The sequence below is a fragment of the Rutilus rutilus genome, assembly GCF_951802725.1.
Source record: "Rutilus rutilus genome assembly, chromosome: 8".
NCBI classification, from domain to species: domain Eukaryota; kingdom Metazoa; phylum Chordata; class Actinopteri; order Cypriniformes; family Leuciscidae; genus Rutilus; species Rutilus rutilus.
In genome coordinates this window covers 42928128-43072306 of record NC_140222.1, presented here as the reverse complement: position 1 = coordinate 43072306, position 144179 = coordinate 42928128, and the positions used below count along the sequence as shown (strand labels likewise).

Below are 144179 nucleotides of genomic sequence, written 5' to 3'. Positions count from 1 at the left end.
ATTGTGTAGTTACCATGATGGTGATCAGTGTTGGCTTTATCTGGGCTCTTGCCCTTGACATTTAAACATTAGTTTTTCTCTGGCTGCTTTACCTGTGTGTTTATAAGATACTGCAGTTATAGCAGAAAAGCTGAGAGAAAAGATGGCTCTGTGTTGATGATGTCATCAATAGAGCTTACAAGGCTGTACCTCATTTCATTCACATGTTAATCTCTTCTCATGCAATCATGTGTGTCATTTCATATAATTGATTATTAATTATACAAAAATTATATCTGACAGCATTATTATAATTTGAACAGTTTAAAAAATATATAATGCATAGAAAGTTTTAAAATGCCGTTATTTTCTCACACACAGACATCAACAATCGGCGCATGAATCTCAACAATGGTGACATTCAAATGAAAAGCTTCATGTTGCAATGTATGCTGGGTACCACCATAGTACATAATTCCCAGAATGCATTGCTGCATGCATAAATTATGTAGCTGAATTGTATTATTTTATTTTATTTTTACCATGTGCTTTTATTTTTGTTGTTGTTTTTGATGTGACTTTTTAGTAGCTTGATTTGTGATGGTCCGAGTTTATCTGTTTATCTGAATATTTTGTTTGTCACCATTGCTGAGGTTCATATGCTGATTCTTGATATATGTGTGTGTTCCTGTGAATTGAAAAGTTTTGTGATTCGTAAATATGTAAAACAAAAAACATGATCTGATCTCATGACATCACGTTGTAGTATCATATGGCTATTACAACCAAGTCTTCATAATCAGAGAACAGACTCTTGACAACATCATCCACTAGATGTTGACACCCCATCATCAATACACAACCATCAACACAACAGTATATTTTTTCTTGGCTTTTATTGCCGTAACAAGTTTGTCTTATAAAGACATGGTTGTAGCAGCTAGAAAAAAACAAACGTTACAGAAATAAAGAGTCAAGAGCCCAACTAAAGAAAGCACTAATCACGATCATAAATGAAATATTGTCAATACATCATCAACATGTAAACCTAAAGTTCTTTCTCATTAAGTCTGATTATGACAGAAATAAAGTCAGTCTTCTTTTCTCTTCAGTTGATTTCATCTAAAGCTGTGGCTTGAGTCGGTTGTTTACAGTAAAATCTCACTGTCAAATTTACTAAACAAAAAAGTACAATTCTGTGATTTGCTTTGTGTGTGTTTTTGCACATAATGCTATAGTGGAGATATGTTAGTAATGATCTGTTGGGATTTAAAGGGTTTCTGTTGAGTTTTGTGTGTCACCATTGTGCTGAAGAGTAGAGCCTGAGCTTCAGTCCAGGATGAGCAGCGAAACACTGATGTTATGCTGCATGTTGCTTTATTTAAAGGCAGTGACTGTGTAGTTGCTGATGCATTGATGCTGTTTTTAAGTTCTTCAACTCTTTCATGTGTGATGATGATCACTAGTAGCATTTAGTTAAACTGATGTTTCTCATAACTCATAAAGTCTTTTTCTTAGTGGATTCAAATGAAATAATCTCACAGTATAAATATTTAATGGCATTTGACCAATCAATTTCCTCAAATGAAATGAGTTATCTCAGGTTTTAATTCGGTACATTATTAATAACAGTAACGTACTGTAAAGATTACATTAAAGAACTGTAAATTCACAGCTGCTCTTGTTTTGACGCTTTTACAGGTGTGCTGTATAATTTTACAGTATAATTTGTAGTTTATGATTTACAGTACTCTTGTAAAATTTACAGGCTTACTGGCAACCAAAATTGCCAGTAAGTTGCTGTAAATTTTACAGTAAATTTTCTACAGTGTGCAGTTATGAGCTTGAGACACGGACAACTTTACGTGTGACATGAACAAGACTTTATTAACTAGTCTAAACACTTAAACTACTCTAACATACACACACATACATGCATACAGTTTACCAAGAGAAAGAGAGCTGAAGCAGAATACAGGAAAGCAAGAAGTTATAGCATTGTCTGAAATTCAGCAGATCAACAGCCTCGAGCAAACCATCAGTTTAGTTCTAACACACCCTTCTTTAAAAGGGGTCAGGATACAACCAAAATTGCCAGTAAGTTGCGGTAAATTTTACAGTAAATTTTTACAGTGTACCTATTAATTGTCATTTAAGTGAAATTACTGAACTTAAATATACAAGCTTGATAAAAATTATCATTCTAGAAGAAAATTTCAGATGGCACTTAGCATCTGAACTCTTAATATGTATATTATATAGGCTAAATAATCATGAACACAATGACGGGGTGAAATAGGCTGATGCACGGGGCACCAGGTCAAATCTTGCCTAGGGCAGATAATTGTATTTATTATTTGGGCATTCAAACATTTGGTTTATCATTTTAATTTTGTTAAGAAGATTTTGAGTGAAATCAATAGTTTCCTGGAGGGAGAAACCTGCAAACAAATAAATGATTGATAGGAGACACAAGCAAATAAACACAAGCAAATTTCAGAATAAATATGATTTAATGTTATTTAAACTTTCAATAAACGTTTTAAAAACCATTTGCAGCTGAACACTAAATCCTAAAAATGTAATATTATTTTCATTTTTGAAATACATTTTCATTTAACATGGTTTACGCTTCTGCACATGCAGTAACTCTTTCAGACAATGCTCCACTTTCCAAAAACTATAGTAAACGACGCAAAAGTAAACAAAAAAACCTTGAAAACACTTTAAATATATAGTGGTTGCTCTGTAAAACCTCACTCATTGTAGTAAGATGCCATGGTCATATATATTTTTTACATAAATCAAGTGTGAAATTAGAGTATTTAGTGTATATGTGTATGAGCCATTCGAATAGGCAAGGCAAGTTCATTTATACAGCACATTTCATACAGTATGGCAATGCAAAGTGCTTTACACAGAGAGGAATAAAAATAATCACAACATAAAAGGAAAATTCAAACAGTTATTCAAAAGCTTTACATAGAAAGGAATAGTTATATCGAAATGGATTTCGATTGATTGCATCATGGCCAGATAAACATCAGGGCTCATACGCAGGCCACGCACACATGGGCAAAGTAACAGCAGATTCTGTTCTCCAGAGTTTAGCAAATAATTGCCTTCCAAATTATGCAAGTGCTCCACGTTTCATTGGCTGTTTTGAGGTGAACTTTACCTTTACTCCATTCAGTGTGGAAAACACATTGATTTTTTCCCTCTGTTAGTGCTGACCACTCACTTTTAACACCCCCACCATTAAACAAATATCCATGATGTTTTTGTTGGTTTTGCCCTAAATAATTATGCACTAACAGAATAAGTCTTTTAAACCATTATGTCGATTGCATGTATTTTCTGTGGTAATAATATTTATGCAGCACATGTTGTCCATAAAGCTTGTATTGAACATTTGTTTAATTAATCTTCTTTATAATTTCATAGGTAATAGGTAAATCATTTTTCCTATAAGGTATTGGGAGCCAGAAACACCACTGACACATTTCATAATGAAGTTGATTTCAAGACGGTATTACAAAAACAAAAATGCTAGAATGGAATTCTGTGCTTTTCCAAAAAGCAAAACATAATGTTTGCAAAAATGCATGTCCAAAAATAGTAAACTACCAAGATATGCTTAATTTTTTACAATTGTAGAACGTTCTGGAAAAAAAAGTGTTCTACAACTTTTAATGGTTGCCTATGGCATCTGCAGTAAATATCTTACCTTACAGTTCAAACAGCCATAGGCTGATTGTTTACTGCACATTACACCGAAGAGCATTGAGTAACGCTTTACTTGAAGCCTTTTTCATAATAAAAGCATTTTAATGCATTAATTATGCCTTTTAATGCACCTTATAATATTATAATACATTATAGTACTTATCTATTCATTAAAAACACCTTTTTTCATTAAAACACGACAAACACATAGACATACAAACTTGATTATATACAGAAACTTGTATATTTAACAAATATTCTGTATTAAGTCATTTTTCTACAATTAAAACAAGCTTCAAGTGCCGCCCCCATGAGTCCAAAGTCAATGCTTGACTGCAAAATGGACGACAGGCCACGGATAGGCGTATGTTGAATGAAATGGAAATTAAAAAACTTTATATTGACTTCTAAAGCCACTTTTTGTTACGCCTTTTCAATGCACTAATTGAACAATATGCACCTGTGCACTTCAATTCAATGCACACAATAATATTAGGTTTTTGAATTGTCTGTCATTTGGGGACTTTTGTCTGCAATTTATTGCAGTTAATTTGATAAACCACATTATGTAATTCAATAGGCACAATGTATGATACGTATGATAAAGTTTTTAATCACTTGACAGCCCTAGCATAACACAAATGACATCAAATTAATTATTTTATGTAAATTATAAAATATTTGTATGCATGATTGGCACTGAAGATGCAAAAACTATAAAAAATGAATGTTAACGCATTTATTGGCATGACCCATTAATCATAATTTAGAAACACAAAAGCTACACCGCAAAAAAAAAGATTTTACAATGGATTTCAGCCTTATATACTTTAAAATTTCACGTATTTCACGTATAATTCAATGTGCTACTTGCCGTTTCTTTGTAATTTGTGAAATATACAAGCAATTTCTGATTTAAAATTGGGTAACACTTTATTTTACAGTGTCATTGTTACACATTACATGTAGTTACTATAGTAAAAACTGTAAATTATACATAATGTCACTAACCCTAAACCAAACCAAAGCCTATTCCTAACCCTATGGTAAATACATGTAGTTACTTAATATTACTCAGTACTGTATAATTACAGTAACAAAGACACCTTAAAATAAAGTGTAACCCAAAATTGTTGTTCCTACACCAAATGTTTTCCAGTGTACTTTAATTCCAACAAAACCTCAAAGTGATGGTGATTTCTGCTTAATAGTTAGCCTGAGTTTATACTTGTGTTGACATCATTTACATTGGCAAGCAACTCTGGCTCTAAATTGTTTGCTTATGTCCCCCGACGGTGTATATTATAAAGGTCTGGGCGAGAGAGGAGAACTTTTACTTGGTTGAAGATTGCAGTATGAGAGAGCTGGTGATAATAGCAGCTTTGGTCTCGGCTCTGCACGCGGCCAGCCTCCATAAAGACAGTGATGTTGGGTACAAGTGCCAAGCGGATCAGGACAAAAACGCTACGTTAGCCGCCGAGCGGTTCATTAATGAACGTCACCGCCATGGATACAAGTTCAAATTCGTCTCGCAGGACAGTCGCAGTGCAGAGAAGAAGGTGAGCTTTCATGACAGTCTCTTCCTGAGTTTCAAAAGAGTGCTTTTAGTGTATTTCAACAACATAATGAAAGAAAAAAACATTTTTATGATGTGCAAACTGTCTTGTTTCCGTGCAGATGGATCCTTGTGAGGTCGTCTTGGGAATTACCTTAGAGGAAACTGAATGCCACGTTGCCAGTCCCAAACCTTTAGATCAGTGTACGACTAGAAGCGAAGCGCAGACGGTGAGCTGAACATCACAGACTCAGATACACTGCCTGCTATTGCTCTGAATATGACTTTTGTGAGTGGTTAACAGCCTTTTAATGTTCTCTTAATAGAAAGTGACAGCGAAATGTAATGTGACGGTCTCCAGCTTTAAGGGAAAAGCAGCCGTGAAGCGCTACATCTGTGACACTGAAGCAGGTGCTGTAAACAAACCAATACTACTGTATTTAGTAGATCAACACTCTAGCCTTTCAAAGAACCCATAGTGATGTTTAGAAATTAGGAGTACAGAAATTAGAAAATGCAACTCATGTAAAATTATAATGCAAAGTCAAATTAAGTTACATTTCACACAGTGATTGTATATTGCTCATAGTTTTGTATTTTGTTCCAGCTCCACATCAAATACTTGTGACAAAATGCCCTGACTGCCCCAGTCTACTGCCCTTGCACGATCCGAAGGGTCTGGAGAGTGTGCAAGCCGCCCTGCAGAAGTTCAACAAAGACTCCAGTCATGCATCTTACTTTAAACTGCTGGAAGTGGGAAGGATCAGCACACAGGTGACGTCTTTCAAACTCGGGTGAAGCTTGAATATTATATGCAAGTACATGAATGGAAATGGAAAACGGAAATTACACGATTTTACGCGTCATTCCGTTCCAAAGTTGTCAAAATGCAACTTGTAACGCAGCGTAAATACCCGGCAAGTAATAGAGCGACAGTCTGAAGCAAGTTTGTTCAAATTTAACAGTTTTCCGCAATGTGAATATTGAATTTAATGACACAGACAATTGAAGGGAAAAACACAGACACGCCAAACCAACGTAAAAAAATAAATAGCGGCGTCAAAAGCTGACTGTGTTGTCACCTGGCGATGTCAGCGTCTGGGCTAAAGTGCACACAGTGCAAAGACAACCATAGATATCATATATAAAGGCTAGATGTCTCGTGCGCACTGCTGGCCAATGGAGGTCGACGTCCGCACGTGGCGGCCATCTTGCCACAGTGTACTCGCTCACTACTTCAATGGTGCATGTACTTTTAAATAACCATAACTTGCTAATTTTTCTACCGATTTTCAAACGGTTTGGTTTGTTATAAACGTCAGAGATACAGTTATGACACTGCATACATACACTGCATACATATGAAAAATTATAACATACAAGTTCAAGCATTCGGAATTATAGCCAGGTTAATAACGTTTGTAAGAAACCAAACCGTTTGTAAATCCGTCAAGATTTCAGCGAGATAAGAGGATTTGTGTGCGTGCTGATCATTCACCTTAATGCACAGAGCACTGTCACAAGATGGCCGAACGATGATGCCGGAAGTGACTGCGCCATAAGACATCTAGCCTTTATATATGATATCTATGAAGACAACAGCCAACCGCCAGCTGAGAGAATAACTCTCCAAACCAGCAGGTGGCAGTCTGTGTTCGTCATTTTTACACCAATTCCACTCAACACTGATGGATTCAATAAAAATATTGACATTTCTGCAAAACTTCTTTGCGCATTTTGTGACAGTTTTTGAATTGAAATGTCCAGCGAATAGTGCTAAAAGCCTGTTCAGTTTGATCAGACACAGATGAATGTGTAAATCTGGCAACGTTTTATTGAGTTGGTTGTTTTACGTATCACCGCAGTTCTGCATTGTAACGTCCGGTGAATGGTGCTTCAGTTAATGATCTATCTATGGGGAAAATGCAGGATAATCCCAAAATTTATAGCAAGACATAAGCAGTGTCCAGTATTTCAGTTATATCTGTACTATTTTCTGTATTATTACCACTAAGAAATATAATAATAAAAAGCGCATTTGAAATATTTCAAAATATGCGTTTCGATATGGGTGTGTATAATGTGCAATGCAGAGCAAAACGTCCAAGTTTAATTTTCAAACGGACAACAGTTTGAATACGGTCATTACAACATTTTTTTTTTTAAACATTCTTTGCTTGCATGTGGTTTGCAACTGCATGTTAACAGAATATTTGCCTGTTTTCTTAGTGGATGAGTTTCGGTCAAAGCTTTTTTGCTGAATTCGCCATTATGGAGACAAACTGTTCAAAGGAGGAAGCATCCCAGAAGCCAGAAGCATGCAAGGCTTTATGTGGGGATCAGGCTGTAAGTGCACAACACGTTCATTACTTTAGAACTTATTTCATTAATTACTATAATTAAAGGAAGACACTACAGCCAAAAACAAGTCACTGGCCAATTTTGAGATTTTGGGCTATTATACTCCCATAACTCCCATAGTCTTACTGTATGTCAGACTAGTTCAAAGAAAACATCCAAAATACACAATTAAATGTTTATTTAATTACACTTTATCTATTTGTGTCTGTAGATTGTTAAGGTTATGTTTGGTTCCATGGACTATTATTTTGACATTCTGTTCCTGTTTCTCCTCTCTGTTTAGTTTTGTTTTCCTTAGTTACTGATTTTGTCCTCGTTTGTTTCTGTAGTTACATTTATTATTTACACATGTGTCTTGTTTGCTGTCCTGGTTTTTCCTGTTCTGCTACCCATTCTGTTTTAGTTGACTTACTGTTGAAGACTTCTCATCCCCATTGACAAGCCATTACAGAAGAACCACCATCTACAGAGTAAAGAAATTAGTGATGGACATCAGCCAATCATCTCCTTCTCAAATATCAAAGGGATTGTTCCCTCACACACTATCCTGACCACTCCCTCTGTGTGTTCTACAATACCAGCCTTAACAAGTGGTCCAAGGCACCCCCCTTCCGTGGACCCCATGCTAGAGCCCATTGCAGCCAGGTCTGGCTACCCAGTCCATTGTAGGGCCAGGAGATGAGCACTGGCTCGTTAATTTGTGGTCCGAGGATCCAAGTCCCCACCCTTGAACTTTTCCCTCCTCTGCCTGTCCCGTAGGGCTGCCTCCTTCCTCCTCGGTTGATCCTGCCCAGCCTCCTAGCTCCTTCGTGCCAGTCAGTCCCGTTCCCTCTGCTGACTCTGTCCAGTTCCCAGGTTCGGCAGTCTCTGCTGGTTCTGTTCAGCTCTCTAGCCCCACCTCGGGCTTTCCGATCCCCAGCTCTGCCCTGTGTGCTCTAAACCTCGGGCCTCAGAGCCCCTGACTCCACCTCAGTCTGTCAGCCCTTCGGCTTCGCCTTGGCTCCACGCTCCCTCGTCTCCACCGTGGTCTGTCATGTCTTTGCCTCGGTCACCCTGGCTTCGCTGCAGACTTTTGGGCCTCAGGCTGTGCCTCAGCCCTCAATTCCTCTGGCTCCACCAGGCTCCTCCTTCCCTATGGTTCCTCCTTTGTCCTTGCTCCCTTTGGTGTCACCCTGGTCTTCCGAGTCCCTGGCTCCACCTCGGTCCCGCAAGCAAGCAGACCTAAGGCCAGCAGTGTTTATGCCTGTTGACAGTGTTTTCTGATTTATAGAAAGAGATATCCAAAATCTGCTCTAAACCTTTAACTATAATTTCAACAAAATTAAACAACAATTTTGAACCGGGCTTTATCAAGCTTTCAGAGTTCTGTCTTGGAACTTCCTTAACTTACTGTGATTAATCAACTGGGGAACATATGGTGATAGTTAATTTTTTCACCATATTCACCTGTAGTGTCTTACCTTACAACTTCATACAGTCCTTCAGTTCCTTCAAGATCTGTAGTTATGAACACCTCTCTTTCTCTTTTTCTTTCTCTAGCGGTATGGGTTCTGTGAGTCCTCTAAATTCGGAACTCCGATACCAGGGGGTGATGGTCTAAGTGTGGAATGTACAGTTTATGAAGCTCAGGTATACATCTCGATAACACACTTAAACTGGAACAGTAAGTCCCGGTTATTTTCTTCTCTCTAGCTATGTAATTATTGTGCTCTAATTGTTTCCAGAACTTAACTCATCCACTGCAACACCCCGCTCAGTCAAAGAGAGACTGTAAATTCCATGGACCCCACCGCCATCCAGGACATCAACCAGGGCATGATCACACCCATGGCCCGGGACATGGAGGCCATGATCACACCCATGGCCCGGGACATGGAGGCCATGATCACACCCATGGCCCGGGACATGGAGGCCATAATCACACCCATGGCCCGGGACATGGAGGCCATGATCACACCCATGGCCCGGGACATGGAGACCATGATCACAAAGAGAAAACACCTGACCAAAGGGGCCGTCCAGATCATGCTGGCCATGACCACGAAGAGAAAACACCTGGCCAAAGGGGCCGTCCAGATCATGCTGGCCATGACCACAAAGAGAAAACACCTGGCCAAAGGGGCCGTCCAGAACATGCTGGCCATGACCACAAAGAGAAAACACCTGGCCAAAGGGGCCGTCCAGAAGATCCACACTACTGTTCAGGAGGCCCTTCAGGGTCTCCAGAATCAGCATCTGAGGGACAACATGAATTCCCATGCCATGGCTTTGTAAAAATACCACCCTCTGTTTATCCAATCTGCCCCTTCCCTCCACCACGTATCTGCACGTTCCCAGGACTTGTGCGCCCTCCTCCTCCTCCTCCTCCTCCTGGGCACACAATAGGACTTGTGCGCCCTCCTCCTCCTCCTCCTCCTCGTTTTCAGTAACTAACACTAAAATCTGCTGAGGAACATCCAGGTGTTATCCCATGTTGCAAGCTTTGAAAGGGAAAATGTTAAAAACTGAACAACATAAGTGTGTAAATGTCTCCAGTACATTCAGTCCAATAAATACTCTTTACTGGACCAGTGTGATTGACTGATAAAGGTCCTGAAACACAGTATTACAGTATTACAAAACACCTGTGACAAGAAAATCAAATCATGTATAAATACAAAGTTCTGTCATCAGACTCTAGATGGCGCAGGCTAATAGGTCCTATCTCAACCTGCTCGTAATCACATCATTATATATAGGGCGCAGCTGATTGGTTCCTGCTGTAAAAATAGCCAATGAGCTTGCATGCTCAACCTTCAAATACATCGGTAGCATTTGCCTTTCAGAAACCCTCCTCCTTCCCCAGCGCCACCTGTATAGATCTGTTAAGGTTTTAATTCATGTACTCACAGCAGCGTGTCATGTACGTATTGGCAGTGGGAAGTCCTGTACTTGCTCAGCAGCAGCAGCAATAACATACAGCAGCAGTGTAGCAGATCTATTCCACCTAGACCAAACATACAACACGGTCATAACCATTACCATGCCAAACACTCTGAGAGTTGTCATGACAGAACTGTAAATTATCAGTTAGGATGCCTGAAAAAGGAGAAGTTGCCAAGAACAATTAAGAAACAAAACATTTGAAAACATCAACCAAACATCAACCAACATCTTTACACTGTACGTTCAAGCGTTCATAACATCAGCAATCCTATTTACATTGATCTTTTGAATATAAGACTAAGAAAACATACTGTAACTTTTCTACTTAAAAATACCATTTGCTGAGGTGATAAACACACAATCATCCAAGTTTACTGTCCTAATGAGAAATCAATATATATGCTATTATTGCTTAACACCAGAAGAACTAACAGTTAACCTGGCTGTGCGATCCCTTACTCTTAGCATATATGCTTCTGAAGAACCATAACGTTTGACACAAATGGCTAAAGTTTATTATTACTGATAATTTCAGTCAGATCTTAACAATTTGTGCAGTACATTTCAGTGTGGATTGAGACACACAATGTAATACAGACTTTTAAAAGAGGCTGTCGTTGAAAGATAGTTTGGTTTAAAACTATATTATATTATACATATTATATATTAGTATATTATATTAACAATATACTGTATAATAAGTACGGCTTGTGATCAGCGAAGCTCATGTGAAGGGGAGGATTCTTAAAGACAGCAGCAAAAGTCAGTTTTTTTACTTTCTTAACATTACAAGTGGACTTTATCATATCATTTGAGCATTGACCCCTTTAAGCATACATAATGTTGTGTTCACAACATCTCTACAACAACATGGTATTGACCTTGCAGCTGCAAGTATCATAGTCCACACATAGTGACATAATCTTATCTTTACACGGAAGAGTTTAGAGAAACATGCAAAGCTTAGGAATCAATTTACATGAGTAAAATGTAGTTTTTCTTCCAAAAAAGTTACAAATTAAGGCACAGTCTAAAGAACAATGAAATCAATCCACACCTAACTTATTTGGATAGTTTAATGGCATGTTGTGTTATTAGATTATAGTTTATCAGGGGAAAAAAATGTATCAAAAGACAAGGTCTCAGAAAATGGAATAAAATAACAATACAGACAGTCATTTTTAGCAGTGGTATAATCTGACTAAATAAAGACATAAAAAAAAGTAAAAAAAAAAAAAGTTGGTCCCACTTTAATATTGTGAGGTGTCTTTAGCTATTATGTACAAACATTTAAATTAATAATTTGATATAGTGCACTTATTGTGTACATATGTCACGGGTGATTGCTGGCAGACAGATGAGGAAGACATATACGAATCAATTCAAAAGGTTTATTCTTTAAAGATCCAACAGAAAGGCGAACAGATAGCAACACACACTTGAACGTAATTAGTGTCCATGATAACAAATGAGTGACGAAGGCAGGTGATGACAAAACATGGCGAGTCCAAACTAACGTGAATGTGACAGAACGCCCCCTCCCAGTAGGCGCAACCTCGCCCCGTGAAGAGGATGAGGGGATGGCGAAGGGATGGCACAGACAGGCAGATGAAGGTTCTGGGGGGGGGGGAGGATGACCGGGAGGAGGACAAACAACAAAGTCCAGGGTAGTGATGAAGGTGGAGTGAGCCAAGGGGTGGCCTTGAGCAGGGGCTGACGGATTTCCATCCAGGCCACAGCCAGCGGAGTGCTCTACGGCGGCGTTGATGGAGGGAGGAGCCATGGAGGAATACTGGTGAGGGGAATGACTGGAGACGACGACAGCGAGGATGGAGCCCACCGCGCAGCCGATGAGCCGGGGTGGTGGAGAGATGGTGAAGATCCTCTAGTGGCCGCGACGGAGCCGCAGCGACGACCTCCCGAGAGGGCAGAGGTGGAGCCTGAGGTAGGGCGGAGCAAGCCGCAGCAGAAGAGGTGGAGGACCAGAGAGCAGCGGACGGTTCGCAAGTCCGCAGTGGATGTGAAGCGATGTCTGAGGGAGTCAGGCGAGACAGAATGGCCGATGGTTCATGCAGAGGTCGAGGGTGGAAGGAGCACAGGCGCGGGAGCCAGGGCGACGGGTCGAGGCAGAGCCTAGCGCACCGAGGCTGGGGGCGGAGCCTCTGGCTCCTCATGCCCAGGAGGACATGACTCCCGACAGGTCCGAGGTGGTGCCGAGGGACTGAAGGGTGACAGAGATGACAGAGATGACTGGGTGGTACAGATGGCTGGAGACTGGGGGATTGACTGGAGTTCCATGCTAAAACCAAAAAAGGATTGAGTGTTCTGAATAGACTGGAGAGGTGGTGGGAGAGGGAGGCTGGGCGGGGCCAGCGGGACTGACAGGTTCGGGCAGCAGTACAGGGGCAAACAAATATCCTCTCCAAAATAAACCCCAAACTTCCAAACCCTCAAAGTCCACCAGCACCGTTGCGATGTGGTCCTCGGTCGCTCTTGTGGGCGCCGGCTCATTCATCTCTGCGGTCTCCGTCGCGCTACCTGCAGTGGGCTCAGGTCATCGATCCTCATCGTCTGGGTGGTTCTGGCTGGGCACTGGATGGGCACTGGATGGGGAGTGGGGCTGGCGGCGTCCTCGAAGGTGAACGCAGATCCGCAGGACGCCAGCACCCACTCCACATATGTTGCGAAGCTCCCTCGAGGAACCTCCCCGGACAACTGTGCAAGTGTGGTGGCGTTGAGTCCGACATCCAGGAATGTGCACAGGCAGTTATCCGGGAAGGTGGTCTGATGGGCGAGATCCAAAAATACTTCTAAATGTTTCTCGATGGAGCGTTCTGGAAAGTCCATGGTACAAACGCGTTCACTTGTTTGATCCGGTATTCTGTCACGGGTGGTTGCTGGCAGGCAGATGAGGAAGATGTATACGAATCAATTCAAAAGGTTTATTCTCTAAAGATCCAACAGAAAGGCGAACAGATAGCAGCACACACTTAACATAGACAACATGTCCATGACAACAAATGAGTGATGAAGGCAGGTGATGACATACATGTTGACAACATACATGTTTTTACATTGAACTTACGTATATTTAAAAAAATATATACTTGTATGTAATTACAGCAGTTATTTATATCTATAATTATATCTATAAGTATCTATAATTACACTGTTGACCTAAACCCACCCTTAAACCTACCCATACCACCAAACCTGTCCCTAAACTGACCCGTATTTACCTCGATAGCAGAGCAAGTGCTGTGTAATACAGCATCAACACAATCAGTACATTGTGATCAGTACAAACTTATTTATTGATGTAAGCGCATAGTAAATTTAGGAAACCTAAAGTGTGACCAAAATGTTTTATTTAATAAAAACAAATCTTTACATACTAAATAGAGTTAAATAAAGTCCAGTATCCTGTTAATTAAATCAGTAGTAAATAATGGGGACGCACTGTTTCCTGGGATCGACCCTACTTTCAGTGCGGCGAGATACAATCATTGGCCTCAGGTTGCAACATAAGAAGAACGTGTTACAAAATCCACAGTTGATTTGATTAGGGTTCATAGGGTTTGACTTGACAACCTCAGTTTGCAAACACTGGAGGTATTTGAACTCATCATCCAACAGTAAGCCACACAGATCTACAGCATGTTGCAACCTGCCCTCTCCCTTAAATCAATCATCCATTTGATCACACTAAGAGTGAGTGCAAGGGGCCTGTGATGTTGATTGAAACTCAATCAGGCGCCAGTAGCCAATCAGGAGAAGAGAGAGGGGTTTGTGGCTTTTAAATGACATATAAACAAGCTTCCATGGAGCATCTAGCTTTGTTGCTGTGTCTGGGAGAACGAGCGCAGCTCCACCATGAAGCAGTGTGTGGCATTGATGATGGCTTTGCTGTGTGTCCACGGGGCCCCTGTGGACGTTTTGGCCCCTGGATCCTGCCAAGATGCTGTAGCGAGCGGTGCGGCCGCTGAAGCTGTGAACAAAATCAATCTGGACCGCACCGAGGGCTACGTCTTCAGCCTGGATCGTCTCAGCAATGTCCATCACATGAAGCATGTGAGTCATTTTCAGGTTCTTGAGTTCATGTGGATACTTTTACATTCCAAGTCAACAGACAGTATTAAAAGAGTAATAATTGATTTAAAAGTCATTTAATCTCAACTACTTTTTAGGGATCCTATTGTCAAGTCAAGTCATCTTCATTTATATAGCGCTTTTAACAATGTAGATTGTTCCAAAGCTGCTTTACATTGATAATAGGAAATTACAGTAACAGATATTGTTAGAATAAAGTTATTGTCCAGCTAAAGTTAGTTTGATTTATTCACTTCCGTCGCAACGATCATTAGTTATTAACTTGTCCTATATGTTATTGTCTTATTGTCCTATTGACTATGTCTACATAAAAGGAGGCAATGGCTTCACATTTTACATATAACATATTTTTTTCTTTTAGGGTGAAACAGGGATTGTCTTCTATCTCACACTTGATGTTTTGGAGACCAATTGTCATGTCCTCAGCAAGAAGAACTGGAGGAACTGTGAAATCCGAAACCCTGAAGAGTACCCAGTATGGTTTTGATAATCCATAAAAAACTAAAATAACTTGTTAATGATGTTTTGTTCTGCGTTTTAACAGCCTTTTCAACCGACAGGTCTATGGACAGTGCAAAGCAGTGATGTACATGAACAGAGTTCACAGAGTCGCACGCCTGTACAGATATAGCTGTACCGTGAGGCCAGGTAATGACCAAACACCAGGGTTTTATCATCAGTGTTGGTACAAGCAAGCTTGAGTTATGTAATCAGATTACTTTTAAGTAACGTATTACTTTTAAATTTACAACAAACTACTTTTTCAAATAAGCATTATTTAGTTTTCCCGTTTATTGACTGACAGCTCTCCTGTCCTCATGTTGAGAGTAATCGTGAGTGCAGAGGCGTTGTGTGTGAACATGACAGTGATTGTAGATCTAGACTTAATGTGAACATGTATTTACTCATCTCATTTGCACAAAAAATAAAAATAAAATCAAAATGGAAAAAAAAATCGGTGAAATGCAAAATCAGAATACTACTCAAACCTCCAATAATTCAATATGTTAAATAAAACAAATACTTGTATGCATTTAATCTTACTTTATTGACCAATGTACTTGTTGCTGACTGTCAATGATTCAGTGAAAGCATAAGAAAAATTACTTTAGAATTTTTGTTTTTATTGGTGAAGTAAGTTAAACTTTCTTCTCCTGCATCCTATTCTTCAGCAATCCAGAATAGCAGAAAGGTTTGCTTGAGCTGCACTCTAACTGTACATGTGCAAATTACCTTTTCCTTCAGCCTTATTATTTCAAATTTGGTGTGAAAGGGCCTTTATATTTGGCCGAATTTTTTTATAAAAAAAACAAAAAAAAAACAAGCTCAGCCCAGGTGAGAAAAAGTAACGCAAGAGTAACGTAACGCATTACTTTTCTTAAAGCTGCAGTCTGTAGTTTTTCCTCTTTGTCGCCATCTCTGTTCAAAATCTGCAATTGCAGTTATTCGCGGAATTATCAACTTTACGTGCGTTGTGCCGGGATGAATCCAATGCTTTGAGGAGAATGTGCGGCTGTCAATGGTGTGATACTGTCATTCGCAATCACAGATTCTACTTTTTGGAAGTATGACCAACATAAGAATTTTCACCGTAAAATGTCGTCTGAACAAGTAACTTTTGTTCTGACCAACTAAGGGGAAAAAAGCATTGCAGTAAATCGCACCGATTATGTCTAATGATCGCTTATCATATCACGTCAAACCGTGCAAATTATACTTTGTTCTCAAATTGTTAATGTTAAAGGAACACTCCACCGTTTTTTGAAATAGGGCTTATTCACCTTCTTTCCTACATTTAGATAGGTGGGCAAATGCATTTTTGTCTCAGTGCATGCGTTGTTTTAGTTTGACAGGGTCGGCGCTAGCTTAGCTTAGCATAATGAATGGAATCCTTTGTTGCCAGCTAGCATGGCCTGAGTAAAAGTGATAAAAAAAATAAAAACCCCACCTAATTACTTTGTGGCCTGCGTATTCACAACGAGTACAAATAGCGATGCAGATTAACACTAGGCGATTTCCTAGGCAGATATTGACTTGGGACTATATTAGGGGGAAGCACAGGCGAAGCACTGCAGCTTAGGCGAAGCACTGCTACTTGGGCGCAGAGATATCACGCAACACATGAAATGTGAATATGTGGTATAATATGTGAATGTGAATACAGGTATAATATGGGTCGATCTATACATGCATGAAGTGGGAGAGAGGCCACACTATGCTTAAATATATTTTTATTTTTATTTGCACACTGAAGAAGGTATGCGCCGAAACGTGTCTGTGCAAATAAAAATAAAAATAAAAATATATTTAAGCATAGTGCGGCCTCTCTCCCACTTCATGTATTATAATTATCTAGGCCAGCACTCTTAAAATTGACAAGTGTACACATTGAGTGAAGCCTGCTCCTATCCACATTTACTTTTTGATCTATACATGCGTCATGTTTAAAATAATTACTTACTCTGTGGACAGTTGTCCATTTGGTCCATTCGGCGTGGGGCTTTTTTTCCAGTTCACTTTATCACACCGGGAAAAAAAATGTTGACATTTCATGTGTTGCGTGATATCTCTGCGCCCAAGTAGCAGTGCTTCGCCTGTGCTTCCCCCTAATATAGTCCCAATTCAATATCTGCCTAGGAAATCGCCTAGTGTTAATCTGCATCACTATTTGTACTTGTTGTGAATACGTAACGCAGGCCACAAGAAGTAATTAGGTTTTTTTTTTTTTTTTTTATCACTTTTACTCAGGACATGCTAGCTGGCAACAAAGGATTCCATTCATTATGCTAAGCTAAGCTAGCGCCGACCCTGTCAAACTAAAACAACGCATGCACTGAGACAAAAATGCATTTGCCCACCTATCTAAATGTAGGAAAGAAGGTGAATAAGCCCTATTTCAAAAAACGGTGGAGTGTTCCTTTAACAACATCAGCATTGCGTGACTACATTTAATACCCTTCCGATATGTATCCTTGTTTTCGCATGGGCCGGTTGCAGTCTCTTTTTTTTTTCGCGTTTGTTCGGGTGAATCTCCATTTGGTGATCGTCGTTTGAACTTTTCTGGATCCGCCATCAAATTGATAAGTTTAATTATATCAAGTGCTGTGAGAAAAGGCTATAAATCTCCACCTCCAGCATCCTCACACTCATAGCCGACTAGCGGAGACTCTTCTTTATGTGGACAGATGTGACGTAATGACGCAAACAAACACATGCTCGAATTTCCCGCGGAAATCCACCAGTACCACTGGAATTAAAAACATTATTACAAGCTTAGAATCGAGCTACGGCTAGCAGAGAGTTTTGAACACTGGCTGGTTTATGTACTTGCTCAAAAATTTATTTTGGATAATTTTTAACCCAAAAAAGCTATGGACTGCAGCTTTAAAAAGTAACTAACGCAATTAGTTACTTTTTAAGGGAGTAACGCAATATTGTAATGCATTACTTTTCAAAGTAACTTTCCCCAACACGGTTTATCCTCATATGCTGACAGAAGGCAAATGCAGTAACATGACTCTCGCTCGGCAGTGCCCGCCTCCAAAATCAGGGAACGGTGCCCAGATTGCCCTGTCCAGCTCCCTCAGGACCACGAGGAAGCCTTGAAGACCGTGAAGATGGGCATGGAGAAGTACAATAATGAGAGTGCGCTGGCCAACTACTTCGTTCCTCTGAACATTACAAAAGTCTCTGCATCGGTAAGTAAGTGAGCCAGTGTTTGGGGTGAAGCATGAGGAAAAAAATGAGGAAGAACACTTTTTTTGTACAGAAAGCTTAATGTGGATATTTGTATATGATACGATATGATTCGTCTTTATAGCTTCACTTCGGAAGATTCTACACTGTGGAGTTCACCATCCAGGAGACGGCCTGCTCCTCCAAAACCGGTGTAGCTGATTTCTCCAAATGTGAGGTCATGGCATGTGAGTTTGCGGTAAGTTACCAGACTCATCTGTAGGAGATGCACAGAAATACACTCATCGTATGCTGTGTTCGTCTTTGCTATTTAAAGGGAATATTTATCACATGTGTTCCTGATCTTTCACTGTGTAGCACAAAGGATTCTGCAAAGCGTCTCACTCTGTCCCAGCCATGGGCGAGGAGAGCCTCAGTGTTCAGTGCGAGATCTTCGAACCGGAGGTAAGATGAGCCGTTTCCAACAGCACTTGAGTGTGTGTTTGAGATCAAAACAAAACACTTCTCTTAAAGGGGAAATACATCACTTGCCAGATGGGCTTTCAATAAAACTTGTCTGTCTACCCTTACTGAACAAAAATAAATGGGAATATACTGGACAATATAATGTGATATATTACATAATACATTTCCATATTTGGGAAACTAGTGCTTATGTTTTTCAATATACTGCAATATATGCATGTATGGCTATATATTAATACATATAAAATATTTATAAATGAAGACAAATATGATATATTCACAAAGTTTTATCCTTTATTGTGTACATATATTGCACATACATGTTCCCATATAAATGTGAATGTATGTTCACACACATATATACACTAGATTTCTAGTTCCCAGCATGCTTTGCTTCTGACTGTTAAAGGAGAGTAAATGTTAAAATGAAGTGTTATTTGATGTGTGTTGCTCAATATTAATATAGTGTTTAATGTTCTACACTGTAAAAATGAATACGCTATATCTAATCAATAAAATTGTGGCAACAGATTACAAGCAATATTATTAATTAAATGTAACAAATTAGAATTGAGTAATAATTAATCTAATTAATGCCTTAAAAGTTAACCATTTAAAATTAGTAAAATTTACCAATTTTTTTTTTTTTTGTCGCCAACATTGAAGACACCTGATGTTAACAAGCAGAATCACTGAAGGAGAAAAACTTAATTTTAAGTCACCGTTATGGTGATCAGTGTGTGCTTTAGTTGGGCTCTTGACCCTTAAATCATTGACTTTAGAGTTTGTTTGGCTGCTGTACCTGAGTTATAACAGCCAGATGAACAACGAGAAAAAGTGATCTGATGGTGTTGGTCATTATTTCCCAATCATTTGACCTGAATCTCTGAACTCATATAGATCCCAATTTACTCGGGAACCTAATTTAGGATTACTTTATTAATTATAGCAGCACTGTTCTTGCACAGTATAATATTGTGAACTTTTACAATGTAATCCAAAGATTTCTTAAACGTGTCTCATATGCAAAACATTTTTTTGGTTTTGATTTAGTTTTTAGACACACAGACATCAATAATCAGCCTGTGAATCTCAACAATGGTGACAATTATAAAGCATGTTGCAGTGCCTTCTGGGTGCCACCAATCAAAACTAATTCATGGCTCCCATCATACATTGCTGCATGAATAAATAATGAGCTTATGATCAGAGGTGATCTGTTTGTCACCATTGCTGAGATTCATACGCAAATTCTTGATGTCTGTGTGTGCCTACATAAAACCTTTTTTTAACTTTTTTTTTTAAATTGCTTTGATCATATGGATTTCATTGAAAAGGCTAAAAATGTTATGCTGTACGACGACAGAGATGCTATAATTAATAAAGGAAACCTAACTCAGAATTTGGGATCTATATGAGTTCAGTGATTCAGGTTAAATGATTGTGAAATAATGATTATGTTAAAACACAACCAACACCATCAGATCACCTTTTCTCATTGTTCATCTGGCTGTTATAACTCAGGTACAGCAGACAAACAAAATCTAAAGTAAATGATTTAACGGTCAAGAGCCCAACTAAAGCGAACACTGATCACCATAATGGTGACTTGAAATTACGGTTTTCTCCTTCAGTGATTCTGCTTGTTAACACCAGGTGTCTTCAGTGTTGGCAATAAAAAATATTTGTTTAAAAAAATTTTTTTTGTCAATTTTACTCGGTTAAATGGTTACCTTTTAAGGCATTAATTAGATTAATTATTACTCAATTCTAATTTGTTAAATTTAATTAATAATATTGCTTGTAATCTGTTGCCACAATTTTATTGATTAGATATAGCGTATTCATTTTTACAGTGTATTATTTTGGAATTTTAAAAGATTTTCTGTGTGAGTTTTTGGGGTCATTGTGCTGAAGAGTCGAGCCTTTGACGATTGGCAGAACATCATTAAGACTATAATTACTTCTTTTTTTTTTTAAGTACTGGCTGTGCATTCCTGGCTAAAAACTTTAGTTCATGCAGGTGTGCTTTTGTTAACTATCTTGAAAATATGAAACATTTATAATGTAAATAATAAAAAATATAAGAAATATATATGTGTTTATGCTGCATTAGTAAATACATCTGCAATATATTACACATGCAGTACCATATCTGATCACATCATATACATCTATATATTATGAAGTGTATTACTGAATATAAAATTACATACATTATGATATATTAGTAAATATATTGTCATTGTTTTTCAATATATTGTAATATATTAACCAATATTATTATTCTATATATTTTCAAATATTCTGTTAAACCATTTAATATATTGATCATTCATATATATTCTGAATTATTTATTATAAATATATATATATATTATATTTTCTTTTCATGCAAGAATGCAGTGGAAAGGCGATTTATATACCGTAAAACCGACAACTCGTTGAAAATAAAACTGAGAAAGAGTCCACATTGTTCATTTACATATACTACTACCAACACTGCAACCATACAAAACTGGTTGAAAATAGCCAGGTTACTCTTTAACAATTCAGATTTTTTAATAATTGTGGATTCACTGTTGTTTTTAGGCGGCTGAAGAGCAGAAGAAAAAGCACTTGATTGGAGGTGAACTGGATCACAGTCACAGCAGCACAACAGGCTCGTCTTCAGGACACGACCATGAGCATGACCACACCAAACCCCACACACACAAACACGACCATGAACACACTCACGAACACGGCGAGGGCCACGCGCACACCCACTCTCACGATCACGAGCATGTTCACGCCCATCACGCCAAGGCCCATGAGCACGCTCAGGGCGAGTGGGAGCACCACCACCACCAGTACGCTCACAAGAAGGAGGAGACCCATGAGCACGACCACGAGCTGGTCCTGGACCACGAGCACAAACACAGACACCTCCACGAGCACGAGCACCACCACCACCACCACCAACATGAGCAGCAAACCCCAGTGAGGCGCCCTGAAGGGATGGTCAGCGTCCTTCCTCCTGTGGATAAGCCCATGACCCTTCCGTCGTTCCCCGAGAGTCCTGCTGCGGGACCTCCACAGGCCTCCACCCTCCCGTTCCTCCCGGACCCCCAGATCCCAGGGCAGAGGGAGCCCATCATCCAGGCCTTCCCCAGCACCACGTCCCCCGAGTGCCCTGCTCCCTCCACCATCGAGAACGGGCTCCTCAAGCAGATCGTCAGTGAGGATCCGCTCTTTAAAACCACTGTCTAGAGACCTTTGAATATGTACAGTGTCAGAAATACTGCAAGAGGAACTATTGTACTATTGCTTTGTGCAATAAAGCATGTTTTGGCAGTCATTGATGCTTGTGTGATTAGCTTTCTTTTTAGATGTACAGCAGTCATCTTCATAAAGGTATGGCAACATTGAGCAAATCCAGTGGTGTTATGAAACTAAGTAATAATACTTCGTTACAGTGCTTAAGTATTTTTTTTTTTTTGTGAGAATTTTTACTTTACTTGAGTTTTTATTTCTTTCAATTTTTACTTTTACCCCACTACATTTCCTAAATAAAATGTAAACTTTTACTCCGATACATTTTCCCCGGAGAATATTCGTACTTACTACAGTTACTTCTTAAATTAACTTGTTAACTTAAATACTTTTATTCTAGTGTGGCTTTCAGGTACTTTATCCACCACTGAGCAAATCTAACCTAAATCAAGTCCTCAGCCTTTTGTCACAAGTTAAGTTTTATTTATTTATGTGCTGCAGGTTAATTTCATAAACCCTTTTGCATTTACCTTTATTTTCCTCATATTATTCATCCTCTCTTCCCGCAACTGTAACAAATCCTTCCCGCGCGGGTCAAAATGACCCGAAGCCCTAAAATTATTTTTAAAAAATTGTCCAGAAAGCTTTTATCATTTCATTTTTGATAATATTTTTCTATTTTTAATGCATTTTTTAAAAAGATTTTTTGTTATTATTTACCTTTAAATTAAGTCAAGTCAAGTCATTTTAATTTATATAGCGCTTTTAACAATATGAATTGTTTCAAAGCAGCTTTACAGTGATAATAGGAAATTACAGTAACAGAGATTGTTTAGGCTTTACAGCAGCTCTAGGATAAAGTTATTGTCCAGCTAAAGTTAGTTTTGATTGATTGACTTCCGTCACAAAGATCATTAGTTATTAACTTAGGGGCCGCTAACACGACACCGTTCTAACAGAAAACCCTTAATGCGCTTAAATTACTAGATTTGATCAATAATTAATATATTTTAAGCACATTCTTCACATTCTTTCGACTTAAATTCAAAATAACTCACCATTTTATGCATTACCCTTTTAATTCAGCTCAAAATATCTCACATTAGGTGTCTCTGCCGACCTCTTGTGGAAAAAAAATTGTATAACATGATATTTCATGACTCTTGCCACTAGATGGCCTATAAGGCCTGACTTGACTCGCAAACGAGCTGTTTCGCTGGGTCCTAAAGACAGTTTTTCCTTCAGGTTATTTCTTAAGTAAGTATTGAGGTATCTATTTAGACATTACATTAAAAAAATTGGTAAAGTTTTAGCATTTTTAGTTTTAATTTTGACAATTTTTGGGGGTTTTCTACATATACTGAAGTGTCAGATATTGTAACAATTCAAGTTAGTAAGGTGGAGAGCAGAGGGGAAAAAACTAACAAACAAAAAACAAGTAAAACCTTGAGAATATTTATTTGAAAATACTGAATTTAATCATTGCTTTAACAATCCATTGTTTCTGCTTGAATGAATGCAACTCATGCTTTGTGTTTTCTCAGAACTGTACATTTCTGCTATAAGGACATTACTTTGACTCAGTCACCTCTGATAACAGATTGCTCTTAATTTTAGAAACATGCATTTTGCGTAAAGCTGCTTTAAAACTATATGTATTGTGAAAAGTGCTATATAAATAAATGTGAGAAAATGTAAGAATGTAATGTACCATGGCAGATCAGAAAGCTGTGTAAAAACATCTTTAAAGGAGGATCTGGAATGGTTTCTGATGGATATTGGGCAACTGATGGACTGATACAGAAGCAGCTCAAGTCCATCACCTGCCCAATTCTGCCCATTCTACTAGATGACATTCATAGGTAGGTCTATCAAAGCTTTGGATGCATTCTTTCAAGCAGAGGAGCTGTACTTTTATACAAACACCTTACACACTTAATCATTTCTTGGCAGAAAAATGGGAACATGGCAAACAGAAAAGTTATGGGCTGTCAGCAACAGTGAGAGTTCAGATGATTGGAATGAAGACCCTGAATCATTTAAAGCTTTGATCTGAAGATGAGAGCAGGAATTATATCCTGACAAATGGCACACAGATCAAGCTCCAGTACAGAACACATGGCCATGTAGTCGCTCAGACGGCACTGCTTCAGTTTCTTGTTCACTTTCTTTCATCTGAGATGCAATAGCAGTCAGACAAGTCAACTAATATTGCTACACAGCTAAATGCCCAGAGGTCAATCAACTCTGCTCCGAGAACCTGTGGTCCCATGCACTCTACAGAGAGTTAAAGTAACTCTAAATCTGTGTTAATGTTAATGAGATAATTAAATGATTAATTATGTGATTATTGAGCATTAGTGATGATCACCTGCTGGTAACAGAATCAATGAAGGAAAGAGAAACACAAGAACTACAACTGACTTCAGACACAGCCTTAGATGAAATCAACTGAAGAGAAAAGAAGACATTCAATCTGTGAAGATCTCAGCAGAGGAGGATTAAACAACTCCACAAACAGCATTACCAGCTTCACTTATTACTAACCAGACTGACATTATTTCTGTCAGACGTCTACACAAGTTTTTATTGAGAATTAACAGAGGTTTAACTCTAATGTGTTTCATTTGAAGTCACCATAACAGTGATCAGTGTTTCCATTAGTTGGGCTCTTAACTCTTATGATTTTTTTTTCCTTTTTTTGCTGCTGTGACAGTGTGTTTGTTAAACATTTGCAGCAGCAAAGAAAGCTAAAGTGAAATGAGATCAAAAGATGATGGCTACATGATGATGGTTTTATAATCATCATGAACTCAACTGATTTACTGATGTTCTTTGAATCTAACAATTGTGTTGTTCTATTAAGACATCCATATTACACACCCTGAGTTACTGCAGCATGAGATCCAGCAGAATTATAACAATCAGTTAGAGTTCAAATCTTTCTAAACATTAGCACAAACACTTAACTTATGGTGACACACACAGATATCAACAATCAGCACATGAATCTCAACAATGGTGACAAACAACTAAATATTCAGATAGTCAGATAAATTCAGAACATCACTGAAAAGCTACTAAATGTCACAACAAAAACAACAGCGAAAAATAAAAGCAAATATTTAGAATTAAACAAAATAATGGGACAATTCAGCTGCATAATTTATTCATGTTGCAATGCATGCTGGGAGTTTTGTGCTATGCTGGTACCCAGCATGCATTGCAGCAAGGAACTTTTGACTGTCACCATTGTTGAGATTCATGTGCTGATTGCTGATGTCTGTGTGTGTCATCATGGATTAGATATTCGTGCTCATATTTGTTAGAATCTTCTGACTGAGAAATCATTCGCTTCATCAGTGAATCAGTCTACTTCATAATGATTATAAAACCATCAACATGTAGCTATCATCACCTGATCTCATTTCACTTTAGCTTTCTTTACTGCTGTAACTGTGTTTGACAAACACACACTGTCACAGCGGCCAAAAGAGATGTGATAAGAGTTAAGAGCCCATCGAATGGAGACACTTTAGTCGTTATGATACGGAATATCTGCGAAAGTGTTACTAGTATCTCATTTCACACATATTTTGTTTCTGTGTTGATTCTATATTAAAATGTCGATACAATGTAATGTATTTTCTCTGGCCCTTGTTTTAAATGATTTTGTTCCGTTATTGTGCTTGTTGTTATCATCTGTTGACGTTGTACAAGCAGAATGTGGCAGTTGGTCGGTGTGGTTTTAGTCCCGCCCCTCCTCCACTGTGATTGGTCGGTTGGGTAAAAAGTGACAGTGATGAGCGCAGCGTTTTACCCAAAGTTGAACATTCTTCAACTCTCGACGACCTGTAAAAAACGCTGAACGCTCAGCGCTTCAGCGTGAAAAAGACGCTCAGCGCCTCGTTACGCTCATGGCGTTTTAAAAACGCGGCGCTCCCATTGAAAACAATTGAAAAAACACGCCAGCCGCGAGTAAAAACGCTTTGGTGGACACACGGCCTAATGTTTGTTTAATCTGAAGTCACCATAATCGTGATGTAGTTCCATTAGTTTAACTCTTAATAGCAAAGAAAATAGTACCAGCCAGCAGAGATCAACCTGAAGCTTTCGCATGCACTCCCACGAAAGCTAAGCAGGGTTGAGCCTGGTCTTCATCTGGATGGGAGACCTCCTGGAGACCGGGTATCTGCTGGAAGAGGTGTTAGAGAGGACACAGGTCTGATCAACCTGAGGCCTGAGTGGGTCCTAACGCCCCAGTGCAGTCGCAATAAGCTGTACTGTATAAAGGGAACCTCTGGTGTAAAATAGTCCCTACATATCATCCAACACCCCAGTACAGTCGCAATAAGCTGTACTGCATAAAGGGAACCTCTGGTGTAAAATAGTCCCTACAGCCCATCACATATCATCCCACACCCCAGTGCAGTCGCAATAAACTGTAACCCATGGGGCAAAAATAATCCCTAACATCCCATACCATGCAGTTAGTTAGTTAATTTCACATCACAAATTACATAATACTTTATTTAGTTCTTACAAACTGACATGGAAGCACTCAAATACCAATTTATTTTATTTTTGCTGTTTTTGATGTGACTTTTTAGTAGATTGCTTTGTAATGTTCAAAGCTCTGTTTACCTGTTTCACTGTCACCATTGATGACATTCATGTGCTGATTCTTGACGTGTGTGTGTGTCTGTAAAATAACAGTTTGAAACTTTTTGTGCAAAGTCACATGCTGGAAAATCATAAGGCTGCTGTGAATGAGATCATTGGTTCACGCCATTATATAGGGATTGTCATCATCAAAAATAATCAACACCTGGTCACATTTTTGCTGGGCTTTCTTTTCCATATCAAACATGCCATACAAACACACCAGCCAGAAAAATAATGAATAAAATGTACTCAAAGTCATAAGTTTCTAATATAAAAAACATATAAAAGAGTGTTGGGACAATGACGGTGTGCATTTATTTGTATTTATTGAACTGAAACAATAAAAAAAAAAAAAAAACACATCAACTTAACAAAAAAGTATATTAACAATATAATAATATTATTTTTATTTACAAAAAACAAAGAACTCCCACATACTATCAGTACTTGCAAATGAGTATCAAAATTGTATTAGCAATCTTTCGGTCTCACAACCTTCGAGTTCCTTGTTTTTTTTTCTCTATTTTTTTACCTACTTATTTGGTCTTTTTTCCCACGCACCGATCACCTGTAGGTGTGCGATGGTGTTTGCTAATTAATATTATTTTTATTAAAATGACGGCAATAGATTTCACCTTTTAAATAAAGCAACATGCAGCAAATCATCATTGGTCTGTGGTCTTCTCCTGGACAACAGAAACCCTTTAAACGGTGACATGCTTCATGCTGCAATGCATTCTGGGAACTACCATAGTGTACATTTTATATATAAATAGATTTCAATGATGTTCGGCTTTGTTTCGTTAAGAATTTTCAATGATTTTTAGTTTACGAGATTTGAATGTCGGTCGGTTTTGTTCAGTTACGAGATCTCAATGACAGTTGGTTTTATTACATTACGAGATTTCAATGACGGTCAGTATTGTTACAATACGAGATTTCAATGTTGGTCGGTTATGTTCCATTATAAGATTTCAAATAATAAGATTTCAAATGATTTAGCTCCAAAACGCCTGGAAGTTTTTACACTGCAAAGACCCAAGTGTTAAATTAACTGCTCTGAATCCACACTCAAGAGTGTTAAAGGTAATGAGACAATTAAGTGATTAATTGATTGATGATTGAACATTAGTGATGAACATTTGCTGTTAACAAGCAGAATCACTGAAAGAAAAACTCATCATTTTAGTCACCATTATTCCGATCAGTGTTTTCTGTAGTTGGGCACTTGATCCTTGACTTATTAACATTATTATTATTTTTCTGGCTTGTGTGTCTGTGTGTTTGTATGGCATGTTTGTTATGGAAAAGAAAGCTCAGTGATAATGTGATCAGGGCCTGTATTTATCAAGCTTCTCAAAGAGCCATTTTAGTATTAAGTGCTGAGAATTCATTAAATTTACTTCTACTTTCAATAGAGCAGGCATAATCTTTATCAGCGCTGGTTAATGTTGAGCTGAACTAGCCTTTTATAACATGTTTCTGCTGTTCGACTAATTCAGAAAGCAGTAGCGCTTCTTCTTCCTCTCGCCAGTTTGGCTTTCTAATGGAATCCATGGCAGATTATATCATAAACTCAGGGCTTTAAATAGGCAGGGCAGTTAACAGCACAACGGTTTAAAATTGGTAATTAAGATTGGTAATTTTTTTATTTCTAATGTGTATATCATAATATATTCTCTTGAAAATGAATTATTATCAGATGTGTGTTGAATGTAAACTCCCCTCAGGAATTTCACCATTCAATGTGAATTTATCTGAAAAATATCCTTAAATAAGAAATCTGTTCAGTGATTGGTCCATGCCTATGTCATCATCCAAAATCCTGTTTGTGGCACAGTAAAGTGTCGTGAATCATCTTTAGGACTGACACTTAAGATTTAGTCCTACACTTGATTTAAATAACAACTGAGATACTTGATAACTAACCTTTAAGTGCAGCTTTGAGCCAAGAATGATTTTACTCTTAAGTCCATTCTTAACAGTGTTCTTGTGAGTGATTCTCAGAGGCTTGATAAATACGGGCCCAGGTGTTGATTATTTTTTTATGGTAACGATCCCTATGTAGTGCCTGAACCAATGATCTGATGCACAGTCTCTGATTATGTGTTGTTTTTACATTACTGATTAAAGCAGCCTTGCGACTTTCCAGCATGATATCTCTCATAGTGCTTTCATGTAAGTTGTAAGAACTAAATAAAGTATTATGTAATTTGTGATGTGAAATTAACTAACTAACTGCATGGTATGGGATGTTAGTGATTATTTTTGCCCCATGGGTTACAGTTTATTGCGACTGTACTGGGGTGTTGGATGATATGTGATGGGCTGTAGGGACTATTTTACACCAGAGGTTCCCTTTATACAGTACAGCTTATTGCGACTGTACTGGGGTGTTGGATGATATGTGATGGGCTGTAGGGACTATTTTACACCAGAGGTTCCCTTTATGCAGTACAGCTTATTGCGACTGTACTGGGGTGTTGGATGATATGTAGGGACTATTTTACACCAGAGGTTCCCTTTATACAGTACAGCTTATTGCGACTGCACTGGGGCGTTAGGACCCACTCAGGCCTCAGGTTGATCAGACCTGTGTCCTCTCTAACACCTCTTCCAGCAGATACCCGGTCTCCAGGAGGTCTCCCATCCAGATGAAGACCAGGCTCAACCCTGCTTAGCTTCAGTGGGAGTGCATGCGAAAGCTTCAGGTTGATCTCTGCTGGCTGGTACTATTCTCTTTGCTATTAAGAGTTAAAAGCACAACTAATGGAACTACATCACGATTATGGTGACTTCAGATTAAACAAACATTAGAGTTAAACTGGTGAATTTTTATCAGCCATTACTGCAGTCTTCCATGTCACATGATCCTTCAGAGATCATTCTGTGCTGATTCTGATCAATTACAGTTCAGTCCTTCTGAGGCTTGTAGGCTAGTGTTCTCCTCAGAGATTAAACACTAGAATGAGACGGTCTAGTAAGAGAGCATGGCTATACCACATGTTCCCACAGTCACGGTACGAAAATACTATTAAAACTTAATTTCTATTACAAATCTTTATATTAACTGGCTTCCCACATAGCAACATTGTGTCGGCCCAGATCCGGCCCACATCTGGCACACGTGGGAAGATGATCTGGCCCACATGCGGCGTGGAATGACGGCCCTGAAGGAAAAGGAATCACTGAAGGAAAGAAGAGAACAGAAAAAGAGACGAGCAGAAACACAAGAACTACACCTGACTTTCAGACACAGCCTAAGATGAAATCAACTGAAGAGAAAAGAAGACATTAAATCTGTGAAGATCTCAGCAGAGGAGGATTAAACAACTCCACAAACAGCATTACCAGCTTCACTTACTATACTATTACTAACCAGACTGACTTTATTTCTGTCAGACGTCTACAGCTCTTAGTTGAGCTCTTAACTCTTATTATATCATTGTGTTTTTTGGCTGCTGTGATAGTGTGTTTGTTAAATAGCCTGATTCACTGATGTTTTATTAATTCACGTTGCAAGCACTGAGTTACTGCATTATTAGAAGCAGCAGTATTGTAATAATCAGTAAAACACTTTTAACAAATAAGAGCACAAACACATAAGTCCAGCTGACACACACAGATATCAACAATCAGCACATGAATCTCAACAATGGTGACAATCAACTAAATATTCAGATAATCAGATAAATTCAGAACATCACTGAAAAGCTACTAAATGTCACAACAAAAACAACAGCAACAAACAAAAGCAAATATTTAGACTTAAACGAAATAATAGGACAATTCAGCTGCATAATTTATTCATGTTGCAATGCATGCTGGGAGTTTTGTACTATGCTGGTACCCAGCATGCATTGCAGCAAGGTACTTTCGATTGTCACCATTGTTGAGATTCATACGCTGATTGTTGATGTCTGTGTTTGTCATCATAGATTAAATTAATAAAAATTCTGGTTTTTATGCTGTAGAATCACTGTGATGCTATCAATGATATAAATTTAAGGCAGAGATCAGGCTCTAAATGAGTTAAATGATTCAAGTCAAATGATAGTAATGTCAAAATCTAACCAAGAACCGACCATCATCGAAATCTCATAACCAAACAAAACCGACTGACATTGCAAACTTTTAATTGAACAAAACCAACTGACATTGAAAACCGACTGTCATTTAAATATTTTCCATTTTGTATTTAAAATTCAAAAGTCAGAATATCTGATCTGTGGAAAAAAAAGTGTTGTTGGTGAATATAGTTCATGACAATCACATGATAGTTCTTGTGTCTAGCTTCCTTTAAACAAATGTGTTTTATCAAACACTGTTACAAAGAATAAAAAAAAAACATAAAATCCCAAGAGTCAAACTGTCCAACTTAAGGAAACACCGATGACCATAATGACGACCAAAAAATTTTCAGTTAAACATGAACATCTAAACCTGTTAATTCTACAAAAGAACTGTAGACAAATGACAGATATAAAGTCATTCTGGTTTGTAATAAGATCAATGTAATATCTTTAGTTGATTTCATCTAAGGCTGTGGTGGGGAGTCAGTTATAGGTCTTGTTAGGGCTGGGCGATTTAAATCGCGATATTGTTATGCGCATCTCGTCAGTAAAGCCGGTTCCTTGATTAGTAGTAAATCGCCTTCACCTGCTTTCAGATGAAGCGGCATTTAGGGCTGAGGAGATAATTAAGTGATTAATTTAGTGATGATTGAGCATTATTGAAGACACCTGATGTTAACAAGCAGAATCACTGAAGAAGAAAATCACAAATTGTAAGTTACCATTAAGGTGATGGGTGTTTGCTTTAGTTGGGCTCTAGACCATTATATGTTTACTTTAATATTTACTGTTGTTTGTCTGCTGTTATTGATTTATAACAGTTAAATGAACAAAGTAAAATGTTATCTTATAGTGTTGGTTATGTTTTGACATAATCATGCTGTGATCTGAAAAACTTATTGAGATAGTTTTGGTTTAACGTGTTAGCTGCAGTTTAGTGATTCTTCAGCCTATGATTATCAGTACTTTACTTATAATTCAAAATATTTAATAAACATTGTACTGATCAAAAGACATTCAGATAAATTCATTTAAAACACAGACATCAATAATCAGCCTGTGAATCTCAACAATGGTGACAATAATAAAGCATGTTGCAGTGGCTGCCACCAATCACAACTCATTAATGGCTCCCATCATGCATTGCGGTATGAATAAATTATGATCTGAATTGTCTATGTAATTTACTTTTCCTAATTGAATATTCTGCTCCTCACCATTGTTGAGATGCATAGACTGAATCTTGACATCTGTGTGTGCCTAAAATAATGATTATTATTATAATTTTTTTTTACAAATTTTAAGAAATCCTTTATTATATAAAAAATTCTGGGCATTTATGCAGATTCACTAACCAACAACATAAATCAAGGTCAGAAAGAAGGATTTTAATGAGTTCAGTGATCAAGTTCAAATGATGATTGTCATAACATAACCAACACCATCGGATCACTTTTTTCTTTGTTCAACTGGTGATTATAATTCAGAAACAACAGACAAACAAAATCTAAAGTTAATAATATATGGGTCAAGAGCCCAACTAAAGCAACCATTGATCGTCATAACGGTGACTTTCAATTTGTGATTTTCTCCTTCAGTAATTCTGCTTGTTAACATTAGGTGTCTTCAATAATGTTCAATCATCACTAAATTAATCACTTAATTATCTCATTAACTTCAACACTCTTGAGTGTGGACTCATATACACTCCCAGGAGTGTTAATTTAACACTGGAGTTTTTGCTGTGTACAAAGAGCCGTAGTTAACTGACAAGCTGAGCCATGTCGAATTAATTATCGCTGGCGATACGTCCGCGATATTAATGCGATATGGCTCAGCTTGTCAGTTAACTACGGTTCTTTGTAGTAAATGCCGCTCCATCTGAAAGCAGGTGAAGGCGATTTACTACTAATCAAGGAACCGGCTTTACTGACGAGATGCGCATAACAATATCGCGATTTAAATCGCCCAGCCCTAGTTCTTGTGTTTCTCAGTGATTCTGCTCGTTATCATCAGGTGTCTTTAATAATCAAACAATCATCACTCAATTAATCACTTAATTATACATTTTTGAAGGCAGCATAGATGGATCCTTCGCTGCATTTGAAACCATAAAAACTCCATCCGTCCGTCCGTCCGTCCATCCATCCATCCATCCAGGGTGTTTAATGTCTGAGATGCTGGGATAGGCTCCAGCATTATTGGACAAGCGGTTTGAAGAATTTATGGAGTTTTTAGAGCATTAATCCTAATATATTAAAACCTAATCACTTGAACCAAGACTGTATTACAGACATTATGCTGGTTTGAATAAGAAATAAATGGAATTAATGAATTGTATGGTGTCCATTTAAGTGTATGTATGGTCATCCTGATGAATTGCTATTAAGTTAAAGTAGCATAACAAACATCGAACAGTGCATTAAACCAAAATGAAATTAACAGCACATACCAAACATTACAAGTATCTCGAGATTTGTGTTTGTATTATGTGTGGTGTTGTTTAATGGCTGGCACACACTCGCACAGTAATGCTGTGTTTGCTCTAGATGGCAGTATACTCTAGAAATTCTTTCTTTTTGAGCAAAACGCCCCTTTTTCTATAGATTGCAGCATTGACTAAAAAAATTAATAATGAAATTCAAAGTCTATCAAACTTCAAATTTCTTTGTCCAAGGAATGGTATTATCAGTGTAATTCACATAATCCTAACACATTGATGGGCTATTTATGGCAATTTTCTTTGTTCTACTAGGAAGTAAAATAAATATACAGTATATGTTTGATTTTATTGTGTCAGAAGCTGAGGAAATAATTACATATTCAAAAAACAAAACCTTTGCCATAATTATACACTACTCCTTCATATATGGACATAAACATTCACAAAGTTGTGTGTTTAATGTGTAATCATATTTAAAAATATTGATTAGTATTTTTTCATAAACCTCAAACTTAACACAAGTTTATCAGTCATATGTCAAGTCTATTTAAGTTGCTATTTGCTTAAAATGGTGTGTTGCAATGAAGCATGCTAAATAAAAAATACATGTAAAGCATTGTTAAAAATAATAACTCCCAGCGTTGTTTAAGTCTGGTGTACTGTACATATTTTTATTTTGAATTTTGTGGTGAATTACAATGGTTATGGTAAAAAAAAAAAAACATACTGACACCAAAACAAAAAGTCTGTTTGCACACATTACTTGACACAAGTGCTATATAATCTTGACAATACAATGAATATGACAGGGTTTTAGTTTTAGCCCATGGACAGAATTGGACAAAATTTAGCATGCATCCTCAGAATGTCCCGTTGTCGATGTGTGCCAAATTTCGTTGAGTTTGGACTTCGAGTTCAGCAGATATAGGGCATTTCGTGCAAATGGGACTAACAGCCTAAGTGGAGTTTGATTACTTAACTGAAGAATTCAGAAGGAAAACAATCATTTAGATTCTAGCACATACAGTTGCAGAGATATAATGAAAAACAGCCCCATAAGTGTCTGTGGACCTGAGCAGCGGTGCAAGTCTGGGGTCTCTGCGTTTTACAATCTCTGACACCCAGAACAAACTCAAAAGGGTCGCAAGGTACCTTAGGTGTTCAGATGATTGTATGAAATTGTGAAATCTTCAGGTTTTGCTTGTTCTGTAGTTCTCCCTCTCCCCAACAGATGTCTCCGTCGATCCCTGATGGTCAGACTCAGCACATGCTGGATCTCTTCACACTGATGTAGTCTATGGGAGACTCTGGTTGGGGTTGGGGGGGGGGGGGTGCACAAGCAGCCTGTGCTTTATATCCTGAATCGGGCTCTTTACTCTGGCCAGAATCATGTAGGCTGCTTTCAGGCAGGAGCCGTCCTCATCCTCACACTGATCTCAGACCGCATGAGGAGCAGGGATGGCCGGGGGACGCAGAGGACTGGTGGCCCCGCAGAACACTTTCCTGGAGAACATAGTCCGCCGCTCCAACGGTGAGAGAAGCCTTTCACTATTTCCTAGTGGGGAGATCATTTATTCTGCAACATTACAGTCAGCTCACTCCACGTGCTTTAGCTGTGCCTACATATAGTATAACCATTCAGTTCTCATGCTGTTGTACCACAGTGATTGCTCTTATTTCACACATTAAATGATCTGTTGTTTTTTAGACTGCTGTGCTTGTGTATGTGTATATATATTGCATATTATATATACTTATGTATTACTATTAGCCCACGTATTACACTGCATAAATATACATTTTTATTCAATTTTAAGTAGGGGTTTAGAATTTATTAATTTGGGAATAAAGACAGAACAAGAAGTTTATTACAAATATGTTTTTTCTTGCTGTAACTTTTTCCTTTCGACTTTTCAGTTTGGACATTTTCTCATAGACAGACAGGTATATAGCTGATGTTTTGCTGTGTTCAGTCCCATCCATCCCACTGTGGTGCCGTTTCTGTTCACCGTCGCTTGCGTTGACATCTGTAGTTTGTAGATCTAGATCAGTAGAAGTGATTTCTCTTATCCCTTCATTCATTCTCTGTATATTGTACTGCTAATGTGCTTTCACTCTTGTTATGCAATCAAGGGAATTTGTGGGAGGCATCAACACCCTAATAAAGAGGCAAAATCTGTATTAATAGAGATCTGAAAATGATGAGCTACTTCTGTAATCACTTGCTGGTGAAATCACATTATAGGACAAAACAGAATCACCTTTTATTTTTTACTCTGTTTTTAATCCTGTTTGATCTTTCTTTACATTCTACACTGTGACTGTAGAAAGCTCATGAATATTTAATGAGGTCCTTAATGATTGGCTGTCTGTTGGTAAACAACTCACTGTAACATTCTAGCACTGGATTCTTTCGTTTCACACTATTTGGCGATGCAGTTCGAGCATCAAATTAAGAGTTATCTATGAAGCATTGTTAAATTCAGTGTTTAAGGTGCTCTAAATGGTTATTTTAAAGAAGCGTATCAGATATCAGGCATTCTGTTCTCCAGCAGTCGCCACTGACAGCAGACGCCGTAAGGTTTACGATGGCCATTCAACAGCAGCTGCGTTTAATAGCTGTAGAAATATGTCATTATAATATAGTAGGTGTTGAATATGTTAAATGGATTTACACCGTGTCAAAGCTCAGTCACAAAGCCTTCAGCTAGCACCTATTCTGTGTATATACTTGTGGTGCCATCAGCCATGGCATCTACAGGACCTAAAGGTAACCAGCGGTAACTAGCCAAACCTGGTAAAATCATTTACAGCTCCTTTAACCCGAGAGTAATAACGATGATCAGCAAACACAAGGGTTTTCTATGTGTGAAAGTAAGCATATGTGTCCAGAATTCATCCATGGAACTGCTTATTTCTTCAAGAGTAAAGCTGCGGTCACATTTACCATTGTTCGGCGAATTGGGGAATGTCACACAGGGGTAAGAGATTTCCCCACACAGATTTCACAGCGTGTTGAAGTTGGTCACGTGCGTTCACCATGTTGACCAACAGAAAGCTGCTGGGTTTGAGAGTGACTTCTGTGTGAGCTGTGCTTCAAACATTGCTACACTAGTAATGGACGATGGATCTTTTTTGCAGTGTGAAATTTGGCTAATGTGACCGCAGCTTAAAGGGATACTCCACTTTTTTCGGAAATATGCTCATTTTACAACTCCCCCAGAGTTAAACAGTTGAGTTTTACCGTTTTAGAATCCATTCAGCCGAACTCCGGGTCTGACGGTACCACTTTTAGCATAGCTTAGCATAGATCATTGATTCTGATGAGTCCAGTAGCATTTCTTTCAAAATGACCAAAGAGTTTCAATATTTTTCCTATTTAAAACTTGACTCTTCTGTAGATAAACCGTGTACTAAGATCGACGGAAAATGAAAAGTTGCGATTTTCTAAGCCTATATGACTAGGAACTACTCTCATTCCGGCGTAATAATCAAGGAACTGTGCGGCTGTACCATGAGTGCAGCAGGCGTAATGATATGACGCAGCGCCTGAAAATAGGTCTAATAGGTTAGACAAACTTAGTCCCGGTCACGTTGGAAGAAGTTACCGAGCTGGGGACTATTTTCAGGCGCTGCGTCATATCACTACGCCTGCTGCACCCATGTTACGGCCGCACAGTTCCTTGATTATTACGCCGGAATGAGAGTAGTTCCTAGCCATATAGGCTTAGAAAATCGCAACTTTTCATTTTCCGTCGATCTTAGTACACGGTTTATCTACAGAAGAGTCAAGTTTTAAATAGGAAAAATATTGAAACTCTTTGGTCATTTTGAAAGAAATGCTACTGGACTCATCAGAATCAATGATCTGTGCTAAACTATGCTAAAAGTGGTACCGTCAGACCCGGAGTTCGGCTGAATGGATTCTAAAACGGTAAAACTCAACTGTTTAACTCTGGGGGAGTTGTAAAATGAGCTTATTTCCGAAAAAAGTGGAGTATCCCTTTAAGGGAGCTAATGTTTTTACTTATATCAGAATTAAGTCTTGACTCTTGAGACCCCTATACAATTGCTGATGTAACCACAATATAAAAAATAATCTTTCGTTCCTTTCTGGCAGACACCAATTTTGTTTTGGGGAATGCCCAAATTGTGGATTGGCCTATTGTCTACAGCAATGATGGATTCTGCAAGCTGTCTGGTTACCATCGTGCTGAAGTCATGCAGAAGAGCAGCACATGCAGGTGCTTACCTGTATTTATTCTTAATAAATAAAGTCATATTAGTGTCAGTTAACAAATCAGGTCCCACACTGTAAAAAACACAACTTGAAAAAAGTTGAAATAACTGATTTTGATGTGTTGGTTCAGCAAAAATCCACACTGTAAAAATCTCGTACAACAACAACAAAAAAAAAAAACGTAGTACTAGTTTCCCCTAGCTTTTTCTTGTTGACTCAACGTTTGTAAATAACAGTTATACGTACTGGAAAATAAGTTGTCTGTGACACACAAAAAAACTTTTAGGCTACGTTCACACTGCAGGCTGAAACGACCCAATTCCGATTTCTTTGCCCCAATGCGACCTGTATCTGATCTTTTCATGACAGTCTGAACGACACAGATCCGATCTTTTCAAATGCGACCCAGGCCACTTGGGTATGTGGTCCCAAATCCGATACGTATCCGATCTTTTGAAATGCGACTTCAGTCTGAACGGCCAGGTCGCATGTATCCGACCCGCACATCATTGATACGCGACAAACGTCATAATTCTGCGTTGAAGTAGTCGTCGGTTTGAAAACGGACTGCATATTCGTGGAGCTGAGGTAAATCTGCCGAACGGGTCGACCTCGACGAGCCCGTTAATTAAAAAAAAAAAAAAAAAAAAAAAAACACGGCCACCATCATTATATATCCAATGACCATCGTTATGTTAACTTGTTTGTGCTGATATTAGATAGGTCAGCGGCTGCTGTCTGGCTCTTGTGTAACGGTCGCTGCGCGCGCTCGTGTGTTTTGTGTGTGTTTTGTGTGTGTGTGTGTGTGTGTGTGTGTGTGTGTGAGTGAATCACAGCTAGTTGAAGTTTAGCTACTTCCGCAAACAACAAGTGACGTCGCTGACCGTTGAGTACTCTTCTGCGCATGCGGGTCACTTCTGGGTCATTTTACGTTCACACAGGAGATCACAAAAGGTCGCATTTAATTGGAAATGTGAACGGCCTTGCAAAAAAATCAGATTTTTTCAAAAAATCGGAATTGAGCATTAAGCCCTGCAGTGTGAACGTAGCCTTAGTTGAGTCACCTTGACATTATTTGTTTTCTGGAGAGGTGCAACTATTCTGTAACACATCTTTTGTAGTTGAGCCAATTCAACATTTTTTGTCTATTGGAAACAGAAGTTTCTTATTAAGAATAAGGTTCAGATGTAGTTTTTTTTATTGAAAATGTTTGGTCACCATTTTGGTGATCAGTGTTTCATTGAGTTGGGCAGTTTGACTTGACATTTTATGAGTTTGTGGTCTTTGCAACAGTGTTTAACAAAACACATAATTTGTTGCAAAGAAAGCCATAAACAAAAATGATCAGCTTATCTAGATATACATCTAGAATGTATTTTAAAATCACAATTCAGAATGGCTGATCTGCTGCAAGAAAGTTTTGCTGGTAAAATATTAATAGAAAAAAAAAATATCAATATTGTCAGAAATAAGATTAGTGATTTATTCTAGTTTATGAGGCTAAATACTTGATCATCTTGGTTTCTTTTTTCTTAGCAGCAAATTATGTGTTTTGGTACACATAACTCACAAACTCACGCAAAAAGCCAAGAGTCAAACTGCCCAACCAAAGGCAACGCTCATCACCAAAATGGTGATGACCAAATGATTTCCAATAGACAAATTTTTTTTAATTGTTGCAATAGACAGAATAGTTGCACCTCTCCAGAAAACAAATAATGTCAGGTTGACTCAACTCAACGTTTTTTTGTATCACAGACATCTTATTTTCAGTTCGTATAACTGTTGAGTCAACAAGAAAAAGCTAGGGGAAATTAGTACTAAGATTTCTTTTTGTTGTTCAAGCTTAATTTTTTTTTTTACAGTGCATGACCACGTAATGAAGACTCACCACAACCTTGTTAGACCTAACAAAGTTGTTAGATCATGGATTTGGCAACATGGCTCACAGCTTGAGTTTATGGCTCTCTCAGTATTTTAATAGAGATTCTTGGTTATTTACGCCTCTCTGTCCGTCTCTCAGCTTTCTGTACGGGGAACTCACTGACAAAGAAACCTGCGAGAAAGTCCGCCAGACCTTTGAGAACTATGAGATGAACTCCTTTGAAATACTCATGTACAAGAAGAACCGTGAGTTGCCTATTTGAAATCATTCGAAAGAGTTTAAGCTTATCATATTTATCAAGGAATAAAACAAAAACAAAATGCTGATATTGCAGGGATGCCAGTGTGGTTCTTCATCAAAATTGCTCCCATCCGAAACGAACAGGACAAAGTTGTACTCTTCCTCTGCACCTTCAGTGATATCACTGCATTCAAGCAGCCTATTGAAGATGACTCATCTAAAGGTTTGATTTGATCATTTCCCATCAGCCAAAACATTTCATTTGGTGTAAACTGCATCCGGAAAGTGAAAGCTGTTCTCTGTGTTTGATTTTAGATTTATTCAGGATGTTGTTTTCACTGCTGGAACAATTTATATGTTTTATATTGCAGGAATGAAACTACCCACTTTATAAGACTGATTGATAAACACTCATTACATTATACATGTATATTTCTCTAACCATTTCCCCTTGTTATGTGACTGAAGGCTGGGGAAAGTTTGCTCGGCTGACGCGAGCATTGACCAGCAGCCGTGGTGTGTTACAGCAGCTGACGCCCACTGTCCACAAGGGCGAGAACGTCCACAAGCACTCCCGTCTGGCCGAGGTGATCACTGTTGTGTTTGTGTGTTTGTGTCTACATGTGTGTTCAAGCACTTTCATCAAAGCAACACTCCATCCATTTATACCTGAGCCCTCTTGGCCAAGAGTGTGTGCTGCAATCCCAAAAGCCCCTCTGCTGCCTTGAGATAACTCTCCAACATGTGCGGCTGCTGTTCACGTCACACACTCCACATCAGCGTCCCCCTCAGTTCCTGCAGCGGCTCCAGAACACTTCCTGAGCACGTTTTGGTGCGCTATAGGGTATGCATACAGTGCACGTGATGCAAATTACATCATCAGCATGCGTACTGCGTAAGTGAGCCTGAAAAGACGGAACAACAAGAGATTCTTGGGTAACACTTTTTTTTTACAGTGTCCTTGTTACAAATAACAGTAAATGATGCATAATTACATGCAACTAACCCTCAACCAAATCCAAATCCTACCCTAACTAACTAAATCATTCAGTCCTTAAATTTGTTACAATGACACCTTAAAATAAAGTGTAACCGATTCTTGCAACTGTAGTTTAAACATGTAAAAAGGCATTTTTTATCAGTCATAGCTGTAATAGTGAGTAATAGTGCAGATTCTTGACAAAGAAACGTACTATCAAATGCTATCAAATGGAGTATACTTTGAGGGTGCTTTCACAATTTGGTTCAATTGCTTGGTCTGACTCTGAACCAGACTTCAATTACAGACTCCCCCTTCCCCCGCTGGTCTCTGTTCACATTATATTATTTGGGTCCAAACCATAGACTGTAAAAAAATATGGACGTAGTGTCCGTGACGTCAGCCGTAGTGTTTCTGAAGAGCATTTTTGAAGCTCAAAGTGGGCGGAGCCGGCCGTCGCCATCTTGGCAGCGTGTCAATCCCGGATAAACGAAAGTGGGCAAAAAGGCGGATTAGCTGAGGTGACGTGACGCTAACAGACAACTGACAAACAGCTAGTAGTGAAGCAGCGACAATCCACCTGTCACTCAAGTGGCCACGCCCTTAAATATGCAGGACTTTAAGACTTAATATAATTTAAACGGATGAGTTATAAAAAAATCACCCCATCACAGTCGTCATGAAGGGAAAAATTAGCTATATAGACCAAAACCACTTTATTTACCAACATTTTATTCTGCTGTAAAGTTGGGGATTTTAACATGGGAGTCTATGGGATTGACTCTCTTCTGCAGCCTGTCTCTAGTGGCCAGTCGATGAACTGCAGTTTAAGTCACTTCAGTGTTGGATTCAAGAGAGAGAGACGGGAAAGTTGCCGCTTGGTCCAAACTGGGGTCCACTTGCATCATCGAGCTGCGGCGCATACCCATGATGCTAGGCAACGGCTATGAAGGAGAAGGCGCCAAAATGGAAAGAGCTGCTCACATCTCTTTTGTTGTTTTTCTTTGTTTTTGCATCAGCACGTAACAGCACTTGCATTTATCTGCCGTCAATGTACTGCAAATGTTCTGCTGAAGGTGTGCAGAAATGAGATAGACATTCTTGCAGTTTGTGACACACACAAACACATTGAATGATATATCGTTTATTTTATTAAATCTATCTGTTCACTTCCGCAATTTAGTACGATTGCATTCATATAAGCAGCGAACTGTACCAGAGCTCAAATGAACCGTACCCCAGACCAGCCTTTATGGGGTGTGCTCATAGTTTGGTTCTCTTGGTTCTTTCGGTCCAGACAAAACTTGAGCATTCTGTCCTTTTTAGGGTCGTTTTTGGTTTGTTTACATGTCTTAATTACAAGTTAATTATGAACTATATGAGTTCAGTGATTCAGGTCAAATGATTGTGAAATAATGATTATGTTAAAACACAACCAACACCATCAGCTTTTCACCTTCATCACCTTTTCTCGTTGTTCATCTGGCTGTTATAACTCAGGTACAGCAGCCAAACAAAATCTAAAGTCAATGATTTAAGGGTCAAGAGCCCAACTAAAACAAACACCGATCACCATAATGGTGACTTAAAATTACGGTTTTCTCCTTCAGTGATTCTGCTTGTTAACATCAGGTGTCTTCAATGTTGGCAATAAAAAAAAAAGTAAAAAAAAAAATTTGTTGTACATTTTACTCATTTTAAATGGTTACCTTTTAAGGAATTAATTTGATTATTACTCAATTCTAATTTGTTAAATGTAATTAATAATATTGTTTGTAATCTGTTGTCTCAATTTTATTGATTAGATATAGCGTATATTCTTTTTTACAGTGTATGAACCATTTGCTGTGCAGATTAAGCAGATATTGTAATTTGTTCAGCTCAAACCACAAAATTGTATTGAATCGTAAGTGTCCTATTGTTCAGATAGATATAGGGAACTAAGGAGAGGAATGGGTGACAGCATTAGTGAATTTCCTCCCTCAGTTTCTTGTTTCACGTTCTTTTCAGTGTGTTGAAATCATAGAGCAGATCATCTGTGTTCTCACACACACTCACATGCAGCAGGATGTTTCTCCAGCCATGGATACTTAGCTTACACTATATAGAGTGGCTATACATATCATATATGATATAAATATCATCATGCTTTTCACTTTATAATCCTGTTCTAGATAATTAGTGATTCCTTCTGAAAGATTTGGTAATACTTGAGTCATTACTAGTGGGTTACCATGACCTTCACTTTAGAATTAATCATATTTTATGCATTGTTCACATTAATTATGAACCTGTAGTAGTTACTGATTAGTTAAAAGTGAACAACCACATTCAACTAGGCACTATTACTTACTAATTCATTAATCAGAGTTTCTTGTTAGTTAGTAGTAGTTACTGAAGTGTTAATAATGCATTACTCATTTGCTCCTGTGTAGTTATTCCTGTTCCTATAAAGTGTTACCACCCTGCTTTCACTTTAATACACAGATCTAATATACACATGCGATTTCTGTTTATGTTCACAGACATAACCTACCGTGTTTATGTGAACTTTGTGTGTTTTTGACATAATCTTGTGTGTATTTGACAGTTTAAGTGCAATAAGGTGTGAAAGAGAAATTAGTTGAATACTCATGACAGCCAGCTTTCTGAAGAACTGCAATGTCACGTGACCACGACCGCGATAGAGATGATGATCGAAAGCAAACAGACGTTTTGGTAGTTTTTGGCAGAGTATCTGAGGCACGAGCTGTAAAGGCACAGCCCTATCAAAGCCACTTGAAGGCAAACCTGCAACCTTAGCGGAAAGTAGCGTAACGCCTGCTAACGCTAACGCCTGCTAACGCTGTGGTACGCAGGGAATTTCTTTTTTTAATGGATGTCGATAGCTTCACTACTCTGAATAAACCGCTTTTGTGAGGAAACAGCTTATCATTTAATGAATCGAAAGCCCATTGGCTAATCTTCAACATGTTTGCTCTTAAACATTAGCTTTGGATTGATCTATTTTTAGAGTTTACACAAGAAAAATGCTGTTTTATAAGAGAAGTCAAGGACAATTGCTTGACAGGTATGATTCTGTTTACGGCACCTTTACGGTAAAAATGATTGTTGGTTTAACTTAAAGTCAGTTACCTGGTTGCATTAACATTTTGAGGTCATATATTTGAGTTAATACAATGTAAGAGATTGGTTTATTCAACAGAAACACAAAATATTATGGTATCTGAACCATGTTAATTATCCAAGTTGATTTGACAAAAGAAAAAAAGTTGTGATAACAAATCATGAATATATTTTTTACACTGTATGGTATCCACAAACAGTGATTGACTGTCGCACAACTCTGAATTAAATTCAGTGACGTCAAGGCTGTAATGTGATTGGTTATCAAGGCACATGTGACCCAAGTTAGCCGTTACATTGGTAGAGCCACGGACCCTCGTATCTCCCAATAAAAAAAAACATTTCTGGCACTATTCTGGAAAGGGGACGGGGAGCATCAGCTCATTTGCATTTAAAGATACATGCACAAAAACAGCATGTCTTTGCTTCCACACAAAAATGGAAACACCTTAAATCTTTTAAAAAGGGGCATAATAGGCCCCCTTTAAAGGTATTGTAGAGTCTATGACTAATCAAAGTCACAAGAGGCACAAGGTGCATCTCAATCAGCTCCCTAGCTTCCTCGGTCGTGACTCGGTATATTGTTTGCACAAATTCAGGCACTGGTAAGGACAGTAAGGACCCTTGCACACTACACATTGGGACATTGATGGTGACATGACAACATCCTCATTGTACAACATCACTTCTGGTATTTATGAACAACAGCAGAGCTGATATCTTTCTGACATTATTTGTCAATGTTTTTTAAAGTGCATTATAATAAATACTTTGCACACTTTGCAACATTTCAGCAGTAAATAAATTGTAAATGTTAGTTAGATTATGTTCAGTACCTTTCTAATGATTTATGTATGTTTATTCTGAAATATAATTAATGGTTTGCATTTTAAAAACATCAAAAAAGCATGTTTCGTGCCTCAGCACTTCCGTTAAGGGAACATAGCGAGCATTGATGCTTCCTGGTTTTCACGGTGCATTGAGGGACTTTTTAGGGAGCTAATGTTTCAGTGCAACTTAAAATGGCTGACTCGCTGATCAGTGCCCTGACTACTGAACTACCCTGACTACTGAACTACCCTGACTACTGAACTACCCTGACTCCTGACTACTGAACTACCCTGACTACTGAACTACCCTGACTGCTGAACTACCCTGACTCCTGACTACTGAACTACCCTGACTCCTGACTACTGAACTACCCTGACTACTGAACTACCCTGACTACTGAACTACCCTGACTCCTGACTACTGAACTACCCTGACTACTGAACTACCCTGACTCCTGACTACTGAACTACCCTGACTCCTGACTACTGAACTACCCTGACTACTGAACTACCCTGACTACTGAACTACCCTGACTCCTGACTACTGAACTACCCTGACTACTGAACTACCCTGACTCCTGACTACTGAACTACCCTGACTACTGAACTACCCTGACTCCTGACTACTGAACTACCCTGACTACTGAACTACCCTGACTCCTGACTACTGAACTACCCTGACTACTGAACTACCCTGACTACTGAACTACCCTGACTCCTGACTACTGAACTACCCTGACTACTGAACTACCCTGACTACTGAACTACCCTGACTCCTGACTACTGAACTACCCTGACTACTGAACTACCCTGACTACTGAACTTCCCTGACTCCTGACTACTGAACTACCCTGACTACTGAACTACCCTGACTACTGAACTACCCTGACTCCTGACTACTGAACTACCCTGTCTACTGAACTACCCTGACTACTGAACTACCCTGACTCCTGACTACTGAACTACCCTGACTACTGAACTACCCTGACTACTGACTACTGAACTACCCTGACTACTGAACTACCCTGACTACTGAATACCCTGACTACTGAACTGAACTACCCTGACTACTGAACTACCCTGACTACTGAACTACCCTGACTACTGAACTACCCTGACTCCTGACTACTGAACTACCCTGACTACTGAACTACCCTGACTCCTGACTACTGAAATACCCTGACTACTGAACTACCCTGACTACTGAACTACCCTGACTCCTGACTACTGAAATACCCTGACTACTAAACTACCCTGACTCCTGACTACTGAACTACCCTGACTACTGAACTACCCTGACTACTGAACTACCCTGACTACTGAACTAGGGAGCTGATTGAGACGCAGACACACACTGAGTTGGCTCTGATCTGGGGCTTTATTGTCGCAGACTTGAAAGGGTGATGAGCTTCTTCTGTCTCCTTGTTTGCTCTTGGCTTATGTTCCTTTGTATAGAAAGTGCAAGTGTGCAAGTGTGTGCAAATCTCCATTCCCAGATCGATTCATGCTGTCTCTTTCACAAATGTGCGGAAACAGTCATGTCTCTCTCACTCATAGTTTCTGTCATTCACTCGGTTGGAGTTTATTCTCAAATACATCAGGATGCCGTTTGTGGACTGAGGGAATGTTATCTTGCTGTCTTCCATGAAGTTCATCACTCTGTCCTCTTCTTATTCCCTATCAGGTACTGCAGCTTGGCTCGGACATCCTCCCGCAGTACAAGCAAGAGGCTCCGAAAACCCCTCCTCACATCATCCTGCACTACTGCACCTTCAAGACTACCTGGGACTGGGTGATTCTCATCCTCACCTTCTACACGGCCATTATGGTGCCCTACAACGTGTCCTTCAAGACCAAGCAAAACAACGTCACGTGGCTGGTAGTCGACAGCATTGTGGATGTGATATTCCTGGTGGACATCGTGCTCAACTTCCACACCACCTTTGTTGGACCCGCTGGAGAGGTGATCTCAGACCCAAAGCTCATCCGCATGAACTACGTGAAGACCTGGTTCGTCATCGACCTCCTCTCCTGTCTTCCTTACGACGTCATTAATGCCTTTGAGAATGTTGACGAGGTGAGTTTTCTTTCTCTTCACCAGTTGTACACTGTCCGAATATTTTTTACATTTATGGATGCAACAGGTTGTTACTGGGGCAGTACCCTCAAAGGGACAACTTTGTACTTTAACTACCTTAAAAAAGTACATATTGCCCTTGTTGTTCAAGTTGATATTGTTTAAATTGTTTAGCTAGAGAAGAACTGGCTCTCCCAGTGTAGCCTGGGATATCCCAATGTTTTTTTTTTCTCCTGCTACTGCCAACATTTTTCATTCCTTACCTCTGGCTTACTCGCACATCTTGACTTGCAGAGTTAGACACGTTTCTTGGTCAACATATTTTGTTGATCCTGGAACAACATTCCGCTCTGAAAATTGAGTCCTAACCCTATCCCCCCAAACCTAACCCTACCCATAACTTCTCCTTAAAATCAGAGGGAAATGATAGATGAATAACCCTGATGAAGAAGCATCTAACTATGGTTGTAAGCCCAAACTTGACATAAACTGTAAATTTGTCCCTCAAATCTGATTGGTTGTTTGACATGTTGTTCCAGGATCAACAAAGGTGTTGATTCAGGAACATGTTGTACTTGGTGAATTCAGGTTCTGCGGCTTTACTCACTGGAGGACCAAAGCATTATGTGTTGATTTTCTAGAAGCTCCTAGTTACCAAAATCTTTACCACAATATCATTAATTTTCAACCACAGTAAGGAAAGACATCACAAAATAGTAAATCAGAGACTTTACAAACTGAAATTAAAGCCATACCATATATTTCTCAACATTACTTTTGAAATGACTGTGAATTAGTTTTGGAAAATGTCAAACTCACGTCAGACCATTTTTCACTTAATCCAGCCTATCATATCTTCATTGATGCATTTTGAGAACATTTTACACTCGACTAACAACACTAACCATGACCTAAATCAGGTGTGCACATGAGCATCAGAGTTTGTGACCTGTTTTCATTCATACTTTTTGAGAATTGCTTACTCCCTTAATATTACAAAACCGAACAATATTTGGAGCCACGGTCACATTAGACTTGGTTGTTGCACACAAAATTGCTAAAGACACTGCAGCGGTCATGATGTGATGCCATGTCACACTCTGCGGCGTCTTTTTGAAAAACATTAATTCAACATAAAACAAATAATAAATCCAAAATGTACAAATATACAATCTACCCCACTTTACTGCTAAAAAAGTTTGCATTCTTTTAATTTATCTGAAGTTAACCATGAAATATGAATCTTCTATTGCCAGATTCCATTGCGTTTGAATGCAAGTCAGTGTAATGAAAAGTGTAGTGTCACTGGTCCTTAAATCTCTGAAGTGCCTTGAATGCTCAGACTTCACTGCGGCACAGTTATATGTGCTAGACCAGGGGAGTCGAACTCAGTTCCTGAAGGGCCACTGTTGAGCAGAGTTTAACTCCAACCCTACTTAAACACACCTGAACCAACTAACCAATGCCTTCAGGATCACTAGAAACAGTTTTGGAGCTGGTTGGAGCTAAAATCTACAGGACATTGACCCTCCAGGAGCAGAGTTTGAGCAGTGTTTATGCATTAATAAGTAATTAATTATAAATTTATTTATTTTCCCCTTGAAAAAGTAAAGTAAGGGTTTACTCTTAATTTTTCTGTAATTCAATAACAGTTACTTCTGATGTAATTACATGTAATACTGTATAGAGTATAGAACAATTCTATATTTAATTCAGAATTTAAAGTCTATTGTTAATATTTATGTTTTTAATGTAACCTTCTCCCTTTAAATACCTCGGCCAGTTCGAGAATACGCTGATTTCACGCAGCCGTTATTTTGAAATCGAAAGCGAGGCTCCGGTGGGAAGAAAACCGGAAGTGTCGCCTTTAATCATAGGAGAGTCGTGAATGCGATGGCGTATTGTGGTGTTTAATGATGCTGTGTCAATTCTAAAACTGTACATACATTTCTTTCATACTTTAGACTATATACAGTGAAATTTATTTATAAATAAAATAATTTTTTTATATATAATTCAGAGAGTAAAAAATGAAGCAGGAATGAACTATATACATATCCTATATTGAATATTATCTTCCAATAGTGTAAATCGCGGCACCAGCTTCAGGTTGGTAGTCCAAGGCATTGTTGTTGATCTGTACTTCCGGGGTTCTTCCCACCGGAGCCTCACTTTCGATTTCAAAATGGCGGCTGCGTGAAATCAGCGTATAATTCATGCAATTTAATATTGCTTATTTGAAAGAATTAAAAGAGCAGTTTCATTTCTATCCTTGTATTGTACAAGTGAAATTGGATTCAGGAAGTAATACTGTAAATATAACATATAAGTTCTGTTTTAGTTGTGTTTTCACTCTATTTGCTCGAGTTCTTGGTTAGTTTCTCTGTATGTTAATTATTTTTCATAGTTCCTAATTCCACGCACCTGTTCTGTTTCTCTTTTGATTACATTCTCTGTGAGTTTCCCTAATTCATTTGTCCATTATCGTATGTGTTGTATGTGGTTGAGTTCTAGTTTATCTCCTGCGATTCTCCTCTGTGTGGATTGTAAGAAAGACTGTTTTTGTTTCTACTCTTTTCACATGCGCTTAAATTCAGCCTCCCGTGACAGTATTACGTAATTCAATACTTTTTAGATAGAGTAATAAGTAAAGTAATCCAATTACACTGTTCAATATGTGATTAGTAGCTAGTAATTAATCACTTTTTTAGAGTAACATACCCAACACTGAGTTTGACACATTTTCTAGACTATAAACACTATTAATAAAATATAGTTAGATCTAACTCTGGAAAATCATTTGTATCATTGCTTTATACACAGCAAAAACTCCAGTGTTAAATGAACACTCCTGGGAGTGTATATGAGTCCACACTCAAGAGTGTAAAGTGTTAAAATATGAGTGTTAAATTAACACTCAAGAGTGTTAAAGGTAATGAGCTAATTAAGTGATTAATTTAGTGATGATTGAGCATTATTGAAGACACCTGATGTTAACAAGCAGAATCACTGAAGGAGGAAATCACTAATTGCAAGTTACCATTATAGTGATCAGTGTTTGCTTTAGTCGGGCTCTTGACACTTATACATTTACTTAATAATTTGTTTGGCTGTTGTATCTTATAACTGCCAGTTGAACAAAGAAAAAAAGTGATCTGATGATGTTGGTTATATTATGACAATCATCATTTGAAAATGATCACTGAACTCATTAAGATCCTTATTTCTGACTTACATTTATGTTGTTGATTACAGCATAACTGTGAATCTGCATAAATATCCAGAATTTTAGATATAATACAAAGGATTTCTTAAAAGTTGTTTTGAAAAAAAAAAAATCTTTCTTTTAGGCACACACAGATGTCAAGATTCAGTCTATGCATCTCAACAATGGTGACGAGCAGAATATTCAATTAGGAAAAGTAAATTACATAGACAATTCAGATCATAATTTATTCATACCGCAATGCATGATGGGAGCCATTAATGAGTTGTGATTGGTGGCAGCCACTGCAACATGCTTTATTATTGTCACCATTGTTGAGATTCACAGGCTGATTATTGATATCTGTGTTTCTAAATAAATTCTTTTGAAAGTCTTTTGATCAGAACAATGATTATGAAATATTTTTGGATTATATGAAAAATACTGAAAATCATGTGCTGTAGAATCACAGAGCTGCTGTAATTAACAACGTAAGCCATCTCAATAAGTTTTGTTTTACAGATCACAACATGATTATGTCAAAACATAACCAACACCATCAGATCACATTGTCTCTTTGTTCATCTGACTGTTATAAATCAATAACAGCAGACAAGCAAAATTTAAAGTAAACATATAAGTGTCAAGAGCCCAACTAAAGCAAACACCCATCACCTTAATGGTAACTTACAATTTGTGATTTTCTCCTTCAATGATTCTGCTTGTTAACATCAGGTGTCTTCAATAATGCTCAATCATCACTAAACTAATCACTTAATTATCTCATTAACTTTAACACTCTTGAGTGTTAATTTAACACTCATATTTTAACACTTTACACTTTTGAGTGTGGACTCATATACACTCCCAGGAGTGTTCATTTAACACTGGAGTTTTTGCTGTGTATTGTCTTATCGCCAAGCACAGTATGCATTTCTATAAAGCTGCTTTGAAACAATGTGTACTTGGAAAATAAATTTGACTTCACTTGACATATTAACACCTTAGATTAGTACTTATACTGTGGGGTAGATAAGGTCCATTTGAAGGTACAAGCTGTTTTACTCCCTAAAGATACCATTTTTTCTGAGAGTGTAAAGTGCTATTTCAAAAACTACAGGAATATTGAAGTGGTGTCTGTAAGCATGAGCCCTTGTCAGTCTCTCACATAGCAACATTGTGTCGGCCCAGATCCGGCCCACATCTGGCACACGTGGAAAGATGATCTGGCCCACATGCGGCGTGGAATGACGGCCCTTGGCTCACTCCTGTTTGCCAGATCTGGGCCACAAGCAGGCCATAGCAATGCCACATGTCAGCCAAGAGCAAAGAAGTAAACCAGAACTGGACCTTATCTGAGCCACAACATCTGTGTATATTAAATATGGAGTCATCTCAGCCTTAATAAGCCTGTTAACAAGCAGAATCACTGAAGGAAAGAAGAGAACAGAAAAAGAGACGAGCAGAAACACAAGAACTACAACTGACTTCAGCCACAGCCTAAGATGAAATCAACTGAAGAGAAAAGAAGATCTTTTCTTGTTGAGATTGATGTGCTGATTGTTGATGTCTGTGTGTGTCATCGTAGGGTGCTCATGTTTGTTCAAATCTAATAAAAACTGATTGTTATAATATTGCTGGATCTCATGCTGCAGTAACACAGGGTTTGTGATGTGAATATATTAATGGAATAACACAATTGTTTGATTCAAAAGACATCAATCTATTTCATTATGGTTATAAACCATCAACAAGTAACCATCATCACCTGATCTCAATTCCCTTTAGCTTTCTTTGCTGCTGCAAATGTGTTTAACAAACACACTGTCACAGCGGCATAAAAAGACCAAAGCAATCATAAGAGTTAAGAGCCCATCTAATGGAAACACTGATCACTGTTATGGTGACTTCAAATGAAACACATTAGAGTTAAACCCCTGTTAATTCTCAATAAAAACTTGTGTAGACGTCTGACAGAAATAAAGTCAGTCTGGTTAGTAATAAGTGAAGCTGGTAATGCTGTTTGTGGAGTTGTTTAATCCTCCTCTGCTGAGATCTTCACAGGTTTAATGTCTTCTTTTCTCTTCAGTTGATTTCATCTTAGGCTGTGTCTGAAGTCAGTTGTAGTTCTTGTGTTTCTGCTCGTCTCTTTTTCTGTTCTCTTCTTTCTGCTTGTTAACAGGCTTATTAAGGCTGAGATGACTCCATATTTAATATACACAGGTTTTGTGGCTCAGATAAGGTCCAGTTGTGGTGTATTTCTTTGCTCTTGACATGTGGCATTGCTATGGCCTGCTTGTGGCCCAGTTCTGGCAAACAGGAGTGAGCCGCCCAAGGGCCGTCATTCCACGCCGCATGTGGGCCAGATCATCTTTCCACGTGTGCCAGATGTGGGCCGGATCTGGGCCGACACAATGTTGCTATGTGAAATTGCATTATAGCCTCACAGTCAGTGTTGATGGCTTTGCCACACTGAAGCGGCGTTTTCAGGATTGATTTCATCTAAGCATGTCAGGTATTTCCCTCGGGACCTCTGTGAATGAAGCTGCCAGTGATGTTCTGTGAGTGATATTGCAGCATCATGCATCAAATCCTTGAATCGCTGTGGTTTACCGCAGAAAGAATACTATAGGAGCCATAGGAGACACAGGCTTTGCACCCTCCGAGAATTGTAAAATCCATCAGTCAGTGGTTCATAACTTCATAACCTCAGAATCCATCATCATCATTAATGGCTAGTGGATCCCAGCAGCCATCATTACCAGTGTTGTGCGGCTCGTTCAAGCATAGCTTTAAGGCCATTGCACACTGAGTCCGAAATTCGCATCCGAAATTTTCGCACGTTAAAAAAAAAATTCGACCTCACGTTATGTCAATCATGCTTGCACACTGTCTACGAAACTTTCGTCCGTAAAAAAAAAATTCGGATTGGGTTCGATTTTCTGCGTTTTTCGCATCCACAGCCAGTGTTTTGTGAGGTTTTTTGAAAATTCAGAGCCACCGTACAAGCGAACGACAAAATCCAGAATGACGTCTGACAAGTTGATACACTTCGTCTCGCAGCACAAGTAGCCTACTGTATGAAAAACAAAATGCGGATTACAAAGACACTGAATAAAATATAACCTGTATACAGCTGTTCTGTCTGCCCAGCGCTTCTGCCGGCCGCGTGTGTGTGTGTGTGTGTCCGTCCATAGACATACTGCCAGTTTCTGTTCAGGATCGATTGGTTCACGGAAATTGGTGGTCGTCTTTTTAATATGTGGCTCCAGTATCGCTAGCAAAGCATCAAACTGTTCCACTGACATTCTGAGGTAAATTTTGAATCGTTTGGGATCATTTCGCAACTCCTTGATAAGGAGGTGAAACTCTCCTTCCTCTCGGCGCAATCTCAGGATTGGATGGACCCAATATTTCCTCTTTCTTTTTCTCTTTTTAAGAAGAAAGAGGGCAACAAATTCATCCTCACTGCTTGACGAATCCATTTAGTATTTTTTGCGTTTTTTTCCGCAAAGGTTTAATAAATACGCATCGGACTCAGTGTGCAAGGTTTCTGTGCGTGACGAATTTTACTGCTGACGAACACGAAAAAACGCATACGAAAATTTCGGACTCAGTGTGCAATGGCCTTTACTCTCAGCTTATCCTGCTGCACAGCAGACGCCGTCAAACGTTGTTGTCAATGATTAGTGCAATAAAAATTGAGAAGCTTTTATAAATCAGAAGGGATTTCAATTCTGTTTCTTCAACTAAATGAACCTCTAGCCAAGAAGACAAATGCCATTGTCAATATCTAAGGCCATCTGCATCAAAACATTCAGTCTGTGGGCCAAAATCAGCAGCTACTAGACTTCTTATCCCCACTCAAAAGCAATGTCATGTAGAGGTCATGTTCATTAGCGGCTCACGTGATTCAGCTCAGTCTCAGAAGCCCACAGCAATAGCATTTGTGTTTCCGGTATGAAGACTGCAGTGGAAAGAGCCACGTAACTGAATAATTCATGTTCGAATTGAACTCTGGACATTTACATTCTCTGAAAACTGGAATAGAAAGAGACTCCTAATCCCAGGCTCGTTACGAGTGAGGGATTCCTTCGGGAGCACGAATGGTTAACGTGGATTGTGTTCACTCTGTGTGTGGCTCTGTACAAACACCAGTTTAATGATAGCAGTATGTTGGATCAGGACACACTTGCCCTGACAACTGTGTATTGTAAAATGTCTAAGTGCTCCAAACATTTTTTAACTGCTTTACAATGCATGATTTTTTTTATTTACTTTATTAATAGTGGAAAAGTCTAGTCTATAAATAAGTCCAGCTTTGTAGGAGGCACAGCGAGTGATGGACTGGATTTTAGGTATTAAATATCAAACTAGCAGCTTTAATACACATCTTAAAGTCATCATGAAATGTGCTTTGCAACCCATTTGAGTCATCTCTCAAAGAGAAGAAAAGGCTGGACTTGTTTCTATATTGTCTGATTAGAAACTAAAAAAAAAAAAACATAAAAGGCATTTCACATATAGATCCAGACCTGAATACAAGTTTGCATCAAATGGTGGATGAATATTTAGTTCCAGGAATCAGACTGTATTTATTTGAGCCTGCTTAAATGGTCAGTTTCTCATTAGGATAAGATTTCCATTTATCTTCACAACACACATGAAGATATTTTGAATATTCTCCCATCACTTTTGTCCATCCATTGAAATCTATGCAACCAAAATGTTTCAAGCTTCAAAAAGTCCATAAAGAGATTGTAATAGTAATCCATGTGAATTGAGCGGTTTACTCCAAGTCTTCTGGAGAGACACAATCACTTTATATGATGAACATATTTATTTAAAATTGTATTCACGTATAAATATTGATCAACAATGCGTGTTTGAACAAACCTCAATGGTTAAGGTTTTGCTTGATGCGCAAGAGCAATTATTGCAACTATTCCTGTAACCTTTATTTCTTTAACGCAATCTCGCTTTGAAGCAACAGTGTATCATTTTTGGGCAAGATATACCATCACTGTCTAATCCAGTGGTTCCTGTCTACACCCTTCTGCGTACTCCTTCTCTTCCACTGCAGTCACAGCTTTTCTATAAAAGGAACACTCCACTTTTTTTGGAAACAGGCTCATTTTCCAACTCCCCCAGAGTTAAACAGTTGAGTTTTACCGGTTTCGGATCCATTCAGCCGATCTCTGGGTCTGGCGGTAGCATTTTTAGCATAGCTTAGCATAGGTCATTGAATCTGATTAGACCGTTAGCATCTCTCTCCAAAAAATGACCAAAGAGTTCAGATATTTTTCTTATTTAATAAATCTTCTGTAGTTACATCGTGTACTAAGACCGACGGAAAATTAAAAGTTGTGATTTTCTAGGCTGATATGGCTAGGAACTATACTCTCATTCCTGCGTAATAATCAAGAAACATTGCTGCCGTACCATGGGTGCTGCAGGTGCAATGATATTACGCAGCGCCTGAAAATAGTCCCCAGCTAGGTTACATCCAACGTAATATCATTGCGCCTGCTGCAAATTCCTAACTTTAAGAAACTTATCCTAAAAATATCGAAACTCTTTGGTAATTTTTTTGAGAGAGATGCTAACGGTCTAATCAGATTCAATGATCTATGCTAAGCTATGCTAAAAGTGCTACCGCCAGACCCGGAGATCGGCTGAATGGATCCGAAAACGGTAAAACTCAACTGTTTAACTCTGGGGGAGTTGGAAAATGAGCCTGTTTCCAAAAAAAAGTGGAGACAATATTTGTCTCATTTGCAATCATGTGGATATTCAGGAAAAAATGCATTCTTGCTCGTGTAATAGACTATCAACATTAAAAACAAGAACTCACACAGCGTATGTTTTTGTGTAGAAGATAGTTTGAGTCTTAAACTGATCTCGATATTTGTTCTTAATGCTAGTAGCCTAAGTGCTAAATCCCTTCTTTTACAAAGGTCCACTGTGGAGCACTGCAGTAATGTAGAGCGATTTGCTAAGGCAGCATAGCCTGGCTAACGTCAGACCTCTTTCTCTTTGAGACGTGGTCTGGGAACCACATGTTCATTTTCTCGTATTTGAAGCGTGGTTTACGAATGCCCAGAGCTGTTTATTGGGCGCTACAAATGTCTATCAAATGCACCTGTACGTAGCTCATAGCCAATCGTTTCAATTATACCAGATGATGTATGTAGAGCGACAGATATTCAACGAAGAAGACGACGATGGGTCAGAGATTTATGTGTACACCAGAGTCCTGCACGGGTCCGATTTTGTAAATCCGCACCCGCCCGTACCCGCAGTGCTTAAAACAGCACCCGACCCGTTTTCCGACAGCAGCACTAATTAAAATCTGCACCCGACCCGCTTAAAATAGAACCGACACCCGACCCGCACCCAAAATAAAATCAGTTTAGACTATCACATTATAGACACACTTACAAAATGTTTATTGCCAGGTCATACAGAAGTTATTACACGACAATTAACACAAGGACAACTTCAGCCGAAGCTGCCAAAAGGCCGATACATGAAGAACATGGCTAACGTTACCACAAAACTGAGTAGCCTTATAACATTTTACCAATCGAACAGACGCGGCTACAACACTATATGCCACGCAATTTCGTCTAGCCTACATCTGACCATTTTGGGTTCAAACACGCCCTGCACACCACACATACTTAACAGTGTTAAATATGAAAAATACTGTTCGATAGAACTGCTTTGTTACCACAGTTTCTGCGTGCTTCCTCAGGGATGAAGTTCCACATTTGCGGCTGTCCAACACGAAAATGTTTGCAGCAAAGCCTTTCACAATATTTTCTTCATATAACTCCAAATTTCTCCCACACACTGGACTTGATTTTTTATGACGTATTGTCGACAACTTTACAATCTCCACTAGCTATTATTTTCTTCAACTCCTCAGCATCCATCTCGACGACTGCAAGCAGATCACGCGCGTGGTTATGTCGTCATCGTCTTGCTGCTCCCTCCCCGTTCTGTGATTAGTTCCCTAGCTGAGGCGAAAATCTGGTCCATGGTATCCAGGCTGCCTAGCAGCGTGAATAAAATCGCGCTGCGCTCAAGGCAGCATGGGGAAACCCAGGCTAAAGGCAGCATATACTCCGCACACAACCTATACACACTGCTTGTGTGGATGCAGTCAGTTTTGTCAGCAAAAGATGATGTAATTTGATTGGATATCATGTACAGTATTTGACCTTTTACGGCACTACCATTTTCCTGTTTTTACACTGCAGCGTTTTACCTGATAGAAATACATGCTCGGTTTTAATGTTATAATTGAATGACTGGCAAAACACAGCATTTTGTTTGCATACCCCAAGTACACCAGTTTGGGAACCACTGGTCTAATCCAATGGTGTGAGCTTGGGGCGGGACTACTTTTTTGGCCATTGGCAGACAGGGAACGTGTTTGAGCAAATGAGCAATTACTTTTTGATGATAGATTATGAAAAACAACATATTTTTTCTTCAAAATAATGTGCATGGATACATCAGGAACTGGTATTAAGAAAGTAAATTGGGCCACTTTCAGTTTCATGATGAATTTCATAACCTGTCAGGTGCCGTCCTCAGTTTGGGTTTTGGCACAGACTCATTCATTTAATCCCTCGGTAGGAAGTGCACACTCAAAGCTGTATTATTCTGGGGCTTTGCGGAGCTGTCGGGCCGCTGTAGCAGAGCCTGCATCCGAGCAGGAGATTATAGCACACACACACACACACAGTCCTCGTTCCCACAGCAGCAGAGGACGCTTGTGCTGGGCACGTCAACACCAGTCATCCTTGCTTTCTCTGCTGGTGCTGCGGGCAGAATACAGTTGAATCCGAGCCAGGGTTAAGCTGCGTCTGCAGGGTAATGGGGATTTTTTAAACTGGTTGGTTTAGAGTAGTCACAATACTAACATTTAAGCTGTTAATAGCACAGAAACAAATTTCGATTTCACAGTGAAAACAGTAGACAGGCTGAATGAAAATGATTCGTTGAATTTAATAAAAAAAATTATGGTAAGTGGTTGCACACAATTGATTTTAGCTACATTTAAACAAATGCATTACGTTGAACTAAAATTGATTAGGGTCAACTTAATGCATTTGTTTAAATGTAGCTAAAATCAATGTGTGCAACCACTTACCATAACATTTTTTATTAAATTCAGCGAATCATTTTTTTCAGTGCAGGCTGAATGAAAATGCAAATTGACTCTCTGACAGTAGGTGGCGCTTGTGGGAAAGTAAAAATATGGCGGTGCACAAGGAAAGTGGTGCGCATTTTTCCATTTCTGACAGCCACTTGTCAGAGAAGACAGGAAGTCAAACAGGTTTTCAAACAGCCGAATTTGTTATCGCCATTGAGTTCACCCAGTCACCGCCAAATACAAGAGTACAGAGATCAGCGAGCCGCTTCCGGGTTCTTCCTCTGCTATTCACTGTCGCTTAGCTAAATAGTCTCTTCATGAGCTCCATCAAGATAACAGCATTGACCATGTGACCAAGAGTGCAAATCTTATTGGTTGGCTTTCTTTGAGGTTCAATGAAAAAGCCTCTCCATAATAAAAAAAAGATTGGCGACATAGGAAAGTGTTCATGTCGATCTGAACAGACGCATCCATTTTCGCACCAGACATTTAGTTTTCGAACAGGCTTTTAGTTTGGTTCCATTGGGATTTTAAAATTGAAAAACAAACGATTTTAGAAACATTCACTGGGTCCGTGGTTCACTTTAAGACCCTTTCAGAACTGGACCTGTAGTAATTGTTCTGTATTGTAAGTCACCATGGGTAAAAACATCTTCTAAATGACCACAAACTCGACTAATCACGTGTCTTGTGTCTTGCAGGGCATCAGCAGCCTGTTCAGTTCTCTGAAGGTGGTGCGTTTGCTGCGCCTCGGGCGAGTGGCCCGTAAGCTGGACCACTACATTGAGTACGGTGCAGCGGTGCTGGTGTTGCTGGTGTGTGTGTTCGGCCTGGCCGCCCACTGGCTGGCCTGCATCTGGTACAGCATTGGGGACTACGAGGTCATAGATGAAGAATCCAACATGGTCCGTCGGGACAGCTGGCTGTATCTCCTGGGAGAATCCGTCGGATCACCATATCGCTTCAACGCCAGTGGCATGGGGAAGTGGGAAGGGGGTCCCAGCAAAGACTCGGTCTACATCACATCATTGTATTTCACCATGACCAGCCTGACCAGTATTGGCTTCGGAAACATCGCGCCCACCACAGATGGAGAGAAGATCTTCGCCGTGGCCATGATGATGATTGGCTGTGAGTAAAACACTCCACCACTACGTGAAATTCAAGTTACACTGTGGTACTACATAAATTGCACTTTCTTGAACAAAAAAAAACATTGACAGATCCATTAGTGTAGGGATCAATTTCCTCAAACAACAACAATCAGAAAAAGACCACAATCTGCAGGCTATCAATTTTATTTCATAAAAAAACCCTTTAAAGATGTTCTACGCAGAACAAGTTGTAGAGATTTGGACTCCAGGTGTTTTATCTGCCGTTGACAGACTCTCAGAGGAACTTCAGATCTATATAGAGCCCTGTGCTGTTCTAGATTACAGTCCAGATGAAGAATATTACATAATTGCTTAGTTAGGCCCTACTTTTCTGCACTGTAGAAATACAGTGATAACCACAGTAAATAAAAGGTAGATACACTTTTAATTTATAGTGTTCATGTTTTTATGTATTTAGATTAATAATTACAGAGTAATGCTAATTAATTACATTTACATTATGGAGATGCTCGCAATTACACAATTCTGGCTGGTTGTTAAGTAATTTAGTATAATAAAGGTGTGATCACATTAGCAATGTATCAGTGAAATGAGTAAATGGGACTATTGTCAACAGTGCACAGAAATCACTTTCAGACCAATGAATACGCTTGTTCTTAAAATGTTGAAATCTCCAAAACAATCTCATAAGGAAAAGGATGATTTTGAATTAATCTGTGCAGTGTTATTTGTAAGGAAACGTATAATTTAAAAAGAAAAGAAAAGTGGTACATAAGCAGATTGTGCAAAAATTTACAAATGTGATTATATGAATCCATATGAATTAGCCACCAATTCACAAAAAGCATAAAATAATTATGAATTGCCATGAAAGTGTGTTGAAATTTTTTGCCCAGTTTTTGCCCTCATGTGAAACTCCCAATAATGCAGATTCCTGTTTAAATAATGAGATATTGCAGGTAAAATTCTGCCAAACAACACTAAGTGTGACCACACCTACAACTGCATTAAGATGATTACCATAGAAAATAGTTTCGACTGTAAAATCATATCTTGTGTTTATTTATAAATGAAAAAAATAAAAAAAATTTGGTTTGGTTTTTTACACAATTATTTTTGGAAATACTTTATTTGGTATGGTTGCACTTACCGTTGTTTGTTGGAATTCAGCCTTGCTTTACGCATCACTACGCTATTGACCATGGACAACCTTTATTGCCTGACAAGATTTCACTGAAATATCACTAATGTCAAGTCACCTTTATTTCTACAGCACTTTATATAATAACGATTCAAGATTTCAAAAGATTTCAGATTTCTTTTAGATTTCAAAGCAGCTTCACTGCAATAAACAGAATCAGTGATGGTCACTTCAAATGTCTAATTCAGCAATAAGCAGCTCTACAGAAGAGAAAAGTGTGTTGAAAGAATAACACTTTATTTTGATGGCCCCTTTTAAAGCGTCTACTGAAGTAAGAAATAAGTAACTGAAATATACTTATTTCAGTTACTTATTTCTTACTTCAGTAGATGCTTTAAAAGGGGCCATCAAAATAAAGTAACTTCTAATGAGAGTTACAGTTGACATGTAGTTGCAAATTATTGAGAGTTAGTACACATGTATAGTTGCAAATTGAGAGTTAGTTGACATGTATAGTTGCAAATTATTGAGAGTTAGTGAACATGTATAGTTGCAAATTATTGAGTTAGTAGACATGTATAGTTGAAAATTGAGAATTAGTTGACATGTATAGTTGCAAATTTAGAGTTAGTTGGCATGTATAGTTGCAAATTATTGAGAGTTAGTTGACATGTATAGTTGAAAATTGAGAATTAGTTGACATGTATAGTTGCAAATTTAGAGTTAGTTGGCATGTATAGTTGCAAATTATTGAGAGTTAGTTGACATGTATAGTTGCAAATTTAGAGTTAGTTGGCATGTATAGTTGCAAATTTAGAGTTAATTGGCATGTATAGTTGCAAATTGAGAATTAGTTGACATGTATAGTTGCAAATTTAGAGTTAGTTGGCATGTATAGTTGCAAATTATTGAGAGTTAGTTGACATGCATATTTGAAAATTGAGAGTTAGTAGACATGTATAGTTGCAAATTGAGAGTTAGTTGACATGTATAGTTGCAAATTATTGAGAGTTAGTTGACATGCATAGTTGAAAATTGAGAGTTAGTTGACATGTATAGTTGAAAATTGATGGTTAGTAGACATGTATAGTTTCAAATTGAGAGTTAGTTGACATGTATAGTTGCAAATTTAGAGTAAGTTGACATGTATAGTTGCAAATTATTGAGAGTTAGTAGACATGTATAGTTGCAAATTATTGAGAGTTAGTGAACATGTATAGTTGCAAATTATTGAGAGTTAGTTGACATGCATATTTGAAAATTGAGAGTTAGTAGACATGTATAGCTGCAAATTGAGAGTTAGTTGACATGTATAGTTGCAAATTGAGAGTTAGTTGACATGCATAGTTGAAATTTGAGAGTTAGTTGACATGTATAGTTGAAAATTGAGAGTTAGTAGACATGTATAGTTGCAAATTGAGAGTTAGTTGACATGTATAGTTGCAAATTTTGAGTTAGTTGACATGTATAGTTGCAAATTATTGAGAGTTAGTAGACATGTATAGTTGCAAATTATTGAGAGTTAGTAGACATGTATAGTTGCAAATTATTGAGAGTTAGTGAACATGTATAGTTGCAAATTGAGAGTTAGTGAACATGTATAGTTGAAAATTGAGAGTTAGTGAACATGTATAGTTGCAAATTGAGAGTTAGTTACGTATAGTTACGAACACGTATAGTTACAGATTATTGAGAAGAAGTTGACATGTATATCTGCAAATTATTGAGAGGTAGTTGGTTGATATTTAGTTGCAAATTTACAGTAGTTGCAGTAGAATGTCTAAAGTGGACCATCAAAATTAAGTGTTACCCAGTAGTTGTTATTCAGCTCTATTCAGGTCAGTGTGGACATGTTAATATAACTGCACCGTACTACAGCTAAACAGGAAAAGCACTGTATCTTCTTGGTATTTTTATGCAGGTTTGTATTTGTATTTAACCAGCATAAATGACACGATCACCTGCTGTCATCTGAGCGAGTGTGAGTGTGTTAGTGCTGGTGCAGTGAGTGTAGTGTTGTTGTGTAGGGTCTCTGCGTTCAGGGCGTGAGTGGAGCTGTTGGCCGCCTGAGGCTGACGCTGATGTGGAGTGTCATAAAAGTGGGGGAAGACTGACAGAAAGACAGAAGATCACAGTGTGATCCTGCTGATGCACAGCAAACACAGCAGGCACACATTCAGTCAGCGTGCACTCTCAACACTCACACGCACACACACACACACACGGAGAATAAGAATTCAGAATTCGCTTAAAGAAAATAAAGCCTTTCAGATGACAGTAATGAGAATTTAAAGAGGAAATGTACATAAATATATGCAGTGCTCAGTGTTTGTGTGTCTGGAAATGGGAGCCGCTCGATTAGGGCCACTGCAAGAAATAAAGCACACTGAAGCCGATCTCTCTCTCTCTCAGACTACAGTCAGGACGCTGAGAGACGGGCACAGCCAAAGCTTACCTTACAAAAAAAATATATACAGTGGTACCGGTATAATCATAACAAAAGGTATTAGTCAAGTCAAGTCACCTTTATTTATACAGCGCTTTTTACTATACAGATTGTATCAAAGCAGCTTTACAGTGATAACATGAAAATAATACAACAAAGTTTGTTTCTAGAAGAAAATTGCGTCATCGTCCACCTTAACCCTTGTGCATCAATTTAAAAAAGTTACTCATAGGTCCAAAGAGGACAAAAATGTCCATGTCAAAAAACGGTCATAAAAAGTTGAAGCTTGGGAGCACAGACTTAACTTTGGTATCATTTTAAAGAATACCCTTGCCAGATTATTGCTGAAGTTAAATTTTTTTATAAGTAAATCCAAAAAAAAGTTATATAGGTTTAAGTTTATGAAAATTATTTATGAATATTATTTTATATAAAATATATATTTTATGAAACAAGTTGAACTCTAAAACGGCTAGAAAATCAAAGCCATAAATCTAAATAAGTTGTGTTCCAAATTTGAGGTTGATATCTCAAAAAATTAGCTTTCAGTAATATTTTGTTTGGGCGCAGTACCAAACTGTCCCCATTGGATCCCAGCAAAACTCCTCTGGTCACACAGTGATTGGCTTTGTTATTTGCAGTTGAGTTTTTCTCTCTCAATACTACAAACACACACATGCACACAAACACCTTTTTTTTTTTATAACACACATACCAACCACACTCTGACATCCATACCAACACACCCACACAATTATCATTGCATAATTTATCCAACTGGCTCTATAATAGCTCAAAATTCATGCAGTTAACAGTAACAAAAAAACAAAAACTTACTCATAGGTCCAAAAGGGAAAAAAATGTCCAAGTCAAAAAACTCTCAGAAAAATGTTATGCTTGGGAGCAAATACTTAAGTTTGGTCTCATTTTAAAGAAGACCCTTGGCAGATTGTTGTTGAAGTGAAAAAAGTGAAAAACGTGCAACCAAATTTTTTTTATAGAAGTTTAAGTTTATGAAAAATATTTATGAACATTATAATCAATATTTTATATAAAATATATATAAGTATTTTGTGTAACTAGTGCAACATTTTTTTTTTCAAATGAAATGGGGGTGAAATAGTAAAATTACAATAAAAATAGACACCTGTGCCAAAATTAATGCAGTTAACATAAAAAAAAAAAAAAAACTTACTCATAGGTCCAAAAGGGACAAAAATGTCCAAGTCAAAAAACTCTCATAAAAATGTTATGCTTGGGAGCAAATACTTAAGTTTGGTCTCATTTTAAAGAAGACCCTTGGCAGATTGTTGTTGAAGTGAAAAAATTGAAAAAAAGTGCAACCAAAAAAATGTTATAGAAGTTTAAGTTTATGAAAAATATTTATGAACATTATAATCAATATTTTATATAAAATATATATTTTATGAAACATTTGGAACTCTAAAACTGATATAAATTCAAAGCCATAAATCTAAACAGGTTGTGTTCCGAATTTGAGGATGATATCTCAAAAAATGAGCTTTCAGTAAGATTTTGTTTGGGCGCAGTACCAGACTTTCCCCATTGGATGCCAGCAAAACTCCACTGGTGAACACAGTGATTGAATTTTCGATTTGCAGTTGAGTTTTTCTCTCTCAAATATTACAAGCACACACATGCACACAAACACATTTTTTTTTTATAACACACATACCAACCACACTTAGACATCCATACCAACAAACCCACACAATTATCGTTGCATAATTTATCCAGTTGGCTCTATAATATGCCGAAGCAGAAAACAGGAATAAAGCGAGTATTTGCTTTATAGGCCTAACCTGAAAAAATGGCACATTTTTGGCATAGTCTGGTCTAGTTTAGTCTAAATGACTGAGTGTGTCTGCTTCCCGGACAATGGTAGGAAGACTGTTCCAAAGTTTTGGTGCTAAATAGGAGAAGGATCTACCGCCAGCAGTCGATTTAGATATTCTAGGTATTATCAACTGGCCGGAATATTGAGATCGCAATAGACGTGAAGGACTATAATGCGTTAAGAGCTCGCTCAAGCACTGCGGAGCTAAACCATTTAGTGCTTTGTAAGTAGTCAGCAATATTTTAAAATGTATACAATGTTTAATAGGGAGCCAATGCAGTGTTGACAGAACTGGGCTAATATGGTCATACTTCCTGGTTCTGGTAAGAACTCGAGCTGCTGCATTTTGAACTAGATGTAGTTTGTTTATTAAGCGTGCAGGGCAACCACCCAGTAGAGCATTACAATAATCTAGCCTTGATGTCATGAACGCATTGACTAATTGTTCTGCATTTTTCATTGAAAGCTTATGTCGTAATCTAGATATATTTTTAAGATGGAAAAATGCGGTTTTACAGATACTAGACACGTGACTTTCAAATGAAAGATTAGTATCAAAGAGCACATCCAGGTTCCTAACCGACGACGAAGACTTAACAGAGCAGCCATCAAGTGTTAGACAGTATTCTAGGTTATTACGTGAGGAAGTTTTTTGCCCAATAATTAGAAACTCTGTTTTTTCAGAATTAAGTAGTAGGAAATTACTAGTCATCCAATTTTTTATATCAGCTATGCATTCCGTTAATTTAGTGAATTGGTAAGTTTCGTCAGGGTGTGAAGAAATATAGAGCTGAGTATCATCAGCATAACAGTGAAAACTAATGCCATGTTTCCTAATGATATCTCCTAATGGTAGCATGTACAGAGTGAACAGCAGCGGTCCTAGTACTGAGCCTTGTGGTACGCCATACTGAACTTGTGATCGATGAGACATCTCTTCATTTACTGCTACAAACTGATAACGGTCAGATAAGTATGATTTAAACCATGCTAGTGCAATTCCAGTAATGCCAACATAATTTTCAATATTAAAGTGAAGGGGAGAGAGAGAGAGAGAGAGAGAGAGAGAGAGAGAGAGAGAGAGCTCTCATAGGGCCTGTCAGACACTCTTCTCTACTCTGTTTGTTACTCATTTTCTTGTCTCTTCTCCCCCTGGAGACTCATTAGAAGCGTGTTACACTTCAGTGAGAACACAGAGACCATTAAAGTGATGATTATTTCATTAGCACAGCTCCTCTGAGAGTGGGTGGGATCCCATGAACAGTGTTTCATTTGTTCAAATACGCAATCAAAATGCTTGAGAGCATGTGAATGATGCAGTTTATTAGGGTTGCCGATACCGAGAACTGATTGATGATTCTTTATATTTGAAAGCCGATAATCGATATATTGGCCAATAAATATAAATCCAGATTTTTCTATAATTTTTGAGAGCCTGATTAAAAAAACTAAAGTTCTCACCATTAAAATCCATGTCCTATACACACAATTACAGTGTTCTCATTATAATATTATGTAGCCTTTATGACAGACTTGAGCTGCACAAATTTTCCTTTTTTGAAGTGATTTCAGTCATATTTCAAGCAATTCAAAACCATCATGTTGAACAGTGCAAATCTGAAGTGTCTCAGCTGAAGGAAATAATACATTATTTATCGGCTTAATATATTGGCCAAATCTTCTTATCGGACCGATAACATTAAAAATGAACATTTATCGGCCGATACCGATATGGTGGCTGATATATCGTGCATCCCTACAGTTTATGTGTGGTGCCCAACAATCATAACCATATTAACCATATCAGAACATGTTCAATGTTTAATATTATACAGCTGTGTGGAGCAAGACACGTGATATTTCACTTGTGTGGAGCTAGCCAGTTCTACATTACAAAAATAGAAACCAAACGAGTAACAAAATGTCACGTCGCTTGTTGTAGCTGCAGCTGGTTAGGACAAAAACACACACTGATCTGAAATCGTGTACAGTCTGAGTAGATACTCTGCATACTTTATAGTATGAATGTATGAATGAAAATACTACATCTGCCATGTTGTCATTATCATGTGATCTACCAGCATCAGTTGCGTCGCTTCACTGCCGTTCATAAATCCTCTCCCGTGGCCTCATGGGATAGTTTGTGGGATCCCTACTGTATAGTAGGGAAGTATTTGATTTCGGACAAACACAGACTGGTTCCATCATGAACTACTGAGTCTCGTACAGCTTGTCACCAGCTTGTTGTGCATGAGAGTCTCGTCTCGTCTCTGCGGAGGCTGTTAACGCATTACTGAGCTGTGATGGCAAGGCTGTCTTCATGATGTGACTGGCTCTTAAAGTTCGTTGTGAATTGGGACTTTAATGTTAGAGCAGAAACCGAGGCGATCGTGACATGATCCATAGAGTTTCAGTTTTGAGAAAATATCCATCCATCCATCCATCCATTTCCAAACCATCTTCTGAACAGTTTGACCAAACATCATAAGACCCATATCTTTAGGTTAAGTTCAGCAATTTTCCAAGTCAGCCATTTTGAATTCAGTCATAAAATGCTGTCTTTTAACGAACGCATTGGCGTATCATTGCTAAACTTGGTATGAGTCTTCAGCACAAACCGTGGAAACATAAAAAACGGCAAACGCTTCAAAAGCGGAATGATTCGCTCCATTGGTTTGAACCACGGCGTACAGACCACAGCTGTTCAATCCAGCGAGAAATCTCTGCTACGAAACCCACGCTAAACTAGTCTAAACCCAGTTCTCAACAGCACTGATGTGCAGAACAGGAGAAACATGGCATGAACAATCCAGTTAGAGGCTTTTCAATACACAAAACACCAACATTTACTGTGGATTTACTGTAGTAACACATGCAGTAGTGGGCAGGAACGAAGTAGCTTTTAACAGCTTTTTCACACTTTCTAAGAAGACCATGCTTCTAGTGCATCATAGACCCCATTACTTATTTATACGTAAGTATTACTATTCTATAAATGCATTTTTAAGACTTATACTGCATTATAAGAACAGTTATAGTTACATTTATATTATTTTTAAAATAACTTACAAGTCATGCATTTGCTTTTTCAATGTGCATGCTCACTGGTTGCACTGATGTATAAATGGTTAAATATAAAATAGACCCAGAGACACTTGTTTGCTGTACCAATTAGTTATCAATTATGTATTTAATGGCTAATGTTTGCATTAGAGGTCATGAGTGGTCATTTTGATTTGTTCAAATCTATATTTCCTCAGACATATGGTATTACATATTACAGTTTGGAATTATACTTGATATATAAAATATTGTTGCAGTGTTTTGCTAGTATGTAACATAAAAAAAAAATTTGTATGAATGATTTCTGCTTTTTTCCCATTATTTTATTACAGGAATTATTGTTCATTAGAAATAACCAGCTTAAAATGTATAATGAGCACATCTTCATGGTTCATCTTCTGCATTATAGGTCTTAATGAGTCTTTATAAATATATTTATAGAAAAGTAATACTTTTCTTATAAATAAGTATAAATAGAGATATAATTCATTATAAGCATGGGGAAAAAAAGAAAGTGTTATCGATTTTTCTTCATAGTTTACTTTGTTAACATTTCTCTGTACTTTATCAGAGTATTTTAATATTGGCAAACCTTTACTTACACTGGCACAATAAGCGATGGCAAGGTTATTGACCATGTGTTGTTGAAATGAACAATCAGAGGCTATATAATAGCATATTATCATCATTGAGTATTCTGTTTTTGCAATAACTGCATTATTATTATATAACACTGACTAGTTAAATCATAAGGAGGAAGCAGACCTTTGAATCTATCTCTGTTCAACCACAAAACTCTCAGTTCATTTTTACAGTCAGACAGATGTAACTCTCGCTTTATCCTCTGGACAGCTGTAGCTTTACCGCACCATTCTCACTTCCACACGGTGAAGAGAAATACAGCAGCCTATGTGATACGCTCTATTCCTGCGCACAAATATTGGGTTTTCCCATCGTACTATTTCTGAGTTGTCTTAAATGTCTTCCAAAAACCTTCAGGGTTTTTTCTTTCTTTTCAATCTAGCATGTTCTGTTTCTGCTCAAAAAGGCCTGTTTTACACAATAGCCGCGTTCCGACCGGAGGAACCTTTTCACAGTTCCTAGAACTATTGGCTAAAGTACCCGGATGTCGGCGTGTTCGCACCGCAGGAACTAGGAACGATTTTAGTTCTAGGAACTCCATTTGGAGGAACTAATTTAGGTCCTACTTCAGAGTAGGGTCTAAACCAGTGCTATAGGAACTACCCGTGACGTTAGTGTACGCTGATTGGCCGAACGCACGCGGAACACCAGCACCCGCCATTTTTAAAAGAGCTATAATGTAAACACACAGATTATAGCCTATATATTTACTCCAGAAACGAACTATACAAACATGGAAAACAGTGATAGATGGGTCTCTAAACCTTATGCTGAAGAGAAAATCCAACGCAACTTTGAGGGGACCAAGTCAAACATGATTATGTTTATCTGCCCAGCTAGCAACACTGGACATCAACCACACGGCATAGGCTAATAACCTTTTTTTCATATACTGTCTACTTTCTATACCAGTTCTATCTAATAACATATTAAACAGTACTGTTAGACAGATCGCTAACTAATAAACACAGAGAATGCGAGCATTGTTTGCTCTGGCGTTCTCAGCGCCGCCAAAATAAAAGTCTGTCGCGCCGTCAAAATAAAAGTCACCGTGCTTGCGTCACTCCCTTACCCCTCCTACCAGTTCCTATGGCCACTTGGCCAGTGCGAACGCAAACAGCAAAACCGAGTATGGGGGAGAGTAGTTCTTACAACTGTTTAGAAGTGGACAGTTCCTATAACTAAGTTCCTGTAATTACTTGGTCGGAAAGCGGCTAATGAGGATTTTATTTAGTACCTTTGGTCTTATTGCGTGATACATTGAAAGTAAGACTACACTTGAACTCCTGATGTATCGCTGCCATTGATGTTCTGGGGGATGAACACTTCTGACACGCTGTTTGAGGACCTGTGTATTTCACATCAAGTACCTTTGAGTAAAAGTACAGAAACCCTCATAAAATATTACTCCAGTGAAAGTATAAGTACTCATTTTCAATGTTACTTGAGTAAAAGTACAAAAGTACTTGATTTTTAAGTATGCCTATTAAAAGTAAAACAGTTCTGATCGATGGACCATGTTTATTTTATTTTTCTAGCCAGCTCTAGTCATGCTAGTCAGTCAGCACTGATGGAGTTCGGGGTTCCTGCCACAGTCGCCTTTGGCTTTTGTCTTGCTTAGTTGGGGACACTTAATATTCAACAATATTATTGATCTTATTGATTATTGACACCATTATATGAGAACTGAATTGAGCTGGACGATGACATCACTGTTTTCTCCAGAGCGGCTATATATATATATATATATATATATATATAAATGAACTAAATTAATAACTTTTTTACAACAGAAATGAACCATCACTGATCTTACTTAAGCTGGACTGTGATGCTATTTTCTTCTAGAAACAAACTTTGTTGTATTATTTTCCTGTTATCTCTGTAAAGCTGCTTTGAAACACTGTAAAAAGCGCTATATAAATAAAGGTGACTTGACTTGAGGTAAAAGTTTCCAAAAATAAAATGTACTTAAGTATAACGAGGTAGAAATACTGTCCCCCACTGATCTCTACAACATTCACTCAGGCTTTTGGTAAGCGTGAAGTTGATCTCCGTCTCTGTGTGCTGTCATCACGGCTGTATTAGTGTGTGTCCTCTTTTAGACTGTGTGACGAACACGTCCCTTTGTCCCGGTGACAGATCAGAGATCAGTGTCCACACCGAAACACACTTTCTGCCCGCCATGTGTGACAATCATAGGAATTCATTAACATACACATGATAACATGATACATGTTGCAAATATGAAGTTTACGAAGCATCTGTGAATCTGGAGGAGAGGTTCATTACTCAGAATTTACACTTTTAAATTATATATCTTACAATATATAAGATATTATTTTGTTATTGTAATAGGATATGAATCCAAGCAATATGTAAGGTTATAGTAGCAAGATTTGACATTGCATAGCAACTGTAAACAACTAAAATGTTGTGTCCCCTTAATAACAACTTCATAACAATCTCATTTTGACTCAGTATTTTTACTTTATGTTCGTCCATGCCGCTCTCTTTACATGCGACAGTAAAGCAGTCTTTCCCGCTGATAGCAATGCAAATATAACTCGATAAGTATAAACTGAACAGTATAGACACCCATCACGGATAATAAATCAGCTATCCACTGCCTGAAATCCCACCGGGATATTTCCCCTTCACCAGATCCGTATCATGGTTATCGTTCTGCACATGCAAATCTGGGATTGATTAATGTGCCCTCTGGGGAGCGGGAGCCTCGGAGGGCGACAGAGGGTGACGGGCGGGTGGAAAGCGCTGACCGGGAATCGCCAATTGCCTGAAATGTAACTGATCCAATAAAGCAGGGCTGTAAAGTAGCCGTAATGCTGATGGAGCGAGACGAGAGGACTCAAAAACTGTGTTTGTCTGCAGTGACGATATTCAAGAACGACATGTCATGGCCATTAAGACCAGTTGTGAGAAGCAGGCGAAGGCTAACCATTTTTTCTGTTGTTGTTGTACTGAATAACACCGTCTGTCGCGAGCCAGTGGTTCTACGTAGATGATTCCCTCTAAAATTAAGGCTTTTGTGTAAATCTTTTCCAGCACATGTGCATTGCTCCATCGGGGAGATTGTACACGCATACAGCTGGACATGCTGAGGCTGATCATTTCACTTGGTTTAGAGCCACTTCAATCAGGACTGTGATCAATACTGTTGCCTAAATGACATACTAATGGACCTGAAGAAGACATCAGCAGCTGTAGCAGTGGAGATCCTTACTGTCAGAGGTTCAGTGGGTTGCAGAGCAAGCAAGTGTCTGGTTTCTGAGGTTACAACCTTGCTGTGTGTCCTTGACCAGGACGTGCTTGATGTCAACTGCCTACATAGACGATATTACAACCTGAGTGGCAGATTTGAGATGTTCTTAATGAATGGGCATTCATGGATATCACACACTCCACAAGAGAACACACTTCAGTTTGCACATCATAATTGACCTATCGTAAGCCCCACCCCCCTTAGTTACTGTTGCTATCTCAGACAAACAAACGGAGTTGATAAGATGTTTTTGATAAATTTTGGACACAGAAGGACAACCTCTCTAAAACTAATGATCTTTGCAACGGATGTGAATCGATCAAAGCTAACTTTAACTGGACAATAACTTTATTCTAGAGCTGCTGTAAAGCCAAAACTCTGTTACTTTAATTTCCTATTATCAATGTAAAGCTGCTTTGAAACAGTCCATGGGCCCTATCTTGCACCCAGCGCAATTGACTTTGTACACCGACGCATGTATCATTCCTATTCTGCACCCGACGCACAGCGGACTTTTCCCTCCACAGACGCACGTCGATAAACTAGGAAATAAACGTGCGCTCCCGGGGGCGGTTCAGCGAAAAGAGGAGGCGTGTTCCGGCGCAAACGTTCCCTGGTGCTATTTTGCAGTTTCAGAAAACAATTCCGCCACAGACCAGGACAAACCTAGTCTAAAGTCAGTGCGTTATTCAGATGCTATTTTAAAGGCGCATGCTTGGCCATAATGTAGCGTGTGCACAATGCGCATACACTTTGCTTCTCTCATCTACACAGATGCAGCAGTTTTCATTTTTGCAAACCATACATAATTAGGAAGGAAAAAAACGGAGCAATTCCAAGAGGGTCCTCACACCATCGGTGCTCGGGCCCTAAATATTCCACACGAGGGAAATCATTGTGGTGTCCATGAAGATGTGAAAAAATAGGCATAAATCTAGCTTACACATGTACCCAAATGATTATACGCCTGTTTAACCGAAGCTAATTTGGGTGTGTTTCTCCATCCCCAATGTCACTTCTCTGTGTTTTACGGCCCTGACGAGAACGTCGGTCTCCTCGGCTGTGAACCGCTCCTGGCGTGCGCCTGGCAAATCCGCCGTTATAATAGCAATCCGCTATAGAACAAGCGCGCCTGCTCTTAAAGGGAATGTGAGATGACGCTCTGATTGGTTTATTTCACGTTACGCCCAAACCACACCTATGAGTAATGAAGCTACTTCAGACCAACACATTTTAGATTTGCGTCGGGCGCAAGAGTCATTTATCCCACCGGTATAATAGCAGCAGCGCCCGAGACCCGCCCACAAAGTTACTTGCGGTTTGTGCTTGATACTTGCGTTTCAGATCGTTAAAATAGGGCCTCATATTGTTAAAAGCGCTATATTAATGAAGATGACTTGACTTGACTTGACTCTCATCGAGAAGCATTCATGTGCTCCTTACAAATTTACGCCATGAACTTTGTGTAGCTTCTTGTCCTTTAATGAATGTACAACTTACAACTGTCTTTTTATTCTGACCTCTAAAAATGTACATATTTCATAACATGGTGCTATTCAGGGTTATCTTGCAATTTAGGGAAATGTGCAGAGATGAAGCAATACAACATAACGATTAACACAACAGAGGAAAACTGAAGGCTTGAATTGTGAATACACAATTAACAGAACAGGGAACAGGTGACACTAATCAGGCAACTAATGAGTGACCAGAACTAAGGCAAAACAGAGACATTGCTGTAGAATACTTTTGTGTCACCACTTACTGAGAGGGATGTTTATTATTATATGTTTATACACCATAAATGCATTATATCAAATTACTAATTTTAAATGTTATCACATATGACGCCTAATATAAAGTGGGATTTTGTGTGGTAATGTAAAAAAACAGATAACCAAATGTACTCAATAGATTTTGAGACACAGACGTAAACTCCAATTGAATAGTTTGAATCTGACAAACTACTCAAACTAAAGAGCTCCTACCAAACCACTTTATTTGTAGCTCTCTCTTTGTTACTTCAGAGCCAGGTTAACCCAGTGTCTCTTTCTTTCAGCTCTCCTCTATGCCACCATCTTTGGTAATGTAACCACCATCTTCCAGCAAATGTATGCCAACACCAACCGCTACCACGAGATGTTGAACAGCGTGAGAGACTTCCTGAAGCTCTACCAGGTTCCCAAGGGCCTCAGTGAGCGGGTCATGGACTATATCGTCTCCACATGGTCCATGTCCAGAGGAATTGACACTGATAAGGTACTTGGCGCAGAGTCTCGCAGACAGAAGATCTCGATCTATATCCAGGGAGCTTATTTTCTTCATTCATTTTTAAAGTCATTTCTTCTGTCTTTGCCATAACATCCGTAGCATGTGTGAATAATGTCCCTCTAATAGATCACAGTCTAGCTTAGGTGTTACGTAAGGCTTTGAACAGCTTCTCAAAATCTCATGAATTATTAGTGAAAGGCTTGGACAACCTCCAGTTTTTGTTTTAGCATAACTCTAAGCAAAGGATGTGTATTTGATTGTGTTCGTGGTTTTTCTCGGCAGGTGTTGCAGATTTGCCCCAAAGACATGCGAGCAGACATCTGCGTTCATCTCAACCGGAAGGTGTTCAAAGAACATCCGGCTTTCCGTCTGGCCAGCGACGGCTGTTTGCGAGCCCTTGCCATGGAGTTTCAGACCATCCACTGCGCCCCGGGCGACCTCATCTACCACGCCGGCGAGAGCGTCGACAGCCTCTGCTTTGTGGTGTCAGGGTCTTTGGAGGTCATCCAGGACGATGAAGTCGTTGCTATTTTGGGTGAGTATAAGATTTCTCACCCAAATTAAGCAGATTCATTCTGTGTTTTCCACTTGTTTCTTGCCAATTTTGGTCAGTGTTGTGTGGTTTAGCACTGTTTCATTCCTCTGTTTCATACGGTTCCTAACTATATCAAACTGGGGTGCGTTTCCCATCCAACACTGTAACTCACTGCTTCACTACTAGTACAATGCATCGTTGAAGAAATCAACTAGCTCGTCACGACTGTTTCCCGAAACAGTCGCAAAGTGGTCATTCAACCACGCTGGTTAATGGTGACACACAGGTGTTGGAGGAATAACTACTTTTAATGAATCTGTTTGAGATCGAATTAATGCGAGATTGTTTGCTATAAATTACGGAAATGGCATCTGACGACTAATTCTCATTTTGCTTTATTTCCAGATTCAATCATAGGCTCGTTCTTATGTACTAGAGCACGTTCACACATTCACACTCTTCAATAACGGTGCATTAAATATCTTGACAAACTAAAAAACGTAAATGATATTTGTATTAATTCGAAATAAAATATATAAATTGTACTGAATGTCGGCTTGCTTATTTTGCTCAAGATGAGGATTTATTGAGTCCACGTCATGCAAACTAAAAACTCTGCTTCTAACCACAGGTCGAGAGCTGTCGCTCCAAACACACAACTTTGCGATGCTGTTCGCGAATGTTAATTTGAACTATGTTTTCGTGAAACAGCGACTCGTTGAACTATACTGATAACAACAGAACTTGCGACCATAGTTGGTTAACGATGCTTTTGGGAAACGCACCCCAGATTGTGACATGTGAAAGGTCAAATGCAAGTAATTTCAACATTTCTACCCTGTAAAAAGTGGTGACTTACAATTGTAAGCTTAAAGAGCTATTTCTACCTGATTAAACCAATAAAATGTATTTATATATTTGGTATAAATGAATGTATTTAGGTCTATTCAGTTATGTTAAGGGATATTATTGGCTAAATTTAGATTTTTAGGTTACCAATTTTTGTCAGTGTAACCAGTGTCACCACTTTCAGATAATAATGTTTAGTTGTAGATTGTATCACAAAAATATTTTGGACCCTGTTTAAGCTTAACACTTTACCGATCTTAATATTTGTAAATGGGGTCTCGATGTCAGATATATATATATATTGGAAATAGAACCACATTTAACAGTGGTCCAAATTGCTGCCAACACAAAATCTTATCCAACAAATGTTTTGCTGTTTACATGCATGCAACAAGACCCAATCTGGTGTGCGTTAATCGTACAACAATGTAACTCGCTGATTAACTACCATAGTACAATGCACTGTAACCAACTAGTCAGAACTGTAGTAAAATAGTCGCACCTCTGTCGTTTGAACCACATTGATTCAACAATGCACAACAATTCGATGAAAAGGCCCATTCTAAAAACTAGACAATGCAAGAAAACTGTGTTTTTCATGAGATTTTAAATGACATGTTTTTCCATTACATGTGCACAAGGCTTGCACATTAAGTTAGCTGTCAGAATGCATTAAAGGTGTTAACATGCAGAACGAAATCAGGGTAATGGGCAAAGATCAACATGTGATGAGTTTTGCACAAGTGTTTTGCAATAAAACAACACAATTATACATTGTACTAACAATTATTTTTACGTGAGTACATAGTAGTTAAAGAACTGTTTTTTGAAGTGTGACTTAAATTTCAGCACATGAATTAATTGATGAGACGTTATTGATCAGATACAACATGGTTTTAGCTAAAAAAAAATTAAGTTATGACTGTTTTTACAAGCTCACATTCTACCGGGTCAAAACTGACCCAGGAATGCAAAAGGCATTTAGTCAATTTTTGAATGGGTTAGGAAGATTAAATAAGGTACAAACAATAATAATAGCAATGCATGCCTAACCAAATGCCTCTCATAAGCTTAAGGCAGCATGAGAAGCTCTCTGCACAGCAGAGAAAGATCTGGTGTCCAGTTTTAGGCTGAGATAAATATTTGCACTGCAGCCCGTGCGGGACAGGTCTCTAGCAGAGTGTGTCGTTTCACTGGAGGTGTAAATCTGTCATTGCAGGGTTAGAAACAAAGCAGAGTCGTCTGTGGGGATGAGATCTGCTCTAGTGTGAAGCGCTGTGTGAATGTATTTTAAAGAGTTAAAGATTGTAAATTTTGTATGAAAGCACAGTGGAAGCCTTGTCACAAATTACATTTGAGCTACAGATATCGAGCAATCTATTGTTGTTCTAAAAATACAGGAGAATATAGTTTGAAGAAAGCATTGTAGCCCATTGACTTCCACCAAAAACACTAAGACATTTCTCAAAATAGTCTTACACATTTGGAACAAAATTAGGCATTTCCTTTTTGGAATAAATGATATCCGACATGGTGTGGCACTGGTGGTCGCCACAAGTGTAAACATGATGTTAATCTGTGGTCACGTTAGCAGTATTTCAGGCATAATTTCATGGGCAAAAAAAGTCTGCTGTCTATCATCATTAGTGTAGCGATGTATGAAGCACAACTCACTAAGAAATCATTTTCAAACCAAGCAGTTTTCTGTCGTTCAATACTGCAAATTCACATTGCTTCAACCCTTTGCAAAATCTGCATGGTTTTTGCCTGCTAAAATTCACTGGTATGTGTGTAAATTCACAATGGTAAATGTGACCATACCTTTACTGTTTTACTTTACTGTGGATCTTATTTATATGCATGAATTAATTTAACGTTCCCCTGAAATGACATTCTCAACCTGACCAGTTTTATCCTGAAGTGCATATTGAGTTTCCTGTGATCCATGAAAATGTGCACCTATATACACGAATCCGGGACATTCCCCTGAAAGTATTAGAAAGCCTAATGGAATTCATTTTTCAATGTCCCCCATCTCTTTTTTTCTCTCAGGAAAGGGAGATGTGTTCGGGGATGTGTTCTGGAAAGAGGTGAATTTAGCTCAGGCTTGTGCCAACGTTCGTGCACTGACCTACTGCGATCTTCACATCATCAAGCGGGATGCCTTACAGAAGGTTCTGGAATTCTATGCAGCCTTCGCCGGCCACTTCTCACGCAATCTGGTGTTAACCTACAACCTGAGGAAAAGGGTGAGTGCCTAGACCACTTCACATGAAAAAATAAAAAGTTCCAAATTAGTTCCCCAGAGTTCCAAATGAGTTCCCCAAAGTTCCAAATGAGTTCCCCAGAGTTCCAAATGAGTTCCCCAGAGTTCCAAATGAGTTCCACAGAGTTCCAAATTAGTTCCCCAGAGTTCCAAATTAGTTCCCCTGAGTTCCCCAGAGTTCCAAATGAGTTCCCCAGAGTTCCAAATGAGTTCCCCAGAGTTCCAAATGAGTTCCCCAGAGTTCCAAATGAGTTCCACAGAGTTCCAAATTAGTTCTCCAGAGTTCCAAATGAGTTCCCTAAAGTTCCAAATTTGTTTCTCAAAGTTCCAAAATTAGTTCCCCAGAGTTCCAAATGAGTTCCCCAGAGTTCCAAATTAGTATGACGAGAATTCTCTTGTTAGAGCAGTTTCCCAACCTACTCATTTTGGATGTCACTGTTATTTAACACGCTGAATGGTTCATTAACTGACATTAAAGCAACACCAAAGATTATTCTGTACCTTAAAATAATGTTTCCAAAATGGTTTCAGTGGTTCATCAACTCGTTCAACTGCATTCGCTTCGCGACCCTATATCCGCTATAACCGCACTATGGAAGTTTACCTGTACTTCAATCTGTAGTTCAAATGAGACATAAGAAACTACACATTTGACTTGCTTTACGGCAAGCGTTAAAATAGCAAAAAAAATATTTAGTTTTTCTTCGTTTCTGATGTCGCAATACATCATACTTTCATAAAATCATGCAACATTCTCTACCTTGTCTGTGGATATCGTTCATTCCAAAGCCGGTGCTGGACAAACAGCGCTAAATTATTTACGACAGCGGTAATGGACAATTCCGCTTCCAACCTGTAGGGGGACGGAAGAGGAAAAGTGCTTTGGTGTTGCTTTAACATTAGTAGTGTGCTCTATAAGCATCTTTACACTACAGAGTTAAGGCTGCTCTGTGCCTGCTCAAAATTCATTGTAAAGATGCAATGCTGCATTTAAGTCAGACTAAATTATGCCTATTCTGAACCTCCTCAGCCCCTTGCATCGTTTTAAATGTTATGTAAATGCCTTTATGCCACCTCTACCCAGCTTTAATTAGTCTGTGTAAAGACACCTACAGTGAATGGCCACTTCAGAACCTTACCTTTACCTTTGCGGTATAAATGGTACTTTATTACACTCAGTCACTAGACGCTTTCACACATAAAACTCGGTTAAAAAGAATGCCAGATTTTTTTTTCTGGTAAATACACCATAATGTATGTGGTGTTCCCACAACAAAAGCAATGACTTTCCATCTTTAAGAGACCAATTATACAACAGCACAAACATAATGTTCAATTTACCAACATTTTTTGACTTCTAAATGACTGAAATAAGGTCACATACCAAAGCTAACGTGCCAGATGTAGCACATCTAAATAGACCCTTATATATTTCAACCAAAATCAAAGAATGGACATGTGTGAAATCATTTTGATCAAAACCAGGCCCAAACGAAGTTAATTTCAGGAGTTTGAAACAGCTTGCCAACTCGAACTGAAAAAGTTGGCTCCAGCTGTTAAACACATTTGAACTACCACTGGTCCTAGAACACATCATAGGTGTGTATAATGAGCTCTGAGGCTCCGCCTTCTTTGATGTGGAAATCTTTTCTTTTTTTTCTGTTGAGTCCTTAAGAAGCAAGAAGACACGATAGGGAGCTCAATCCGTTACTCACTGTGTGTGAAGTTTTCTGTCTGTGAACATCTGAAGCGACTGTCCAGAAATGCGCATCTTAGACAGCGTGCAAATACTGAATCGAGCTCTTTCACGTTGGTGAGCATCCTTGTAAACATCGCCAGTAATTTCTTAACAGTTTGAGAAAGAAAACGCATGAGTAACAGTATATTGGATAGGTGCGTTAGCTCTTAAAGTGACAGCAGCCTAATATTCCTGCTATGTCCTTAATATTACTCAAACAACAAAAGACAAAGAAAAATCACTCACTGCTCTTGACTCAATAACTTTTGTAACTTAGGATCATTTATGTTTAATTTCTGTACCTGAGAATTGAGATTTTTCACAGGCATCTACAATTTTGGTGTCAAAAATTGTTTTTGCAAACTGGCTGGTAAACCTTGTAACCAATCAGATCAACGTGTGATCGTCAACGAGTGGACCTCTGAGCTGAGTGAGTGAGTGGAGGCGGGGCTCATTCGCATATTCATAGAACCGCGTATACTAAATGAGGCGAGGGTGTCGAGTTACATTCAAGCTATTTTAAGAAATTATTTGTCAATAGATGTCAATATTTTTATCATTCATCAGCTGGAAAGAATTGTTGTGAAAGAGATTCCAGTGTTATCGTTCCGCTGTGTCATTATCGTTATAGATGTGCTGTGGACTCTGCTATTCTTTTACATACAGAACAATTTTTTTAAAGATATCTTTAGTGTTATTATTATAGTTATCATCCATGTTGTGAATGGCCCTTTTTACCTTGTTCACACAAGCAACATAACGGTAATTTACTGGTAAAGTTTGCCTGACTAATTTCCTGATATCTCTCAAAGGCTCTGAAATGTGCAAGTGACCTAACCTCTTTATTTGAATGAATCTCATTTGAATGAACAAACTCCTGAAGCTTTGTGATGTTTCATCCGTTTAGTTATTATGTTTCCTCTTCCTAGAACGATGTTGACAGCTTTTTTATTAACATCATCACCGGCGCGGCTGAACGCTGCTCTTGTCTTGGAGTTTGTCAGCTGCATTGTGTCCATGTGGAGCCGACGGCACACGGCTTCGTTGAAATTCATGTCTCGTTTCTCAGTGTAAGCACTTTTTACAGTGAAGTGATTATGAAGCCAACTGAGCGGGAAGATCCATACCCTCTCTCCGGCACAATCCCTACAGCGCTCCATCACTCGTGTGGCTGGAGGCACAGTCAGCGGCTCTGACTCGTTTCTCACTCACATTTTCACACAGAAATGAAAACTCAGTTATCATTTACTTCAATAAATATAAGTATTTTTATAGATTTTACACAAAAAAATGAATGTGTTATATATTCCAGCGCTATCTTTTATACTGCGTGTCTTTAGTAATTCCTGACATTTTTTATCGACAAAAGAGGGTTTGCGCAAAATGCTCTTCCGAAGAAATGCAGTTTAACCTTGCGGCGTCCAAAACTGATGACTTAAATTCATTCTTCTGTCACATTAAGCTAAAATATGTGGAAGACTGAATCTATGTAGGACTTTAAACGTTCTGGAATAGCAACAGTAAGCATTAATATGATTTATTATTAACCTTTATTTAACCAGGGAAGGTCAGACATACAAACATACATTACGAAACACACACAATATACATTCTTTTACATTTACAAGCTGTGATAAAAACACTCCCAACTAGTTTTTTTTTTAAATGCAGAGATTGAAATATATGACTTTAATATCAATGACTTTTCTATCATTTACAGTAGAGCAGCAAAAGCTGAACGACCATGAAGAGTTTTCTTTCCAGGGATAAATGATTAATAATGTTTGATCTCGCTTTGGTTCATAAGTCAGAACAAGTTAGAAAATAATAGAATTGGACCTGAAGACATTATAATTATTACATTTAAAAAAGTAAAGGTTTATTATAAATAATGATCATTGTTATTTTTATGTGGGGTTTTTTCCAATGATACAAATGGTATCAAAAAGTCAATTCTGTAACACTTTATTCTGCAGGTCCACTTTAGACATTCTACTAACTAAAATAACATTTTGCAACTACATGTCAACTTATTCTTCTAACTAATGTCTAAAACGGGCCATCGAAATAAAGTGTACCTCAGTTCTGCTGTGAACGGGGAAAGTCGAGTTCATTTGCATTTTTTGCATTTGCAGTTCATCATGAAACAGTGCATTAGATCAGGATCTGAACCCAGCGCTCTGCATTGTACTAAACACACATGACACCACTAGAATGAGTCTGACATTATACTGTGCGTGTGATTTAAGAAAGGCTCTCGGTTCGCTCAGCGTATGAAACCCGAAGCAATCATGGCCTGTGTTCATGTTTCAGTGATTGCAAGGCTATCATCAGAGTAATGGCCTTCTTTGTCCAGGTGAGGTAGTCTCGTAAGCGGCTCTGTGTATCTTCTGCATTACCCAGATCCAGCTTACTGTAAATCTGAAGTGTGTGTGAGTCAGGATGAAGAGAGAGAGAGAGAGAGAGAGAGAGAGAGAGAGAGAGAGAGGGGTAAAGATTAGATGGCCATGATCAAAGTCGCCGTTCAATTTAGTAACGGTCAGAAAATGGCCATGTAGAGTCAAGAGCTGAATTAGAGGAACTCAATGTCACACTGACCTTGGAAGAACAGAAAATAGAAACGTGATACAGAAGTATCTTCATCATCAACCCCCCTCTCTCTCTCTCTCTCTCTCTCTCTCTCTCCTCTCTCTCTCTCTCTCTCTCTCTCTCTCTCTCTCTCTCTCTCTCTCTCTCTCTCTCTCTCTCTCTCTCTCTCTCTCCCTCTCTCTCTGTAAAGAATGCACTAAAGTAACATGATTTAAGGCTTGTCACATGATTCGCATTAAAGGGATAGTTCACGTTGAAATAAAATGTTGGTATGTTTTAGCTTACCTCAAGGGCATCCAAGATGTAGGTGTCTAGTTTCAATTTTGATATTTTTAGGTCAAACCGTTCTTGTCTGTCAGTCATATAATGCAGGTCTATGGTCACTATCTGAAAGAGCATGCACAGAGAAGTCCAAATTAAACAATTCCCCATCGTAAGTACACACTGATGGCCTAAGACACGAAACGAGCGGTTTGTGTGAGAAAACGAACAGTATTTATATCGTTTTTTACCTCTTGTACACATCTGAGGGCGCGCGCGCTTCCTGGTGTGTGACGTGTGCGCGCGTTCTGGCTTAGTCTGCGCAAGCGCCGGAAAGCGCTTGGTTGTGTCAAGAGGTATAAACGATATAAATACTGTTCGTTGGGGCAGTGTGAATAGTCTTAATAAATCACCTGTTGTCAGTGTGTAATGACAGAATTTTCCATTAGGGTGAATTATAACCTTTAACACCAGAGCGTCCTGACAGTGACATGTTGGCCGTCACGGTCAGTGGTATTGAGTGTGTTGTGGGATGGACAGATCCGTCTCCTTCAGCGGAGATCTGTGCGCTGACCAACAGCTGATGATCAAACTGTGTGCTGTTCATCCAGACAAATCGCTCTTGCATTTCATCTTCCTTCAGGCGATACTATCCTGATGTCCCATTTCTCCTTTCTCCTTTTCACAACATATTTCCTTTTATTTCTGCATTAGTTTAAGCAGCCAGACCTTTCACGATCTTCACTGGTATTACTTTTACTTTATTTACACTGTCTGTCTCTCTTGTATCATCAATCTCTAGCGGGTGTGATTTTCTGTATGTGATAATCATAGCTTACATCTGGACAACTTAATGTCTTCGTGATGCATTGCTCTCAGAAGTCCTCGTACCGATGATTTAGATCACGTCCAACCCTGAGGAAAGCATCTAGTCTCTTGTTTGCCCACAGAAACTGCTGAATGATGCAACTGAAACTGTCCATGCGAGTGGCTGCTTGTGAAATATTATATTACAGACGCATGTTCACCTTGTGAAATGATCCTGCTGTTCGGTAAGGTTTGGAAACTATCTCTAGCATGTCATTGTATGATAGTATATGTCCGGGAATTTACTTCACCTTCGTCACATAAAGGTCAAAGAGCTTCACCGTTATTTAGCTGCAACATGGCGAAAAGAGTTCATATTTCATGTTTCTAGCGTTGTCTCCACTTGCCGCGTGATCAGTGTAGTCTGATTCAGGAACAAATGATGCTCAGCTGTTTTTAATGAATTGCTCAAAAGACTCACAAACTCACAAGTGATCATTTTAAATCAGTCAAATATAGACATTTGTTCAGAAACAGAAAACTTGCTTATTTCTGTGCAGTTTACACTGATTTCTAAATGAAACCATAGACATTATCTCCTGATAAATTACATGCAGTGTCCTATATTGTGATCATATGACCTCGTGATGCTACATGTGGATCATAGGTGATAAATTATACTTCTGGTTCATTGATTATCTGCACTGCATCAGTAAACACAGAATATTTGCATGTTACGCAGAGTATCCAAATACCTTTTATTACAACAGTTTTGTTGTAGTAGTGAATAATTTAATTTAGAAATTATAACTATTTAATTACATGAGAAAAAACTCAATAACTGACTTAGATGTGACTTCAGAGCTGAACAGTGATTTCTGAGTTGTTGGAGTAATTCATCTTTGAGACATGCAGTTGTGTCCTCTCACCTCTATGCTGGATTGGCTACATTGGAAACCAATTTTACAGTCCTGTGACTCTATTGATCATCATGAGCAGTAAGTTGTCTCTAGTCACCTTCATTGGAGCGAGTAAATGAAGATGGAAATGTAGAATAGAAATAGATAGAAAACCATTATAAGAACGCTAAATGTGGCTTAATGCATATTAGAATTATTATTATTATGTCGAAATAACGAGATATTATGTCGAAATAACGGCTTATTATGTCGAAATAAGATATTATGTCGAAAAACGACTTATGTCGAAATAACGAGATATTATGTTGAAATAACGACTTATGTGAAATAACGACTTATGTGAAATAATGAGATGTCAAAATAACACGATATTTATGTTGAAATAACGACTTATGTCGAAATAACGACTTATGTGAAATAATGAGATATTATGTCGAAATAACAAGATATTTATGTTGAAATAACAAGATATTTATGTTGAAATAACAAGATATTTATGTTGAAATAACGAGATATTATGTCGAAATAATGACTTATGTCGAAATAACGCGATATGTCGAAATAACAAGATATTTATGTCGAAATAACAAGATATTTATGTCGAAATAACAAGATATTTATGTTGAAATAACGAGATATGTCGAAATAATGACTTATGTGAAATAACGAGATATTATGTCGAAATAACGATATTTATGTCGAAATAAGATATTATGTCGAAATAATGACTTATGTGAAATAACGAGATATTATGTCGAAATAACGATATTTATGTCGAAATAACGACTTATGTCGAAATAACAACTTGTGTCGAAATAACGAGATATGTCGAAATAACAAGATATTTATGTCGAAATAACGAGATATGTCGAAATAACGACTTATGTCGAAATAATGAGATATTATGTCGAAATAATGACTTATGTCGAAATTGTAGGCATGCAGACTTCACTTTCTCACACGTCTAGGAGCATGGAAACAAAAACAGAAGTGCTTATTCTTTCTCCAAACCGCTAATAGCGCCTCTTGAAGTCTAGAAAGGTGGCCGTAGCATTACAGAAAGCCTAGCCATTGCTGTACATTACGAAATAACGAGATATTATGTCGAAATAACGACTTAATATCTCAAAATAACGAGATAAGTTTCTTTTTTCCTTTTTTTTTGCCTTGCGGTTCAGGGCTTCCATAATTATTTGTTCTCTACAAATAAACACAAGCGTGGATGTATTTTAGCCAGCAAAAGTATAAATATATTTTAAGAAAATAGCTGTATGATAATAAAGATAATTTTGTTCCTGTTGATGTTAAAAGTTTCTTAGTGAAACCACTGTGTTAATAAGCAGATGCTCTTTTGCCACTTTTGGCTTATAGTGACGTGTATTTGTCTTGGCCGTGCAGCAATGAAGTTATGTTATGTTTTTCATTTTATTTCAAACTAGAGTAATTCTCCACAGCTGGCTCTACGTTAGGAAAAGCATGTTCATAGTTGTTTTCAGACTTGGCCAATAAACTATGAACCTCTCTAACCTCCAAATCTCATTATCTTCAGCTTTGACAGGACAAATGCAGAAAAATGACACTCCTGCAGTCCAGTGTTGCTCCCACCGCGCATCTCACAGTCATCCGTCTGACCTGATGGAAAATCCATTTATTTTTGCACTTTACAATGCATCTAAATGGCTTCATCAGGAAGCAGATCCATGTGACCGGGCAAGAAAACAAAGTCTTGCTGAGTCAGTCTGTGCACAGGAATGAATTAATGAACCAACATCATTAACACATTAGGACGGCTTCCGCATGCATGAACATATTGCTTGTAATTAGGTTAGCAAAAAAAAAGTTTGCCCGTCCTAAACACCTTGTGCTTAATTTTCATCTGTTTTACATTTAAATGTAGTACCATTTAATCTCAGACTAAACGACTAAAAACGCTGTATTATGCATGCCTGACAAGTAATTGTCAATGTCACTGTATAAAGAAACGCTCATGCCTATACGCATATGCATGCCGTCACCGTTCTCACAGATTCACGTTTTTGAAGTTAAAAATCCGTTTCAAAAACTTGCACTTTGAAACCTATTTCAAAGTTTGCGTTCTCAGGCCACCAAACGCTGTTGACGTGTGAATGAACGGCCAGAACGCATTAAAAGTTTTGGTAACACTTTAGAATACTGTATCTTACTTACTGCATAACTAATAAGTAATTATTGAAGAACTAATAGGTAATTATTCATTAACTACTTCTTCACTACTGTTAACTACTAAGGAAGATGTGTTAACTAATCAGTATGTAATATATTTTTATGATTGTGTTAAGTAACAGTTAGTTAATCAATAAATAATGAATTCTGTCATAACTCTTGAAGAACTACTACTAATTATCTACTAATTAAGGTTCAAGAAAAATAACTAAGAAGTAACTACTAATGAACAGTCATACAAAACTAACCTCAGATTAGTTTTTATATTTTATATACAGTACTGTGTGTGTCTGTTTTCCTCAGCATAGAATGCCATTGAGTAAATTCATGTTTGAGGCAATGACTGAGGGAAACTGAAAATATAGGGAACTTATTAGTAATTCATAAATAATTATCAAATAATTCTGCAGGAATTACTTGGAACCTGGAACAGTTTTCTAAAGTGAGAATATAGGGAACTCATTAGTAATTAATAAATAATTATCAAATAATTATCCAGGAATTAGGCTACTTGTAACCTGAAACAGTATTCTAAAGTGAACATATAAGGAAATTAATTGGTAATTAACAAATAATTATTAGATAATTCTTCAGGAATTACTTGGAACCTAGAACAGTATTCTAAAGTGGGAATATAGGGAACTCATTAGTAATTAATAAATAATTATCAAATAATTATCCAGGAATTAGGCTACTTATAACCTGAAACAGTATTCTAAAGTGACCATATAAGGAAATTAATTGGTAATTAACAAATAATTATTAGATAATTCTTCAGGAATTACTTGGAACCTGGAACAGTATTCTAAAGTGGGAATATAGGGAACTCATTAGTAATTAATAAATAATTATCAAATAATTATCCAGGAATTAGGCTACTTATAACCTGAAACAGTATTCTAAAGTGACCATATAAGGAAATTAATTGGTAATTAACAAATAATTATTAGATAATTCTTCAGGAATTACTTGGAACCTGGAACAGTATTCTAAAGTGAGAATATAGGGAACTCATTAGTAATTAATACAGAATTATCAAATAATTATCCAGGAATTAGGCTACTTATAACCTGAAACAGTATTCTAAAGTGAGAATATAGGAAACTCATTAGTAATTAATACAGAATTACCACATACTTCTGACTCAAATCAAACTTACTGTAAAAAACACATTATTAACGGTATTATCTAAACCTTTGTAAAATAGATAAGTTATCATACATTATGATACATTTTGCTAATTAAATAAAAAGTTTGCTTATTTGCAGATCAATATATAGCCTAGTAAATGTCTGCACTTATCTTTCTTATTAGTGCTGAAGAATGACTAAAACTGGCTAGAAAATAAAATAAAAAACATTGATCAGTGCTTTTTACTTTTCAAGTAATTACCTTTGTACATTCACTAAGGTAATTTTGAAAATGAATAGGCCAATCGTTTATCATTTTACTGGAGTAATATTTTATTGGGTTATCTGTACTTTTAATCAAGTACTTGATTTGTGTACTTCATCCACCACTCCACTGCTAAAATAAAAGGGCTTATTGTAGTAACCACTGTGTATGACTGTTCATTAGTAGTTACTTCTTAGTTATTTTTCTTGCACATTAATTAATAGATAATTAATAATAGTTCTTCAAGAGTTATGACATAATTCATTAGTTATTGATTAACTAACTGAAACTTAACACAATCATACAATTCTATTACATACTAATTAGTTAACACATCTTCCTTAGTAGTTAACAGTAGTGACTTAAGTGTTAATAAATAATTATCTATTAGTTCCTCAATAATTCCTTATTAGTTATGCAGTAAGTAAGATACAGTATTCTAAAGTGTTACCAAAGTTTTCTGTTTCCAGTTAAAACGGTGTCATGTAAGCGACCCCTAAGTTTATAACTAATGATCTTTACAACGGAAATGAATCAATCAAAAACTTACTTAAACTGGACAATGACTTTCTTCCAGATCTGCTGTACAGCCAAAACAATCTTTGCTGCATTATTTTCCTGTTATCTCTGTAAAGCTGCTTTAAAACAATCTGTATTGTAAAAAAAACGAAGGTGACTTGACTTGACTCCAACTCCTTTAGTAATCAATCTAATCTAAACAACACAAACTAAACTTAATACCTTTATAGTCTTGTGAAAATCAACTACATTAGAAGCAGGAATAATCAAACAATAATCGGATGCGAAAATAACGGAGGAATGTTATTAACTGTGAACTATAGGACATCTCATGAATCTTATCACATCACATTTATGAGTTAACAGTTAGAAGAAGGTAGAAATAAAACAGGGATCTTGCTTTCATTACGCCTCCAGGTTCATTCATAATTAAGTAAAAACACGTGAGATCATTCTCCCAGGGTTTGGAAAGCTGTTGTCCACCATTTTGAATGAACAGAGCATAACATATCTGCAGGATATCATAGTCCTCGCCCACTTTCATGTTGACTTGGAAAATTACCATCTCTTTTAAAAGCTGAAGGCACATTGCAGACCCAGATACATTTGTCTTGGATGTCAGAGATGTGATGCCCTCCGTGTTTGAAGAAGGAAACAGAGGTTTCGCCAAGACATGATTCTGGATCAGCATCTTTTGTTGGTCCCGGGAAACAACTTTCTTGTCCCAGTGGGTGGTTCCCATTGGGGCAGTCAGCACCAGCTGGTGGACGCCTTTTTTTCTTTGGTTCTGGGGTGAAAATGTGACCTTGAGTTTTGTGAGATTCAACCATAGACATCATGATAAGATCAACAAGCCATGCGATGATCTCTGATGTGAACCCATGAATCATGCAGATTCACTGAGATCGCCCCCCAGCGTGAACCATTGAACAAGTGTCTATGTCTATTTGTATGAAGTGTCTAAGTGTCTACTTCCTGATCTCTGATGAGTTTTTAGACATTTTAATGAAGCATCTGTTTAATTAAAAGGAATAATTGTAGTTAACCTCCGTTTAGCATAGCCCTGAACATTTATAAAATAATACATATTATATAGACGCTCAGTATTTAATGGTATTAGGTGATTGGTTAATTGCATCTGATAGATTATACTTTCAATAACACATTTGCAATGGGTTTGTAAAAGCTGTTTTTATGCATGTTTGGCCTGAGTTTTTGTTGCATTTACTTCGAAACAGTGAATCATTTTGCGAAGCAATTGGTTCAGTTGATTCGAAGCTTTGAAAAGCTTAGTTTCTCCCATCGCTAATAAACAGAATAACAAAACTAGGACTTGGCATGGACATGAGAGCTTGGACTTGAATAATATAGACCTGGCTTGAACCTGCCCAGGCTTGACAAACTCACCAACCGAAGGATACACAAAAACACACACGAGTAAACATGGCAAACATGAGGGCTTAAATACAAGGACAAGGGGAAGCACATGACAACATCAAACAATGACAAAGTGGAACTGATTAACATGAACCAATGAAAAAAACAGAAGATAACCAGACAATGAATCAATACGAAGATTGCATGGACTAAAGATGAACAGGGAATCACAAACCTGAAACAAAACCTGAACAGACATGACAAAATCACAGATTTTCCAGTAGATGTTGACTGATTTTTCCAATCCAGGCTGGAAAAACGTACTTGTCGCACTATTTCTGCACAATGGTATTGAGTTGCATGTAGTTTTATCCAACACAGATGAATGTGAATCTGGCAACATTTGACAGTTGTACATATTGAGGTAGTTCAGAAATGAAATGCTTTATTTTGGTGTACCATGAAGCTAAGAATAGCAGTGACTAAACCGTCTAGCAAGCACTTTAAAATGAAGCATGTGACTCGCTTCTCATCGGTCGAGGTGCTCAAGCGTCAAGAGTCCAGATAGATGCAGTGAAAGCACACAGTGACCAGGGGCGGTGAACATTTCTGGGTCAATGATGCATTGCTAATTTTTATTGTCCTTCATGTTGCAATCAACACATTCAAACGCATCACGTCACGATCGTCATCAGATGATGTTGGACATCATCATCTTACTTGCATGTGTTTGAATGTGTTTGAATGCCATGATTGAATGTGCCACGATGTATGTTTTTTTTTAAATAAGTTACGACTTAAATTTTGATCTTCACATAAAGCACTCTTCACAAATTCCTCGATAAAAACCACTGAAAACGGATAACACAGGCTCATCCGGGTTACTGAAGTCAACAGCGCTATACGCTTGCTAGGAACGTTTTTTTTTCGTGGAAGTTTTGCTTTTGGTGAGCTTATAAAATAATAAAACTCAGTTGAATCAATATTTTGTGTAAAGTTATTTAATTATGTCATCCAGAATCGTGGCCTCGCTCTCTCTTGTTTCACACAAACGCAGCGGCGGCCATTTTGTGGCAATTTTTTGTACACTAACAAACAGGTATGATTTTAAAACCATTTAATCTGAAATCAATATCTCTTATCCCCATAATTATTTATGTTGCGAGATTCTGTGTAATAAGTGGTATGACTGTATACCGTGTCCCTTAAATGTCCGTCTAGTTTGAACTTGCCGCGCTAGCAACTGTAATTAAACAATAATTACAATATTAAAGACCTAATATTTAGACTCAGATCAATATTTTCTGTCTAATTATTTACTAACGTGGCAAGTAGCCGTGTAATAAGCGGGATAATGTACATCCAGCCGTTTGTTATCTCAGAATAAACCCCTTCAGGCTGATACAAGACCCCTCCGCGTCGTGTCGGGTCCTCATCACCCTGTCAGGGTTTATTCTGAGATAACAACCGGCTGGATGTACATTATCCCTTACTAATAAACTGTGTTAATTCTTATGTATACATGTACTCTCTTGTTTGAATCATATAGATCGTCTTCCGTAAAATAAGTGACGTCAAACGGGAGGAAGAGGAGATGCTGCGAAGGAAGAATGAAGCCCCTCTGAATCTACCTCCAGATCACCCTGTGCGGCGTCTCTTCCAGCGGTTCCGCCAGCAGAGAGAGGCCCGTCTGGCGGCGGAGCGGGCAAGTCAAGGAGAACCGGATCTCGAGAAAGGCAGAGCGGAGACCATGGTGCTCGAGATCACGTCACCAACCAGCGTCATCACGGTCACTGAAAGTCCAGCCACTCCGGTTACGTCTTCCTCCACCTCATCGTCCTCGTCATGTCGAGCAAAACTTTACGCTCCCTCTAATGGAAACTATACAAGAAATAAGTCCGCAGAACCACCCAAAAGCAAAGGCTGGGGTCGGTTTAAAGAAGCCACAGCCAAGTCTGATCTCTCCTGGTGTCCTGTGTCCAAAGCCGAGTCCATGGAGATGCTACCAGACAGGACTAAGTCTCAATATGAACTGTCCCTCAAGAAGACAGACTCGTGCGACAGCGGCATCACCAAGAGTGACCTGCGACTCGACAATATGGGTGACGGTAGCGCTCGAAGCCCTCAGGAACGAAGCCCCATTCAGCCTGAGGGGAAGCAAGCGTTCCAGTCCATTCCCGAACAGAGTCTTCAGGCCTGTTTTACAGAGCTGAAGCAGGAGCTGCGAGGAGACATCAGCTCCCTCAGCGGCAGAATGAGCGCACTCGAAGCACAGCTCGCAGAGATGCTCCGACTTCTCAAAGACAGAAAGACCTCAGGAACTTCGAACTTGTTTGACATTTCAAGGCCGGACTCTCCAGATTCAGAAAGGGATGATATGTTCTCCTAATGTGTTTCATGTCTGATGCGATGGGCTGAAGGGAAGACGGTTTGATCCTGTTCAAGTCAAAGCCAAACTGACCTCAATTAGTATTTTACTTTAACGGTGAAGTATGTAAGATTTGTTATGTTATTCTCTTAACCCAGTTTATTGTTCACTGACTGCTATTAGTATGCCATTCATGGGTTTCCAAAAAGTGTAAACATTTAAGCACCATTAAAGCATTAAGAGTGTCCACTCAGATCTGTCAATCACTTTCAGCTCAACCAATAGCATGAGTTGGAGGCATGGCTACTGTAGGAGGTGAGAGTTGGGGGTGTGGCTACTGTAGCAGGCTTAGAGTTTGGGGCGTGGCTACTGTAGCAGACTGAGGTGTGGCTACTGTAGCAGACTGAGAAATTGGGGCGTGGCTACTGTAGCAGGCTGAGAGTTTGGGGCGTGGCTACTGTAGCAGGCTGAGAGTTTGGGGCGTGGCTACTGTAGCAGACTGAGAGATTGGGGCGTGGCTACTGTAGCAGACTGAGAGATTGGGGCGTGGCTACTGTAGCAGACAGAGAGTTTGGGGCGTGGCTACTGTAGCAGACAGAGAGTTTGGGGCGTGGCTACTGTAGCAGACAGAGAGTTTGGGGCGTGGCTACTGTAGCAGACAGAGAGTTTGGGGCGTGGCTACTGTAGCAGACAGAGAGTTTGGGGTGTGGCTACTGTAGCAGACAGAGAGTTTGGGGTGTGGCTACTGTAGCAGACAGAGAGTTTGGGGTGTGGCTACTGTAGCAGACAGAGAGTTTGGGGCGTGGCTACTGTAGCAGACAGAGAGTTTGGGGCGTGGCTACTGTAGCAGACTGAGAGTTGGGGCGTGGCTACTGTAGCAGGCTGAGAGTTTGGGGCGTGGCTACTGTAGCAGACTAAGAGTTGGGGGTGTGGCTACTGTAGCAGCTAAAAGTATTCCCAATATGTTGGACCTTTAATTGAAAGCAGCCTGCGTTTACCTGTTGAGCCATGCCTTCACAAGCTCCTGTAAGGGCTGTATGTGTGATGAGTTGGAGGAGGCGCAACACGCAAATAGGGAAGAAATGCTTTATTTTTGAAATTCTGCTAGGTGTCACTGGTGTTGACAAATCTACATACTTCACCTTTAAAGATAAAGAGTGTAATTTTTTCGATGCTAAAATACTTCCTTCTTTTGTCTGAGCCATAACCTAGTGGGCAGCAATCATATGGTGTAACGCCACTATGGCTCATTACTTTTGCAGTTCTGTTTGTCGGAACAAGAATTACACACTTCAACTTGATTAATCAACACATTAATATATGGATATGGATCTTACATATAATGGAATATACCAGTATGCCACTATAAAATCAGTTGTCAACTGTTTTGTATGGCATTTTTGTATGGTCATCCAAATCATTATTTGTATCTGTGAAATGTACAACTGCCGTCTGTCTTATTCTCGCATCTGTCAAATCATACGCAATTTGTCAGTCAATCAAGAAAAATACAAAACTGATTATAATGATTTAAACAATGGGCCCATTTATGAACAAGAGCAGAATGAATTTCTGTGTAAAACCAAATTTTGGTGTCGAATTATTGCATTCAATTAAATGTGACAATTTATGAATGATTTATTTTATGAATCATGAATGATGAGCTCTTGTTTTATGGATCGGGCCTTTGCTTTTGCAACAATTAGTAAAATTGTACCACCTTGCACATACCGTTGAATCCACATTTTAAAAGTCTTACTAAAAATCATAAACCTGGTAATTGTATGTTTGGGACTGTATGCTGAATATAAGTTTTTCTACTTTTTTTTTTTTTTTTTTACTATAAAATACTCTGTTGCCTGTTTATGTGATAAAATGATGTGCTCTTAATAATGTGACAACTTGCAATATAGCAATAGCGACAAATGCAAAATAACCAAAATTCCACTGTCTGTGAATTCTTGGAGGATGACAAGTGCATTGCACGGTTTGTTTTTGACTTTTAACTGCTTCATAACTCTAACTTTATATCAAAGTTATCTCAAATAAAAGAGCCAAAGGAAATAGTTAAGGGGAAATGTTATGCTAAACTTGGAAATATATCAAAAAGTGTATTTATTTATTTTAACAGATGCATGAAGCAAAATTATATGGTGGATAAGCAATACTGATAACTGTTTAGGTTTATAACCGAGGAATATACCAGTTATATAAGATAATATGAAGCATGAGGTACATTTAGCATGTGCTTTTTAGCATTCTCCCCAAAAACCTATTCCCTTTTTAAAAGTGTTAATGTTCCTTTTTGTTTTGTAAATGTCATTTCCAAGAAAGTTTAGGACAGTGGTATATCATAGCTTGTGAACTCTTGAACGTTTTGCCGAATTTGCACTGCACAACTTTAATGTTTGATTCATTGTCTATCCTGAATGCAGAATGAATCAGTGAACACACTGTGAAACTGAAAGACTTGATGGGACTTACTGATTGTACTTTCTTTTTTTTAATGTCTGATTTAAGTCTAAAGATTATCAGAAAAAAATGTCATTGCAAAAGTTTGAGATTATAGTTGTTTAACGTTTACGTTAGTTGTAAACAAATGCTGTATTTTTTTTTTGCAAGATCGAATTTTAAAGACTTGATTATTAAAATATGATGGAAGTAAATGGAAAAGTGTGAAAGCCATTTTGCATTTTAAAATTACTGTTGTGCAACATATGATTAATAAAAAGCCTACTTATGTTTTATTCAGATGTTTACTGCAGCAAAAGTTCTTATGTACAGTCCATGCATTATACAGATACATAAGAGAGAATAACATGAATGTAGCATATATGAAAACGTTGAATGAATAGTGTTAGCATCTTTTGTTTGTTGCTGTTTTCACTTTGTCTGTGCAAAACTGTGTATTTTTTAATGTTTTTAAATGTGAAATCACTTTTATGAGGTCATGACACAGATGTTAGATCTCATCATCACAAAGAAATATAAATTAAAGGAATCATACTTAATTGTACACAAAAATATTACGTCCTGCTTATTTATAATCAACATTTAAATGGCAAGAAAAGCAACTGTTTATTAAAATGTGTCAAATGTTTATATTATTAAAGTATTTTATACTTTGCATTACAGATGGTCATTCATATTGTTATTGGAATATATACAGAAAATATATATCAAGAAAAAATAACAGATCTTGAATAAATGTTGCCTTTAAAATAAATTCTTAACTATTTCAGCGATAAGTGAAGACTTTTTTATACATTACTGCTCAAAAGTTTGTGGTTAGTAAGAATGTTTTAAGAAGTCTCTTATGATCACCAAGGCTGCTTTTATTTGATAAAAAGAAATACAGTAATACTGTAAAATATTGTATTTTTATATTTGAATATATCTTTGTGTATTGTCTGTCACACGTGTCCTCCTCAAGCGGCAGTGGCTCATCTTAGCCTGTTGGATCAGGCTTTTCTTGGTGGGTTTGTTTCGCTGTCGTTCCTTCGGACATTCGCAGTTAAAGACGTCTACTTTCTCTGATGGGTCTCGTAATCTGATTAGGGCCACAGAGCCAGTCTGATCCTCACAGACTTTGGGACAGATATTTGATTAAAGTGAGAGTTACTGTCTTATGCTAATCAGCTGTGTCATAGTTTCTATACAACTAAAGCTGAGTTACAGGTCATTTAATTCAATTACTTGATAGGAAAACTAAACACAATTAACATTAATTTGATGTCAGAAGTGTAGACAAGCTAGTATCAAGTTATGCTAATGCTAGCCTTAAACTGTACAGTACTCATCTAGTTCAGTCATGAAACTGTAGACATTGTAAGCATTACCGCATGACACAAGCTGATTGGCCTCTGCTGATCCTGCAGCCAATGAGATTGCTTGCTGAACATTTAAACAGTCTGGTTCAGTGTTTGCTGTGAGCTAGTCCTTCCTCTGAACCCCTCCACCTCCCCAGCTCCACCTGCCTAGATCTGATACAGGATTTATGAGTGTCTATTCATGCAGATCTTACATGTTCACAGTCTGTGTGTCTATTAGCAGTAGCAAGTCCATGTTGCCATACCTCTATAGCAGCAGCAATAACCAACAGCAGCGTAGCAGATTGAGTCCGTCAACACCAAATACATCAACATATTAACATGTAAATTCTATTCAGAGTTGTCATGATATAAATATATTTAGCTTAATTTTCTTTATATGTGAGTACTAAACCATGAACCATCACTGAACTTACTTAAGCTGGACTGTGACGCTAACAATCTTTGTTGTATTATTTTCCTGTTATCTCTGTAAAGAAGCCTTGAAAAAATCTGTATTGTTAAAAGCGTTATATGTAAATAAAGGTGACTTGACTAAACTAAAATAATATAAAAATCCCATAAAAGACTTAAAATGTACTTTTTTTATTAAAATTATACTAAAATGATGTAATTAAGTTCTGTTCTGCTCCCCAAGGCTGCATTTATTTGATTAAAATACAGTGAAAACATTAATATTGTGAAATATTATTGCAATGTAAAATAGCTGTTTTCTATATGCATGTGTATAAAGTGTAAGCTGAATGTTCAGCATGTCAATGTCACATGATCCTTCAGAAATCATTATAATATGATGATTTGCTGCTCGAGAAACATTTCTGATTATTATCAATATTTAAATCCTTGAATGATTTTGAAATCTTTCTTACCGCAACTTTTGAATGGCAGATTTCACCAAAAATATACAGCAGCACAACTGTTTTCAACACTGATAATACTCATAAATGTTTCTTGATCATCAAATCATCATATTAGACTGATTTCTGAAGGATCGTGTGACACTGAAGACTGGAGTAATGATGCTTTGATCACAGGAATACATTACAACAGCACACATCAGACTTACTCCCACATCTGTTTGTTTTTCCGTGTTTCTACCTCGGGAAACCCATCCCAAGGTCACTGTGTGTTCCAGGTTTATCCTCGCGTCTCCCTCCCCTTCTGTGTCACTGAGTGACGACTGCAAGCTCCACATCATCCCTCCAGCCTGAAGATGGACCTCAGGGACCAAGCCCTCTATTTCTGTTGTTTACAATGGATTTCAAAAGACTATAACTCAACGTACGTCTACCAACTACAGATCATCAGACGGACGACTGCCATCAGTCCTCAACATTGTCCTACAGATTGTACAGTACTTCGCCTTATTAGCATATTGAAAAATTAAAACATCTATTTTAAAACATAGATGATATGTATGGGCAAATACTGTAATGTTTGAGGAGGACGAGCTTCAGGTCAACACTGAACTGACTTCAGCTGAACAACAGCCCAAATCTTTCTTCCACTACTGACATTATTGTGGAGTTTATTCTTAATCCAGAAATCATGAGACTCTTAGATCGCTTTACGTGTCTGTAGATTTATTAGAATACTGAGCACAGTGATACCAAATTTACCATAATCGGCCATTTTGATGTAAAATTATGTATTTTTTTCAACGCACCTTCTTCTTTATCTATTGTGACACATTGTGAATTGAGATGTTTATAGCTTTTACTTTTGTAGAGTGCAATGATACACATTTTGGCATGGTTTTATTGCCAGCTCTTCCTACAATGTTGTTGGTCTCTCTGGAGTATTATTATTATTATTATTACCAAACTGTATATACAGTGCTATGCATAAGTTTAGACACCCATGCTAAAGTTGACTAAAAAGAGGAATAAAAAATCATCTTTTGGAAACTGAACTTAATGCCTTAATTTAAAAAATTAGGAAAAATCCAACCTTTAAGGACACCAATTTTCTTTGTGAATGAATAATGCATCGTAAATAAATAAATGTTCTTCCTTAAAATACAGGGTGCATAAGTGTGTACACCCCTATGTTAAATTCCCATAGAGGCAGGCAGATTTTTATTTTTAAAGGCCAGTTACTTCATGGATCCAGGATACTATGCATCCTGATAAAGTTCCCTTGGCCTCTGGAATTAAAATAGCCCCACATCATCACACAGCCTTCACCATACCTAGAGATTGGCATGGTTTTATTTCAGTTAGCCTAATAGCTAGTTTGATTTGCATTGAGAGATGATCTTATGGAAAGTACCCCATGCCAATCTCTAGGTATGGTGAAGGCTATGTGATGATGTGGGGCTATTTTAATTCCAAAGGCCAAGGGAACTTTATCAGGATGCATAGTATCCTGGATCCATGAAGTAACTGGCCTTAAAAAATAAAAATCTGCCTGCCTCTATGGGAATTTAACATAGGGGTGTCCAAACTTATGCACCCTGTATTTTAAGGAAGAACATTTATTTATTTACGATACATTATTCATTCACAAAGAAAATTGGTGTAAATTTTTTAAATTAAGGCATTAAGTTCAATTTCCAAAAGATGATTTTTATTCCTCTTTTTAGTCAACTTTAGCATGGGTGTCTAAACTTATGCATAGCACTGTAAGACATGTATATGCAAAGTTGATAATTACTAGTAACAGAAACATACAAACACGTGCATGCTAACATGGGGAACAATGGCATGTGGTAACGTTGGAAAATTTTGTAATTACTTCAACTTGCAAGACTTTAACCACAGTCATGACCCAAGATTCAAAAAGAGGAAGAGGTCAGTCACCACTCTCAATGTCAAACCAAAATATGAATAAGTTCCTGCAGCTCAGTCTGTCTTTCATATTCACTTCTACTCTCTAGAGGGAAGCTGTACTTCTGGTGGAAATTTTCTATGTAAGAGCTAATATAGTCAGCTGGTCATAATTGTCACAAAATAAACCCCATCAGGGTGATCAGCCGACTACTACCCTTCAGTGTTATTTCATGTTAATGACCCGGTGCACACACATAATCTCACGTAGTACACAGCCAAATGAGTTCAGGTTGATTGAAACACTTTTTGCTATTGAGATGACTGGGGAAAAGTGTCCCAATCAACCTGAATTCACCCCTAAAAACATAACAAATATATATTGAATTATTTGACTAATGATTATATCTTGTAGATTAGCTTAACTGAACAAGCATTATCATGTATAATAACTTATAGGGTACATCATTAGCAATTTACAATCTAATATACACTATATTGCCAAAAGTATTGGGATACCCCTTCAAATCATTGAATTCAGGTGTTCAGATCACTTCCACGGCCACAGGTGTGTAACATCAAGCACCCATGCAGACGTCTGTGAAAGACTGGGAGCTCAGTGAGGTCAAGTGTGGTATCGTGATAGGTTTCCACCTGTGCAATAAGTCCATTCGTGAAATTTCCTCACTACTAAATATTCCACGGTCAACTGTTAGTGGTATTATATCAAACTGGAAGCAATTGGGAACAACAGAAACTCAGCCACGTAAAACCCCAGAGCGGGGTCATGCTGAGGCTCACAGTGCGCAGAAGTCGCCAGCGTTCTGCAGAGTCAACAGCTACAGACCTCCAAACTTCTGTGGCCTTCAGATTAGCTCAAGAACAGTGCGTAGAGCTTCATGGAATGGGTTTCAATGACCGGGCAGCTGCATATCCAAGCCTCACATCACCAAGTGCAATGCAAAGCGTGGGATGCAGTGTGGAGGGGGGGATTATGGTGTGGGGTTGTTTTTCAGGGGTCGGCCCTTATTTCCAGTGAAAGGAACTCTTTATGCTTCAGCACACCAAGACATTTTGGACAGTTTCATGGTCCCAACAGAAATTCCCTAGCCTGGGTGCCAGCCCTAACCCCGCCCACAACATTTTTTGGTCGGGAAGTTCGGTCTGGACTCGATCCGTTGAGGAGTAATTATGCCCGGCTCCCAGAAGGCCGGGCCAATCAAATTGCCAGGGCGGGCTTTAATCGATGATGGACAGATGATCTGCGGTTACGTAATCACCCACGTCACCAAAGAGCGCTTGATTTGAATTAGTTTACAACAAAGAAGACTGCCGCTGGAGAATTGAGATTTCACGAGTTCACACTTGCAAATAAGTCAGATAGAATAAATGCGTATATTAGATTTCACGAGTTCACACAAATAAGTCAGATATGCGTATATGACGTGCTGTCCGAGGAGAGGGCTGTGGGCTCGGTTGCCATACTCCCCCCGGTATTCCTGGTTGTGAGAGAACAAGACAAGAGTGAGGATTCGGGGTGGTGGAGGGATGCTGAAAAACTGTGAAGGAGTGTTAGGTAAGTTTACAGAGTGAATATGCTTCCTCATGCTGATAGATAGGGTAACGTTAGACATGGTATTGTTTGATGACAAGTTGATATTGGATTGATTATTTGTACGTGTTCCTCCCGAACTTTGTTTATGAAACATCATGTGTAGATTCCGCCATCGCGTCTGTTATAGAAGATATCCACAGCGCATTCATTTTAAAAGAGGAACAGAGAGCCGTGACATTTTGTTGGTTGAAAATATGAATGAAGAACATGCGTCATTTACTCCGTTGCTCTGATTGGTTGTAGGTCTATCCAATTGAGTGCAGAGTTTTTTTTTTCCTGGTTCGGTTGAGACACGCCCCATAATCAAAGTCCTATGAAGCAGTATCAGACTCACATTCTGACTAGAATATGACGAAGTCAGGCTAGAAATTCCCATAAACACACTCCTAAACCTTGTGGAAAGCCTTCCCAGAAGAGTTGAAGCTCTTATAGCTGTAAATGGTTGGCCAACTCCATATTAAACCCTACGGATTAAGAATGGGATGTCATTAAAGTGCATGTGCATGTAAAGGCAGGCGTCGCAAAACATTTGGCACTATAGTGTAGCTACAACACGTCACATTGGCCTACAGTACTTTAAAAGGATTAGTTCACCCAAAAATGATTAGTTCTGTCATTAATTACTCACCGTCATGTCGTTCAGAAATCAGAAATCAGAAATCAGAAAGAGCTTTATTGCCAAGTGTGCTTGCACCCACAAGGAATTTTTCTTGGTACTGAAGCTTCCAGTGCACATATACAAATACAAATACAACAAGAACATAGTAATACAAATTCTAAGAATGAAAATATATAAAAAATAAATAAAAATAGTATAAAAGTAAAAAAGTAGGGTCACAGTTGGGTTTAGTCTGAATAAACATTTACAGATTATGAACATATTTACAGTATTTTGAGTAGTATGAATAATATAAATATCACCTGAATTAGAGAATATTACACTAGACAGTGGGAGTCTAGCGCATGTTACAGATTATAAACATATTTACAGTATTTTGAGTAGTATGAATAATATAGATATAAATATCACCTGAGTTTATTGCACTAGACAGTGGGAGTATTGCACTTACAGGCATATGCTTTGGGGGGGCATGTTAAGTGTTCAGAAGGGAAATGGCCTGTGGGAAGAAACTGTTCCTGTGCCTGGATGTTCTTGTGGCCAGTGATCTGTGTCGCCGTCCTGACGGTAACAGTTCAAACAGGGGATGTCCAGGGTGAGTGGAGTCTGTGATGATTTTACCTGCTCTCTTCCTCACTCTGGAAGAGTACAGGTCCTGGAGGGTTGGCAGGGGGGCACCAATAATCCTCTCTGCAGTCCGGACTGTCCGTTGTAGTCTCCTGATGTCCGATTTGGTAGCTGAACCAAACCAGACAGTGATGGAAGTGCTTAAGACAGACTCAATGACGGCTGAGTAGAACTGGATCAGCAGCTCCTGTGGCAGATTGAACTTCTTTAGCTGGCGAAGGAAGTACAGTCTCTGCTGGGCCTTTTTCACAATGGTTCCAATGGTTCCAACCTCATACAGGTTCCAAACCTGTATGAGTTTCGTTCATCTTCAGGAACACAAATGAAGACATTTTTAATGCAATCTGAGAGCTTTCTGTCCCTCCATTGACAGTCTACGCAACTACCACTTTCAAGCTCCAGAAAGGCAGTAAAGACATCATTAAATAGTCCATGTGTTGGTTTGACCTCACTTTTATGAAGAGATGCGGGTGCTTTGTGCAATAAAAATAGTTTACCACTTTATTTACAAAATATGAATTCACGCAACTACTTCTGCATCACGCATGCATCGTGGTGCTCACATCGTGTGTCATGAACTCGCGTCGCTTCATACAAACAAGGTTAAACTACTGAGTGGAGCATACCAATTCATCAACATGGAAAATCTTAAATTAAAATTTTAAACGTTTACAACATAACGAAGATACACTCATTTTCTTCGGTACATTTGTGTATTTTTTTAGTCTTCCCATTGCTCATGGTGAATGCCACTGTTCATTCATGACCAATCGTTACAGTCTGCAAGTAATACATCATAAGAAGCATTTATTTGTGTCCCTTATGTTATAGCTCGTCTAGAAGTGAAAAACTACCCATGATCATCCAGTGAGGGTGGTGTGTGTTCCAGAGACGAGGGAATCCCGTAGTGTTTATTTCCCTATCCTGCAGACTCCCGCAGTCTCCTCCTCATTTACTGATCTGCAATGCAGTGCCAGGCTTCCCCAGCTCTCTCTCTCTCTGCGGTGTGTGTGTGTGTGTGTGGCTCTTCATCTCGATCAGCACCACAGCGCCCCTCACAGGACACACTGCAGATTTCAACATCAAGAAATGAAGCTGCAAATGAAACACATCTTAAGGACCATAAAGACTCTGTTTTTTAACAAAGCACATCAGAATTCAGAATTCTTTGATGATTAAAAAGTTCTATAAAAAAAAAAAAAATAGAGATCTTTTGTAACATTATAAATGATTTTACTGTCACTTTTGATCCATTTAAAGCGTTATTCTTGATTAATTATGGGCCAAAGCTCCATGTATGCTGTATATGTACAGCAGGAGTTTATTTTGCACATGTGAAACAGAGGATGGTAGTTTGGCTGACCTCTCTCACACTGTTTTACATAGGCGAGGGCTGGCTGTCATAGAAACCGTGCGAGCGAGCGCTGTGATTGGTGCAGGGGCCGGGATCATCCGTTGTTGCTCGCTGAGAGAAGTGCTGAGTGGACCCTCCTGTCGACCCCCCCCCCCCCCCCCCCCCCCCCCCCCCCCCCCCCCCCCCCGGCCCCTCTCGGCCCCATGGAGTCAGGGCACCTCCTATTGTCCCGCAGATTTGTTTTTTCCATCCTGGTTGAACTTTCTAGCGTGACACTAATAAGTCCATTAGCATCATATATGTGGCTTAGCAGGGCGCGGGGGGCATAGCCTAACAAATGTGTGGAGTCAATTGGTAAGAAACACTTTCTGCTTTTCATAGGACATTTTCGAGCATTTTTAAGTTAAGCTGATCAACTTTCTGAGTTTGATTGATTGCGATACGTTTAAGATTTTACTGTATTTGTTTGTTGTTCTTCAGTTGTTTGAAATACTGTTTTGCTCTAGTCTTCAAAACTCATTTCTAGATACTAGGCGGATGTAGGTCTGTCATATTTATCATAAGTGTTTTGGCCTAGTATAGACTATATTCTAGTACACTTAGAAACATTTGACAAGTTTTTCTGACTTTGTTACTTGCTGGTTCTTTGTAAATTCCTTGTCAAATTTACTAGCAATTTCTGAGTGAAAATTGGGTAACACTTTATTTTAAGTCGACGTAGTTACACGTTCCTACATGTACTTATTAAAGTAATGTAAATTAGCCATAATTACAACTAACCAAACCCAAACCGTTACTCTATAGTAAGTACATGTAGTTAATTAATATTACTCAGTACTCATTTTGATTAAGTACTACGGCACCTTAAAATAAAGTGTAAGCGAAAATTGATTTTACACCAAAGTTTCTCTTAGATATTTGGTATGGATAAGCTTAGCCTCTTTATAGTGGCCGGACAAATGAAGGCCCGAATTGACAAATGGAGGCCCAAATTTCCTTACTAGAAACATCTTAATCATTGAAACTCAAGCTAAAAGTCGAGATATTGTGATTAAAATTATATTTAGATGCGAAATCTCAACAGTCGATGTTTGTGTGGAGACTTGTGGAAGAAATCTTCTAAAAGATCAACGGACCAGCGCAAGGACGAATCCAAGCCTCCCAGCTGTGGAGTAACATCTGCTTTCGGGACAGCTTGATGAAGCAGCTAATTGGTTGGCAAAATCGGAAAACAAAATGGATGACTAAACGCTGTCATCTGGATTTCCTGAAGGAGAAATATTGCCAAGCTCCTGAGAGAGAGAGAATCGGATGAGGGGGGGAAAAGAGGAAAACAAGGCCGCAAAGCAAACAATGTTGCTCTCGCCACATTTAACACGAGCCCCTGTGGGGGACACAACAATGGCTTCAGCAAGGCCGTAGCGCATCTACACGTTGCTAGATCTCTCTCTGGCCTGTTGGCTCGTGCTCGACCAGCAGAAGTCCGAACAATTGAAGTTTTATATTTTCCATTGAGCTCAGCAGTCAGACGTGCGAGACGTGTATATAAAAGCTGGAGCGGTTATGCTGTCAGCCTTCATCTGAAGGGAAGCTGGGACTGTTGCTATGGAGCTTCGGTGAGGAGTGTTCGGTGAGGTACTGTTCTGCGGTTCGGTGGGAACGCTACTCTTACACCAAGCTTTTTTGCTCCCAAAAGATACGGAAGGATCGGTTTTAGTCTGTTCGGGAGGTTCAGAAAACCAATTTGGCTCAATTAGAAATGGCCGTTTTTGTTTTCCGCATTGATTTTGGCTGTGAAATCGGTGGAGCCAAAATATTTAATAAACATGTCAATGGTGGGAATGTGTTAAGGGATTGAGGTTTGATATCTGGGGAAATCCACAGGGCTTTCTCTGATCGGATGTAGATCTGGTTATATGTTACCAAGTCAAGTCTGTAGTTTGTCTGTTTCCAAACGTTTTATTATGCCATCTATCCGTGGAGATCTCAAATACCTGGAGACAAGCTATCCTGGAAGCTGACATGTTTGCTTCATGGGTTCCGGAAGTGTTTTTAGAGCCAATCACCTGAGCTGTAAATGTCATGTGACATTTAATTCTATATTAGAACTCCTTTCAGAGGGTGGGGGCCGTTGGGGTGTTTGATGCTCCTAGCCATACAAATGGTAACTGGTGAAACATCTACAATAATCAGATTTTGTGGTGATTTTTTTTTGGTTACTATACTATACTAAATCAGATACACAGCAACTTCTGAATTGCTGACAATGGAAAAATAGGCTTTTTTTTTTTGCCACATAATTGTGTATTTATAGCATCCACCAAACTCAAACTCATCAACTAAACCTTTACTTTTGCTTTTTTAAAAAGTGTAACTTCACCCTTTTCTGTAACACTTTACAGCAAGGTTTCGTTTGTTAACATTGGTTACAGTGAACAGTTGTAATTTTATCAACTAACATTAACAAAGATGAATAAATACTGTCACGAATTTAGAGCTCGTTGTCAGTTAATCCATTAATCAATGGATTAATGTTAAAAAATGGGACCTTACTGTAAAGTGTTACCAACTTTATTATTTTTTAACATTGCAGAATTTGTTGTGATAAGCTTGAAACCCTTGAATGTGTTCAGTGTATTATGAGAGTCAGTACTGTTTAAATTCCTTGCGTTGACACACATGAGTGTTTTGTGTAATGCTATACGCATTGAGTGCAGTCTAAAGCAGATTATTAAACAGGAGCAAGCGTAACGTCTCAGTCTTAGACTAAACATGCCACATGAAACTGATTTAGAGCCGCTAGTGCCGACCATGAGCCAGGGGTTTGGAGTCCTCAATGGTCCTTGAAACAAACTATATATATATATATATATGGTAACACTTTACAATAAGGTTAATTAGTAACTTTAGTTAACGAACTAAGAATGAACAATACTTCTTCAGCATTTATTAATCTTTAATATGATAGTCATTAGCTGTGAAAACTCAAGAGAATTCGCTTTTAGCCTCTACATTAGTAGTAGTTACGCTATAAGACAAGTCCATAATAAATAGGGCCCGATGAACTGTTAATATAAAGGAATTTATTGTATTCATTTTTCACAGGTGTTTAATCCACATTTTGAATCGCGTTGCGTATTATGTAGAAGGAGGAATGTCCTGGTGGAAAAGTACAGTTTTTCCTATGGATTTGTTGTTTCTTGAAGTGTACTTAAGTCAATGCATTTTTGAAACACTGTTTGAGTCAACAAAAATAAAACACCTTAATTTTGACTGAAGCAATAGCGCTGCAGATGCGGTTTGAATGTTCTCTCAATCAGACGTGTTTTACTATATTAAAAACTCAATAGCCGTTGCATTGAAATCAAGTTTACTTATAAACTTGGAGACAAATTGCTTCAAAACAGCGTTACAATGAGTAAGCGTAACCAAATACAGTTTCAAGAATCAGTTGTTTTTATCAAGTACAACTACAAGTATAAGAAAGCAGATCCTAGACACCAGTCAGTGAAGTGCTACAGTTTTAGTTACAGCTTGAGTTTGACGTGTTGGACTCACAGTTGGTGATGTTTCCCAGGTTTCCCAAGGGGACGCTACTGAGAAGCTGGCTCACCAAGTCCCGACCCAGACTGCTGCTGCTCATCGCCGGCTTGAAGAGGCCTCAGGTCACACTCATGCGCAGGAAAAGGATGAAACGCACGAAAGTAGCAAAGGCCACGTAAGCGGTAAATATGGTTATTGTTGCAGTCAAGAGTGACCTCTCAAACTCAGCCTGAGCGCACACGATCTTCCTCTGAAATGAACTCAGCTCACATTTACACTTCATCGTGATTTTGATTGTACTGTGCATCATGGAATTGTAATGAAATGGAAAAGTAGTTGTAATAAGCCCACAGAACGAGGGATAAGAGGGTCGACACTAACTCTCATGACTAGTTTTCTACGTCTTTTGAACCTATTGTTAGTGTAAATAACCGGGCAACGTCCATGAATAGGGTTTAGTTTGAAGTCCATTCACTTGTGTAAGAGGGATAAGATTAAAATGTTCGTACACAGCTTGGGTGCGATCACATTTACTGTTGTTCAACAAATATTCACGGTCAAAATCACTCATTTCAATAGGCAACCGTGCAGGAATTAAGCGTGGCGGTGAAAGATTTCCCAACGCAGCTGTTTGGTGTGAAAGTGACGTTTTTGACCACACCTTTAGAGTATGTTTACACGACAACCATGTACTAAAAACGGAAACGTTTTTCTTACGCGTTTTCCACGCACATGACAGCGTTATCAAAACGGTCCCCATTCACACGGATCCGTGAAAGCGGCTAAAACTCTGTATTATTCATGCCAGGCCAGTAGGTGGCGACGTCACTTTGTAAAGAAACACTACGCACCTATAGACTGAACACGTGATACGCATGACGTCACCGTTTTCACAAATTCACGTTTTTGTACAAAAACAATAACGTTTAATTAACATTTTTAAATAAAGTTAGCATTTTCAGGCCCCCAAATGAACAGGCAAAATGCGTAAAAAAGTTTTACGTTTATAGTTGAAAATGGTGTCGTGTAAACAGCCAGTTGAGTTCAGAGTATTGAAAAACTATTTTTAACGACCAAAAACTTGATGTTTAGCTGTGTCCAATATCTTGCATGTAACCCTTGTACCAAATTATTTCCCCCCATTGAAAAAAAAAATGGAATATTCCAAAAATGTGTGACTCCCAGGAAGTGACATCATTTGGATCCTTTCTACAGCACGGCAGGAAAACAAGTAAATCAGTTGATTTTCTCCATTTTTTTACTGTTGGCAGCATTTAATAAGCTCAATATGGAAGCTTGTTTCCGCCACAGAATAAAACATTTTAAAAGATAATTGCGACTTTTTAATCTCACAATTGCGAGTTTACATCTCGCAATTCTGACTTTATTATACGCAATTGGGAGATATAAAGTCAGAATTGCGAGATATAAAGTCAGAATTGCGTGAAATAAAGTCGCAATTGCATCTTATAAAGTTAGAATTCTAACTTTTTTTCTCGCAATTGCGACTTTATTTCACTCAATTCTGACTTTATATCTCGCAATTCTGACAACTTTTCTCAGAATTGTGAGATATAAAGTCCAATTCTAAGGGAAAAAAAGACAGACTTTTTTTTTTTTACCTCAGAATAGTTTATATCTCCCAATTCTGACTTTATAACACGCAATTGCGACTTTATATCATGAAATTTTGACTTTATATCTCCCAATTGCGTATAATAGTCAGAATTGCGAGATATAAAGTCGCAATTGCATCTTATAAAGTTAGAATTCAAACTTTTTTTCTCGCAATTCTGACTTTATAACACTAATCAACTGACAACTTTTCTCAGAATTGTGAGATATAAAGTCCAAATCTAAGGGAAAAAAAGACAGACTTTTTTTTTTTTTTTTTACCTCAGAATCTCCCAATTCTGACTTTATAACACGCAATTGCGACTTTATATCATGAAATTCAGATTTTATATCTCCCAATTGCGTATAATAGTCAGAATTGCGAGATATAAACATGCAATCCTGAGAAAAAAAGTCAGAATTTCAAGTATATTTCTCGCAATTGCGAGTTTATATCTTATAATTCTGACTTTATAACCTGCAATTGCGACTCTATATCACGTAATTGTGAGATTAAAAAGTCACAATTACCTTTTTTATTTTTCACTCTGTGGCGGAAACAAGCTTCCATAGCTCAAGCATTCAACCCTGTTACCAAAATTATAATTTTACCAAATATATATTATATATATATATATCATTGTGCTTAATGTGTGATTTTATAAACGTTATTATAAACCTGACCTAAATTTTGGTAACCGGGTCGCAACATTTGAACATTTCTACTAAAATAAATAGCTGATATATTATTAAGTTTGCTCTCCTGGGGCTGATGATCTCAAGCCCTGTTTTGTACCCTATTCATGGAAGTGCAGCCAAAACATAACGCTTTTCAGACTGTTCTCCGGCAGAAATCTTACATGCGTTCCCTTGTGTTGCAGAACCTGCAGTCGTATGCCACATTTCACTTGAGTCAGTGACACAGAGAGAAGCTCCGCCTGCCGTCGACATGAACGCAGATCAAGACGCAGACACACCATCTTACCCGTCTCTACCAAACACACGAACTAAACGCCAGAGCAAAAGCAGAAGAGCTTCGGAGTTTGTTGTGAAAATGAGGGATCTTCCACAAAGAACCAGACCCCCAGACTAAAATCTGGAGCCTCACACTGACATTTGTTCATCTTTCTCTCAAATACACATCTGTCATGCTTCAGTACACCACACCTCGTGTGACAGAACATTATTGCTCTTGCTCTTTAAAGTGCCTTTGGTTGACAGTGCTTTCCTGTGTTCTCTGGTCAGGATTTCAGGGATTTTTATTTTTCAATTCCTAATGATGTGTGTGTGGGTGGAGAAAAATAAGAAAATAGACAGAAAAATGTATAATTGCCAGCTAGCAATCGCCAATTAGCTAGTAAACTAGCACACCAGAGGGGTTTCTCATTACTGTCGAGCCCGTGACTGTGTCCCGATCAGGAGGAAAATCATCCATTTAAATGTCAATATCCAATGAAGAAGAAGAAAAAACCAAACACTAGTTATAAAACATGTTATATCACAATACAAATGAATCATTTTGTGGCGCTTACTATCATTTAACAAAGACTTTCATGAGAAAATGCATAAAAAACATGATTGAATTTTTATTTATTTAATTTTTTTCATTTATGTGACTAATTAGTCGTTACTAAAGACATCCACATCATTTTTAATGAACATTTTAATTCAAAACTGCACTACTTGTCAGGTGAGTTTCATGAAGCATGTCCGGTATCGCTCATAAATCGCCGCAAAATCAGAAGATAAAAATAAGAAATTACATTTGCCAGGTTTTTTTTTTTTTAACACTGTGACATTATTTTCATGCCACATTTTACAAAAATAAACTGAAATACATATGGACAATTTTCTAATGTCCCACAATAGTTATTCGCATTACTATAGTGCAATACATATCATTCTGCCTGAGCGCATTCATAAACATCAAATCAACTATAAAGTAAAACAATTATTATTTTATTTAAGCAAAATATAATTTGTATACTTTATTAATTATTTAATAATTTTATGAATTATATTTTCCTTTCTTCTGATTTTGGGGTGAAATATGACATTTCTTGAGGGTTTTCATCAGATTCACTGATTCCAGCATCAAGCAACAGCACAAACCAGTCAAAACACATGCTTGCACAGTTTGACATTTTCACAATTAATTTATCTTTTGAACAATTGTGTCTTTTGTGTTCATATTGTCTTCTATGTCAAAGCGGACACGTAGATTTGTTTGAAGAATCACGTGTGTTTACTTTCAGCTTTCTTTTTAGTAATTCTTTGAATAAACACGGTAACACTTTATATTAAGTCGTTCAATTGTCCTTTGTTATATGTAGTGACAGCACAGTAATTAAATAGTAATTACGTATTTATAAAACAAGAAAATGTAAACCTTTTTCAAAAGAAATTATTCTTATTAACATTTCTAAAAAAAATATATACAGACATAAATCGCTGTTATCAGCTCTTTTCAACTTTTGCATAGCAAATTAATTGATTATTACTTCAATTATCTAAAACTAAGCACTTAATATAAAGTGTGACCAATGTGTGTTTAAATCAAACCTAAGAGGTTATCTTTTATATAGTGTGTTTTATGAAAAACACGAACACAACTATTAACTCACACTGTCTAGCTGAACGCTAGAGTTGTGGTTATTGCAGTGCTAGTCATAAATTATATTTAATCTCATCTTAGCATGGCCTTCTGATCCTGCATTTTTCAGCCCGACTGATTTCCGTTCAAGCATTAAGTATGAAACCCATTAAGGAAGATATTAAGGAGAAATCCTGCGGGATAGGAAAGTGAACGTGAGCAGGTTCCACTTACTACTTCTTTAGAGATCATTTCTACTGTGTCCTAACCAGACAAGTCTCTTGTAACGTTCAAAATTGAAGGTGAAAGTGCGACATGACACAATCACAGCCAATCAGAAGACATCTGATGTTTAATATACAATTATACGCACCCATCAGGTCTGGTTAGGACACGGTGCACAGCTTTCGGGTTCAGCAGTTCCCACTGGAGGAATGGTTTCAGTCGGATGAGTGTTATTTTGAGGTGAACTTCTGCTGGATGAGTTTGTATCTGTTGAGCTGCTGTTCAGAGACGGACGGCTGGAGGCCCGACAGAGCCTGTCTGAAGTCATCCGGACACAGAGTCAGAGCGCCGGCCTCCGAATCCACACCTGCACCGCACACAGAGAGATGAAGAAAGATGAAGGATAAGTAGTCCAGACTTTGAGAAAGAACCAGCGAGACAAAGAGTCAGGCCAGAAACATCCTTTCCTCAAGTAGACAAACGCAGACGTGAACACTTTCAGGCACACACACTCAAACATTACTGAGGCTACCGAGGGTCGATTGTGTTTCCTATAAACGTCTGTGTCGTTAAACCAATAAATAACAAACTAACTTGCTTGAAAGAAGTAAAGGATGGTAGAAGAGGACAACTGAAGAATGTCTGCAGCAAGAGTACATGCAGTATGGATCGAAGCTTGCACAGCTAGAAGCATTTGCATTCACAGACTTGCGTAGAGTTTGTTTCTGGCTCAGAGAGAGAACCTGGAATGTGAACACGTGGGTTTCAAGCATAAAATGTTTTCATTTCTTCTTGGTTTAAAAATATTATCCTCTAAACCTGACAAATAAAGATCTCAGCTTCTGAAATGCACAGACACTGTTTTGATAGTTGTTTCTTAAAGGGGTGGTTGAATATGATTTCACTTTTCTAACTTTAGTTAGTGTGTAATGTTGCTGTTTGAGCATAAACAACATCTGCAAAGTTACGACAGTCAAAGCTCAAAGCAAAGGGAGATATTTGCTTTTACAGAAATCACTTTTTTAAGGACTACAACAAACGGCTGGTAGGGACTACACCACATTCCTCCCGGGTTAGTGACATCACCAACCCTAAAATTTACATAAACCCCTCCCCCAGAACTCGATTTATAGATTATCAGGGTTCTCAAGTCTCACGCATTGGCCGTGAGACACACGCAATTCAACCAGTTCACACGCTCACACGCCACACCGTGTATTTCTCACGCTGAAAAGGCAATGCCAACCAAGTTGTCCTGCAAGCTTTATATATAACGTTGTATATGAGGCGCAGGCACACAAAGTGAAATTTCCTGCCGCCAGCACGTATTTCGGCCAGATTGCGTTCGTTAATAGGCGCGCGAACACACGGAAGTTGACGGAACATTCTCGGCCACCGTACGTTCGTTACTAGGTAACCAACAACATCGCGCGAACACAAGTCGTGATGATGGAGAAGGTAAGTTGGAAGACAGCTCGTCTAACATTTTAAGGCTAGAACATTTATAGCCCATCGTATACATTATTATTGATGCAGTCAAAAACTCTACAACTACTTTGCAACTAGGCCAGAAGCTTTGGCTCAGTTTGGCTAGCTTACGTTATCTGAAACTAAGGGAAATGTTAGTGGGTATGGGAAGGAATGAAGATGTATTTCTTCATTTTATTTTAAATAAATTTAAATGTATTTATTTTATTTTAAATTATATTATATATTATACTGTATTAATAGTATTTCTAGTTACATTAAGGCTACATACGTATTAAAGCAGAGTGCTCTGGGTAATATTTTATATCCTGTCAAAACATAACATTACATTAATCATTGATTGCCACTGCATTTGTATTTTTCAAACACTTGCAACACAAATCACATTTCATAAGCTGGAGTGTGTAAGTACACACACACACACACACACACACACACACACACACACACACACACACACACACACACACAAACACCTTAAAAATACTCTAATACCGGTATGTCATTTGTTCACAATGCCCCACCACACAATAAATCATTATACCATTTCGACTAGACACATTCAAAATGCAAAAATATTTGTTTTTCCAAACTGTTTGGAGCAATATGTGAATTTTTTGTAACTTAATTGTAATTTTGAAATATAACATTAAAGAGTATATTTGATGTGATTAATTGCTCTGTCATTTATCAGATTTACCAATTGTTATAATTTCAATGTGTGCTGGTTAATTATGAACAATGGGTAAAATTGGGGGCGGGGACATGTGGGGGCGGGGCTCCATTAGGGCTCCTCCCCCAACCGCATGTGATCTCACTCCAAGATTTTGATAAAACTTGAGAACCCTGAGATTATCAAGACAGAATATGCTAATCAATGACTAGAAGATAACTACACATAAGCTACATAAATTCATCAACTAACTATTCAGAAATGTTGTCTACATGTTGTCACTTCTTCTTGAGTCTCTCCATCATTTGTCTGACTCCGGTTTGAACATAAAAGGCTAAACGTTTTTGAAATTTTCAGTGCATGTGCGTGTGAGGTAAAAGGACAGGAGCTACCGATATATCAGACTGTATCTCATCTTCTTCCATCCTGCAGAGAGCGAGACTTGTCGGTTAAGTGTGACCTTTGAACTGCTCATGCTCTTCACTTACCTGTTTGACGAACCAAAAGATCGAAACCCATCTGTGAATAAAAACCTGTTCAGTTCATCTCCGTGTCTCGTATCATGACAGAAGACCGGACTGAACAAAAGAATCACACAGGAAACTGGAATTCCCGATCCATTTGCTGAACCAGTTCAAACTCTCCGACAATCCTTTCTTCCTCTTTCCAGTCCTTCTGCGTTAGTCACATCATTCAGTCCCATGGCCCAACCAGCGACCTTCTCTGGACCGGCAGAGGATTGCAGCAGATTTCTGTTGCAATGTTCACTGAATTAGCTCAATATTCAAGAAATAGCTCAAATTAGCTCATTCCATCTCACCCAAACTGAGCGTTCAGGCCTTCATCCACTGGGAATTTCATCTCAAAGGAACTTCTCAAACACCTCCGAATCAAGAAACTCCCCTGTTTACAAATCCTGAACATCCATTCGATCCTGGGTGAGCTGCTTGGTCGAGGAATCATCACTCACTGTACACCATGCATCACGCACAGTATTGGACACTGTGGAGGAGATCTCACTTCTGGTGCTGGAAGGCTAAACCACTGAGATCATCCTGGGACACCCATGGCTACAGATCCACTCACCTACCGTTTTCCTGGTCTACTGGAGAAATAACTGAGTGGAGTGAGTACTGCTTCAATCATTGTCTACAACTTCTAGTCAATCTCAACTCCACCACCATTGAAAGTCCAGAGGTGCAGTGCACCGTGTGTGTGCCGGGAGAATACAGGCCGTTCACGGATGTGTTCAGCAAGCATCTGGCTAAACTTCCACCTTATCAGCCATGGGACTGCGCCATCGAGCTGGTACCTGGTGCCACACTGCCCAAGGGTAGAATCTATTCTCTATCAATCCTGGAGGCAAAGGCTGGAGACGTGGATGAATACATCAAGGAGGCTCTTAAAGGGATAGGTTACCCCAAAAATGAACAGATTATGAGTCAATGGGGCCCCAAGATCTGCTTGGTTACAAACAGGGCTTGACATTAACTTTTTTGCTCACTAGCCAATGTGGCTAGTGGTTTTCCAAAGTTACTAGCCACACATCATTTTTACTAGCCACTTTTACTTTTACTATAATATTATGTATTATATGTCGCCACATAGCTCCACCGGCTCCACGTAACTCCAGCAGGGCAGCTAGCAGTCTCTTCGTTTCTGTGTTGTCGGTCACTAGCGCGCAAGCGCAAGGCAACACTGTGTGCATGTAATAGCCTACTCATTAGGGCTGTCAAAATTGCTCAAAAATGACGTTCGAATATTCCCTCTAAAAAAAAACACATAGCCTATATTCGAACTATTCGAACATCTGGTTGCGCATTTCGTCAATAACAGGACAAATTAATACAAAGAGACATAACTACTTGCATAGGTAGTTTATTTAAGTTTAAACATATTTGACAACGTATTACCTACACAAAAACAAGTAAATCAACTAATGGCCAAGACCGCAGACCTCACTCTCGCTCGCTCGCTCACTCGCACTCGCAGGCACTCTTTCTCTCTCTCGCTCTCACCCTCATGCATGCTGCGAATAGAGCGTCTGGCGCGAGTGATTTCAATGTTAAGTCAATGTAAAGACGCGTTTACGTGCGTCTGGAGGTCTTGCGGCGTGAACGAGGCGTCACGCTCTCTGCGCATAACGGTTTAAATGAACAACAACAAAGCAAATGTTGAGTGCTGATCAAGAGTTTTGTGCAAGCAATTTAAGGTCGCGACTCTTATATAGCAGGCTTCATTCAGTGATTGAAACAAATATTATTAACATTAATTGAAGTTTTACAGTATATAGAGCCGACATTGAACGCTCCGAGCGAGCTGTGCTGTGGTAAACATGGAACTTTTCCTTGACATGAAACGGTAAATAATCAAACCAGTGGAAGCCTGCAGTGCATGAAACTGCTGTATCTAAACCTACCTTATTCATGCAGTATCTATTCAGTCAGTACAGTATAGGCTACACTTCAGTAATGTTTCTGTTTAACGTTAACGCTTCTTCCTGTTACCTGTCCCTGACCCCTCAGGCAGCGCGCCCACTCGCAAAGCAGACAGCCGCGCCTCTGCTACCGCCGCCGTTTTTCCACATTCGAATATTCATTTTCACCTTCGAAATTACGTTTTTTAAAACTATTTGAATATATATTCGAATTTAGAATATTCGTTGACGTTGACAGCCCTAATACTCATGGGAGTTGTAGTGTCGTAGTGTCACACTTATTTCAGATGCCTTTTGAAAAGACTACAATTATTCAACCCGCCAAAGTGGCTAGTTGGAGTGACTATGTTTCATATTTGGGTTACCTACCCCTTTAAACAAGGGTTCATCCAACCATCTACTTCCCCTGCTGCTTCAAGCACCGATGCAGTTCGATCGGTTCGATGGTGGGAGGAGGCATTGGGGGAATTAATCAGATGGAAGCTCTGAGCCCAGATGGTACGAAGACCCAAGGCAGAACCGATGGTGGAAGGAGCGAGGGTGGAGTTAGCGGCCCGACCGCCAGTGATGGAGCCGAGAGATTTGGAGACCCGGGTGAAGCTGAGGTGATGATGAGATCAGATGACATCGCAGGATCTGCAGGCCTAGAGACCCACATTGACGAGCACTCGAGGTGAAACCAGGGTACCAGAGGACTGAGGCGACTCCGATGTCACCAAGGACCAAGGCAGAGCCGGAGGGAAAGAGCACAACGAAAGTCCCGGAAGTCTATGGCGCAGGCAGAGCGATGTCTGACCAAGGTGGAGCGGGGGGGATGAGGGAGCCCGGTGGAGCCGTAAGGACAGCGGTCCCAGGTGGAGCCGAGGGGGTCGAGGAGCAGAAACTGGATTGGGAGCCCGAGGCAAACCCAGGGGATCCAGGCAGAGCTGGTGACCGAAAGATCCACGGCGAATCGAACCTGAAGGGTGGAACCAATAGAGGAGGAGACGAGGGACTGGAGGGAACCAGCGGAGGCGGGGGCAAGGAAGTGGCTGGTCGGAAGTGACTGGCCGTGAGCGATGGCATTAGCTGGGGATATGTGCACTGCAGACACCCGAGGATGGATCTCTCCAGGTTCCTCTGGTCATGTCCAGCGGGCAATAATAATTAGCTCCAACCCAGTAAAATTATTTAATTGTTTCGTCATTAAAATTAAAGCGTTGGGTGAGCTGACAAAAGCGTATTGTGAAGCGATAAGGGCGATAAAGTCCACTGCATGCTCCATATAAATCCGTTCAAGGTCGAGTATTCTATCATGCTTAGTCCACGGGAAGAGGAAGGTAGACGCAGGAATTCCAATATAAATGTAGTTTAATAATCCAAGTGAAGAAAGACAAACAAACTGTGTGCATAGCACAAACAATACTCAACAATGAATGAAAGGAAATGAGGAACTTAAATACACAATAATGATTAACTTAAAGACTAACAGGTGTGATCGTAAATGAGTATCCATGACAACTGATTAGTGGCAGGATAAGGAGAACAAAGGAACACTGGAAAACAGGTGACTAAACATACTGACAGAAACTGAAACTAAGGCAAAACGTGATAATAGTCAAATGCAATTTATTCCTGTGATCAAAGCAGAATTTTCAGTCTTCAGTGTCACATGATCCTTCAGAAATCATTCTAATATGATGATTTGCTGCTACACTATTATCGTTGCTCAATTATTAATAATGGTTCTTACAATTGTAAATGTTGAAAACCGTTTTCACTGCTCAACATTTTTGTGGAAACCATGATTTGTTCCAGGATTTTTGGATGACTAGAAAGTTCAAAAGAACAGCATGTATTTGATATATTTAACATTATAAATGTCTGTCACTTTTGATCAATTTAATGCATCCTTGCTGAATAAAAGTATTAATTTCTTTCTTTTTTTTAAAATAAATCTTACACCAAACTATTGAATGGTAGTGTGTCACGGTTTCCACAAAAATATGAAGCAGCAGCACAACTGTTTTCAACATTGATAATAATCAGAAATGCATGAAAACCCTGCATATAATGACTGACAACCGAACGCTCCTAATTGCTCTGAGGATCTGAAGTGAAGGTGATGGCATTTTCATCAAGCATTTGCCATTTAGTTTGACATGGTTAGTCACTTCATCCTTCATTTGTTAATTTTTCCTCATTTGTTGCTCTGCACTGAATATTTGCTTGTCACTTACCTTCAGTGATGAGTGAAATCTTCCTCTTGATAGCGCACATCATGGCATCCGAGCAGAGCGCGTAGAGATCGGCTCCGGTCAGCTGAGGAGGGCAGGACTCCACGACCTCCGACAAACACACGCTGGGATCCACTTTAAACCTACAAGCAGAAAGCAGAGAGTCACATCACATAACACACTAACGCACCGAGAGAGAGGAACGTCATGATAGACACTCACTTGCGTAAGATTGCCTTCAAAACCTGCAGCTGCGACTCTCTGTCTTCATTCACGCCGACATACACCAACTTATCAAATCTGAAAAAGGGCAACTTGCTAGAATTCATGCATTTCATTCAAGACAACCATTGAAGAGCTATTATCTGAATCTGTTTACCTGCCAGGCCTGAGCAATGATTGGTCCAGCAGATCAGGGCGATTAGTTGCTCCGATCACAAAGACGTCTCCAGACGAATGAAGACCATCCAGCTCAGCTAAAAGCTGCGACACAACCCTAGTGATACAAGTGACAAAACTTGGCTTATCACGATGCAACAAGCCGTCCTGTAGCTCAAACAGTAGATCATGGCACTAGCAACGCCAAGATCATGGGTTCGATTCCCAGGGAAATCAATAGCTGATAGAAAGAGTACCAAGAATGCAATGCAAGTCCCTTTGGTTAAAAGTGTCTGCCATTGAAACAATCCTTTAACCAACACAATTAAAGTTTCTTGATTCACGACACAAAAGCAAAAACTAACATGCTATTGAATATCTATATTAATAAAAAAAATAAACTACATTTTCTCAACCTTTCTCAAATTTTGTGAGTAAACATTGCCTCTAGTGGTGGCGGACAGTAACAAAGTATTTTAAATGTGTTGCTTTACTTGTAATTAGACTTTTCATCAAACTGTTAGAAATTGATCAAAACTTTACAGGTTTCATAATCCTCAATATGACCACATAACAAATGAATAACTAATAACTAAATACTAGTAGTTGTAGCTCTTTTCGAAATGACGTCACACTAGTTCGTTCTTCAATTTCGCTCAAAGCATATTGGGGCCTTATTAATCAGACAGCACTCTCATACCAAAGTACTACTAATACAGAATAACTAGAGTTGCTATTTTTTCTGCACATGTGGTGTAGCGTTAAGGTGTTTGTGATGCTGACCTGTCCATCACCCCTCCTGAGTCTCCACTGTGGCCTCTATTAGGAGCCAAAGAGTCCAGCTCATCGAAGAAGATAATACAGGGAGCAGCCGTTCTGGCCTTACTGAACACTGACGGAGACAGAGAGGGAGACAGTAACCAGATCAATCCCATAACTATAGGGGAAATCAGCTCATAAGCATCACTAGATTGAGATGGGTAGTTTATTTAGTAACTCTTACCCTCTCGAATGTTCTCTTCACTCTGACCGACGTACATGTTGATGAGCTCAGGACCCTTCACACTGAAAACAAACACCAGACACATTCATTATATGAAACCATGTTCATTCAGTTTGTTTCACTCAACCCTCTACGCACACGCAATACAGTCGCCATTGGCTGGTAAATTCTTTTGGTTACTCGCCAGACTGATAAACTATTAACAGCTGCTGGGTTCATGAATGTTAATCACGTTGTCAGCGTTCGCTCGAACTGATTTGCTGAAATTAAAACAGGGATGAGCGCCAGCCAATGAGATTGCCGTTTGCGCATTAGCTCCGCCCACTCCCGGAAAAACCGGCATATCTTCCGCTTGTTCTTAAAACCTGAATAATTCCAGATGAACTCCGTTATTTTGACAGGAAAATGCAAACAAGAATATCGTTCACATGTAGCGCGTCGTTTTGCGTGGTATGCAAGACTCTCGCCCTCTCTCTCTCTTTCTTTGCGTGTGTGAGAGAAACGCGACGGCGAGTGTGCGCCTTCACACTAGAGTTTACGGTACGTCAAATACACATTATTTAGTCGCCAAAAGTGAAATTTACTCGCATATGCGAGTCACTGCTCTCTCTCACTGCACTCAACACTTGTCACGTGCTCACCTGAGGAAGGTCATGGTGCACTCGGTGGCCACGGCTTTAGCCAGCAGGGTTTTCCCCGTGCCGGGCGGCCCGTACAGCAGCAGGCCGGAGCGCCGCAGGCCCAGCGAGAGCAGCTCCGGGTGATCCAGGGGAAGCTGAATCGTGTCCAGAATCTCCTTCTTCACCTGCTGGAGTCCACCGACGTCCTGCCATCTCACCCACGGGATCTGGCACACACAACAGAGGACTAACTCTGGGCCTTGAGCCGCAACCACAGCTCCAACGCTTCAGATCGGACCGCCACTTAAAGGGATATTTCACCGCTGGAAAGATCAATGTGTATTTAAATTGGGTCATTTATGTAGTAGAAATGTGAAAATATTGTAGAAGTTGGAGCCTTCTAGACTGAGAAAAGCCAGAAAATGTATTTTTGGCTCATGTGGATGAAAGACAACAACTCCCAGAATGCACTTGCTTCGCTGCCCTACGAGGCCACTCCCAAGCCACAGAGGGCAGTATCGGGAGAAATGATACAGCTAGGCTACTAGTCGACTCGAAACTGAGAAGACGGCGTTTTATCATGAGATCCCCCTATGGGCGGGTTGAAGACATGCGGGACGAGCTCCTCCTACTGGCTGGAGTCTCTCGCCTCTGGACAAAAGAGCCTCAAATGATGATAAATTAAGATTTTTGCGTCATCTAGAGACAGATCGCATTTAGGCCACGCCCACACCGGGGGGGAAAACAATCCAACCATCTCCATTGACTTTGCATTGCGAGAGGCTGCCTCTCCTTGTCATTTCTTGCTTCTAACAAAAGACAGAAAAGCTGCCTAAAAGCTGCTGTGTGACAAGGTGTACAGCAAACAAGCTAAAAAACTCAGAAATAAGTTTTTATAAGCTCTCGACCCCAAAAAACAAGTGTTTAGGACATAAAAGTGGATCTCTGTGGATCTCAAACAATGAGTCTGTTTACTGATATTCTTCTACATATATTCCTTTCTGTTCAGCAGAAGAAAGAAATTCATAAAGGATTGAAACAACATGAGGGTGAGTATATGATGACAGAATTTTCATTTTTAAGTGGAGTATCCCTTTAAGTGTGCACACATTACATTCAGTTTGCACTTGAGTATATTCGGTAACACTTTATTTTGCAGTGGCCTTGTTATACATGTTACATGTAGCTATTATAGTAATAACAGAAAATTATGCATAATTACATGCAACTAATCATAAACCAAACCCTAATCCCAACCCTATACCAGTACATGTAGTTCATTATTATTACTCAGTACTTAAGTGTATTACACTGCAACAAAGAATAAAGTGTAACCGTATATATTCTTTTCAAAAGTATATTATTTTTGTAATAAGAACAGTTTTTTACAGTATGCTAAAGAGCACTTCTGTTCCGCAAGGCCTAAAAAAACTCCAAAAACCATGCAACTGTACTTTAGGCGCTCCAATGGCGTGTGAGTGCGCCTCCTGCAGGACGTCCAGCGCCGAGCTGAAGTCCTCAGACGAGACGCTCACGCCAGACACACACAGATCCTCCTCGTCCTGCTCACTCGCCGCTTCTGGAAAACTACACAGCAGAAACACCTCGACAGTTTCAGGAACCAAATCCGCGGATGGAGTGAATGAGCGGAGGCGGGTGAACACTTACTACGTCTTCAGAAGTCTCCTGTGAGCGGCTTTCCCAGCGTTGGTAAGAAGTGCGCAAAGATCTCCTAAAACGAAACCCTACGGAACCAACGCAGAAACAAAGTCTTCTGGGAATCTATTTTAGTTCGGTAATGTGATGTAAAGGATTAGTTCACTTCAGAATTAAAATTTCCTGATCATTTACTCTCCCCCACGTCATCCAAGATGTTCATGTCTTTCTTTCTTTAGTCGAAAAGAAATGAAGGTTTTTGAGGAAAACATTCCAGGATGTTCCTCCATATAGTGACTTCAATGGGGTCCAACGGGTTGAAGGTCCAGATGTGAGTTTCAGTGCAGCTTCAAAGTCTCGACACGATCCCAGACGAGGAATAAGAGTCTTATCTAGACAAACCAGCGGACATTGTATATCAAAATAAACATTTATATACTTTTTATCCACAAATGCTCATCTTGAACGTCCACGACTTCACTCATTACGTAATCAGGTTGAAAGGTCACGTGTGTTCCGGTTTATAAATGAAGGGTAGGGCGATAAACTCTCATTTTCTCCTTTGAAGCTGCACTGAAACTCACATCTGGACCTTCAACCCGTTGGACCCCATTGAAGTCACTATATGGAGAAGCATCCTGGAATGTTTTCCTCAAAAACCTTCATTTCTTTTCCACTGAAGAAAGAAAGACATGAACATCTTGGATGACGTGGGGGTGAGTAAATTATCAGGAAATTTTAAATCTGAAGTGAACTAATCCTTTAATTAATGCAGCAATTTCCACTGAAAGCAGAGCTGGATGATCGGTCAGATGTCTCACAGCTGTGTGTTTGGCTATCTTGCCCAGATTGACGTCTTTTCCCAGCAGCAGGTCGTCACTGAGGCTGGCCAGCATCGCCCTGCGCTGCTCCTCGCACAGGCTCTCTATCGCCACCTGGTGCACAAACGCTGCCATCACATCTGAGGACAACTCTCTCTGTCCGCTCACAGACCCCACCACAACCACACTGCAGGAGAAGAGGAGAAGCTAAGGGTGGTGATGAGCAGGCTTTGAAATTAACACCCGCCAAATGCGGGTCAAACTCAACTGTGGCTGGGGAAGTTCTTGTAAGCCAAATCTGAGTCATCATGATATATTAAATACACATATCTGGCTTACTCGAACAAACGTCTCTACGCAACAAATAACGGTGCGCTTGATCATTTGCAATGAAGCAATAGCGAAGATTAAAAAGCATTTGGTTGACAGGAAAGACATTATTTTCCAACATCCTACATTTTTTTGATGTTCTTTGTGCTGTATTGATCTGTCCACCTAAAACACATTTTTGTTGAAAAGGATGAGGATGAAAGAGGAAGGGAGGAGATGCTGGATTACAGGATTTTGTTCGAATAAGAAATGAATGTATAAAATCCAAATTATATTATATATAAGCTGTGGCGTAGTTAATCTGGTTTATCTCTTCTTCTTCTTCGGCTAGTAGAGGTTCTGAATGGCCGGTAATGTGATTTTGTAGCCAAATTGGCTGGTGAGTGAAAAAGTTAATTTCAAACCCACCAGAAGAACTTCCTTTTACGCTGCAGGTGTTGTTGAGTCTGAGCCTCACCTGGCATGAGCCTCTGCCACGAGCCGGCAGAGCGAGGCCGCGACCCTGGAGTCCGTCTCGGGGCCGTCCCGCTGGCCGAGCAGATGCAGGTTTCTCATCAGCAGAACACATGGGTGATGGAGCTCGGCTCTCTCGAAGACTGACTTCATCTTAGCCTCGCACGCGGCTGCAGTGTCGGCGCAGAGAGTCACGCAGTCCACCTGAGCGGGAACACACACACACACACTCATTCACTACTCCTGTCATATCAGGACATCAGACCTTTAGATATCAGAACATCAGACCATTAGATATCTGAACATTAAGAATGTGACATTAGTTCCCTCATTGTAATTAAGTTAAATCATGGCAACAAGTTGTTGGCCAACGTGGCCATGATTTAACTAAAATGAATTAACAAATTAGTAAAATGTGGTCACAATTTAAATAAAATGAGGAAAGTAATTAGAACAATGTCGCCACGGCTTAAACAAAACAAGAACACAAATGAAAAAATTAAACTACAAAGGGAACTAAATAGTAAACTGTGGGGACGAATTCAAGAAAATAAATAAATGTTGACTAAAAAATATACAAATATTTATTTCAGTGTATAAATCTATCAATGAAAATAGTTACCCAATATATTTGTGTGTTCTGTGTGTTTTTATGCTTATTAGAGCATCATATTTGTTAGCGACATGCTAACATCAAACTCCACCTGAATCAATTGTGTTTCCTGTGCGCTTCACGAGAGACTGAACTCATGAAGATTTTGATGCTCATAACTGCAGAAAATCTCAAGACTCGAGAGAAATAATGAAGAAATATGCCGGATCACCTTAATGAGATGCAGATGTAGCCTCCTGCTAGCTGCTTTCACCACGGTCACCTTACCACTGCCGCTCGGACCCATCAGGAGAACTGAACAGCCTCGACTCAATGCAAGAGAGCTGCGATATAATAATGTTTAAAAATATGTGTGTAAATTAACATCTGGTCACTTCAGCATTCCTGCAATATATACAGTAACAGCTACTAGTTAAAACATCTGCAGATGCAGTAGTTCTCCACCAGAGGGCTCAGGATGACTTAAACGTGTTTCAATTAATAAATTAGCATGAATAAATGCATTTAAATCCAGCCTTAGAAACACATAAAGTTCAGATGTAAACTGAAATCATGTTTCTGTTTTTTTTATTTTTTATTATTGTTTCTATTGAAGAATATACAGTACAGAATCACAAAATTGTGGGTAATTTATTTAATATATTGATACTCCATGGTTCTGTTAATAAAAACACAAGCAGCTTTTGTCGTAATTACATCAGAAATAGTTATAAACTCAGCTATAAAGTCAAAACTGCAAACTATACAGTTGCAATTGTGAAAAATAAAGTTGTGATTGTGAAGATTAAGTCCGAATTTTTTTTTTCTCAGAATTGCCCCCTTTTTTCCCCAGATTTAAACTTGCAATTTTGAGTTATAAAGTCAGAATTACGTGAAATAAACTTGCAATTTTGAGTTATAAAGTCAGAATTACGTGAAATAAACTTGCAATTTTGAGTTATAAAGTCAGAATTACGTGAAATAAACTTGCAATTTTGAGTTGTAAAGTCAGAATTACGTGAAAAACGTGCAATTTTGAGTTATAAAGTCAGAATTGCATGAAATAAACTTGCAGTTTTGAGTTATAAAGTCAGAATTACATGAAATAAACTTGCAATTTTGAGTTATAAGGTCAGAATTACATGAAATAAACTTGCAATTTTGAGTTATAAGGTCAGAATTACATGAAATAAACTTACAATTTTGAGTTATAAAGTCAGAATTACGTGAAAAACGTGCAATTTTGAGTTGTAAAGACAGAATTACATGAAATAAACTTGCAATTTTTAGTTATAAAGTCAGAATTACGTGAAAAACGTGCAATTTTGAGTTATAAAGTCAGAATTACATGAAATAAACTTGCAATTTTGAGTTATAAAGTCAGAATTACATGAAATAAACTTGCAATTTTGAGTTATAAAGTCAGAATTACGTGAAAAACGTGCAATTTTGAGTTATAAAGTCAGAATTACATGAAATAAACTTGCAATTTTGAGTTATAAGGTCAGAATTACGTGAAAAACATGCAATTTTGAGTTATAAAGTCAGAATTGCATGAAATAAACTAGCAGTTTTGAGTTATAAAGTCAGAATTACATGAAATAAACGTGCAATTTTGAGTTCTAAGGTCAGAATTACGTGAAAAACGTGCAATTTTGAGTTATAAAGTCAGAATTGCATGAAATAAACTTGCAATTTTGAGTTACAAAGTCTGTAAGGGGTAATTGTAAGGGGGAAAAGTCAGAATTGTGAGTTTATATTGTAGAATTTTGGCAGATGTGAACTGAGAAAGAGGTCAGGACTGTAAGACGGGGGCGGACACGAGCGCCTGTACCTCTCGGTGAGGTGCGGCTGGATGATGCTGAGCAGTTTCTCCACAGCGCCGGACAGGCCAGCGGGACTGAGACTCCTCCAGAGAGACGAGCCCTTCGGCAGCACAGAACAGGGACACGGGCTGTGGGCGGAGTCTCCCTGTGACAGCCAATCAGAGCTTCAGCAATCTGCATATGACACCTGATGAATGCGATTGTCTTCATTCCTCACCATGTACAGTGAAGTGTGACTGGAATCAGCCAGATATGAAGAACCCTCGTCCTCCTCAGCAGAAAACCCACACACCTGCTTCACTCTGAAATACAGCACTGGCCACCTGCCAATCACACAACAGGCTTTCAAAGATCATTCAAGTCACCATGAAATCAAAATTCTTCATTTTATGGACTATTGCAGTGTTTATTATAAATGATTTATCAGTGCACATCATTATTGTTTTAAATTCATGTTCCTCATAATCTTGAATCAGAATATCTTCTCTGATGATGTGGGCGGGGCTATAACCTGTCAATCACATGAGATCAGCCAATAGCAAACCACAACCGTCCAATAAACTCCACACGGACAAAATTAAGCCCCGCCCACATTTGTTCTTGTTCCAGAAGCGTTTCACTCAGACATACGGCACAATAGAGAAGAAAAGACCAGCGCAACATCAGTCTCATGCAAACATTAGAGGATCTGCAGAAGATGAACCTGCAGCTGAGGATTCCTTCAGAGCTGTTCTCTATCAGATCAGGATGTCCTTCCGATGGGATTCCCAGGATATTCCCCTGCTGAACAAGCCTGAACACAAACACAGCATTCAGGGAAACAGACAGACAGAGAGAGTGAGACTGATGGGTGTATGAAGCGCTCAGCGGGCACCTGGGCGTGCTGAAGTGTGTGTGGAGGAGTGTGTCGAAGGGCCCGTGCGAGGCGTAGTCCGGAGATATGACCGCTTCAATGCGCAGCTCTCGAGCAAACGCCGGCGCCGCGGATCGACACGCGCTCGCAGACGTCCGAGACCCCGTGTGCGGAGACTCCTGGTTCCACCTCTGCTTGATCAAGACACAGAGACATCCGGTCACATGATCAGACCCGAACACCAGCATAAACAGACCCACACCTGAAGATATCTGACATCAGCAGAGCCGTTTCTGATTCAAAACTCGTTCAAGCTCAGCTTTTTCAACACTAAATACAGTGTGTCAGTCATTCCATTCCTTCTGAACGCTGTAGCATTTAAAAAAATAACATATGCTCGAGTAATTTAAGTAATTCATTCAGTATTTATATAGACTTTTAAGTCGGAAATAAATGAAGATTTTTGAGGAAAGCGTTCCCAGGATTATCTAGACATCCTGGAATGTTTTCCTCAAAAACCTTCATTTCTTTCCGACTGAAGAAAGAAAGACATGAACATCTTGGATGACGTGGAGGGGGGAGTAAATGATCAGGACATTTTAAATCTGAAGTGAACTAATCCTTTAATAGTAATATTGTGATAAAATTCTTCTAAATTCCATTTTTTAAACTGTGAATTTATTATTTTAAAGCTCAAATTACTTGATCTTCACTGTCAGAATTATTCCAGACGTCTTCACCTTAATTTTGATGGCTTTACTCCCGACAGGCACTGCCATCCCCCCCGACAGGTTAAACCACTGAACTGCTGAGATCAGGCCCACACTGTCATTCCCATCCGTGTGCTGGTGTGGAAGCGCGTCAAAGGCTCTGACTGAGGCCAGATGGACCCGTCCCTGCCTCTTACAGGCGCTCTCGCCCTGTCCCGGGACAGGACTCGCAGGCACAGGAGTCTTCTTGGCCTTATCCGCTGGGACGGACACACTGACCCACTCCCCGTTAAACACACCCAGCTTCAGCAACAAGCTCTTGCTCACAAATACACAGCTGTCAACGTCCAAGCCCTCATCCTGCTCCAGTCTGGACAGGATTCCTCCTGGTTTCTGGAGATCCGGGACATCAACCACCCGGATGTCAAGTCTGCATTCAAGAGCCTGCAAAAAAGCACTGAAGTCCAAGACTTTGCTGTTGAGCAGAGAGCTGGCAGAGCTCAAGCTGTTGGCGTACTGGGCGAAATCAGACACGCAGAGAGAGGAAGATGCCAGTCTGGGGCTGATCATGATGGAGGAGGTGTTGCTCAGGTCCAGATCTCTGCAGTCCGACACCAGCACACTCGTGTCCACTGTGATCATGCCCTGGCTCACAGGTGTGCACTCGAGCACCAGCACGTCTGACATCTGCGCATGCGCAGCGCCCAGTGAGTGATGGAAGGGGAGCAGAAGCGGGTCCCCCTGCCTCGCTAATAGAGTCATCCCGGGACAGGACAGCAGGACCAGCAAACCACTGCAGAACTGCTCTGAACAAGCCCATTTAAAGCTCGGCTTCGTCCGAGCGCCGAGCACAATCCTCTTTAAAGGCAGCAGGGACTGTGGACGAACCGTTCCCAGCGAATGCTCCCTCAGCCCGTAGTGTTTGAGGAAAGATCTGCTCGCGAACACAGCGAGACACGTGTGAGTGTTTACATCGGTCTCCTCCTCTGGAGTGATGTGCGCGCACACCAAAAAGCCCCTATTAGAGGGTGACTGCAGGTCCGTCGGCGAAAATAACAGCGCGTATGTGGGTTCAGTGTAGTCTGGAAACTTCTGGGTGAAGTGTGATTTGTTGATAAGCACGTGTAGAGGATGAATATGTGATGGAAAGTCGTCAAGACACTGCAGCTTCATGGGGGCCGCCATGTTTGAAGACGCGCGCATGCGCAGTGAAACGAGATAAACTGACAGCTCCTGGATAAGCGGTAGATTTTTGTTATGCTCTTAAATTGTTTATTATTTTGTGTAAATGCTACTTTCAGGAATATAAATGGTAGAAGATATTTTTTCCCGTTCAAATCAGAATTATAGTCTTGTCTATATACTGAACCATTAGCGGGTAACAGGAAAACCAAAGAAGTTTGGTTTAATATATTTATTTCTTTTAAATATTATACTGTTTAGCGTACAATCTATCTAACAAGACAGAAACATCGTTTTTCTGAGACATCAAGCGCCGCCTGGAGGAATAATAATGTATTTCTCATAAGAAATAGGAAATTATTGGACACCCACTAATTTTTTTTTTTAAAGAATCACTTAATTTTGATCATATAAAACGATATGAATTAACATAATTAAATTATATTAATTAATTGATATAAATTGCAACTTCTTTAATACAAATGTGTCTCAGAAATATATGTATATTACTATAAGTGTCAATATTCAGGCTGTCTGCAAAAAAAAAAAAAAAAAAAAAATACAGCATAATTTTCTTTCATGTGATATTTGGCAGTTTGACCCTGTGAAAAACTGTTCAAGTTTTGGCTTATCAGTTGTTTTATCCATTTGATTTGTGAAATATAACATGTGAATATTATTATGTGTTGCATACAAAAATGGCATATTATAAAGGATTTTTGTGATATTATAACTTCTGTAATTTACACAGTCAGATAATGGAAATGCACGCTTTCAAGTCTAAGTGTAAAAAATAAAGGTTGATATTTTAATCCACATTCATGGCACTATTAACAAAGTCCAATTTGGTGGATCATTGTTAGAAACAGAACTATTAGGTGAACTATTACCTAACATTCAATTAACACACGGCATGAAAAGTGAAAAGGCCTTTTAAAATGTGGATTCTGGCCGGTCTCACCCCAGTGGTCTCGACCTGTTACCCATCCTGACATATGTGTTATTCTGAACATATATGTCAAATAAAACTTATATAATATAAACACATAAATATAGAATATCATTTAATTTGACCTCCTGACCACACTTTTTATTTTTGGGAGTTTCAAGCATTTGTTGATAATTGTGTAACGTGTCATTTGCTGTGCTGTAGTTAGCAGGAGTCACCACTGGGTGGGAAATGTGCACTTTAAATCAGAGCTCTTCGACACGGCTCCTACACAGACCTGTGACTGTCGAGCGGTCCTGAAGAGCTTGATCAGCTGGTTCAGGTGTGTTTGATTAGGGTTGTTGCTAATCTGTTCAGGACAGTGAAGACCTCTGCTTTAAATAGACAATGTTACACTTGTTTGTCTTGTTTTGATATAAGTAAACAAGCTCTGCCTTAAACAGGAAGTCACCATAGCAATTCCACATGTGTTCAGAGACATTTCACACGATGGGACCAGTAACTTTACTGAGATCCTTCGAGTCCAAGCTAAAGTCGGTGGTGTCCCTGCAGATTGGTTTTCCCGTCAGTTCCTTCAGACGGGAGCGTCCTTCATCTCTGTGACTGAAACTGGTAAATACTTCTGTGAAAGCATCTAATCACTGATAGAGGCACAGAAGTTATACCGATATAAATGTGTGTGCACTTTCTGACTTTGTAAATGGTTACAGAGACAGATTGGGCATCAGACATTAAACAATGAGGATCACATTCTAACAGACTGTCAGATCATTCTGAACACATCAAACTCACGCAAAAACACGCACCTCGTTTATAGAGATGTGTTTGATCTTCTCCGTATGAAAAGAATCATGGTCTGAATGTAAAATATCAGAGTGTGTGCCATCATGCACTACACGATTCGACTGGGCAAAATCTGAAGATCCTTACACACTGAGTCCGAGACTTTCAAATGCGTATTTTCGTATTTGTCATTCGGTGGCTCTGAATTGTCAAAACACCTCTCAAAATGCTTGCTAGGGATGCGAAAAATGCAGAAAATCAAAACCCGGTCTGAATCTTTTTATGACGGACGAAAGGCCGTGTGTAAACGTGATTGAGGTCGTATTTATTTTTTAACACGCGAAAATTTCGGACAAGAATTTCAGACTCTGTGCAAGGACCTTGACTCTGACTTTCAGCAACTAGTGCTGAGATGTCCAGACTGCCAATCGGATTTGTTTTATCAAAGGTAGTGGATGTGGCACGCAGGGCGAGGCCGAGGGCCGTGGGAACGGTGCAACTGTTAATGAGCGTCCCCTGCACGACGCACTAGCTGGAGTCTCACAGACGGAGATCTGGAGGAAGAAAAGGAGGAGCGACGACAGAAGAGACAAGAGACGAAAATATTTAAAGGGGTGGTTGATTATGATTTCACTTTTCTAACTTTAGTTAGTGTGTAATGTTGCTGTTTGAGCATAAACAACATCTGCAAAGTTACAACGCTCAAAGTTCAAAGCAAAGGGAGATATTTGCTTTTAAAGAAATCGCTTTTTAAGGACAAATGGCTGGTAGAGACTACACCACATTCCTCCCGGGTTAGTGACATCACCAACCCTAGAATTTACATAATTCCCGCCCCCAGAACACAATTTATAGATGATCAAGACAGAATATGCTAATCAATGACTAGAAGATAACTACACATGAGCTACATACATTCAACAACTTACCATTCAGAAATGTCCTGTTGCTTCTACATGTTGTCACTTCTTCTTGAGTCTCTCCATCATTGTTTGAATCTGGTTTGAACATAAAAGGCTAAAAGTTTTTGAAATTTTCAGTGCATGTGTGTGTGTGAGTGAAAGCTCTTGAAGCGCCGCCCCCTGTGCCGGGAGCAGCAGCTCATTTGCATTTAAAGGAACAGACACAAAACGGTGCGTTTTCGCTCACCCTCAAAAAGTGACAATTTTAACATGCTATATAAAAATATCTGTGGGGTATTTTGAGCTAAAACTTCACACACACACTCTGGGGACATCAGAGATTTATTTTACATCTTGTGAAAAGGGCATTATACCACTCCTTTAATAATTAAAGTGTTGAAACGTTCGCCGGTTCCCGCCTCCTCCTTCCCTGAACACTAATCTCTTTACAGTGGATTTCTACCCTATCAAACACTTTCTCATTCTCCGTGGAAACTCCTGGAAGCTCACTAGATATAGATGAGGACACACTAAGGAGATGGCGAATGTTCAATACTTATATACAGCCCGATAATGCTTGACTGCCTCAAATGGCACTTCTGTCTGATGAAGAGTGTTTAAGAGGGATTGGGCACAACACCAACACGTTACAAGCGTCGGGGTTCCCAGGTTTGTGCAACAAAACCAGCCCAGAATTGATTGAATGGGTACCTGGATGATGCACCGCACATCATGGAGGATTAATAAGCACATTTTCTCAGCGAATGCCACTAATAAAGATTCTCTGTCACAGGAGGCAAATGTCTCCTGGAAACTTGGGAAGGCTTGAATGAGTTTCTGAGAGAGGACACAAACAAACAGTTCAGCATCATCTCTCTTTCCTACAACTGCTATGCTAATGACACACAACTCTACCTCTCATTCAAGCCGGATGATCCGACGGGAGCTGCTCACATCTCTGCTGGATGAAGGACCACCATCTTCAACTCAGTTTCCTGCACATGCAGCCGATGTCGGACAACTTTACACCATTGTCAACTTTCCTGGGTTCTCTCTACCAATGCACATCTATCTTATGAACACGACCTGGATACACAAGGCTCAAGCAAGACGACGCCATCCATTGGGAATACAGGTTGGTGAGCCGGTGCATATCGATGGCTTTCCCATGCAGAAGATGTCCTCAAATCCCAGAGGCAGAGCATTGAGAGGATGTATAGAGGTCAAAGGCTCATCCGTGGCTTCCCAGTGACATCACCCTTTGTGGGTCCTTCCTCCGCCTTCCCAGAGTGCATCAGTAGCGCTGCCACAGCTGCTTCCTCCCCCATGAAGAGGAGACGACGAGAGAAACGGGGCATGTGGGAGGAAGAACCCAGAGGAAATCCTGCCAGCTGAAAATAGTGCCGGGAGCGTGGAGGACTGGCCGTTACCTCACTCCTTCCCAGACACCAGGCGCAGGCGTTTCCTCATCAGTGGATCCTATAAAATCAGACAAGATAGCTGACATCCCTCAGGAAACCTTTAAACTGCTTTGTGTCCGAACTCTCAGAGAAAAAGCCACTTAGTGCCCGACCGTTGCTAGGTTGGTTATAGTTATTAACAATAACAATGTTTAAATACTTCCATGTTTCCCAGACTATGGGTGAGCCGTTCGGAGGTTGACTTCCTGAAAAGTGTGAAAACTGTGGCTCTGTGTTTGGCTAGTTAACCCCTCCATAATGGCCATGCCTACACAAAGCTCAAACAAATACTAATCCCTGACCTAAACGCTAACCATAATCATTCATGCTATACACAATCTGATAGCAGGCTAGGCTACCATTGCCTCATTATATTATATCCATATTTGAATTGTATTTTCTCTCATTTATTCATCATTTGTCAGTTCTATTTTTATTTAATTTTTTAGACATGTCAATATCTTTGAACACAGAAACTGTCATGTGACATCCATCATGACGTGTGATGTACAAAAATGAATCAATCAAATAAACAATACGAATAGAAATGAAACTGAAATATGTTGTTGTTGTGTAATTTTGGTGTATGTTCACACATATTAACATGTATTACTTATTTTAGAAGCGCACTGATATGTGTAAAGCATGATTCAACAGCTGAATGACTCGTTGTCGTCGACTGGTTAAAGTGAGTGAGTGGAACTGAACTGCGGCTCTGCTCGCTTGTTTCACTCGGACTGTGTTGATGGGCGCACCGCTGATCATGTGACCGTCATGCAGAAGAAGCTTCACTAAACATCATTTAATGTGCAAATATAATCTTTATTTTGTGTGATGATATATTAAAAGCGTCAGAAAATGCTGTTAGTTTTATCTGAGGAACACAAGGAGCATTTAGGTTTCTTATCAGAAGTGGATTCTGCGGGTAAGTGATTCAAAAACTGCAAGAAACCACATAATATGTACTGTTTATGTTTATAGTATCTGTTTATCTGTAATAAATATGACCGTCATATAAGATGACGGTTACTTTTATGAGTAACAGTGGGGTTAAAAAGTGTGAGAACACAACTATCTTCTATTTTTGGTTTAGTGTGTCCACATATATATATAGTCAGTGTAATGTGATATTTTGCGTTTATACAGAAAGTATAAGATACATATTTCATTTTAGCATAACATTTATTAGTTTCACATCTTTCAAAATGCTAAAACTTTCTCTTCATTTCTAAATAATAATAAAAAACGGCACTGTAAACTATGGAAACTTGCTTCCGCAACGAATTAAAAATAAAATAAAAAGGTAATCGTGTTATTATGATTTATAAAAATTATTATAATTGCTTATATCTCACAATTCAGACTTTAATTCTCTGAATTGCGAGTTTATATCTGGCAAATCAGATATTTTTTGTCTAATAGTTTTGTGGACAAAGTCTGAATTGTGAGATATAAAGTTTTAATTTTGTATTCCATGTTGGATATAAGCAAGGTATAATGTATATAACAGATATATTCTTTGTGTGTGAGAGAATAGTGACTGACGGTTCCTATTACAGAGTCTGTTCATGTTTTAACACACAAACTTCATAATCAATATAATAATAAAGCATCATATATGATCTTCAGTGTGGTTTCTGTTTGCCAGTTGTTGGAGAGTTTGGCCGAATTGCTGTGGAGTTTCTGAAAAAGGGCTCAAACCCTAAAATCTTCGAGGGAGCGGCACGTGAGTGAAGTGTTGTTGATGATCTGATGAGTGTGCCGTCCCTGTACTGTTGTTGATGAGCGTGTTGATCTGTTGCTGCGGCAGGGAAGCTGAATGTGCCCGCGGAGAGCGTCCAGCACGGGGTGGAGGGCTTGATGTACCTCCTCACAGAGAGCGCCAAACTCATGGTGCGTCTGCTGCACTGATCCTCCTCAGACACCGTGTGACAGTGAGCCCTCGCTTCATAGCGCATGTCCGTGTGTATCCTGCAGGTTTCAGAGGGGGATTTCCAGGACTCCGTGCTGGTGTTGGGATTCTCAGAGGAGCTCAATCAGCTCCTGCTCCAGCTGTATTTGGAGAACAGGAAGGAGATTCGGCAGATCCTCGGCAAACTCGCCCCCAGCCTCCCACATTACCACAACCTGGAGTGGAGGCTCGACGTTCAGGTGCGAAACACACCGAATCTGAGAAACATCCGTCTAGAAGAAATCAGTCTGGTTGATTGAAATAAAGAAATAAAGACCAAATAAAGTGAAATGTAATATTAGATGGAAAAACTACTACTTGAAATCAAGTTGAAGTACCAAAATAACTCAAACTAAAACTGAAATAAAAAAAATCTAGCTAAATAGAAATAAACAAACAAAATGCACTAAATTTTAACTAAATTTAAAATGTGAACTGCATATATAAAAATAAAAGCAAATAATTAATAAATATTGTTTTTCGTCCTCTAATGACAAAACGGACACATTTTTGTGAATGTTAAATGTATAATTCTATACTCAAATGTATCATTTTATATTTCTAATTATGATTTTTACATTCATTATTTATTAACTTTAAAATTGTTTTTTTTAAAAAACATCATTATTATACATTTTCACAAATTTCTTATTTAAAAAAAACTTTATTTTTAAAGAAAATTTACAACAATAGCTGAAAATGATATTTATTATGACTATACAGTAAACGCATAGACAGCATTACTCTCAGTTATTGATACAATAATTGTACAATTTTTTTTTAGTTTTTAGTTTAACTAAAACTAGTTAAAAAATTAAACAAATTGTTAAAATTTTACTAAAAATGAAATTTTATTTTCAATTTTTTATTTTGAATAATTTTTTTTATTTTTAAATAAAACTAACTAAAAATTAGGTTTTTTGTAAAACTAAAAACCATTTAGGTCATTTTACCTAGCTGACACGTGTACAGATATTACGAAGAGAATTAGTAACTAAATGTCACAGAAAACCATGATTTACTAAACAGGGCAGATTAGCACGAGAGCGGAGTCCCAAAAGAGCTCTGACAGGAGTGTAAAGCTCTGCTCATGACATACACATCACAGAACACACATCATTTCCATAATGACCAGCACAATCTACCAAGAGCAGCGCAGATTAGCATCTGGTTTAAGACATGCTCTTCTTGTCCGGTAAATAATGGCACAGATAACAAGCGCAAACCTTAGTAAATCTCCTAGCATGATTCATTTAAAAACCCTCCTCCGATAAAGTTTGCGTCTGAAAGGGAAACTCCTACAAATGCACAAATGTGAGCAAACATAACCCTGTCCAGCGTTCACTTTTCACTGCGCGTCTTTAGCAAGTCCTTTTTAAACGCCAAAAGGCCGTACATGTTAAAGTCTGAGCGTTCCTGCACATGATCTCTAGCCTAACGGTGTGTGTGTGTGTGTGTGTGTGTTGCAGGTGTCCAGCCGGGCTCTCCGGCAGCAGCTGAAGCCCAGCGTGAGCCTGAAGCTGGTCCTGGAGGACGGGGCGAGTCTCAGGGCGCGTGTGCTTCAGACGGACCCCTCCACCCTGCAGCACCTCATCCAGGAGCTGGAGCGAGCGCTGGCCGAGCTCAAGAGCAGCCACTGCCGACGGGTGCTGCGCAACATCAAGTAGAGCACACACACACACACTGTGTGCTTACATCTTCAGGTTTAATATGACCTTAAAGGGTTAGTTTACCCGAAAATGAAAATTCTGTCATCATTTACTCTCCCTCGTGTCGTTCCAAACCCATAAGACTTCCGTTCATCTTCAGGAACACAAATGAAGATCTTCTAATGACATCTGAAATCTGAAGTCCCTCCATTGACAGTCTATTCACCCAAAACTTCAAAAAGTTCATGAAAAGAGATCGCACTAGAAATCCATATGGATCGAATCCATACAATCCAGATGATTAATTTAGGCTTTTATTCACTTATAAACATTGATCAGCGCACATAAACAGAAACTCGGCTGTAATTGCTTGCCACAAGAGAACAGACATCATTGGAAGCCGTGTGACTGTGAGAATGAACCTCATTGGCTCTCATGCTTGAGCTTCTGATTACCATATGTGATGTGCTCTATGGACGTTTGCTGATCAGTGTTAATATGTGAAAGACTAAAATCAATCTGTCGATTTTTATCGAGTCTCTTCGGAAAATTTGTACTAAACCAATGCAAAAAATATTGAAACATAATTCAAATGGATTATTTTTACGATCTTTTTGAGGCGTCAAAGTGGTAGTTGCGTAGCTGCCAGAGATCGCTCAGATTTCATTAAAAATATCTTCATTTGTGTTCCTGAAGATGAACGAAACTCATTCAGGTTTGGAACGACATGATCAGGTGAGTAATTAATGACAGAATTTAACCCTTTAAACCAGTGATGCTCCAGCTGTTTCTTAGAGGAAAATCAATGCAGATTTGATAGATTCATTTGTGCCATAAGTATTAACAGATGCCTTTGCTTTATAATAAGCATGTGCACATGGACCTGAAGGGTGTATCGTGTGTGTTCTTGGGCAAGGGGTTTACGTTCCCGGCAATATATGCGCATTTAGGACCAATTTTGCTGAATGTCTTCTTGATCAGTTATTGCACTCTTTCTTAAGTGTCCACAATGTAGAGTAATGATCGGGCTGAGTCTGCAGTGGTGTAGCATTTCCTGCACTTACTACATCTGCAGAATTCTGTGCACAAAATGTAGAAATGCAGCTGAGAGTGCCACACTTTATATGTAAATGTCAGATGTCCGAATGGACCTGGTAATAAGAACAAGATGAGCATTAAACTGCCTTTTTCCCTCAATACGCATTGCACTGTTAACATTTGAACTGTATTCATGTGTTTTTAGTTGTTTTTTCATCAGTTCCTGTAATAAAAACATAATTCATCAAATTTAGCATGTGTGATCTTATTAAGTCTGCATGAAACTGAAGTTGCACTGGTCTTTTCTTCTCTATTGTGCCGCATGTCTGAGTGAAACGCTTCTGGAACAAGAACAAATGTGGGTGGGCTTGATTTTGTCCGTGTGGAGTTGATTGGATGGTTGTGGTTTGCTATTGGCTGATCTCATGTGATTGACAGGTTATAGCCCCGCCCTCGTCATCAGAGAAGAGATGCTGCAAGAGGAAGATATTCTGATTCAAGATTATGAGGAACATGAATTTAACACAATAATGATGTGCACTGATAAATCATTTATAATAAACACTGCAATATTCCATACAAAAATAAGGCTTTTACATTTTGATTTCAGGGTGACTTTAATGCAAACAAACTGGTATCAGGTTTACTCTGAGTGAAACCTGCCTGAAGCAAACGTTCTTTCTTCCTTCAGTCAGATGATCATGAGTCATTCAGCTGTTGTTGGAGTTCAGGGAAACAGTTTCCTTGTGTCAGGATAATGATTAATTTGCTAATTGCTAACGTTTAATCTAAAGTTAGCGAAGTCATCCACTCCCTTGTGCTCTAGTTGGCTTTACCCAGAGGTTGTGGTGTAACTTTAACAGTATTACACAGACACGAGAGCAGCGCATGCAAGTGCACATCCCATAATGCAGTGCGGCTGCTCTGAGTTTCGTCTGTGAGGTCTCAGTGCTGCAGGAATGATATAAACACCACCATAAGGTTAAACACTGTCATAATTCATCAACTAGAGATGAAGCGGTATGAACATTTCATATCACGATTATAGGTGATCAATCACGGTATTGTTCAAACGTGCTGGAAATGTTCAAAAAGTACAGATACACTGAATTCATGTCACCAAGCAAACAAATAAAATTAGCAGCACTTTTTATTTAACATTAATATAATAACATTAACAATGACGTCTGGCTTTTAAATGAACAAAATGTTGATTGAGTGACTTAACACATAACATTTTATCATCAGGTACAACATGTTTAAATAAAGTTTTTTTCATATATATATATATATATATATATATATATATATATATATATAAAATGCATAACTTATTCAAATATCCAATATAATTATGTACTTTGTAAGTACATAAATTGTATTTATAGATGATAAATCTCAGTTCTCGTGGCGCTCTCGTAGCGCTCAACTCACGTCATGAATAGTTGAATAAAGTCGATATTTTTGTTTTCTTTTTGCGCACAAAAAGTATTCTCATCACTTGATAAACTTAAGGTTGAGCCACTGTAGTCACTTGGACTATTTTAACGATGTCTTTACTAACTTTTCTGGGATGGCAGATATCAATTACCTTGCAGCCTATGAAGGAGTGAGACAGCTCTCAGATTTAATCAAAAATATCTTAATTTGTGTTCCGAAGATGAACGAAAGTCTTGCGGGGTTGGACCAACATGAGGGAGAGTAATTACTGACAGAATTTTCATTTTTGGGTGAACTAACCCTATAAAGTAAGTACTTATTCAAAATATGTACTTTCTCAAGAGAATGTGCAATTTCTATGGAAGCTTGTTGAATAAACCACTGAATAAAAAATAAAAAAGGTAATTGTGACTTTTTATCTCGCAATTCTGACTTTTTTCAGAATTGCGTGATGTAAAGTCAGAATTGCATGATATAAAGTCAGAATTGAGAGTTATAAAGTCAGAATTGCGAGATATAAAGTCAGAATTGCAAGATATAAAGTCAGAATTGCGAGATATAAAGTCAGAATTGCAAGATATAAAGTCAGAATTGCGAGATATAAACTCAGAATTGCAAGATATAAAGTCAGAATTGCGAGATATAAAGTCAGAATTGCAAGATATAAAGTCAGAATTGCGAGATATAAAGTCAGAATTGCAAGATATAAAGTCAGAATTGCGAGATATAAAGTCAGAATTGCAAGATATAAAGTCAGAATTGTGTGATATAAAGTCAGAATTGCGAGATATATGTAAAATCGCAATTGCGAGATATAAAGTCAGAATTGCGAGATATAAAGTCAGAATTGCGTGATTTTAAGTCAGAATTGCGAGATATAAAGTCAGAATTGCGTGATATATAGTCAGAATTGTGTGATATATAGTCAGAATTGAGAGTTATAAAGTCAGAATTGCGAGATATAAATTCAGAATTGCAAGATATAAAGTCAGAATTGCAAGATATATGTAAAATCGCAATTGCGAGATATAAAGTCAGAATTGCAAGATATAAATTCAGAATTGCGAGATATAAAGTCAGAATTGCGAGATAAATTCAGAATTGCAAATTATGTAAAATCGCAATTGCGAGATATAAAGTCAGAATTGCGTGATTATAAGTCAGAATTGTGAGATATAAAGTCAGAATTGCTTGATATGAAGTCAGAATTGCTTGATATAAAGTCAGAATTGCGAGATATAAAGTCTGAATTGTGAGATATAAAGTCAGAATTGCGAGATATAAAGTCAGAATTGCATGATATAAAGTCAGAATTGCGAGATATAAAGTCTGAATTGTGAGATATAAAGTCTGAATTGTGAGATATAAAGTCTGAATTGCGAGATATAAAGTCAGAATTGCATAATATAAAGTCAGAATTGTGAGATATAAAGTCTGAATTGTGAGATATAAAGTCTGAATTGTGAGATATAAAGTCAGAATTGCGAGATATAAAGTCAGAATTGCATAATATAGTCTGAATTGCGAGATATAAAGTCAGAATTGTGAGATATAAAGTCAGAATTGCATAATATAAAGTCTGAATTGCGAGATATAAAGTCAGAATTGCGAGATATAAAGTCAGAATTGTGAGATATAAAGTCAGAATTGTGAGATATAAAGTCAGAATTGCGAGATATAAAGTCAGAATTGCATAATATAAAGTCTGAATTGCGAGATATAAAGTCAGAATTGCGAGATATAAAGTCAGAATTGCATAATATAAAGTCTGAATTGTGAGATATAAAGTCAGAATTGCGAGATATAAAGTCAGAATTGCATGATATAAAGTCTGAATTGTGAGATATAAAGTCAGAATTGCGAGATATAAAGTCAGAATTGCATAATATAAAGTCAGAATTGTGAGATATAAAGTCAGAATTGCGAGATATAAAGTCAGAATTGCATGATATAAAGTCTGAATTGTGAGATATAAAGTCTGAATTGCGAGATATAAAGTCAGAATTGCATAATATAAAGTCAGAATTGTGAGATATAAAGTCTGAATTGTGAGATATAAAGTCTGAATTGCGAGATATAAAGTCAGAATTGCGTGATATAAAGTCAGAATTGCATGATATAAAGTCTGAATTGCGAGATATAAAGTCAGAATTGCATAATATAAAGTCAGAATTGTGAGATATAAAGTCTGAATTGTGAGATATAAAGTCTGAATTGTGAGATATAAAGTCTGAATTGTGAGATATAAAGTCAGAATTGCGAGATATAAAGTCTGAATTGTGAGATATAAAGTCTGAATTGTGAGATATAAAGTCTGAATTGTGAGATATAAAGTCAGAATTGCATAATATAGTCTGAATTGCGAGAAATAAAGTCAGAATTGTGAGATATAAAGTCTGAATTGTGAGATATAAAGTCAGAATTGTGAGATATAAAGTCTGAATTGTGAGATATAAAGTCTGAATTGTGAGATATAAAGTCTGAATTGTGAGATATAAAGTCTGAATTGTGAGATATAAAGTCAGAATTGCGAGATATAAAGTCTGAATTGTGAGATATAAAGTCTGAATTGTGAGATATAAAGTCTGAATTGTGAGATATAAAGTCTGAATTGTGAGATATAAAGTCAGAATTGCGAGATATAAAGTCTGAATTGTGAGATATAAAGTCTGAATTGTGAGATATAAAGTCTGAATTGTGAGATATAAAGTCAGAATTGCATAATATAGTCTGAATTGTGAGATATAAAGTCTGAATTGTGAGATATAAAGTCTGAATTGTGAGATATAAAGTCAGAATTGTGAGATATAAAGTCTGAATTGTGAGATATAAAGTCTGAATTGTGAGATATAAAGTCTGAATTGTGAGATATAAAGTCAGAATTGCATAATATAGTCTGAATTGCGAGAAATAAAGTCAGAATTGCGAGATATAAAGTCAGAATTGTGAGATATAAAGTCAGAATTGCATAATATAAAGTCAGAATTGCGAGATATAAAGTCAGAATTGTGTGATATAAAGTCAGAATTGCATAATATAAAGTCAGAATTGCGAGATATAAAGTCAGAATTGCGAGATATAAAGTCAGAATTGTGAGATATAAAGTCAGAATTGCATAATATAAAGTCTGAATTGCGAGATATAAAGTCTGAATTGCGAGAAATAAAGTCAGAATTGCGAGATATAAAGTCTGAATTGTGAGATATAAAGTCAGAATTGTGAGATATAAAGTCAGAATTGTGAGATATAAAGTCAGAATTGCATAATATAAAGTCTGAATTGCGAGATATAAAGTCTGAATTGCGAGAAATAAAGTCAGAATTGCGAGATATAAAGTCTGAATTGTGAGATATAAAGTCAGAATTGTGAGATATAAAGTCAGAATTGTGAGATATAAAGTCTGAATTGCGAGATATAAAGTCTGAATTGCGAGAAATAAAGTCAGAATTGCGTGATATAAAGTCAGAATTGCATAATATAAAGTCTGAATTGCGAGATATAAAGTCAGAATTGTGAGATATAAAGTCAGAATTGCATAATATAAAGTCTGAATTGCGAGATATAAAGTCAGAATTGCAAGATATAAAGTCTGAATTGTGAGATATAAAGTCTGAATTGCGAGATATAAAGTCTGAATTGCATAATATAAAGTCTGAATTGCGAGATATAAAGTCAGAATTGCGAGATATAAAGTCAGAATTGCTTGATATAAAGTCAGAATTGCGAGATATAAAGTCTGAATTGCGAGATATAAAGTCTGAATTGTGAGATATAAAGTCTGAATTGCGAGATATAAAGTCAGAATTGCGAGATATAAAGTCTGAATTGTGAGATATAAAGTCTGAATTGCGTGATATAAAGTCAGAATTGCGAGATATAAAGTCAGTTTCAGATGCAGTCATCATGTCGACAGATGAGGTTAGTTAATTTACACTGTTGCGATACTTCGACTATAAACACACCCTTTGGATTTTCCCGGGAAAAACTACCCGAGTCCTTCACACAGCCTAATAATCAGACTACAGGCTTTCATAGACAAACTATGTCTGGGAAGGTCTCATCTTTTAAGTTTCATTACAAGCTGGTCACACATTGGAAACAAAAAAGCGATTAACACATGAGCATTCTTACATATAGCTCCTTTAAATGTAAAGATGCTTTGAGTGCACTTGTGGAGGCTCGCTCGGCTCGGGACAGGTGTGTTTCCCATGGGAGGAAGACCTAACAACTGTTCCTCACCACAGATGGACTCTGTGTCAAACGCTGGAATCTTCCTCAGTAAGCTTGACTGACTCATGAGACTGTGTGTGACGATTAAATGAATCACCGGATCTCCACAGATGAACATGTGCATCTTGTATACAGTGATGAGGAGGTGTGTTTACAGTTGACCTGAGGAATGGCTTCACAACACATTTGACCCACATTTCTTATCCTGCAAATAACAACATCCCTCCACACTCCAAGCTGTGAAAATATGATTTTTCTGTGGTCTTCATCCTCTGCTGTAAATGAATATCACTTCTGGCATTATATCGAAACAAACAAACAAAACAAAACAAAAGCTACACAATATTGCGTGAGGGTTTTCAGTAGTTCTGCGCCGAAATAATGGAATATTCATTAGTTGGATTCTATTAAATCTCAGATTAAAGGCAGGGTAGGTAGGATTTATTAAAAATTAAAGATCCAAATTTGTTAAAACTTTCTATATATATCAATACATAATTAAAATGTAAGAACTCTGAAAAAAATAGTATAAAAATCAAGTGACTCTAGACCGTTTAATCTGTATTAAACACAGCTCATTATTTCGATTCGGGACGAATCAAAGGATTGGCTTAGGCGACTGTCACTCTCTCGCAACCATGGCAACCACCCTTTTGCCACACAGCACCTGCCCACTTGCGCGCGACCGTTTGATTTGAGGAGTGCGAGAGGCACGGAACCTGATCACACCTCCGTCCAGTAGATGGCGGTAATGCACTATGTTTGCAAGCTGCCAATAAAATCTATCGAAGAAGAAGAAGAAGGCACTGAACCTAGGAATACCAAAACAATGGCAGAGAAAGAGCAATCTAAATTTACAGTACCAGCATATGCAGTTAGTGAAGGCAAACCAGGCAAAAAAATGCCCCTTCCCCTCCGCTTGTCTCAGGTAAATAATGCGTCCTCTAGCTCAGCGGTCGGAGTCGCGCGTTCATGTGTTTTGGGGGCGTGGCTTTGGAAGAAGCACAGAAATGAGGCGGTGGAGTGAATGGAAATAATGAGATGTCTTTAAAACAGTCGTGAGAGGTCTACAGACACTCGATTTTGATACTTTCTTTTTCAGAGTACTTACATTTTAATTATGTATTGATATGTACATAAAGTTTAAACAAATTTGAAAAATAAAAATTTTAGACCATTTCTACCTACCCTGCCTTTAAAACTTGTTTGTTTTTTAATAGCTTTTACTAATTTGATTGATTGATTTTTATTGTTAAATAATTATATGTTTGTGTTTTTGTATTGCTTTATTACGGCTTTACGCTGTGAAGTGTCCTGGAGTGTCTTAAAAGAAACCTATAAATAAAAGTATTACTATTATAACACAAAATATTTCATACATTATATAACTTTACATAACATTACATGTGAAAATGCAATTTTTTTTATTACTAATAAACAGTATGATTACAATAACAAATTATTCCTAAATAATTTTCTATTCAACATTTTTTTCATTTTTTTGTTGTTGCTTTTTCTACTTATTTTAGTATGTTTTAATTTATTTTATGTTCTTTAGTCATTTTTTATTAGATTTTCATGTGCTTTCTATTTTGCTTTATTTTTATTTCAGTTTTAGTAACTCCAGCACTTTAACTTATATTATTAGTTGCCAAGGCATATTTTTTTGCATAATAGGCATAATATTTTATTTTATTTTAGCTCTATTATCACTTTACTCATTAAAAACACATGCAATTTAATACAATAACATAAATTATTTAAGGTATGAGTTACTAGATTAAACAACATACAGTAATATATTACAATATTTATTAATACGTCGTATTATAAATTTGGGAATTCTGGCTAAAAATGTTTGGTGTTTTCTGTTTTGTAATATTTTAAATTGCTTTGAACTAACAAGTTGATGATTAAATGCATATGTCAAATTTATTTATATTTTTCATTTAACATAGTAAAACAGTAAATTGAAATTCTAGACTAATTTAATGGATTACAATAAAATATTTAGATAATTATGTCAGATTCTTTTTTTTTCTTTTTTTTGTAAAAATAAACCAATAAATCAATAAAATAGCTGGTTTCGAATATCATCACAGCA

At 38.5% G+C, this 144179-nt stretch overlaps 5 protein-coding genes across 9 annotated transcripts; 4 read left to right on the top strand and 1 right to left on the bottom strand.

Annotated features, from left to right (window-relative positions):
* The first annotated feature begins 4963 nt into the window (after positions 1 to 4963).
* On the top strand, positions 4964 to 10188 carry ahsg1 (alpha-2-HS-glycoprotein 1). The gene is made up of 7 exons (XM_084416288.1): positions 4964 to 5264; positions 5383 to 5490; positions 5587 to 5671; positions 5868 to 6034; positions 7490 to 7606; positions 9161 to 9250; positions 9346 to 10188. Exons 1-7 carry the CDS (start codon positions 5061 to 5063, stop codon positions 10048 to 10050), a joined length of 1476 nt encoding a protein of 491 aa, XP_084272414.1. The 5' UTR covers positions 4964 to 5060; the 3' UTR covers positions 10051 to 10188.
* A 3362-nt stretch (positions 10189 to 13550) lies between these two features.
* On the top strand, positions 13551 to 22161 carry fetub (fetuin B). Its single transcript, XM_084416289.1, has 7 exons — positions 13551 to 14617; positions 15018 to 15131; positions 15217 to 15304; positions 18188 to 18354; positions 18477 to 18590; positions 18710 to 18796; positions 21410 to 22161. Exons 1-7 carry the CDS (start codon positions 14420 to 14422, stop codon positions 22067 to 22069), a joined length of 1428 nt encoding a protein of 475 aa, XP_084272415.1. The 5' UTR covers positions 13551 to 14419; the 3' UTR covers positions 22070 to 22161.
* A 12439-nt stretch (positions 22162 to 34600) lies between these two features.
* kcnh1b (potassium voltage-gated channel, subfamily H (eag-related), member 1b) lies at positions 34601 to 108861 on the top strand. Of its 4 annotated transcripts, XM_084416562.1 has the most exons (13): positions 34601 to 34784; positions 37374 to 37497; positions 39517 to 39623; positions 39713 to 39841; positions 40087 to 40205; positions 46238 to 46630; positions 58704 to 59133; positions 73610 to 73809; positions 74104 to 74356; positions 77258 to 77454; positions 106038 to 106185; positions 107189 to 107234; positions 108499 to 108660. In XM_084416562.1, the coding sequence occupies exons 1-13, from the start codon at positions 34712 to 34714 to the stop codon at positions 108527 to 108529; spliced, it is 2250 nt and encodes a 749-aa protein (XP_084272688.1). In that variant the 5' UTR covers positions 34601 to 34711; the 3' UTR covers positions 108530 to 108660. The 4 variants fall into 4 exon arrangements, with proteins under 4 accessions (XP_084272688.1, XP_084272687.1, XP_084272689.1 ...); XM_084416561.1 differs by lacking the exon at positions 107189 to 107234 and having other exon boundaries at positions 108499 to 108861; XM_084416563.1 differs by lacking the exon at positions 107189 to 107234 and having other exon boundaries at positions 106038 to 106178.
* Positions 108862 to 110517: 1656 nt separating this feature from the next.
* pex6 (peroxisomal biogenesis factor 6) lies at positions 110518 to 127695 on the bottom strand. The gene is made up of 17 exons (XM_084416556.1): positions 126522 to 127695; positions 125803 to 125972; positions 125632 to 125721; positions 125146 to 125251; positions 124937 to 125073; positions 123335 to 123446; positions 122515 to 122714; positions 121728 to 121914; positions 120919 to 120995; positions 120705 to 120837; positions 119272 to 119477; positions 118631 to 118692; positions 118411 to 118519; positions 117629 to 117745; positions 117472 to 117549; positions 117253 to 117392; positions 110518 to 110802 (listed from the first exon to the last, which is right to left on the bottom strand). The coding sequence occupies exons 1-17, from the start codon at positions 127692 to 127694 to the stop codon at positions 110666 to 110668; spliced, it is 3234 nt and encodes a 1077-aa protein (XP_084272682.1). The 5' UTR covers position 127695; the 3' UTR covers positions 110518 to 110665.
* A 4752-nt stretch (positions 127696 to 132447) lies between these two features.
* commd2 (COMM domain containing 2) lies at positions 132448 to 136654 on the top strand. Of its 2 annotated transcripts, XR_014628159.1 has the most exons (6): positions 132482 to 132692; positions 133416 to 133493; positions 133578 to 133660; positions 133745 to 133918; positions 135188 to 135515; positions 136064 to 136654. XR_014628159.1 is itself a non-coding variant. In XM_084416155.1 (5 exons), the coding sequence occupies exons 1-5, from the start codon at positions 132626 to 132628 to the stop codon at positions 135383 to 135385; spliced, it is 600 nt and encodes a 199-aa protein (XP_084272281.1). In that variant the 5' UTR covers positions 132448 to 132625; the 3' UTR covers positions 135386 to 136654. The 2 variants fall into 2 exon arrangements, 1 of the variants encoding a protein (XP_084272281.1); XM_084416155.1 differs by having other exon boundaries at positions 132448 to 132692; positions 135188 to 136654.
* Positions 136655 to 144179: the final 7525 nt, after the last annotated feature.

Excerpts from the sequence above, each read along its gene's own strand:
- ahsg1 (XM_084416288.1), top strand. The coding sequence starts at position 5,061 with ATGAGAGAGCTGGTGATAATAGCAGCTTTGGTCTCGGCTCTGCACGCG. Across the intron at positions 5,491-5,586 it reads CTAGAAGCGAAGCGCAGACG|AAAGTGACAGCGAAATGTAA; the intron begins GTGAGCTGAACA and ends TTCTCTTAATAG. Across the intron at positions 6,035-7,489 it reads TGGGAAGGATCAGCACACAG|TGGATGAGTTTCGGTCAAAG; the intron begins GTGACGTCTTTC and ends CTGTTTTCTTAG.
- pex6 (XM_084416556.1), bottom strand. The coding sequence starts at position 127,694 with ATGCGCGCGTCTTCAAACATGGCGGCCCCCATGAAGCTGCAGTGTCTT. Across the intron at positions 125,074-125,145 it reads GTCACACTTCACTGTACATG|GGAGACTCCGCCCACAGCCC; the intron begins GTGAGGAATGAA and ends TGGCTGTCACAG. Across the intron at positions 119,478-120,704 it reads ACGCCATTGGAGCGCCTAAA|ATCCCGTGGGTGAGATGGCA; the intron begins GTACAGTTGCAT and ends TGTGTGTGCCAG.
- fetub (XM_084416289.1), top strand. The coding sequence starts at position 14,420 with ATGAAGCAGTGTGTGGCATTGATGATGGCTTTGCTGTGTGTCCACGGG. Across the intron at positions 14,618-15,017 it reads ATGTCCATCACATGAAGCAT|GGTGAAACAGGGATTGTCTT; the intron begins GTGAGTCATTTT and ends TTTTTCTTTTAG. Across the intron at positions 18,591-18,709 it reads TCATGGCATGTGAGTTTGCG|CACAAAGGATTCTGCAAAGC; the intron begins GTAAGTTACCAG and ends TTCACTGTGTAG.
- kcnh1b (XM_084416560.1), top strand. The coding sequence starts at position 34,712 with ATGGCCGGGGGACGCAGAGGACTGGTGGCCCCGCAGAACACTTTCCTG. Across the intron at positions 37,498-39,516 it reads CAGAAGAGCAGCACATGCAG|CTTTCTGTACGGGGAACTCA; the intron begins GTGCTTACCTGT and ends TCCGTCTCTCAG. Across the intron at positions 59,134-73,609 it reads GGCCATGATGATGATTGGCT|CTCTCCTCTATGCCACCATC; the intron begins GTGAGTAAAACA and ends TCTTTCTTTCAG.
- commd2 (XM_084416155.1), top strand. The coding sequence starts at position 132,626 with ATGCTGTTAGTTTTATCTGAGGAACACAAGGAGCATTTAGGTTTCTTA. Across the intron at positions 132,693-133,415 it reads ATCAGAAGTGGATTCTGCGG|TTGTTGGAGAGTTTGGCCGA; the intron begins GTAAGTGATTCA and ends TCTGTTTGCCAG. Across the intron at positions 133,919-135,187 it reads AGTGGAGGCTCGACGTTCAG|GTGTCCAGCCGGGCTCTCCG; the intron begins GTGCGAAACACA and ends TGTGTGTTGCAG.